At 36.0% G+C, this 144,179-nt stretch overlaps 3 protein-coding genes and 4 long non-coding RNA genes across 13 annotated transcripts; 3 read left to right on the top strand and 4 right to left on the bottom strand.

The window, feature by feature from the left end:
* Positions 1-1,312: 1,312 nt before the first annotated feature.
* LOC130589679 (uncharacterized) lies at positions 1,313-2,842 on the bottom strand. The gene is made up of 2 exons (XR_008967306.1): positions 2,257-2,842; positions 1,313-1,597 (listed from the first exon to the last, which is right to left on the bottom strand). It is a non-coding gene; the product is annotated as an uncharacterized LOC130589679 (long non-coding RNA).
* Positions 2,843-28,208: 25,366 nt separating this feature from the next.
* On the top strand, positions 28,209-30,521 carry LOC109135798 (uncharacterized). 2 transcript variants are annotated; one of them, XR_008967325.1, is made up of 3 exons: positions 28,209-28,613; positions 29,674-30,025; positions 30,112-30,521. It is a non-coding gene; the product is annotated as an uncharacterized LOC109135798 (long non-coding RNA). The 2 variants fall into 2 exon arrangements; XR_002040686.3 differs by having other exon boundaries at positions 28,218-28,613; positions 29,674-29,774.
* Positions 30,522-31,108: 587 nt separating this feature from the next.
* LOC104901482 (uncharacterized) lies at positions 31,109-31,677 on the bottom strand. Its single transcript, XM_010689073.1, has 2 exons — positions 31,519-31,677; positions 31,109-31,423 (listed from the first exon to the last, which is right to left on the bottom strand). The coding sequence occupies exons 1-2, from the start codon at positions 31,675-31,677 to the stop codon at positions 31,109-31,111; spliced, it is 474 nt and encodes a 157-aa protein (XP_010687375.1).
* Positions 31,678-35,284: 3,607 nt separating this feature from the next.
* LOC104901371 (uncharacterized) lies at positions 35,285-60,944 on the top strand. Of its 6 annotated transcripts, none has more exons than XM_048635241.2 (11): positions 35,285-35,816; positions 36,641-37,394; positions 37,555-38,179; positions 38,314-38,382; positions 40,131-40,296; positions 43,263-43,611; positions 43,825-43,935; positions 49,395-49,749; positions 51,600-51,825; positions 59,341-59,580; positions 60,490-60,944. In XM_048635241.2, exons 1-11 carry the CDS (start codon positions 35,332-35,334, stop codon positions 60,641-60,643), a joined length of 3,534 nt encoding a protein of 1,177 aa, XP_048491198.1. In that variant the 5' UTR covers positions 35,285-35,331; the 3' UTR covers positions 60,644-60,944. The 6 variants fall into 6 exon arrangements, with proteins under 6 accessions (XP_048491198.1, XP_048491197.1, XP_057247349.1 ...); XM_048635240.2 differs by having other exon boundaries at positions 37,552-38,179; XM_057391366.1 differs by having other exon boundaries at positions 35,286-35,816; positions 59,362-59,580.
* Positions 60,945-70,210: 9,266 nt separating this feature from the next.
* LOC130589790 (uncharacterized) lies at positions 70,211-111,041 on the bottom strand. Its single transcript, XR_008967452.1, has 2 exons — positions 110,755-111,041; positions 70,211-70,468 (listed from the first exon to the last, which is right to left on the bottom strand). It is a non-coding gene; the product is annotated as an uncharacterized LOC130589790 (long non-coding RNA).
* A 10,099-nt stretch (positions 111,042-121,140) lies between these two features.
* Positions 121,141-122,864, top strand: LOC125492593 (uncharacterized). Its single transcript, XR_007269233.2, has 2 exons — positions 121,141-121,706; positions 122,586-122,864. It is a non-coding gene; the product is annotated as an uncharacterized LOC125492593 (long non-coding RNA).
* A 6,383-nt stretch (positions 122,865-129,247) lies between these two features.
* Positions 129,248-132,484, bottom strand: LOC104901370 (zinc finger protein SHOOT GRAVITROPISM 5). The gene is made up of 3 exons (XM_010688939.4): positions 131,897-132,484; positions 131,414-131,813; positions 129,248-130,498 (listed from the first exon to the last, which is right to left on the bottom strand). Exons 1-3 carry the CDS (start codon positions 132,012-132,014, stop codon positions 129,673-129,675), a joined length of 1,344 nt encoding a protein of 447 aa, XP_010687241.1. The 5' UTR covers positions 132,015-132,484; the 3' UTR covers positions 129,248-129,672.
* Between the last annotated feature and the right edge of the window lie 11,695 nt (positions 132,485-144,179).

Raw genomic sequence — 144,179 nt, 5'->3', positions numbered from 1 at the left:
GAAAAGGTCATTTTAGGCCTAGTTTTGCCTTTTTGCTTCCAAATCGTACTTATCACTTCATTTAACCCCAATTTCATTTTGTACATGATTATATGAGGTATAATGTAACTATTCTGTAGATTCTTAGGCTTGCATTTGTTGTTGGTTGTATATCGGGAACATAAATGTGATTTTAGGCGTATTTTTGCCTTTTCGCGTCCATTTCCTATTTCTCAAGTCATTTAACTCCATTTTCTTTTTGAATATGATATATGAGATATAATATAACTAGTGTGTAGAGTTTTAGGCTTGCATTTGTTTTTGATTGAAATTTGGGAAGGTATATGTCATTTTTAGAACTACTAACTACGGTAAATGATTGAATGCTTATATTATGTGTTTATTCCTTGGTTGTTTTGCAAGGTTTATATGAATAACACACCAAGTTTGAGGGTCTTCACCACAAAAGAATTACATGAAGTTCAGGATAAGTTGGCGTCCTACATTACCGATGATTGCTTATGATACATTTTGGTGGAATATCGTGATATAATTAGCTACATCTACTAGTTTGTATCAATTCTATGTACACTTTTTACATTATTAAATATATATTTAAAGTTAATTATTACGTTCAAAAACTTGTCATATATTATTGCAATTTGACCGGTTTTTTTGTGTCGAAGGGAGGTTTTGGGTAGGGGGTGGGGGCTGCTGGGTGGAGGGGATGGCAGAGGGTGGGCTGGGGATGGGGGTGCAGGGAAGTGAAAGTGGTGGGTTGGGGTGGGAGGCAGGGGAGGGGGGAGTGCAAGGGTTGGCTGGGGGTGGGGGGAGTGCAGGGGTTGGGGGCAGGTGGGCTGGGGGGAGTGCAGGGGGCAGGGCAAGGGTAGGCTGGGTGTGGGGGGTAGGCAGGGCTGACGGGGGGAGTGCAGGGGTGGGCCTAGGTGTGGGGGGCTGCTGGCTTGGGTGGGAAGGGCTAGGGGTAGGCTGGGTGTGGGGGTGGGCAGGGAATGGGCTGGGGTAGGCCTGGGTGTGGGGGGCTGCTGGCTGGGGTGGGCAGGGCTGGGGGCAGGGCAGGGGTGGGATTAGGCCTGTCAATCAGGTCGGGTTGGGTCGGGTTCGTGTTCGGGTCAAGAAAAATCGGGTTAAAAACCCCTAACCTGAACCTGATCTGTTTTATATTTTCGGGTCAATATTACCAACCCTAACCTGATCTGAAAATTATCGGGTCAACCTGACCTGATCTGTTTGACCTGAATTTTTTAAAAACGGGTTGTAAGTGGGTCAACCTGAACCTGTTTGACCCGATTTTTTCAGGTTGACCCAACCCATATAACCTGATTTTTTTTTACATTCAAAACAATTGTATAGTTCAATGAAATTTAAATAAACTTAGCTAACCAAGTTCATACTTGGCAATAACAGTACAACACATATAATTCAGATTTAGAGTTACACAAACAACTCAAACAAACGTTACACATTTAAAAAATTCAGATTAAAAAACAAAGCAAATAAGAAGAGATTAATTTGTGGATCCATTTTTGCTACAAATCTCCTCCTCTGCCTCTGATGAGAGCTCAATTTGCTCCTTGAAGTCTTCATCAGCCATATTAAGCTGGAAACCAAAGTAAACAAATAAATAAATAAAGTAGAAAAGATAGGAAAACAGAAGAATAAAAAAACAGAACATTTAACAAATAAGAAAACAGAAGAATAAAAAAAATACAGAACATTTAACATAGCAGAAAAAACGAAATAAAATGGCAGAAAAAAATGAAATAAAATAGCATAGAAAACGAGATGAAATAGCAGGAAAAAAAATAGCATAAAAAACAAAATGAAAAAACAGAAAGAAAAATGAAATAAAATAGCATAAAAAATGAAATAAAATGGCATAAAAAACGAAATAAAATAGAAGAAAAATAAAACGAAATAAAATAGCTTAAAAACGAAATGAAATAGCAGAAAAAACAAAACGTAATAAAATAAAATGGCAGAAAAAAAATGAAATAAAAATAGCATAAAACAAACGAAATGAATTAGCAGAAAAAACGAGATGAAATAGAAGAAAAAATAAACGAAATACAATAGCATAAACGAAATGAAATAGCAAAAAAAAAACAAAACTTAATAAAATAAAATGGCAGAAAAATATGAAATAAAAATAGCATAAAAAACGAAATGAAATAGCAAAAAAAAAACAAAAAAAATAGCTCAAAAAATAGAAGAAAAAAAGAAAGAAAAAAGGAAAAAAAAATTGACAAAAAAGAATACCTGAATGTTGAAGAAGACGAAGAAAACCAACGAAGAAGACGAAGAAAACCGAAGACCAACGAAGACGACGGATCGGAGCAGCGAATTGCTGCGGCGGAAGACGAGCGTCGGCGCCGGCAGCAAAGAAGAAAGTGAGAGAGAGAGTGAGTGAGAAAGTGAGAGAGAAATTTAGGGTTAGCCGTTTAGGAACTTAGAGTCTTAGACTGAGACTCTGTGTGTGAGAGAGAGAGAGAGATCAGAGAGTGGATGTTCATCTTTTTAGGGTTAGCGTCCTTTTTTTGGCTGATATTAGTTTTAGATGTTCATTTTTTTTGGGCCCAAATTCTTTGGGCTGGACAAATTAATTTTTAGTTTAATTATTCGGGTTAGGTTATACGGGTTGACCCGACCTGATTTTGACCCATTTACAAATCAGGTCAAGCGGGTCATTTTCAGGTCAGAAAATTCGACCTGAACCTGACCCATTTAACTTTCAGGTCGGGTTCAGGTCGACCCATTTAATATTTCGGGTTGAAAATCTCAACCCAAACCCGCTAATTTTGGGTCGGGTTCGGGTCGGGTTGTCGGGTTGGGTCGACTTTTGCCAGGCCTATGTGGGATGGGTGTGGGGGGTGGGCAGGGGGCTGCTGGCAGGGGGGAGTGTAGGGTGGGGGGCTGCTGGCAGATTTATTTATTTTTCAAAAAAAAAAAAGGAATACGAAGGGTTGCGGTTTTAATCAAAGGGCTGCGTTTTAGGCTTAAAACTGCAGCCCTTCACTTGAAGAAGGGCTGCGGTTTAATCCTAAAACGCAATCCTTCTAGCTACGAAGGGCTGCGTTTAGGAATAAAACTGCAGCCCTTCGTTTTGAAGGGCTGCGGTTGAAGGGCTGTTATGGAAAGGGCTGCTGGCCAAAAACGCAGCCCTTAGGGCTGTTTTAACCGCAACCCTTCCTTATTTTTCCACTAGTGTATGTAGTACTCAACTTTACTGATTACGTGTTTTGTTTGTATGTGCTGATCATGACTTTGCCTTATTGATCCTGTGATGACCCATTCTTGGTGAGCCGATTATTTAGTGCATTAACATCTACAAGTGTACAAATGTTGTATCATGGGAATTTGGGAACGGAGAGATTATGTAGCAAATTGGTCTATTTATTATTTTATAGTAGATACATTTACATTTAAGTTTGGTTTGAAGTAAAGTTATGTTGTTTGGTTTAAAAGTTATTTTGATTATTAATTATATTTCAATTCTAAAGTTTAATTATATATAATTTTCCGCTGCAAACTTCTGAATAAGCCGATACGTTATCACATGGGAGATAATGCTTTGATGATTCTCTAAGTTTTATATTGAAAAGGTATTTTGGAAAGAAGAGAATTATCGGGGTGTTACACTATTGATCAAAGAGTGGACGAACCATGAAACTCAAAGAGTTACATTAAGTCTCCTACAACACATATCTTATTCTAAGATCATATGAACTCCATGATTAGTATTGGCGTATTTATAAAGCCATACGCCAAACCTTAAGTCTAGTGGAAGCTCGTATTTAACACTTTATATTAATTAAATTTATATAAAATCAAAGTGCTTAGTGAAAGAGAAATGGACTACAAGTCGAAGAGTGGATGAAACCTATTTGAAACCCTTAAACTTTAGATCAAAGAGTGGACAAGCCTTGAAAGTCTAAGATTTACACTAAGACTCCGACAACACATAGCTCATCATGTTTAGTATATGCGTATTTACAAAGCCAAGCGTCAAACCTTAGGTCTAGTGGAGGCTCTAGGAAAACCACCCAAGATTTCCATAGAAGATGACCAACCTTTATAACCACATAAGTGAATCCTGAAGTGCTTCTCAAGAATAACACTTATTCATTCAATAGGGTTCAAAAAGAAATTCACACGAGTAAATTCATCATATACTACTCAGTAGCCAGTAACCCTCACATGACCATGATTCCTTACGAACACAAAATGTTCAACCTCACAATTATTTTATATTAGTCAATGACTTCAACAAGTTGAATGCGTCAATTTACCAAGTTGGGTTCATTAAGAGTTTAAAAAACTCGACGCGCAAATAAGATGTGGATTCCTTAACCGCGTCTCAAACAACACCTACCCCATGTGTTTAGATCCATTAATAGTTCAACAACTCATCATTACAAGCATTCCAACTATATATTCACATAGACGATTCAAGACTTTAATTTAGGTGGGAGACTCAACAATATAATATATTAATTGAACCCATTAACTAAGAGTATATGATATGCTTGATACACCTCAAATGATTTTATTGCAGCATCAGATAATGAGAAACACATATTTGACATCAGCAAATCTACTATTAATTTTGGTACACTGATATATTTTTAAAATGTTGTATGTAATATGTTAGGAATGGATTTTGGAACTGAAGAATGATTATAGTAGCGCATTTTTTAAAAGTAAAGTAAAATCGATTGTCCTTTAAAGATAAGTAGTGACAATAAATCAAAAGGACAATTTTAGAATAAACATAAGGATGGAAGCAAGAGAAAAAGAAAAATGGAAAAAAAGGAAGAAATAACTAGAAGACTAAAGGAAGAAAGGAAAAAAACAAACAAAAAAAGAGAAATTGGAGTTAAGTTAATATTCAATCCCGCGTCATCATGTACTATGTATGAGTAAAGACCTAAAACATAAACTTATTTTATTTTCTGGACTTGCTCCACCCGGACCCTCATTGAATGCCTAATCCTCTCTAAGGCTATGTTCTTTTCGTCTGGTCTGATCTGACCTTATCTTATCTGGTCTAAGTTGGTCTCATCTGAACTTTTCTGATCTGATCTGATCTGAATTTTTCCATTCGATCATTCTTATTATTATTAATGTCCAAGAGATGATTATTATTATTATTACTATTATTATTATTATTATTATCATCATCATCATCATCATCATTATTATTATTATTATTATCATTATTATTATTATTATTGATATTATTATTATTATTATTATTATTATTATTATTATTATTATTATTATTATTATTATTATTATTACTCTTTCCGTCCCAGAATACTCTTTACGCTTCTATTTTGGGATATGACCCACTATTACTTTAATCATTCTACCTTTTAACTATTGGCCCACACTCTCTCTCCTCCAAATAAAATAATACTACTCTTATTACCTACCAACTCTAACCATGGCCCACATTCTCTCTCCTTAAAATAAAATAATACTACTTTTACTAACTACTAACACCTATCACATCTACTTTTCATAACAATTGATAACCAAACAACAACTTATCATCTAAAAGTACGTGTCTTGATAAGTGTCAAGAGTATTTTGGGAGAGGGAGTATTATTATTAAGCAATTGCAGACTTTTTTTCAATATCACTAAAATTTACAACTCCAGCACATATCTAATAAACGAGTTGTGTCCAGTTTTGACCCATTTACTTAAAACATGTCACAAACTTTGACCCGAATCCATTTATTTCGTGTTGAGTTTTGGTCGTATTGTCGTGTCATGTCATTTATTACATAATAATAATAATATTAAGAAAAAAAAATTAAGAATCTGATCTGAACTTTTCTATATCTGAACTTTTCTAGATAACTCTTACTGAGTTAAACTTCACAACCAACATTTTATTTACTGTAAATGGAATAGTCAATGAAACGAGTTGTCTGACTAAAAACCAGCCTTCCCTTTAATTTAGAAGACGAAATACGGGCGTGACTTCTTATTGCCGTCTACGATATCGAGGAACCTTTAAAATAATAAAAAAAGAATGATGATCAATCCGATCCCGAGAAAAGTCATAGGCTACCACCATGTACTCCAACTCTCTACTTGTCCAACACTTCAGACGTGCACAAGTCTAAAGCTATTGTTATCCACATTTCACTCTATATGATTAACCATTTATTACTTGTTATGACTCACAAGCAATACAGACAATACAATCATCAAACAATCATTTTTGCCTTAGGATTAGATAAGTGATCAAACAACTTAACAACCCAAGATTAACTCAAACTTTAATCCAATCTTCCTTATTTGTTAAACCTAGCCAACAACCAACCAACCTTTCAAAGATATAAAATATCAACTTACCAAATAAAACCCTCAATACTCATAAAGTAGTGAAATAATAAAAAGGGAACAACATGAATCAATCATAATAGAAACTAATATATATATATATATATATATATATATATATATATATATATATATATATATATATATATATATATATATATTAATCCCTTATATGAATTAATACAATAAACTTTCCAACTCCCATATGCTTGCATCAAACTTCCATACAAATATAATTTAAATTTCATAAACAACATGTTTCACAACGACATAAGACACGCAAATCCAACTAATAATAATCACATATGAACTCAATTAGTTCCCTATACATGATACTACATAATTCTCATCCTTAATGTAATACTTCGTATTTTTGGAGTTACTTCTTTATAAATAAGAAATATAAAGAATATAATTGAAAGGTATTTTAGTATTATTTACAAATATATATAATAATAATAGAATGATAATAATACAGTTTGAGTACATTACAACTTTAACGTAATTCTAGTATAGGTTGGTTTAGTTTAATTTCGGAATTTAAAAGATTAAACCGAGTCCTACTAGACCTAGATATGCCACACTATAGATAGAGAGAATAAGAATAAAAAAATCAGAAAAAAAAAACCCTAACTCTCTCTCTCCTCTCTCTCTTCTCTCTCTTCTCTCTCTTCTCTCTCAGCCGTTTTTCCCTCTTTTCTCTCAAATTCTCTCTCCTCTCCCTCGTTGTTCTCTCTCTTCTCTGTCTTTCTCTCTCGTCGCCTTCAACAAAGTGTTGTGCGAGCGAGTGGCGATGGGGTTTGTGCGTCGTCGTGTGTGGTGAGTTCGAGTGTTGTGCCAGAGGACGAGGGTTGTGCGAGGAAACAAGTTGTGCGAAGGGTGCGAGCGACGAACCGAGCGCGCTGTGCGAGCGGTTCGCGCGACGAGGCTGTGCGAACGTGTGTGGTGCGAAGTGTGGTGCGAGGGCTTGTGCGAGGCTGGTGCGAAGGTTGGTGTGAGGCTGGTTGTGCGACAAGGTTGTTGTGCGAAGTCGCAGGGATTTGTGCGAGGTACGGTGCGAACCAGTGGGCGGATGCGCTAGCGTGCTGTGCGAGACGTGCGTGCAAAGTCACGAGCAGGTGTGGGTGTTGTGGTCGCGCGGAGAGGCGACGTGTGGTGTGCGTCGCTGCCGGAAGTCGGTCGCCGGAATTCGATTGCCGGCGAGATTCAGTGGTATAAAACCTAATATGTATAGTATATATTATATTAGTTTTAATATATATTATTCTGTTTTTATAATTAATTTAAGTTGTAAGTAATTAATTTGTAATTTGAGTAAATTAGTTAATTTATTAAGTTTGTATAATTAGTTTAAGTTATTAATTTGATTAAGTTGTAAATCTGGTTTAAGGTGTTGTGATTAAGTAAGGTGGGAAGTAAATAAAGTAAATTATTGTTCATTAGTTGGAAGTATAACCTTGCCATGCGAACCTGATTTTGGAGTATTGGACATATGACTTGAATGGACTTGGTAAAGGTAGTGGATTATTACACTAACTAAAATAAGTTTAGCTCACTAACATTGACTCCTAAAAGACGCTAAACTCAATAGAATAGAAAAGAAAAGGAAGTTAATAAACAATGAGATTAGCTATCGTTTATACTTCGAATTACTAAGTCGGTATAGTTAGTTACGTTTTAGTTGATAATATTGTCAAGAACGTAGCACTGAAGTACTTACTTAATCGTTTAGGTCCCAATTTCATAAGAGGAACGCTTGGTTAAGACAACGAAAATTCTCCATTACAAGGTATGTACGCGTACCAGTTTAGTTGCAAGTACTAGTATCATGATTAGGTTGTGATTTATTCGATCGGAACCTAGAATCATGAAAGGGAACGTTTTGATTGTTGAGATTATTTGGTAACATGTTTATGATTGAAAATCGATATGTGGCATTGAAATGCGTAATTCTATCGTATTATGAAAATGAGTATTGTATTCGTATTATCTGATCCATTGTGTAAAAAGAGTGTTACAAGTGAAAAGATTTGAGTACGGTAACTAACAGAACATGTTAAATGATTCTATGTTATTGTGATATGAATGGACAGTATTAAGAATGAACTATGGCAATAAACTTGTAGTTGGACTCCCTACAAGTGATGAACAACGGGGGGAGTGTGGGATTTGTTCTATACTCCTACGCAGGCCTACTGTGACGATAGTAGTGTCCTTATAGATTTTGATAACTCAAGTAGGCGGAAGGTTCCGTACGATCTTAGGGGTATGCATACTAAGGTGATGGGTGTGAGACGGAACGAAACCGTATTTGCATTTCATCTAATAGACCAAGTTGTCTATTAAGGATTAAGTAGCCCGTATGATTCTAGTAAGATGACGGTGCCCGTTCGATGCCAACTAAAGAGTAAAGGATGTAACGTTATTATAGTATCATGCTTAGGATTGTTCATTATTACTTTGTTTATGTTTATATGCATTTAATGGTTTATTATGTACTCAGGATAGCCGATTGTGTGTTATTATGTGTTTGTTGACCTGTGACGAACCATTGATGCTACAATGGGGAGCAGACTAGGTGTACTGGTGCTGCTGCATGATACCGAGCATACGGGGGATAGTCATTAGTCTTTGAACTTTAACGCATTTTAATTAAGTATTATAAGATTATTATGATTTAGTTAATTGGTTTGTTGTTTGAATAAAAGGGGTCGTTGATGATTCCAGAGTTGTAGTTACATTTTTATTTCCGCTGCATTTCAGTTTTCGAGACAATGATTTGAGTTAACATTCTTTCTTATTATGCCTTGCGTTTCATCGCGGCGGTAACACTCCCAAAGTCGATGCGACGTAGTCGTAGACGTGTATGGATTTTGGGGGTGTTACACTTAAAATCATGATATTAATCCAATCGAAACATAGGTATGTACGTGCCTTGTGTAGACAAAATGAGTGGCCATTTTCACAACCTTAAAAGTTGTCTAAAGAGAATTCTCCTTCCAAAATAACCAATATAAATTCACAATCAATCCTTTATGAATTATTTACAGCAATAATGAAATACTTTGAACCCTTGTCAAAAGTGTTAAAAAAGCCTTTCCCATCATTAGAACTTGATTATTAACCTCATAGTATAGTACTACTACACTAGTTGTTAAAAACTCTCAAAACCCATGTTTTAAAATCATAAATATCCATTAACAATACTCTTTTCAAATTTCCAACAACATATTATATAGTAAAACTCTTTTTAAACATATTTAAAATCATAAGAATAACCAATTTCATAAACTATACTATAACACTATGATTTCCAACCTTTAAAACCCTTAAAAATTCATGTTAGATTATTAAAAAGTGCAATTCCAAAATAATAAATAAATCTGAATTTTTATTTCCTCAATACATAAATTATATAATCTTAGATTCATAATTAAATCATCAAAATATAATCTTTAAACCTAATCATATTAAAACAAATTTAAAATATAAACTTTGCAATGAAAATAACTTGAGGAGGAAGAAATTAACAAAAGCAAGAAGAGGAGGGAGGGAGGATCGGCGGCCAAGGCGAGGGACGGCGGCCAAGGCGGGGTGCGGCGGTCGGCGGGGAGGTGCCGAAGAGGAAGAGAGAGAAAAAGAAAATAGAGGAGAAAAGAATGAGGGGGACGAAAATATGAGAGGAAGGAGGAGAGAGAAAATAATTGTGTGGGAAAAATTTGGGTTTATGGGGGTTGATATAGGTTTCTTGTGGGCTTAGCAAAAGGTGATTGGGCTCAAATAGAGTTTAATGATTAATAAAATTAGTGTTTAGGTTCACATACCCAACCAGGAGTTCTTTTCCTAATCCAAGTAGTGTTTGGGTTCCTCAAATCCATTTAGAAATCTTTTTCCAAAGACAAAAAGTGTTTTAAGCATTTCAATTATTTTTTAAAGCATGCCTAACCAAAATATTTTAGCTTCTTTAAAGTATTAAAATAATTTCTTTGACTTTTAAATAGTCAACCTTTGAAGAAATAAATCATTTAAATACTAAAATATACTTAAATATAAATAACTAGACATTAAAAAATATTTATAAAATTCATAAATTTATGGGAAATTACAAACATAAGTTTGATCCTAATGTGTGTTGTGATTCAAACACTTCTTTTGTGAAAAGTTTCAATTCCACTCTAGGAGTTGACAGATGTAGGCCAGTGTTAACATTACTTGAAGGTAATAACGATAAAAAGTTAATATATATTACATTTTTCACATTATTTGTCGAGCATATATTCTCATTGTTTGCTCTGTTTTGCATTTTAGGAATTAGAAGGGTATGGATGGTGTAACACCCCGATGATTCTCTCTTTCCAAAAATATCTTTTCAATAGAAGACATAGACAATTACCAAAGCATTATTGCCCCTGTGATAACGTATCGGCTTATTGAGAATTTCGCAGCGGAAAACATATAACTGAACTTCATACTTTAATATAATAAATAAATAAGTACCTAAAACCAAACACACTATAAATGTCTACTTTAAAACCAAGCTTAATATAATATGTTTCTACTAAAGTAATAGATATAACAATTTGTTACACAAGATCTCCCTTCCTAGATCCCCATGATGCAGCATCTGCAAACCTGTAGATGTTAATGCTCTAAAGAATCTGCTTACCAAAATGCTGGGTCATCCCAAGATCAATAAGGCAAAGCCATGATCAACAATCACAAAACAAAGCACGTAATCAGCAAAGCTGAGTACTACATAATAATGCATAAACATTTATAACATGATACTAAGAAATAATAAGCAGAGATAAATAATAATATAACAATATAACATTCTGCAGATAACTTTTACTGAACTAAACTTTAACCATCTTTTTATTACTTTTAATGGAATAGTTATTGGACCGAGTTGTCTAACTAAACTTGCCTTCACCTAGGAAGACAAAATACGGGTGCGACTCTGTATTCCAGAATGACCTGCGATATCGAGGAACCTTTGAAAAATAGGAACGGTGATCAATCCGTTTCCCAGAAACAGCCATGGGCTACCACCATGTACTCCAACTCCTGATTGTCCAATTCCAAACGTGCATCGGTCAAAAGTTTATTACTATCCAAGTTACACTTTACGTGATTTACAATTTATTACTTGTTATGACACACAAGTAACACAGAAATATCAAATCAAACATTCACAACTGAACTTCCTTTTTATCTTAGGATTTGATAAGTGATCATAAAACTTACAATCCAAGACTAATTTCTTTTCATTCAACTCTTTCTTATTTGTTGAACCTAGCCAACAATCAACTTACCTTTCAAAGGCATAAATCATTCAACTCTTTTTTATTCTTATGAAGTAGTGAGATTAATAATATCAGGGAACACATGAATCAACATGCTTCAACCTCAACAAATATATTAATTCCCACATGTGAATTAATAGCTAAAGTTCCCAACCTGCTTGCATCAATATTCCATACAAACATGATAATTAACTCAAACTCAAATTTCATAATCAACATGTTTGCACACAGGCATAAACATGCAAAATCCAATCATACCAGAAATCATATATGAACTTACAAAGTTCCTATGCATGATACTACAACTTTTCCTTCTTAAATCATGATACTATCACATAGCACATAGGTATGTACGTACCTTGTGTAAACAAACTGACACGCCACCTTTAATCACTTAAAAGTTACCTACTGGATAATCTCCGCCTAAAATAATCAATATAAAATCAAAGTCAATAATCTAAATAAAATTCAATAACTTTAAAAATACTTTAAATCCTCTTTAAAATATTTAGAAGTTGTTTTTACCATCAAAACTTCAACTACTTATTTTATCTAGCATAGTACTACTATACTAGTAATTAAAATCCATAAAACTCCATTATTAAAGCCCTTTCTAAAATTCCAGCAACTTATAAAATTATAAAACTCTCTTTAAACATACTTAAATTCATAATTTAAATCAATTTCATAGTTTATAACATGCTACTTTGATTTTCCAATATTTAACACCCTAAAAATCCATGCTTTGACAATTAAAAACTCAATCTAAAAAATAATAATCAAATATGAAATTTTATATTTTTAATACATAATATATATAATTCAAGATTAATCTTTAAAACAGTAAATTAAAGTTATTAATCATGATTAGTACTAAAATAAACATAAAAACATGATCTTTAATTAAAACTTAAGGAGGAAGAAAAGAATTTAACCAACGAATCAAAGAACCAAGAAGAAGAAGGCGCCAGAAAAGGTACAACAGCACCGGCAGAAGTGGCGCACAAGGAAGAACGGTGGTTGAAGAGGTGTGGTGACGTTTCTTGGCGAAGAAGAAAGCGTTACTTGAAGAAGAAGAAAGAAAACCTGAAGGGAAAAGAAAACCGTGAGGAGAGAGAAAGGTTAAGGGGCCGACACCTTTGAATAATGAGGAGAGAGAATAATTTTTTTGTGCGGTGAAATAATTGGGTTTAAGTATTTATAAAAGGCTTTTCTTTTTGGGCATAGAAAAAGGAGACTGGGTTTCAATAAAGTTTAATGATGAATAGGATTGATGAATTAGAACTCCTAAGATCTATAGAAATCCTTTTTCCTAATCCACTTAGTATTTGGATTCCTCAAGCCCATTTAAACTTCTTTTCGAAATCCCATTAATATTTCAAACATCTTTCAAAGCATGTCTAAACAAAATATTTTAACTTCCTTAAATCCTTGAATAATTCCTTTGACTTTCAAAATAGTCAACCTTCTTTAAATAAATAAATCATTTCAAACTAAATTACGTTTAAATATGAATATATAAATACTAAAATATTTTTATAAAATCCATTAAATTACGGGGGATTACACATGGTCAGGATTGCAACAAGGCAACAAAATGCTATGAATTAAGGTGTATGTTCGAAAACTGTGAAGACGTTGAAGGATATAAGTAAGGAAACTATTAGCTGCAGAGCCTGCAGGACATATGAATCAAGACCGTACCCGGGGAATATGAGATACATGAGGGGAAATCGCTCATGTGGGGCCTGAAATATATATGGAATTCCATGTAGGCATGTCATTAGGGTAATGGTACATGCTAAATTGGATCCTTACAGCTACGTCACTTCCTGGTATTCTGTTTTTTTTTTTTGTGATAATTTGGTTTTCTGTTAAAACATACAAGCTAGTTTATAACTTCAACATCAATCCGGTTCCTAACAACCAACAATGGTATGTGTATGAACATCTCCCTGCAATACTACCCCCCACAATGAAAAGAGGAGTTGGTAGGCCAAGTAGAGTTACAAAAAGGGAGGAAGGAGAAGACCAAAAGGGGAAGAGAACAAAGACTATTAAGTGCAGCAAATGTGGATGTTTTGAGCACAACGCTAGGACTTGCGAAGGGGGTTTAACTTGCAAGGAGTTGAGAGTAACAGATGATCCCGTAGTGATTAAAATTCCTAGAGTAAGGGATAAATGAAATGTTGCTAGAGCAGCCACAACAACAGCTTCAATGAAGGAAACTCCTAGTCATCAAAATCCCAACCTCGGTCACAACCACATTCTCAACAACAGTAGCAACAATCTTATATAACTTTTTTATGATGTTTTTAATGGGTTTAAAATTATAAATTATCCATTCTTTATAAATTTGTTTTTGAGAACATTTAGATACATGGAGTGTTTGTGATGCTTTCATTATGGATTTCAATAATTATTGTGATGGCAACATTTGGATGTTGTTAAGGAAGCTCCATGCTGATTTATTCAATAATGTCAAGAGTCTATCTTTTGACTGCAACAATTTAATCAGATATAGTCATTATTAATTTGTGATGTTAGAGAAATGTGCAAATATCCAATCTGCAGGAAGGTGATTGTATATATCAGACACTTGTGCATCTAAGTTATTAATGGGGTGTTAGAACTTTTATTCAAAAAGAAAAATAAAAGGGGTAATTGGAATGTGATGATCTGATGATGTAATGTAATCCCCTATAAATTTATGGATTTTATAAGTATATTTTAGTATATATATATATATATATTTATATTTTAATATTATTTATTTATTAAAAAGATGGACTATTTTGAAAGTTAAATAAATTATTTCAAGGATTTAAGGAAGTTAAAATTTTTGTTAAGGCATGCTTTGAAAAATATTTGAAATACTATTTTGATTTGAAATAGGATTTTAAATGGGCTTGAGGAATCCAAATACTAATTGGACTAGGAAAAGGAACTTCTATTCATCATTAAACCCAAATATTTTACCCACACACAATTCTCCTCCCTCCCACAAGGAAACCGGCCAGCACTTATTTCCTTCTCCTTCTCACGTTTTTCCTCTTTCCTTCTTCCTTTCTTCTCTTTCAAGAAACACTTTCTTCTTCAATAAGAAACACCACAACCCCACCACCACTGCCGCCAACCACTTCCGGCTACCGCTGCTACGACCTTCCACGATCGATAATTCTTGGTCCCTCTTTCTTGTGTTGGTTTGATTACTTTTCTTCTTCCTTAAGTTTTGATTAAAGATTATATTTTTATGATTTGTTTTAGTACTAATTATGATTAGAAGCTTTAATTTATTGTTTTAATAATGAATCTATGATTATATTAATCATGTACTGCAAGAATAAAAATTCAGATTTGATTATTATGTTTAAATTGGAATTTTAATAATCAAAGCATGGATTTTTAGGGTGTTAAAGATTGGAAAATCATAGTAGCATGTTATAAACTATGAAATTAGTTTAACTTATGAATTTAAGCATGTTTAAGTATGTTTAAAGGGAGTTTTAATAAATTATAAGTTGCTGAATTATAGAAAGGTTGTTATTGATAGAGTTTTATGGATTTTAATGAGTAGTATAGTAGTACTATGCTAGGGAATATAAGCTGTAACACCCTGATAATTCTCTCTTTTCCAAAATACCTTTTCAATATAGAACTTAGAGAATCATCAAAGCATTATCGCCTGTGTGATAACGTATCGGCTTATTCATAATTGAAATATAACAATAATCAAAATAACTTTAAAACCAAACAACATTGTTAACTTTACTTCAAACTAAACTTTAATGTAAATGTATCTACTATAAAACAATAAAGAGACCAATCTGCTACATAAGCTCTCCATTCCCAAATCCCCATGATACAGCATTTGTACTCCTATAGATGTTAATGCACTAAAGAATCTGCTCACCAAGAATGGGTCATCACAGGATCAATAAGGCAAAGTCATGATCAACCCATACAAACAAAACACGTAATCAGTAAAGTTGAGTACTACATAATAATAAATAAACATTCATAACATGATACTAATAAGGGTTTTTTCACCAAGTACCCCTGTGATTTTTCAAAATTCATGGGGTACCCCTAATTTTTTTTAATGCACCAGGTACCCTTATAATTTCAATAAAATGCACGAAAGGCCCTTAATAACTATTGGTTTCAAGTTTCCGTTAATCATTAGGTTTAGAGGGGTTAATTAACCCTATTGACTAACGAAAACTTAACCTCGTTAGTCATTAAGGGTATTTAGTGCATTTTACTGAAATAATAAGGGTACCTAGTGCATTAAAAAAAATTACGGGTACCCCATGAATTTTGAAAAACCACAGGGTACCTGGTGAAAAAATCGTACTAATAAATATAAGTAGGGATAAATAATAATAAAACAATCTGCATATAACGTTTACTGAACTAAACTTTAACAACCTTTTTATTACTTTAATGGAATAGTCATTGGACCAAGTTGTCTAACTAAAAACCAGCCTTCACCTAGGAAGATGAAATACGGGCTTGACTTCGTATTCCATATTGACCTACGATATCGATGAACCTTTTAAATAAAAATAGGAACGATGATCAATCCGATTCCCAGAAAAAGCCATGACACGACCACCATGAACCCCAACTCTTGATTGTCCAACTTCAGACGTGCGCCAGTCTAAAGTTTATTACTATTCAAGTTTCACTTTACATGATTTACCAATTATTACTTGTTATGACACACAAACAATACATATACTATATAATCAAATATTCACAACTTTATTCCTTTTTATCTTAGGATTAAATAAGTGATCATACAACTTACAACCAAAGATTAATTCCTTATTTATTTCAATCCTTCTTATATGTTGAACCTAGCCAACAACCAACTTACCTTTCTAAGGTATAAATTATCAACTTACCAAATAAGGCTCACAGTCCTCATAAAGTGGTGAAATTAATAATATAAGGGAACACATGATTCAATCATGATCCAACTTATAAATATATTAATTCCCCCATGTGAATTAATAAATAAAGTTCTCAACCAACATGCTTGCATCAATATTCCATACAAACATGATATTAATCTCATAATTAAATCTCATACTTCACATGTTTGCACGCATGCATAAAACATGTAGAATCCAATTATAATGATAATCATACATGAACCCACGTAGTTCCCATACATGATACTACATAACTTTCCCTCCTAAAATCATGATACTACATCAAACAACACATAGGTATGTACTTACCTTATGTAGACAAATTGATAGGTCACTTTTAACAACTTTAGAAGTCGCCTACAGAGAAATCTCCGCTTAAAACAACCAACAAAATTTAAAATCAATACTCCAAATAAATTCCAGCAACTTTAAAATAATTTAAATCTCCTTTAAAAATATTTAAAAGTTGTTTTCATCCTTAAAACTTCAATTGCTTATATTCGCTACCATAGTACAATTATACTAATCATTAAAATCAATAAAACTCCATTAATAACAACCTTTCAAAAATTCCAACAACTTATAATTTATTAAAACTCCCTTCAAACATGCTTAAATTCATAAATGAAATTAATTTCATAGTTTATAACATGCTATTATGATTTTCCAACCTTTAATACCCTAAAAACCATGCTTTGATAATTAAAAATCTAATTTAAACATAATAATCATGTCTAAATTTTTATTCTTTTAATAAATAATTTATATAACCATAGATTCATTAAAATAGTAATTTAAAGCTTCTAATTATAATTAGTATTAAAACATATCTTTAATCAAAACTTGAGGAAGAAGAAAATTTAATCAAACCAATTCAAGAAAGGAGAAGAAGAGGGAGGACGCCGGCGAGGACCAGCAGCAGCGGCAGTAGGTCGGCGGTGGTGGTGGTGTTTGTGGAGTTGTGGTGTTTCTTGGTTAAGAAGAAAGTTTTCTTGAAGAAGAAGAAAGAAAGAAAGAAAGAAAGAAAGAAAGAAAGAAAGAAAGAAAGAAAGAAAGAAGGAAGGAAAGAAAAATTGAATATCACGTGAAAGGAGAGGAGAGAGAGTGAATATTTTTTTCTATGGGTAAAATATTTGGGCTTGATTATATTTATAGGCAAGCTTTCCTTTTGAACTTAGGAAAAGGCAATTGGATCCTAATAAGTAGGATAGAATAATGAATAGAATTGATGAATAAACTCCTAACATTACTATAAGTTACTTTTCCTAGTCTAATTATTATTTTTGTTCCGCAAACCCATTTAAAATCCTTTTTCAAATCCAATTAGTATTTCAAATATTATTCAAAGCATGCCTTAACAAAATATTTTAACTTGCTCAAATCTTTAAAATAATTCCTTTGACTTTCAAAATGGTTAACATTTTAATTAAATAAATTATTTTAAACTAAATTATATTTAAATGTAAATATATACATACATACTAAAATATATATAACATTATATTATGGGGGATTACATAAGTAATTGAAGTTTTAATGATGAAAATAACTTTTAAATATTTTTAATGGGAATTTAAAGTATTTTAAAGTTGCTGGAATTTATTTGGAGTATTGATTATAAATACTATTGGTTGTTTTAGGCGGAGATTTCTCTATAGGCGACTTCTAAAGTTGTTAAAAGTGGCCTATCAATTTGTCTACACAAGGAACGTACATATCTATGTGTTGTTTGATGTAGTATCATGATTTTAGGAGGGAAAGTTATGTAGTATCATGTATGGGAACTATGTGAGTTCATATATGATTGCTATTATAATTGGATTCTACATGTTTTATGCCTGCGTGCGAACATGTGAAGTATGAGATTTAATTATGAGATTAACATCATGTTTGTATAGAATATTGATGCAAGCATGTTGGTTGAGAACTTTATTTATTAATTCACATGGGGGAATTAATATATTTATTAGTTAGATCATGATTGAATCATGTGTTTTCTTATATTATTATTTTCACTACTCTATGAGGACTTTGGGTCTTATTTGGTAAGTTGATATTTTATACCTTTAAAAGGTAAGTTGGTTGTTTGCTAGGTTCAGCAAATAAGAATAATTGAAATTAAGAAGGAATTAATCTTGGGTTGTAAGTTGTATGATCACTTATTTAATCCTAAGATAAAAGACATAAAGTTGCGAATGTTTAATTATATATTATCTGTGTTGCTTGTGTGTCATAACAAGTAATAATTGGTAAATCGTGTAAAGTGAAACTTGAATAGTGATAAACTTTAGACTGGTGCACGTCTGAAGTTAGACAATCAGGAGTTGGGGTACATGGTGGTCGTGCCATGGCTTTTTTCGGGAATCGGATTAATCATCGTTCCTATTTTTATTTAAAAGGTTCCTCAATATCGTAGGTCAATATGAAATACGAAGTCACGCCCGTATTTCGTCTTCCTAGGTGAAGGCTGGTTTTTTGTTAGACAACTCGGTCCAATGACTATTCCATTAAAGTAATAAAAATGTTGTTAAAGTTTAGTTCAGTAAAAGTTATCTCTGCAGATTGTTATGTTGTTATTTATCCCTGCTTGTTACTTATTAGTATCATGTTAGGAATGTTTATTTATTATTATGTAGTATTCAACTTTGCTAACTACGTGCTTTGTCTGTATGTACTGATCATGGTTTCGCCTTATTGATCCCGTGATGACTCATTCTTGGTGAACAGATTTTTTAGTGCATTGACATCTACAGGTGTGCAGATGATACATCTTGGGGTTTCGAGAATGGAGAGCTTGTGTATCATATTGATGTATTTATTATATTAAGTAGATACAATTATATTTAAGTTTGGTTTAAGGTCAAAGTTAACAATGTTATTTGGTTTAAAAGTTATTTTGTTATTTATTATATTTCAATTATAAAGTTTAATTATATGTTTTTCGCTGCAAAATTCTGAATAAGCCGATACGTTATCACACGTGCGATAATGTTTTGATGATTCTCTAAGTTTTATATTGAAAATGTATTTTGGAAAAGAGAGAATTATCGGGGTGTTACATGTAATACTAATTGTTGGGATTTTGAATTATAGGAGGGAAGTTAAGATAAGGGGTAGGATTGTATTTCTACTTTATAGCCATTAGTAATTTTAACTTATTGTTAATAGAAAAATCACTTTAATTAAGAATTCATAATTATAGTGGTACCATTGGGAAGGTAAAAGAATAATGTCTACCATTGAGAAAAGTCAATAGTTGGATTATACCAGTGAGAATTTTCCTTAAAGTTTTAACCAAATAACTTATTCCCTAACTAATACGTGTAAGAAACTTGGGGAAGTTTTTGCTTTTAATAAGTTTAAGACTAGCACTATATGCACGCGATGCGTGCGATAATATATTAATATTAATAGTAACATCAAAAAGTGTTAAAAAACTAACTTAAGAATGCAATATTTATGGTGAATATCACTAGTAGAATAATTGCTTATTGCTGCAGTTTTATCCATACACAACAATATATCACGTAAAAATAAAAGAAAAAATATAAAATAACCATTTGTTGCGGTTTCGATCGAAAACTGCAGCAATATGGTTTCAACGGAAATTTTTTGACTATTTGACCAAACATATTGCTACGGTTTATGGCAAGAATCGCAGCAATATATTAAAATAAAATTTAAAAAAAAAAAATATTTGAACCTATAGGCTTTTAAAATTAATAAATAAAAAGGTCCATCTAGGGTTTCCTTGTTAAATTAGAGTTTCCCTCCTCTCACTCTCTCTCCTCCTCTCATCAGTTTTACGCCTTCCTTTCCTCATCTTCTCTCTCTTCCTCTCATCATTTTCACGCCTCTCCTCCCCTCATCTTCTCTCTCTCTTCCTCTAACCTTCGCCGATCTCTCTTCCTCTAACTACCTTCGCCGGTCTCTCTTCCTCTCACCCGAACAATTGCGTCGTTGTCGGTCGGTCTAAATTGTGTCGTTGTTGGCCGCCGCATGCTAGTGACCCTGCCGCAAGCTAGTGACCCTGCCGCAAGCTCGTCAGTCTTTCTCTCTCTTTTCCCTCCTCGTTTTCGCCCACACTTCCGTCGAAAAAACCGCTGTCGTCGAGTATAGAAGAAGAAAAATTAGGGTTTAAGGAAAAGAAATTGAGAATGAAAGTTACCTTGTTGAAAAGAGAGAGAATCGTACCAGAGTTTGCGATTACGTTGATGTTGAATTCCTTGAAGATGGCGCCTTCTTGCAGCCAGAGTATCACGGTTTCGCGAGTTCAGGCCATGTTACTTTCCCTTTTTCCTTTAATTTTTAATTGTTTTTTTTATTAGTTTTATGTACTTTTGTTTAGTTTTTAGATCTCTGTATATTTATATTTTTTCTTTTTCGTTTTTTTTTAAGATTTTTTCTTTATTAGCTATGTTTCATTTTTTTTTATATTTTTGCAAAATATTATTTTTATGAGTAAAGATATGGTCATTAATTGTACACCGGATACCCCATAGGGAAGGTCGCCAATCTAGTACCAGTTGGACCATTTTCATTTGTAAAGTAGAAATAATATTAAAACTTAGGGTGTGAATATCCCTCAGATTCAACACTACACTTCAGACTCTGCCACATCAATTTTCCACTAACTCAGACTCACTTCAAACTCTTTACACTTTTATACTTTATCCCCAGACTATAATCAAGACTCACTTTTTCATCAAAACATAATCTGATTTTTTTTATATATATATAATCGGTTTGATATTTTAAAAAACTCACCCAATCAATGTTTGACATTTGGCAAGGGTGAGTCTTAAGTTGAGTTTTGGAAAACAAAACTCAACTCAAGACTCTCTCTAGTCTTGCATTAGTTTATCCCTAAGACTCATGAAAATCTTGTCTCAAGACTCTCTCAAGACTCCCCCTAAGACTAGGGATATTCACACCCTTAGTAAATAATAAAATAAACTCTGAAAATTTGGGGTATTACACCACACCGCAACCCCATCCCCTACCTCAGCAGCCCCCCCAACCCCCCTCCCTCCACCACCCTGTCGACTTCTCCACCTCCCCTAACCCCCTTCGAAACCCCCTCTCCTAACCCAACTACTACAACACCACCACAACACATGGATAAAGTACCTCCAAAAACACCGACAAGACGCGCGAGAACCACTAAGAGAGAAAAATACGAATAGTAGTGGTAGCATCACCAATGCCAGACAACCAGCACCAACGGCAAATACGCGAGTGGAGGAGAGAGAATTGCGGGAGGTGCGGTAAAGCATCACCCAATCAACAACTAAACAACAACGACGGGGGTCAGGGGAGGGGTGTTTCGAAGGGATTAGGGGGGGTTCGACAGGTGGTGGGGGGAGGGGGGCTGGAGTGTGGGAAGGGTGGTAGTGGGGGTGAGGGAAAGTGGCAGTGGCAATGGCAGTGGGTGGGTGGGAGGGGGGGTTTGGTGGGATGAGAAGAGGAGGGGGTGGGGGTAATGGGTGTTTTGATTTATAAAAGCTAATAGAGAAAATAAAAGAATTACCTTGCTAATAGGTTACAAGTTATTTGGGTGCATTTTTGACGGACCTCCCCAATAATTGGGGGTATTTAAATATAACTTATAGTTGGAGGTATTAAAAGTGGACGCGTCAAAGTTGAGAGGTATTTTGATTTGTTTTTCCTAGACACGTTCGTTATCATTTTTCGTGTTTCAGTTTTTTAAAAACTAAAAACCAAAAACTAAAAACCAGAAAAAGTGGTTTTCACTTTGGATTTTTTAACTGGAATAATACAAACTTTGGCCGGTTCTCTCGCAATAATACAAACTTTAAATTATTTTTTAATAATACAAACTTTAGGGCAAAATTCCTCCAATGGGTCAAGTTTACTGGCAACCGGATATGAATTTGCAACATGTGTCTGTTGACTTTTTTTAATGAATTTCCCTCCCAAAATTTGTTGACTTCTCCCAAAAGATAAAACCCCCCAGAATTTCGAACTCTCCTTCACCAACCTCTGTCACTCCGCCATAACTTTTCTCTCTCCGCCATTACTGAGCGCACCAACCTCTACATTGACGTTTCAACCCCAATAGAAGGACAAAGACGAGAAAGACGACATCGCTTTGTGCAAGGTAAAAATTCGAAACCCTAAACTTTTAAATTCGCTTTTGAAGATGATTTTTTTTTGTGGGTTAAGCTTAAATTGCAGATGTTGGTGGGTTATTTTGATAGAATTGTTGCTTAAAAGTAGGTAGGTTCATCAATTAGCTTCTAATTTGCTAGTAATTCAAGTAAAGCAAGAAATTTTGTGTTGATGTTAATTTTGTTCAATTGAAGAAATTAGGGTTTCTGCTTTGATTGTGTTAGATTAAGGGTTTCTGTGTGGATTCTTAATGTTTGTTGTTGATTTTGCTCATTATCATGCATAATTGTAGGATGCCTGCTGTGTCTGTCAAATTTTGGCATGGTGGTGTCTTTAGGAACCATGAGAGACGTGGTTTAGTTTATGAGGCAGGTAAGTCTAGGACCGTGAGTGTAGAATGTGATGAGTTATGTTGGTTTGACTTAGAAAATGAAGCAAAAAAATCAGAAAACTATGCAAGGATTAAGGGTCTTTTCTACTTGGTACCAGGACTAGGTTTAATCAATGGTTTAAGGAGGGTTTATGCAGACAAAGAGATGTTAGAGATGGCTGAAATTGCTGTTAAGAGTAGGTGTGTTGATGTTTATGTGTACCATAGTGGTTTCACCAGAGATTCAGCCCACTGACCCACCTGTTATTCAAAGGTCCTTTCAGTCTTTGCAAAGTGAGCCCGAAATCTCAACTGAAAAGTCCAAAAGCCCAGCTCAAAAATTGATACCTAGAAGAAATACAAGATTATCCTCTTCTACAGTATCACCAATAGAATCTTCCACATCAGCAAGCACAAAAAGTTAGCCTTCCTTTGACTCCTCTACTACAGTGAGACCAGATAACCCTAAGAAAGCCGAACCTACTAAGCAGACTTCCCCTCCCAAGCAGACTTCCCCTCCTATACAACCTTCACCTCCACCACCTCCACCACCTCCACCACCTCCACCACCTCTAAAGCCATCATCACCACCTAGTAAAAATAAAAAAAAATCAGGAGGGACCAAGGAAAAAAAACCACAAACTTCAGCACCCACACATGCTTCACTAGCAACACAACCTTCACCACCCAAAAAACCTGCACCACCCAAAAAACCTGCACCACCCAAAAAACCTTCACCACACAAAAAACCTTCACCAGCAACACAACCTGCACCATCCATTCAATGCACTGAGCCCATCAACACAAACTTCATCGACAGTTATGAATGGTTGAACCCAAGGCCAGACAGTCCAATCCCTTTGAAAGATCTACATGGGCTTGATAGTGATGATTTAAGTGATGAAAGTGACCCTAATTATGAGAATGATGATGGTGAAACTAGTACTGATGAGGACAGGGCCGGCCAATAGCCTGTGCAAACAGACCATCAGCACAGGGCCCCAAAATTTTGAGGGCCCAATATTGAAACCCAGCCTTTTACAAAAAAAAAAAAAAAAAAAAAGCGTCTTCTCTCTTCCAACTGAAACCTAGAGCACCAGTTCAGTAATTCACTAATTCAGCATCAACTCTCTACCTTCTCCTAATTTTTCGGTCCATACTATTGGCAGTTTTCCCAAATATGTTGATATTCCATATTCTTAATTTCTCTTAACTTTCCAAAATTCACTCATTCCCTATCAACAATTATGCATAATATGAAAAAATCAAATTATGATTTCTCTATTCAATCTTCAAATAACGGCTAATACTTTTTACTCTCTAAATATTTTTACCCGATCTCAATTTTTCCATCAATTGTCAACTAATTCTGTGACAAAGAAATTAAGATTCATACCTTCAAGTTCTTGTTATATTTTGGTTTATGGGAATTGGGGAAGAAGAATAAACCAGAAGACTGAAAATTCCTTCTGTTTCTTTGTTGTCCATCTCAGTGTGTATTTTGTTTCTTGATTCTCATTCATTCAGGAGTCAGGGGATTTGAAATTTTGAGTGACGAAGGTGAAGTTTGAAGAAAGCAAAGAGTAAGGTAAATTCTATCATTCACGGGTTATTCAATTGGATTATTAATTAATCAATTTGTTTTTTCTTTAATTTTTTGGTTTAGAATTGTCGAAATGTTGGCCGTGCCTAATTGCTACAATATGATGAAGAAGATGACATCATGATGTACTCTCTAACTTGAAACATGTAAAGCTGTAATGCAATATTTTAAGGCTTTTAGTGGCATTGTGTATAATCTCCATCATCAATTGAATTTATTCTATATTAATGAGATTTTCTTCTTTAATTTTTTTAGGTTGAAATGATTGGTTAGTAACTGACTAATAAGGACAGATTTATCACAAGTAGAAGACTAATAATAGTTTCAAGTTGTATTGAGGTTTTATTTACCCCTTAAATAAAGTATTTTAAGTTTTTGGGGATTCAATTTGTAAGAATACAATGGTAAGATGTAGAGTAATATTCTTAATTCATACATTTTTTTTTATGAAAATTGCATTGTTTTATATTAGGGGCCCAATTTTTAAGATTAGAACAGGGCCTCTAAAATGTTTAAGACGGCCCTGGATGAGGAGGTGAGTGACCTAGAAAGTGAAGATGGAGTGCCTGAGCTAGAGGAGTTAGAAGGAGAAGATGAAGTCTTTGAGATCCCTGAGTCTGATACTAGTGATGATGAGTTCAGAACAGCTAGGAACAGAGTTAGGGAGTGCAACAACAAGTTGCTGAGAATTGCAAAAGAGTTGCAAGAACAAGCAGCAGAAGGTCTGCTTGGTACTCAACAAAAAGAGTCACAATTTGCCCCCACCCTTGAAGAAGGTAACCATAGTGAGTATGAAGAGAGTGGAGATGAAATACACACACACCCTGAGAGTGAAGAGGAGGGTGATTTGACTGTTAGAAAAAAGAAGAGGGTGGGTGAAATTGTGGACCCAAACACTGACTTCTCTAAGTTTAAATGGTCTGTTGGGCAAAGATTCCCTACAAGGGAGGCATTCAAAGAAGCTGTAGCAAAGTGGGATATATTACAGGGTAGGAATGTGAAGATTAGTCACAACAACAAGAACAAGCAGCAACAAATTGGGATTAGGTGCATATCTGGATGCCCTTTTTATTTGTATGCAGCTTGGGACACTAGGAGAGCTGCACTAGTTGTTAGGAGAGTTGTAGCACAACACACCTGCTATAGAAACATGAAAAAAAAAATAGACAACTAAAGAGTAGTTGGGTTGCTAAGCAATTGTTGGATGTTTTCAAGGCCAGTCCCCATTGGCCAGCTAAGGAAATAGTTGAAACTATAAGGAGGGCTTATAAAGTTGTTGTCACAAGGGGTTTTGCATACAAAGTGAAGTATGCTGCACATAAGTTATTGCATGGGAGCATGACAGATCATTATAGGATGGTTATGCCTTACTTGGAGGCTCTTAAAACATACAATCCTGGTACAAGTGTGGAGTTGGTTACAACAGTGGGTAAAGGGGGGGGGGGCACCTGTTTTTTAGAGGTTGTTTACATGCTTTCAGGGGTTGCAAAAAGGGTTTATGGAGGGATGTAGAAAGGTAATATGTGTTGATGCATGTTTCCCTAAGACTTTTTTGGGTGGACAATTGTTATCTGCTGTGAGGAGATATGAGAATGAGCAGATGTAACCCATAGCATGGGCAGTTGTAGAGAGTGAGAATAATGAGTCATGGCAATGGTTTTTTTATCACATTCAAGCTTGCCTACAACTTGGAGATGGTGAAGGAGTTGCCATCATTTCTGATGAACATCAGATATCCTAAACCACTCCCTTTCCTTGTTTTTTTCCATTTTGCTCATTTTATTTGTGTGGTTATATTCAATGTTATACTTATTGTTATAGGCTATAGTCAATGCTTTGGCTACTGTTCTACCCAAGGCAGAACAAAGACATTGTGCTAGGCATATATTTACCCTATGGCACAAGTCTTTCAAGGGTGATGAGTTTAAATTGCAATTTTGGAAAATTGCAAAAGCTTATAATCAAGCTTATTATAATGAGGCTCTTGAAGAATTGGGGGTAATCAGTGAAGATGTTGCAAATGCTTTTAAAGCATACAACCCCAAGTTGTTCTGTAGGGCATTCTTGATTATTCTATGAGTACTGATGTCATCACCAACAACATGGCAGAGACCTTCAATGCATATATTATCAATGCAAGGACAAAGCACCTATTGTACATGATGGAAGACATCAGAGCTGCTTTGATGCAGAGACTAGTGCTCAAAAGGCAGGAAATGGAAAAGGTCACATCTGCTTTGTGTCCAAGAATTCAAGCCATGTTGGAGAAAGAGAAAGAAAATGCTGCAAAGTGTGATGTGCTTCCCTCCACGGACAACTTATTCAATGTCAACTACTATTTGGATCAGTTGGTTGTGGATCTAAATGCAAGCACCTGTAGGAAGTGGGAGATGAAGGGTGTGCCTTGCTGTCATGCCATTGCATGTATTTATTTTCAGAACAAGGAAGCTGAAGATTTTGTGTAATACCCCGAATTTTTGAAAGTTATTTTATTATTTATTTTATGATAATGCCATTTTATTCGATAATTATGTTTATTAAAATAACGATTTCATTTAGTTTTGATTTATTTAACAAAGTTAAAAATAAATCGTTTACTTGTTTTATTATTCGTTTTACTATTTGTAGATTAAATAAACCTTTTTTTTTTTTTACATTGGGTATCCTTATTCAAATTATCCATCCAATTTTGTAAAAAGGTCCAAATGCCAAGTCCAAGGTCCAAAGTCCATTTGTCTTTTGATGAAGCGTGATTCATCTCCATCATCTTCAATCTCCTTTCTTCCTTCGTCCGGTTCTGGGCTCAAGAACCAAGAAATTCATCCCCCTTCCTCCTTCTTCTTCTGATTCATGGCACATCAACCAAAAACCTCCAACACCTCCCTCCTCCTCTTTCGTCCAGTTCAAGCACACACACCAAGAAATTTTCGAAAGTTAAACTCTCACCATTCACCATTTGAACCGAAAATTTCCTCCTATAAATACTGATTTCATTCACCTCAAATTTCCCAAGCAAACCAACTCTCAAAGGTTGCTTCACTTCCTTTCTCCTCTTTCTTAAAGTTCTGCAAATTAAAAATGAAATTAAACCATTTTCAATCTCCTCTGTTTTTCTTTTCTCGCCGGAAAACACCTCCGACCACCACCAAACGAACCCCCCTGAATCCCGCCTTCAACCACCAGCCCCATTCTCCTTCCCTTCGCACCTCCGCCGGTCCCTCCTCCTCTTGCGCGTATCCCCTACCCCTGCTGTCGCCACTCTCAAACCCAGCCTCCTTCCCTTTTTCGCGGCGCCTGAGTTTCGCCGGCGAACCGCCACACCAGCACCGCCGAACTCCTTCGCTCCTCTGTTGCCCTCTTCCTTCGTTCCCCTCCTCTGTTTTGTTTCTCAAATGAGAAAACTGAAATTCCTCCGCCCTTTTCTTTTAATCTAGTTGTGTTTTAAAGTGTTGTTTTACTTGTTTTATTACTTTATAACCTTTGACTTTCTCAAATTAGTTACTCTAATAAAGTTAATACATTTTTTGTTTAAATTAATCTTTTATAAACTTGATGAAAGTTTTCTAATTTTCTAAAATGAAATAAGAGGTATAATAGAGTTAGTTTTTCATATTTAAAATAATTGTTTAAGTTAATGAAAGTTAAGTTTGAAATAATTTGTGAGAACTTAAAACGATTTCTAAAATAATTTGAAAACCGTAAACTTTGATTCATAGACTCGCTTAAAATAATAAAGAATTTCTTTAAGTTATTCGGATTATTTAAATCGCATATTTTATAAAAATCGGGGTTATTTAGGAACTAACTTAAATCTCGTTAACATTTCTTGTAGACTCCGATTTCGTAGACGAGGAATACCATGAGCGCTAACACGTTCGGTGAACTTAACTTTCGGGCACGCGTCACGAGGTAATCTCCGATGTCCATCTAAACATAGATCCCGTCAGCGTAAAACGAATTGATTACGTGATTATGTGCTTATAAAATTTATAATTGTGAATTATCGACTTAATGCGGATTATGACTATGAATAACAAAATGGATAACGACTCTGGATTTTTATTATGAATAATGACGATGGACGATGTACGATATGACAACGATGTTTATTATAACGTTATTAAAATCGGTTAATGTTACTATTATGATTATTATTGCTATTATTATCACTATATATCATTATGATTATCATGAATATTATTATTATTGTTATTAATATTGAGACTTTTATGAAAGTTAGAATTGGTAAGAACTTGAGATAATGAAATGATCGTGAATCTAAAGTGATAAATGAATCTGAAAGTGATGATTGTGAATATGAAATGAGTTATTGAAATCTCTATGAATGAATTGAGATTGTGATGGATTGGAAATGTGCACACTGGATTGAACAAGATGACGTAAATGTGTACGTGATTTATGTGATGACGTGAATTAAGAGATGTTAATCACGTAAAGTGAAATATTGGAGGGAAATGATGAACAGGTTGCCCTGTATGAGTGGTTCAGCGGCCCCTTACAGGTTCTCTGGTTACTATGCTGAATATTTTGTTACTGTCTTCCTTCTATCTTGTTGTGATCCAAGTAGAAGGGGTGTGCACACTAGGGACTCTGTTATGGCCATTATGATTTATCGTAGGTGGTTACAGGGGGTTTCCCCGGCCTACAAGTAGGTGGTTACAGGGGGTTTCCCCGGCCTACTATGATGAAGTAAGTGGTTACAGGGGATTGACCCCAGCTTACTGGCGTTCTCTTTCCTCTCCTTCAATAATTGGATTAATTGAACTAATGAAATAATTATTCAGTGTATGTATATGTGTATATGTGCTATGACTTCCAAAACTATTAATCTACTATTTTTGTAAAGTATTTTCAACTTAAGTATTTTACGGGATGGAGTTGGAATTACTCAGTTTTTCTGATTTTTGGGAGCTTGTCTCTCTTGTCTCTTTTCAATGTATTTGTGCAGGTGGGTGATCGATCGGGGGAACAAAAGGGATATCATTTAGAGTTGTCATCCACTTAGCATATGATTAGCTTCCGCTGGAACTCTGAACACTTTATTAATTAGTAATGTTTAATGAACAATTTACTTAGTTGTAATGATTAATGAATTTTGAGTTGGTGTGTTAACTTAGCCTTGCATTTATTTCCAAGGAGATAATTGCGGCGGTAACACCACTCGACGAGTCGAACCCTCGTGGATTTATTTTCCCCCAAAACCCGAGTTTTATCGAATAAGGAAGGGTTCGGGTCGGCGAGGGTGTTACATTTTGTTGATCCTTTTTACAGGAAGGATGTTTACTTAGCAGCATATGTAGGTAAATCATTTGAACTTGGATTTCTACATTTGTAATTTTGGCCTACTTTCTATGATCTCTAACTCCTTTATTGTTGGCTTGTGCAGGTTCCATTCCACCATTAGAAGGGGAAAGACATTGGCCAAGGGTGCCATGTGAAGTACAACCCCCTCCTATCAAAATAGGTCCAGGTAGACCTAGAAAGAATAGGAGGAGGGACCCTGAGGAAGACCCTAAGAAGCCTGGGACTTTGAAGAGAACTGGATCTGAAATGACTTGCAGCCTATGCAAGGTCAAGGGCATAAAGGAGGTGTCCAAACAGGGACACCATAACTGTGCCTGATCCTGCACCTAAAAAACCTAGGGGGAGGCCTAGGAAGGATGGCCAACCACCACAAGCCACAGATCAACCTACTGCAAACTCAACTCATCACAATGCAACTGCACAACCCTCTCAGCTTGACAGAGGGGGAAGAATGGTCAGAGGTGGAGTTGACTCCAGGGGAGGTGGAAGAAGAGGCAGGGGAAGGGGAAGGGGGAGGGTCTTAGTTGGTGTGGGGGTGTTCATTGGGGATGATGGTTCACCCATTCTCAATGTAAGTCATTGTTAATTTTTTTTTTTAGTTTCAACATTTGTTCAACTAGCACCTAACTTGTTCAACCAACATTTTGTTCAACTTGCACCTAACTTGTTCAACCAACATTTTGTGAAACCACCAAAATCTGCTGCCCTCAGTATGCTTACTGAGCAAGGCTTTGAAGCCTCACAGTCCAGCCAATGCTCCACTCTTCACCAAGCAACTCAGTGAATTAGGGCTCTGTTTTTTTGTTATGAACTGCTTTTAGGTAGAGTAGCTAGGGCTGTCATTTTTTGGTACATTATGGTAATTAATTACTCAACAGTTTATGACATTTCTACTGATGTATGGATGAGCATTTGACTCTCCTTAGGATTATTTTGAACAGTTGGTGTATGTGTAATTGGATGTATGGATGAGCAATAACATGACAAAAACTTGAAGGGTTCCAACAATTTTTTTTTTATTATAAAGACAAAGGATCAGATTTGTTACAGCCACCAATAGCAACCTTATACTAACAACCTTAGAGTAACTTAATGGAATACAAGAAAATGGCAAAAACAAGCCATGAAACAAACAAAGCCAAGGTCAAGTTCTTCTCATTGCGTGACATTTTCAGCACCTCAATACGCAGTTGTGAAAGCTCAAATTTCATTTCTTGCATATCTTCTTCCAAGTTGTCCTTTTTAAGCTGCAATTTTTTGATTTTTTCGGCCATTAAACTCTTCTCATACTCCATCTCAGTTAAGGTAGTCTCCTTCTCAAATATCTGAAATCTAAGATCATCAACTTCACTCCCTTGCTCATTATACCACTTAAAAAAATCACACTTAGTATCCTACAATACAACAACAATCAATTAGTCGCAATAAAAACCCTAGATTTCCCAAATTTTGTAAAAAAATTCAAGTAAAAAAAAAATTAAATGCTCACAGGCCATAAAGGGCAGCCATAAAACTTCTGTCCAACATTTGCGCCACGCTTCGCAGTACGAAGAACAAGTTCTCTTGCACAAGAACATTTCGTGGAACCTTGAGAATTTCCCCTAGAATCAGAGGAGGAACCTACAGAGGTTTGTCTCCTCGCAACCATTTACGCTTCAGATTCTCCAATTGCAATTGGGATTTTGTTATTGAGGACGAAATTTATGGAATCATGAAAAGAATTTGAGGGAGGAAGAAGAAAAAAAATGAAGGAAGAAGTTATGTGGAGAAGAAGATGACTGGGGAAATAACGAAAAAAAAGAGCCTAAATTGATTGTTATAAAAGTCCCCCAACGGTAATTGCCACGTCAGCAAGTTACCTACAACAACAAGTTCATAATTGGTCATGACCCATTGTAGGAATTTTGCCCTAAAGTTTGTATTATTAAAAAATAATTTAAAATTTGTATTATTGCGAGAGAACCAGCCAAAGTTTGTATTATTCCAGTTCAAAAATCCTTTCACTTTTCAATTTTCAAAATTATCATGTTCCCAATAAATTTGACTAATTTTTTATTTATTAAGGACATATATTATTATAAGAGAGGAGGAGAAGGACATTATTATATCATATGATCTTAAAAATCAAAGAACCAAAAAATTTAAAAACCACGTTAATACAGAAGTGGCCTAAGATTTAAGATTCGACTTTATAAGATGGAATTTTTTCCTTCAATAATGCAAAAAAGGGTATTAATTCCCAAAATGTGCCCCAAAAAAAATAAATTCCCTGCGTACCGTCCATGTAGGACGGCACGCGAAAAAATGTTTTTTTTTTTGTTTTAGCGCAGGTAAACTGCTACTCCGAGTAGCGGTTTCCTTTAAACTAAACCACTATTCCGAGTAGCGGTTCATTCACATAAACCGCTACTCATAGTAGCGGTTTTGATGACTGAACCGCTACTCTGAGTAGCGGTTTCATTCCCCAGTTCCAACGCACAAGTAAATCGCTATTCGGAGTAGCGATTTTGTTGTAATAACACAGCACACGTTTCCCCATAACTGGCCAAGTGCCAAAAACACAAAAAAATCCAGCAATCCCAAACAAGTATCCAACCTGCAATTCCAGCAATTCCAAACAATTCTCCAACCTCCAATTCCAACAATTATCCAACCTGCAATTCCAGCACCAAATTCCATTCAACAACACCAACTTCAAATTTATGCAAAATATTTTTAATTACGAGTTAGATTGAGAAAATATGTCAATCACAAACAAAGTTTAAAATGTAACATAATGTTAACTAACTATACAAACAATAAATGAAAATGCTAAGACCCTATCTTCTTCTTCTGTGAAGGTGTAGATGAACTAGGTATGGTATCATGAGACTCTGCAATGGCATCAAGAGAAGGGGGAGTAGAGTCAGAACGTCGTCGATAGGTCCTCTGACTGACTGGAGTGAAAGCAAAGTTGTCGTGGTAGATATATGTGGCAGCAGACGTAGAAGATGTAGAAGTCGATGTATATCCAGCAGAAGTAGCACGCCCTGTACGATATGCGGCATGTCCAGCTCGGCCAACAACATCAATACACAGTCCCCTCATGGTCTGCAATGTCTGTGCATACAACTGACGCACCATATCTGGAGGCAATGACTCAGAAGCCTCTAGTACAGTACCACACCTATGAGCAATATCAGATAAAGTATGTGCCTGCATAGAAGAGATACATATTATTTATAATCGTATAAATAAATAAAACTACACTAACAATTCATGGACTTACCAGTAACTATAATCTGCAGACGCAGGCTGATAATGTGTAAGAAGGTGGTCGCCTCAATGGGTTCGTCATGCGTAGCCTCGCTGATGCGACGATACCATATCATATACCTCAATGGCATGAGTACGACCACTAAAAGGAGTGCCCCTGAACTATGTCCTCGCGCTCATCCCACTGTGCAATGTAAGGTCGATGTCTGAGCGGATAGTTCTTGTTCTTCGACCTCCGATCTATGCATGAAGGGTTGTGCTCGTATCACAAAGGTGCTGGAATCGTCGCTCGAATCCAAACTGGCGCATAACTCGACCAGGGAAATGGAACTCTACAATGTCGAAACAGATAAGTGGGGCCACTGTGCGCCATACATGTCGATCAGCTCGACATATAGCAGGTAACAACGCCAGTCTCGCATCAGTATATGGCTGCCAAGTCATCTACAAAAAAAGAATCTTCAAATATTAGGCAAGAGAAGAGTCTACCAATGTATATAAGTTAGGCAAGTACGACCCTATGTACCTGCTCGTCCGTCTGATGGTCAAGTGCATCCCTGTAGTAAGGAAGCCCACCTGCTAGTGGGACCTAGTGATGTGTACTCGAAGCCAACTGAAAAGAAATACACGTTAGTAACCATGAGAAAAATGAAACTAAATAATGTCAACAAATGTGAGACATTGAATATTACCTGACAGCTAAGGGGTCAACCCCCGGAACATGCTGGGAGCCTAAAATAGGAGCGGCCTCGTCAAACTGTGGAGGTGGGTCTCGCACCCTCGAAATCCGAGGTCTGCCGATGTTTATGTGCTCCCATGCCCAAATCTGTAACAACACAGGGTCACCTAACTCCTTCGCATCCCTCTGTGATGCCCGACATAGCTGCCGATACAGGTATTTACCCCAACTATATGTCCCTGCTACGTCGAGATCTGCTAAAAGTGGGAGATAAAGAACCTGGACTGCATCTCCACTCTTGTCAGCAAAAAGAATGGACCCCATCAACGCAAGAATGTAAGCCCGTGCAAATCGCTAAACTGTCACCTCATCAGCATCGTTCGGCAACAAGAAAAAATGATGCCGAAGCCATGTCAATCTCAAAGACGAACCCTGGAGAACTTTGGGCTCGTTCTCCAGTGTGTTGGGCCAAATCCCTAACAACTCGAAAACTAATGCAGCCCAGTTACCCTCGCCTCGACCTGTAACAGGTGCCCCGTGCACTCTAAGTCCAAGGATAACAGCGACATCCTCTAAAGTAATCGTCGCCTCCCCAACAGTCAAATGAAAGGTATGGGTCTCCTGCCTCCATCGCTCCACTAATGCCGTCAGAAGTGGTCTATCAATCTCCAAACCTCCCCCTACCAAACGATGTATGCCGAGAAAACCAACACGCTCGACATACCGAAGAACCCTCTGGTGGTACGCCGGTGAGGTCTCCGTCAGCGAACGTGTTGAGCTCCGGTGGTGGTGCGCCGGTGAGGTGCGGTGTGCGGCGTGGTGACCTCCGGTGAGGCGGTGTGCGGCGCGGTCGGTGTCTGCTGTCGGGTTAAGAGAGAGAGGGAGAAGAGAGTTTGAGAGAATGATTTTCGAATGTGCGAAATTGGAAGGGTTAGGTTGGATTTGGGGATTTTAGTAAACCGCTACTCGGAGTAGCGGTTTTGTTTAATGAACCGCTACTTGGAGTAGCGGTTTATAGCCGCGGGTCCAAAGCCAATTAAACCACTACTTCAAGTAGCGGTCAACATAAAGGAACCGCTACTTGAACTAGCGGTTAATTTCAAAGATAACCGCTACTCGGAGTAGCGGTTTTTATGCATTAACCGCTACTCGGAGTAGCGGTTTAGCTGAAGTAAAAAAAAAAAAAAAATTTCTCACGTGCCGTCCTACGTGGACGGTACGCAGGGAATTAAATTTTTTTTGGGTACATTTTGGGAATTAATAATACCTTTTTTGCCTTATTCAAGGAAAAAATTCTTATAAGATGGGTAGTAAGTATAATTAAAATCTTCAACAGTTTCTGGAGCTTCCGTCATTTGCACTGCAGCAATGGAAGAAGCAGCATCCTCAACAGATAATCCATCTATTCCAAAAACCGAACCCCACTCTCTTTTCCCCATTGCTACATCATCCACCACCGCCGTCACAACTCCTAACTGGCTGTGCAGCTCCAGCTTCACCGCCGACCTCTCCGTCATCAACGACGCCGCTTCCTCTTTTCACGCTTTCCACACAATCAAAGATGACGAAGATGAGAGCGAAGAAATACCAGTAGCCAGAAAAAGCTCCTACGAGTTTCTAGAATCTTCCGATTCCGAGAGGGATGAAAGAGATTACTCAGATAAGAAGAAAAAGAAGATGAAGAAGAAGCGGAAGATAGAGAAATCAAGAGCTCCTGAATTCCAGACTTTTGCGCATGGTGCTCGAAAGTCTGGTGTTCGAGCTTGGGCGAGTTCCGATACTAAACTCTCCAAAGATTATTACTTTGATTCTCGCGGAGATCCTGATAATTTGGCCTTCGGCTGCTTGTACAGGTAAATTCTATTTGAGGAACTTATGTGACCAGTAGACAGAGAGATAACATATTACCAGAAATGGATATGTAGCAATTAATGTGAATTTCTTATAGAAGAGAAAGCAAGGGATTTCGGTAACAAAACTGGGTGGAAAATAAGGGTTTTCTTTGAAAAGAGTGTTAAGGAATGTCAGTGTTTTGTGTGTGTTATAACTTATAACACATGCATTTTGTGTTTTAGAGGTGTATGAATTCCACATTAGAGTATTTTTGTTCTTCAATGTATGCTCTAGTGGACTTTTTACAGTCTTTAGTACGTGTATACAAAGGTATTAGTAAGAGCTGTGAAAACTTGATTATTTTGAAGCACATTGTTTTTTTTAATATGTTGGTGAGGATAAAGCTGTCGACCGTAAAAAAACAAGAAAGGGAGTGAGAGGAGTGTGGGATGAGCATGTGGGAGAAATCCTTATATAGGTTTGTGAAATTGATATTTACTCTTTCTAACAGCCAAGGCATTGTATTGAAAAGGACTTACTCTTTTGTCAAAATAATGTGTGAGCATGCATATTATTTTGAGATGTTTGGAAAAAGTTGTCATGTTCTTTGAAATAGAAATAGATTATGGCCGGTTTTTCTAATGTAACCAGACTTAATTAGTATGCTGGAGAGAGAATGGAAATGAAGCAATTATTATTTATTATAAAGCTTCATTATTGGCGTAAGCATGACGAATCCTTTATTTTGAAGGGTTGGACTTTTGGAACAACACTTTAACTAATTCTGGATGGAGGTGTATTAGTGAAGTATCATGAGTTGTGCATATCGTTTTCTTTGCTACAGGATGGATGTTGGGCGATACAAGCTTCATGATGTCGCAGGAAGTTCAGAGATTGATTTTGGAGGGCATACTCAGGTGAGTAACTGGGGTTTGCTTACAAGAGGAGAATTCGATGTGGATGGATTAGATGCAAAATTAAAATCTAATGGGCGCTACTGGTCTGTCAAGCATTCAGTCTTGGAAAAAAATAGAAATTTCAAGCGTTTTCGGATTGTTGCTACAGAGAAGCATCTTCCAGTTTCCTGGGACGATTTTATTCCATTATCTGCTGAAGATGGAGATGGTAGCTTGTTTTCAAGATCTTCTGTGATAGTAGAGTCATGGGAAGATGAGATATTGCGGAAAACAAGAGAATTCAATATAATGACTAGGGAGCACCCCCATAATGTTAGAGTATGGCTGGACTTCTCTGAGTTTCAAGACAAAATAGCAAGTAATCAACCACAAAAAGGTGCGCGCTTGCAGACACTTGAGAAAAAAATTAGTATATTAGAGAAGGCGGCTGAGCTGAACCCTGAAGATGAAGATCTGTTGCTTTGCCTTCTAAAAGCTTATCAAAATAGAGATACTGCAGATGTTCTTATTGGAAGATGGGAGAAGGTTTTGATGCAACATTCAGGAAGTTGCAAGTTGTGGAGAGAGTTTTTGCGGGTCGTTCAGGGAGACTTCTCCACTTTTAAAGTTTCTGAGCTTCGAAGGATGTATACTCATGCAATTCAAGCTCTGTGTGCTGCATCTAGCAAGAGGCATAGGCAGGTTCTTACATTCACTTTGTGTTTGTGTTTTCTGCTTGGTTGTCTTATATGCATCTTTTTGTGGATTAATGTTTCTATATAATCTATCTCTGTGTATGATTACAAGGGTGGAAGATCATCTTCTGCCTTACTCATATGCTTGTTCTGTCTTTGTAAAGCAGGTTCGTCCAACTGTGGAACCACCTTCTCCAGAGACTGTGGATTCTGACCTTGAAATGGGAATGGTTGATATATTTCTCAGCCTGTGCAGATTTGAGTGGCAGGCAGGCTATCAGGAGTTAGCCACTGCGTTATTGCAGGCTGAATTAGAGTATAGTTTGTTTTATCCACCTTTACAGCTCACAGAGCAGAGCAAAAAGAGATTGTTTGAGCATTTTTGGAATAGTGATGGTGCAAGAGTTGGAGAAGATGGAGCCCTTGGTTGGTCCACCTGGTTGGAGAGAGAAGAAGAAAATAGACAGAAGCTCATGCAAGAAATGTCTGTGAAGGAAGATGAACAAGGGGGTTGGACTGGGTGGTTCACCCCTCCATCCAAAGGCAAGGAGAATTTACCTGTCTTGGAGGAAGATGTTAGTACTGATGTGGTTATGGAGGAGAGAGATGAACAATTAGATGACACGGATGCAAAGCAAGAAGAAGATGATGCTGCTCTGTTGAGAATGCTGGGAATTGATGTTGATGCTGAAGCCAGCAGGGAAGTTCATGACACAAATACGTGGGTCAGGTGGTCAGAAGAGGAGTCATCAAGAGACCATGATCAATGGAAGCCTGTTCGTATGGACTTTGGTGCTTCTCTTTTCTTTTGTCTATAGCTTCATTTTCTGTTTTAGCTTTCCAACTGTGCATGTTCCTCTACTGCTTCTACTTTCTCTTTGTGAAACAAAATGTTATGATAATCTATTACTGGTTTCCATTTCTAGGTCGGATATCTGTAGAACCTATGCAGCAGAAATTATGCTGGTTGTATTGCTGCTGCAATCTGACGTGTGGTAATGAATTAGTAATGTGGTCTCAACATCTGGTATTCATGTTTCCACAAGGTCTGAAATGGAAGGTGAAGTTTAATAAATCCACATAGTTTTTTCCTGACCTTCAATTCTGTGAATGAATGAGAGCTGACTGAGCTGAGAGATCAGGAAATAATCATTATTAAGAATTAAGACTGAAGAATATCAGTTTGCATTTGAGAAGTCGTAATATAATGCTGGATAATCCTTGGAAGCTGCATTATATTGTACTTGGTAAGAAAGCAGACATACTCCTGAGTCCTGACTCCTGCCATTAGTAGCTCTTGTATCTTAGAGATAAACGCGACTAAATAGTTCATGAGGTCGACTAAATTGTAATCCGTATGTTCTACTTGAGCTACCTTGCCCATGGTAGTCTTGAAAGGTAAGGTTGATGTTTTTTATGATATGACCTGCTTCAGTTTGGTGATTTGGAGACCGCCTTTCCCCTCTCTTTGCGCATCTTTGTTACGATAATATCCCAGTAGGACAGGGAAAACAGTTGGAAATTTCAGGAAACTGCATTACATCGTCAAGGTTTTTTACGCCAGGAGGTCAGAAAGGAGTTATAGATTCTGGATTTCACCGCAAAGAGCATCGTGGCACCACTGCATTTTGCTTTGCTGCATCATCATTTGCTTTAAAGTTTTGATTTTCATTTGGCTTCGATTTTCACAAGTGTCACTATTGGGTTTGCAACCTTTCGTGTGCCTGTCTTCCATTCAGATGCCTTCTTTGCTTTGCTCTTTGTTTCTGAAAAGAAGCAAAGCAGGAGGATGGGGCTTTCGATTAGATTGTTGAGGCAGCCTTTGCTAAATATCCCCGTAATCATAGATTAAACTTTAGAGAGATTGAAGATTTTTCCTTCTTTTGGAACCTGAGAAAAAATAGGATATGCTGGTTTGTGGAGAATATACTACTTCTGCCCCTTCTAAAAAATACCCAATCTTTTGTCGGAATTGGGATTCCCTCTCAAGCTGCTTGAGTATGGTTAATCGGTGATAATAATAATTTTGAGTTAGTGATATTTCGAATTTCACAAGGTTACTTGCTATTTGTATATTCATCTCCGGCAAAGAGAAGTTCTACATTAAACATAATTTAAAATAAGAACATAATGAGACATTGAGTCAGTATTTGACTATAGAGTATACAAGTCCATAAAAACAGACGAGCAGATAGATAAGAGTGCATGGCCCTTTAAAAAATCTGAGAAAAGCATCAGCCGCAGTTGGTAACTTGGTATACGTCTCATCGATTTCTTGCTAGTATGCTAAGATTTTTTTTCTTCCCTGCTCATCTTGTGCAGCTCTTTGTTTTGCAGTTGCTATGTAGAAGATGTGCTTCAGTGGGGGGGGGGGGTCTGGGATTTACTAAAAGGGTTTCCAATCATGCAACATAATCGAAAGTGACTAACTTTATCTTCACTCTCTGCCCTCTTGTCTCTCTACCTTAGTTTTAACAGAATCTATTTTGGGTGATAAATGCTTGACAATCGTGTTTCTGCGTTGTGTAAAAGGCTTTCTTTTCCAAGTCTCCGAAAAGCTTTGATCAACTACTATAAAGTGCCTCATTTCTTAAAACAGTTCCAAAATTCCTGACTTGGACGAAATTTAATGCAAAAAAAACCAGAGTCCTGAATGTTTTGTATGTCCTTCTCCCTGGATCAATGACATATCTGCCCTTAGTCCGGCCAGTGATTTCTGATGTAGGTTTTGCCATCGATGCAGGGGTTTCACATAACAAGGAGGTGATCGAAGAAGCCCAGGAACAACTTTCTAGAGTCATATTGTTTGAGGATGTTAGCGATTTTCTTTTCTCCCTAAGCTCTGTTGATGCTCGCTTATCTCTTGTTCTGCAGTTCATTGACTTTTTTGGTGGTGAGGCATCTCATTGGTTAGTATTGGTGGCCAGCTCATTCTCAACTGACAATTCATATTTCTTTGTCTGTTTAGCTTTTTTTTGCTGTTCTTGTTGCTTGTCACAAATATCTATGCTTTTAAAGATGCTATCATTTTAATACGTTTTCTATTTGTACCCTTTCTAAGACAAACTTTCTTCCTCTCTTTTTTTCTTTTTTGTTTTCTAAATGAGCAATCAAGTTTATCGTTAATTTGATGATTGGATACTGTTTGAGCGTCATTGTGACAAATAACTTATACATGTAATTTGGCACAGGACGTTGATGTTCACTCAGACACTTGTTTGATTTAGGGGGTTTGGTTGGATAATTTGGAATGGATAATTCCAATGTTTGGCTGGACTTCTCATTGGATTTTAATATTGAGGCATCAAACTCCTCCCCAAACTCCTTATATGTCATTTCATTTCCCATCCCTACAGCTTCTAATCATAAACACCCCAAAATTCAACCCTAAGTCCTAACTACTGCATAGAGGAGATAAAAGAGGCGGGAGGACGAACTTGATTTCAATGTCTTCGAGGATATACTTTTCTGGCAAGATAGCATGTCTTATCCCTTTTGTTTTTCTTATGTATTTGTTTGAAATAAATTGAGGGGCCGTGCCTCGTTATCAGTAGCTTGAATGCCTAAACCTGTGTTACTTCGACACGCGACACGACGCTCAACACGCCTGGAAGAAGTGTCTGAGTCGGGTATCAGAAAAGTGTCGAAGAGAGGTGTCGAAATCACCCAATCAGAAGAGAAAAAGAGAATAAAGAAAAGCCCATTGAAATTGCAAAGGAGAAATTACAGATCTAGGGCTTGGATGACAAACCCTAGATGTGAAATTGGAAAGAGAGGAGATCGAGATTAGGAAAATTACGATGGGGATTTTGCTTTTCGATCAATTTCAAACTGGAAGGAGGACTCCATTGTTATCTGATGCTATGATGTGATTGACACAGAGAGGGACAACTGAAGAAGATGAAAGAAAGAGATAGAAGGTGAAAGGGTGGGAGCTTGGGAGGTCAAACTGTGGGTTCTGAAAAAAAAAAACAAATACTACTAAAAGCTTGAAATGTTATAAAGAAAAGCAAATCAAATAAAAGCAAAATAAATACTTATTAAATGTTTGCATTGACAGTTTACTATTGGAACTAGTGTGTATTGGAACATGGCCCTCATTTACTCGTACTTATTAAACCAACATGAAAAATAAATGTCTGCTATTCTTTAATTATAATAGTTTTCAAGGTAAAATTTTAAATTCTACCTACTTTTTAACAATTTTACAACTTTTTTTTTTTTTACGGAAAAAAGGTTTGAATATTTTTTCCAACACTTATACGATACCCGTGTCTATAGAACTGGTCAAGATACTCTTTTGACCGTATCCCCGTATCGGCCATACTTTTGGAGTAGAGTGTCGTATCCTCCGATCCCTACTTGGATACGACACCCTTATCGATGTCGGAGTAACATAGGCCTAAACCTTGCTTTGAGTCAGCGTAAGTTTGAATTAACTGACACTGGCTTTCTCATTTATAATGCTTGGTTGAATGTTTTATCCCTTTTTTTTTTTTCTTATGTAACTGTTTGGAATAAATTGAGGGGCCGTGCCTTGTTATCACTAGGTTGAATGGCTTAACCTTGCTTTGAGTCAGCAGCGTAAATTTGAATTAAATGACAAGGCTGTGGTTCTCTTAATTCTAATGCTAGGGATTAATGCTTACTTTCAACAAACATTTTACTGGTGGTTAAATTGATATGTTCTTATGAGATTGGTGAGGTAGGAGGTCGAATCGTATCTCTTATTATGTCAGAAATATTTACTGCACGGGAACCATCAAAAATAAGATTTGCATGGAGAAGCAAGGGGTAAAGGGTAAGTGAAACCAGTTGGGGGTAGTAGGGTATGGAAGTAGACTTTGGGGGAATGGAGGAGGTAAAGCCATAAAGGTGAGTAAAGGTGACCATGGAGAAGCAAGAGGTGAAGGGTAAGTGAAACCAGTTAGGGGGTAGTAAGGTATGGAAGTAGACTTTGGGGGAATGGAGGAGGTAAAGCCATAAAGGGAATGATTAAATTGTTGTAACAGACAACAAGTGATTCTCTTACCCTTACCCTTTCCTGAACACCCCATACCAAACGCCCCCTAATAGTCTCTTCTTTTGTCCTTGGGCTCTTTCTCTTTGGCACTTATCTTTAACCTTGTGTGGGTCGAGGTGGGCCTACCCTTGTTCAGTGAAAGATACTCTGGTGGTGTGAAAAAGAAGGATGAGTAATGGTTGGCTAGCCGAGGTCCGAAAGATGATTCTGTTGGTAATATGGATGGTGCAGTTGGAAGAAAAGAAACGAACAGATTTTTGAGGGTTTTTAACTTCCTCTAGTATAGCTTTCAAGTTTCTGTTTTGAAACTTTTATACAGCTGGACTGTGATTGAGTGAAGCTTTAGTAACTGAGTATCACTTGGTGTTCCTCTTGAGTTGTAGATGAGTTGCTCCATGATAGCTTGAGGGCTTGAGCTTTTTGTCCTTAGCCCTCCTTTTGTAAATCGGTGACCCCCTTGGTTTCTTCATAATCTTATTCTTTATTAATATTCCAGAAAAAAGTTTGTGGTCCTGCCATGTTACTTCTTCAGCAACTCTAGTCAACCAAATTAAGAATTGTGCCAACCTCACATTGGGTACACTATATGGGACTGAGGGAGTTATAAAGCAAAGTTTGAAATATATATTAAAGGGGAAAGCTGGACCTTACAATTGTATTAGTGTGGGAACAGAGATCTGGTTGGGAAGAGTAGGTATAATTCTTATTTTGCGTGTTCTTGGATATGGTTTCCATTTTATCCTGGATTTTTGTCACAGGTTTGTACTTGATCAGGGCTTTTATATTTTCTTAATATGTTTGTGCAATCGGTATTCTCATATATGTTGCTCACTTCCTGCCCAATCCTTGCAGGTTTGGTACTAATTCTCAATGTTGGAATGAGAAAATACTGAGTTTAGAAACACTACCAAATTCTATTCTACGATATCTAGGAAATATAAATGGTTCTAAAATAATGGATGGTTCAAGCACTCTCAGTATGGAATCTCTGTTGAGCCATCCAGGGACTCTTGGAAGGACAGAGATGATGAAGTTTTTGCGTAATGCTGCTCTCTTATGTTTGAAGATTTTCCCTCGAAATTACAAGATAGAAGAGGCTATTCTAATTGCTGAAGAGCAAAGTTTTGGGGGAATCAACACTTCACAACGTGCAACACCTTCTCAAGCTTTGGCAAAGCTCCTCTTGAAATGTGATCGACAGGTACTTCTGTTGTTCAATAACTTCATGTTTTATTGGCTTTTCCAACTTCCCAAATATTTTGGAGGAAATAACCTGTCAAGAGGCACTTGTAATAAAAATACCCATGTCGTGAACTATATTGCAAGTTTATGCAAAATAAAGGACGAATATATCATACTATATGCTTATTTTTTCACTAAAAATTAATAGCATACATCTATATCATTGTACCAGGATGTATTACTTTGTGGAGTTTATGCTCAGAGGGAAGCTGCTTACAGAAATATTGAGCTTGCAAGGAGGGTATTTGACATGGCATTGTCATCTATCAGTGGGCTGCCCTTGGTATGTTGCTGCTGCTAATTTCTCGTCTGTTTGTTTCATAGTTGTGGCAAAGAATCATATTCATATTTTTTTGGTTGCTTATGCTACCCTCGAGACAAGACCATGGTTGGGCATAGGGGAGTCCCCTATGAGGAGCAAGAGGGGGGGGGGGGGAAGGGTGGGATTGTCGAAGAGATCCCAAAGATTATATAGAACATTTCTAGAAACTAAAAAAGAGAAGCGACAAAATAGGCGGTGGAGCTGTATAGTTACAGGATATTATGAAAATTTGAGGTGAAGGGGCCACAAGTTAGAATGAGAATGTAGTCTAAGTACGATAATATTACTTCCTCTTTTTTTCCTTAGTTGTACCATATGTAATTACCTAATAATCTGGGCAGTAGATCTAAATGATGAATATTCACATAAAGAAGATGAGAATTTGGGAGAAATTGATAATTGATGGGATCAGCAATGCAATTAGATCATCACTATGGAGTTCACAGTCCCAAACTTCTGAGTGGCTGGATACTTCTAACTTCCAAGTCCCAATTACAAATGAAGCAGTAGTAAAGTTCACTTAATAATTATACGAATATCTTTTTTCCCTACACTTTCTCTTTTTATTGTGGATCTGTCCTTACATTTCCTACTCTGTCCTCTAACTAACTTAGTTGCTTCCTCCGCCAGCTAATCATGACAAACTAATGTGCATTACCTTAAGTGCCCCCTTTCTCCCAGGCTAGTCTATTACACCATATTGACTTTTGACACTATTCACATGTTCTACTTTGTCCGTCTATTATTTATATACTTCCTATGTTTATTTTTTCTACTTGCAACCTATGTTACTCCGACACGGATACGGGTGTCGTATCCAAGTAGGGATCGGAGGATCCGACACCCTACTCCAAATATTTGGCCGACACTCCGACACGGTCAATAGAGTGTCTTGACCAATATTCTAGACACGTCAATGATTGAAAGTGTCGGAAAAAAATTTCCGACACTTTATTTTAATAATAAAATCAATACTAATATATTTAGAAAATTTATACTATTATACTTTTTGTTTTTTATTAAACAATAACACTTTGCTTTAAAGTAGGCAGTACTTTTGCTTTAAAGTAAAAGCCACCTGGGCCCAAATGAGGTGTCCATACAAAATTACAAAGCAGCAGTACTTTTGCTTTCAATGTGCACAGAGGCCCATAACAAAAAAATCCCATCTCTTAATTCTTCACCAGAAATAAAAATACACGGCTCTTCGTCTTCGAAGCAAAACCAATTGAGTGCTCCTCTCTGTCGCCGGCAGCCGGCAGCCGCCAGCCGCCAATGATGTCTCTTCTCTCTTCATCTCTTCTCACGCATACCATTATGTGCGGCTTAACCTCCTGAGTAAAAGCCCTAATAAAGTATGAATTTTTTTTGTGTAATTCGACCTCAATTAGCAGATTTAGGGTTTACCTTGTAAACCCTAAATTTCAAATTTTGAAGAGAATTCAACAAAATAGGTATATTTCACCCTTTTCTCTGCGTTTTTCTTCTTACTTTTGTCAAATGGGTGTCGATAGGCGACACTTTTTCGATACGGGTATCGACACCCATTTCCAGGCGTGTCGAGCGTCGTGTCGCGCGTCGTGTCGAGTCGACACGCGACACGCGACACGCGAGGTTGAATAGGGTGTCGGAGTAACGTAGCTTGCAACATTGAAGCATGGCACAAGTTAGTAGAGCAGAGAGATAAAGAGAGATAAAAAGCACCTCATGTGCTAAGAGAGAATAGGAGAGAATGTATTGCCATAAATGTGAACATTGCTAAGTAATATGCAACTTCCTCACCTTGGAAATGTTGCCACTAAAAACAAGAGGACGTAGAAGGACAAAAATAGTAATGTGAGATCTTGTTAGATTTATCTCGTTATATAGTTTCATCATATCAACTTCATATTCTCTTATACTTAATTAAAGATATTATTGCTTAAAGTTGTGTGTTAAATGTGCCAAGACCTTTTTGTGTTAACTAAAAAAATAAAGAAATGGAGGTAGTAATTCAAATTATTAACAAGTTTTTTGCATAAGCCGTATTGATAGATTTGACTAGTTAAGCGAGGCAAAAGCTTCTATACTAGGACTGATCTTTTGTTCAAAATTTTTCTTTTGATATTAAGAAATTTTATCAGAAGACTCAAGAGTGAGACGGGAAAACATAACTCAGAGAACAATTAGTCACCAAAACCACCTCTAAAATCTAAAAAGGAACAAAAGAAACAAAACATCAAGACCAAATCAAGGAAATTTGTCTTGAGAATCACACCTCATGCAAATTGAATTAAAACTCGATTTAAAAATTCTAATTCCTTATTGACATTTTCTTCTGAGAATAATTTTGAGATATTGGTTTTGAATCCACAAAAATTGAAAAGGAGAGAGGTTGAAGAGAAACATGTCGGGATCGAAAAAGATAAGTTTTGAAGCATCAGTTTTTAAAATTGAAACATGAATCCAGACCGAAGAGGAAGAGTGAAGAAAATATGATAAAGGGGGACAAGAAGAAGGACAAAAGATGATCGAAGAGAAAGAAGAAAGTAGATTGAGAACTTACCTCATATCTTCACAGCTGCCGACCATCGGCGATGACCAACATCATCAAGGATGACGCCTTCTCTGTCATAGTTGTCAATTCACAAATTAGCGTTTACGTTACTGCCATTCAACTAACTTTCCCCAATTCCAGGAAGCCTGTTGCCATTTACCTTGGTGCTTGTTTCTTCTAGCATAAGTAAATAAGATCGTAGGCCTGGGATAATTCTATGCAATACTATGTTATAAAAGTAATAAAAGACCAGAATAAAGCTAATTGCAAGCTGGAAAAGCACCCAATTCCTCTCACAATCTTTAGCGTTACAAGTTAGGCTAAGAATCATTATAGCATATTTTTAGAGGTTTAGTTTTGAACTTCCAAAGCAAGACCACACTCCGTTATTTAAATAAAAACATCGTAAATAGTTTTGGGAGACAACAAAGATATTAGGATTAACAAATCCAAGTAAGTGGTTAATGGGAGGTCTTAATACTTTCTTTGCCTAATTGCCATGGTAATCCAAAAGAGATTGGATGCTTTTTTCGCATAAATCTAACCAACCTTGCAATGCAATCATGTAAAAAACCCTTCATTATTTATGCGGATTTAGGAAATAGCCGATTACATGCAAATGAAGTTGATAACCCACCATATAGCCGATTACATGAAGTTGATAACCCACTAAATAGCTGATAACAGATGAAGTTACAATTCCATCTTGTATTGATGTACTCAAAGGCTTCTTGTAGTGATCCTCCTTCATTGCGAAAGTCTTAGACTCGTTACTCTATTTCGCGAGTAGAGGTGACAAACCTGTTCAAAGGACCTTTATGTTTTGGTCTTTGAGGAATGAACTTTCTACTTTTTGTACACGTGGTACACCCTTGAAGTTTAATATCTCAAAATCACCCTTTTCATCATCATCATGGTCTCACCGTTATATTGAGATATCCTTGGATCTTGTGGTGTCAGAAACAGACGTGATCGATGGGTCAACCCGATACCGAATTGACTTGAACCTGGTTTGGTCCCCAGACTCGGCAAAATCATATTCTGACACCTGCATTCAAACTCGTTACCTGATTGAACAAAGGTAATCCCAGACCCGATCCTGACCACAACTCAATTCAAAACCCGATTAGACTCCCTAAATATCCGATTCAATCCCATTTGTTTATGGCCGACCCGAATTCAATTATTGTTTTATAAAACCAAACTTTTTTGACGACCATACGCATCAAAATTATTAAAATTCAATTATTGTTCTATGTTTACAAAATGATTTTAATATGTTATTTTAATATTTTACTAAATATATACTATATCATTCCTTTATAAGTATTAATAAGTTGGTACTTGGTACTACTTAGAAATATATTTTTTGTTAACATGATATTTTAAAATGTTGCAATTGATACGTTTTTAACTCTAAATAATAATTAATATATTATGAGAGAAATGCAAGTGAGTTTCTCTCACTCTTGTATTAACCAGTGAACATAAATCTATTAGACTTGTCACTATCAAAATTAAACCAAAATAATCATTTGAATTAACCAAAAACCTTACTTAAATTAACTAGTAAATATTACTTAAACTAACTAACTAACATTATCAAATCAAAATCAAAATTACAGAAAATTAACGGCAAAATTACAAAGAAATTGACAATGAAATACAAAGAAAATCTGAATATAGGAATTAACAACGAAATTACAACCAAAAAACAAATATACACATAAAAGAACAAAGACCAATGGCATGCCAACTGCATCCCCACCACCACCGCCGCAAGCCCAACTGCACCAGCACCATCAGTGCGTCCTCCTCAAACCGAATGGCACCGCCACCACCTCTGCCACCCAGATGGGCCAGATCATTGCACCATCACCACCGCCTACCATACCCAACAATCATATCACCACCATTTCAACAATAGATCTCAAAATTAAATCCGTTAACGGGCGTTACATAATGAAACAGCCGAATTTTCATTAAACGAGAAGCTTTATACCACATGTTTGTTTTTTCTTGATTGAATTTCAGTTTGTCTTTTGGGCCTTGAACTGGCCTTCTATTTGGTCTTTGGAATTTTGTTTATTTCTACTTTTATTGTTGTCAATTTTACATGAGAAGCTTTATACCACATGTTTGTTTTTTCTTGATTGAATTTCAGTTTGTGTGGTCCGGTGAATGTGCTTTTGGGCCTTGAACTGGCCTTCTGTTTGGTCTTTGAAATTTTGTGACCCTTTTATTTCTACTTTCTATTGTTGTCAATTTTCCTTTTGTGGATGTGCCAAAGTATTCTTCAAATTATAAATATTAATTCAGAAATGTATTTTAAAGCTACAATTCTGGTTGATGATTGATTGAGATTAGAAGAAAAATTGAGGAATATCTTACTAAATTATGTTGGCTGAACTAATACATTTCAGTAGCCAATCATCAATTCAGTTATACTACAGGAATAATTTACTAAAGTATTCGTTTCAGTAGCCACTTTCATATCCATGTCAATGATATATACTTCCTCCGTTTCTTTTTACTCGCTACACTTTCCATTATGGGAAGTTTCACATTACTTGCTACACTTCTTTTTTGGGCAATAAACTCTCTCTATCTCTCTCCTCCCACATGGGTTCCTTTTCTTTTTACTCTCTACCTCTCTCTTCTCCAAAAATTGCCAAGGAGTCCGTGAAATGAGAAGTGTAGCGAGTAAAAAGAAACGGAGGAACAATATATATTTTGTAGGAGCATGTCTCTAGGTATGCTGGAATTTTCATGTAATTTTTCATAGCTATTGGTTGTGCTACTGTTTAAACTGGTTAAGCTTCTTCAGTATAAAGTTTATTAGAACTGAAGCAGTATCAGAATGCCTTCAATTTTGTTTGAGCAGGAAACACAGTCAAGTGCTGCCCCCTTGCTTTACCTATGGTACTCGGAGATGGAACTAGCTGAGTGTTCTAGTGGTGAATCAGAGTCTAGGCTACGTGCTTTGCACATATTGTCATGCCTAGGAAGTGGGATTACTTACACTCCATTTAACGGACGACCATCAAGCACACAATTGCTCAGGGCACACCAGGGTTTCAAAGAACGCATAAGTAATATAAGGTCATCATGGGCACGACAGGCTGTAGATGAGAGTTCTGTCGCTCTGATTTGTTCAGCTGCATTATTTGAGGAGTTGACAGCTGGATGGGTTGCTGGGGTTGAAATCATCTCGGATGCTCTTTCCATGGTGCTTCCTGGTACAAATTGCTCATTACATGTTAGCCTAGGCACCTTTTGTTTTCTTTTGTTGCTTTTCGGCCATAGCTGATCTCTTTCCTTGGGATCAAGAGGCTTCAATGAATTTATTTTGCTGTGCTTGTCAATAGTGCATGATTCTAGGTTAGGGTAATGTTAATGATACTTCTCGTGAAGTGTGATTGGCTCTGACAAACAACGTTAATGATATTCTCTTGAAGTTCTATCACTCTCATTTATTTCGATTTTTTTATAAAAAATCTATCCAACTTCAATATTGCATGTCAGTGTTTAGTCCCGTCAAAGTGATGCATAGTGTAGTTACTTGCTGATATCAGAAATGTCTAATAGCATGGATATTGCCTTTGATTCTAGTTCGTGTTCCTAGTAAAAATCATCAAGTGATAAGAGCATGAAGTTCAAACCACTTGTTGCATATAGTACCATTTTAGCACCTGGAAGAGCATTCATGAAAATTCTGCTCTCTTCTTGTTCTAAAACATGTTTTGGGGTCCTGAATAGTCAATTGTAATTCGTAATAAGGGATTATATGCCTCTAGCTGATTTATCAGGCGTATTTGATATCCATAATTTTTCCAATTCGTAATAAGGGATTATATGCCTCTAGCTGATTTATCTTTTTCTTTATTAATTATTTCGCTCTCTGATGACTATACCCCACGACACAATCATTAAGAGATGCAGTTCTATTGTCTCCTGATCTACAATGTATCATTGGCTTCAAAATATCTGTAGCCACAGCCAAATCAAAAGCTATCATCTTCAATAGAACCTAGATACTTGCAAAAAAAGTTGAGATATAATATTAATTTAGATGCTAAGTTATTGTAAACATTTATATAAAAGATTGCAAGTACGATGCTGTAGTATTAAGTCAGTAGTATTGGACAACTACAGTCCGAGGAAAAGAAGCTCCGCAGTCTCTTGAATCCTCATTGGAGGTTCCATGAGAGAGATTCTTCGTTCCTTATCAAGAATGTTGATATTGGGCCATTGCATGAAGTAGAAAGGTTCTATAGGCATGGAAAAAGAATTGGAAAAAGGCGTGTCCTTTAGAGTACTTCCAAAAACCAATCTGTTCTCCGTCCCAACAAGCTTGTATGGGGAGGCAATACCTAGCTTTAATAACCTTGTAACAAACATAAGACGACCAAATTTGAGTGACCTTACTCTATCTGGTTGAGATCAGCTAGTTGATTGTTTCTTTTACCTGAATGATTGAAGTATCTTGGATAAAGATAGTAAGAAACAAGAACATAGTAAATTCACCCCCTGCCGTTCATTTACCAATGAAATTGGAGATGCACTGTATTGAGGAACTGTCCTGATTCCAGACCCCATGTCTTCGTATTCAAGATTCTGTACAAGATCATCAACTCACCCTGCTATAAATCTTCTCTATATAATTTTTAGATTTAACTTCCTTTTCTCACATCTAGTCCTCCTTATTAAGAACAAAGTTTGCCGCCAGAAATTTTGTTGACTTATACAGATGCACTATGTACCACATAATACATGCACGAAAGCAATATCATTTTTATATGAGATCTTTCAGAACCAAAGAGCCTTCGATGCAATGGCATTTTGAACACTTCCTAGCCTTGCAGTCAAGAGTATTCTCTGATATAAGCAATTACTCATTAAGAGCATTATTGATGTGCGGGGCCATATGTGTACAATTTTGACTTATCATGGGGCCTTTTGTCTTTTGAAATTTATTCAGTTCTTCCCTTCTAGAACTTTACTTTATGACTCTGCTGTCACTGCTCATTTGTATTTTGGTTTTCTATATGTGAGTGACTTTATTAATTGCCTACTTAATTTGCTGCAGAAAAAACGCGTCGAAGCCATCAACTTGAATTCTTGGTCAACTTTCAAGTGAGAATGCTTCAAAACCATCATAAACAAGCAACTTTATCAAAAGTGTTGCAGTCTGTGGCAGCTGGATTGCAAGCCTATCCTTTTAATCCAAAACTTTTTTGTTGCCTGGTGCATCTTAGTGCTCTATACATCGTGCCCAATAAGCTTCGGCGGATCTTTGATGGCCTCTTTCAAAAGTAAGATTAATGCATATTGAATGAAACTGATTAATTGATCTTACTTGAATCAAGCTAATTCACTTTCGGAGTTGGGTATGGGGTTAAGAGAGAAACGGATCGATGTGATAGAGAAGAGTATAATACATTATTCATTTTTGTCATTTAACTCAAATTGATATTTCGAGGAGATTTAACGTCACCTGAAAAGTAGTGTGAAGAAAATCATTGGATGCAGGGAATACATAATTAAGTTGGACGCCAAATAAGGCAATAATTGTAACTTTACAATTAGGAGACAGAGTCTTATGTAGGTTTGGTGAAGGTGCATGATGAAGCTTTTGAAGAATCTCTTGTGAGGTGTGACCACTAATTAAAAAATTCTGGGCTTGACAGTTTCAGTTAACTTGTGCCGCAAGATTTATCTTGCCACTGTTTCTTGAACCATCTCAGTCCAAGGCATCCACCCTATGTATGGATGACTAAAGACTCGCTTTTAGTGTCTTGTAGTCAACTATTCATCATCACTCATTTTGCTATATTTTCCTTTTTACTTTCGGAAAGACTGTTGTGGATGAGTTTTAATTAAGAGGACAGATCTATGCGGAATGGAATAAAGGCAATAAGAATTCAGTATGGGTGGAATCAATGTTTTTGTTTTAGAAAGAATAGTATTGTGGCGTATTATTATATTTATTTTGTATATATTTTAGGAGGTTTGATTAGGTTGGAAGTCTTTGAATTTTTTGTTTCCTACGAATACTCGGATATAAGATATTTCTTTTTCTGAGTAGTGCTTAGGCTATAATACTTTCAAGATGCTTATTTCAGAAATTTGAAATGAGCTGAATTTATATAATGTTGATTGGAGATGTTCTCCAAACTTGCTAACGAGAGCTGGAAGGTGAGTTTGTAATAAGCTCTTGGAAATTCAGAAATGCAAGTTTATAAAATCTTCTCCCAGTTAAGTTAGACCTGAGTCCTGACAGCTCAGTAGAGATGTAGTAATAAAATAGCTGTTAGTGGTGTGCAGTATGGTGGACACATTCAAATTGAGATTTCAGCCCCAATAGTTCAGGTTAGACCATGAGACAAGAATAGATGGAACCCCTCCTGAAAAGCAGGGTAGCTTATAGAGAGGAGGAACAACGTGCATAATGTTGTTGACTCTTCAAATTATATATTGCATGCAGTTTTCTGCACATTGAATGATAGAACATCTATTTAGTAATCTTTTGAGAAAACTGCTCTCTGTGGATTGGCAGTGCTAGTTATGGTTGGTGAGAGCTATGTTACACAGACACAGGAACAAAACTGCTCTGTGTGGATTGGCCATGCTAGTTATGGTTGGTGAGAGCTATGTTACACAGAGGACAAAACTGCTCTCTGTGGATTGGCAGTGCTAGTTATGGTTGGTGAGAGCTATGTTAAAGAGACAGGAAACTTTGTGACGTATCCATGGTGAAGTGCCTCTAATTCCCAACATCGCAGCAGGGGTTCTTGCATTTCCAGATCAACAATGAGGTCAGTAGCTAGGTGTGAAGTATTAGGGATGGCTCCTTTGATTTGCTTCAGTTGGGCCACTACCTGCCCAACCCTTTGTAGTATCTTATAAGGTGCATAAGAGTGAGGGGATAATTTCTCAAATGGCAGTTTGATGATTGTTGTCTGTATGGATGAAGCTTCGGCACGTCCGCGATATCGTATCGTATGTTTTCCGAGGACGCCTCTTGGGCTCTTTTGTATTAGTTGTGCTTTCAACAAATGCAATCTTAGCGCATCTCTAATGACATCTCGAAGCTGAAACTCTTCATCCAAGGAATCAACCGGTGTCCGACCCTTTCCTACTCTGATTAAAAGGGGTGGATCCCTCCCATAGAGAGCCATAAAGAGATTCATGGAAGTAGAAACATGCGGGGATGTATTGTAGGAGAGCTCGGCCCATGCCAACCATTTGGCCTATTGTCGGGCCTAGCTCATTGATAAATCAACACAGATTTGTCTCTAAGCTCTTGTTGAAAATTTCCGTTTGGCCATCACTTTGTGGGTGATAGGCTCTGGATGGGTTCAATTGGGTTTCTTGAAGCTGAAATAGTTCCTTGCAAAAGATTCTCAAGAAAATCTTATTCCAAACCAAGACGATGGAGCTAGGGAACCCATGAAGTCTTACTATTTCCTTGATAAAGATAGCAACCAAAGTGCTTGTGAAGGATGCTGTAGGCCCAAAATATGGGAGCATTTGGTAAGACGATCCACTACCACCAAAATTGTATATGTCCCTTAGAGCGAGGGAGCCCTTCGATGAAATCCATTGTGATCTCATCTCAAACTTGGCTGTGACAGGCAGCGATTAGACAACCCTAGTTGGGCTGATGTCAAGGCCTTTTGCTGCTGACATGTAGTGCAAGAGTGGATGTGCCGAGCCACATCTTTGCGTATTGCATTGTACCACTATGGGGCCAAGCGAAGGTAGGCCTTTAGCTCTCCGGAATGGCCCCCATTAGGGGGGGTATGATACTCCATTAAAATCGGTGATGGGGGAATTGGCCGGGATCATGATTAGACCTTTGTATAACAATCTTCCTTCAACTAATTCGAACCCATGAGGGTGTTGCCCTCTTCCTTGATCCCCTTAATCAATTGCTGCATCAACTCATCTCGTGCAATGTGGTGCTTGATTTGTGCCCAAGGCACCCCACACGGTTTCAAGTGTTCCTAAATATCTCCGAAGGCATACGCTACACGTTTGAGTCCCGTGGGTATTTATCTCTACCCATCTTTGATATTTGGACCCCACAACCCGTTGCTCCATAATAAACTTTGAGGCTCTTTTGGTTTGTGCGTATGAGGAACCTTTTCCCTAGCAAATGATTTCCCCATTTGCGCTGCCTAACACGATCACCATAAGCTCATTTTCATATATGGATTTGAACCGTGCTCAGGGCCCAATGTGAAGGCTAAAAATGTTGATTATCAAGGAGCAACGCTCCTAGCCAATGCCCCGAGACGTAAGTTTGTGGAACAAACTGATAGTGAAGGTTTGGTATTGCGAGCACGGGGTCGGTCACCATGGCCTCCTTCAATTGTTCAAAGGCAATGCTAACTTCTTTCCTCGAATTGATCTTTCTTAGAACCGAGGGAGTGCAATCTTGGCATATTTCCCCATGGATTTTCGGTAATATTCGGCGAGCCCTAGAAAACCCCGAAGTTCCCTCAAACTCCTGGGAGGTGGCCAATCTAAATTGGACCGAACCTTCTCCATATCCATGGCCACACCTTCCGAAATGATATGGCCTAGGCCACCCTTTTCTTCCCAATCTCGCACTTGTCTCTGTTAGCATACAATTCATGTTGGGCCAAAGTCTCCAAAACAATAGCTAAATGGTCGCGGTGAGATATTTTATCATTACTATATATGAAAATATCGTCAAAAAAGCCAAGTAAACTTAAGCAAATAAGGCTTGAATACCTCGTTCATGAGAGAGTGGAAGGTGGTCGGGGAGTTGTTGACCGCGAATGACAGGACAAGGAACTCGTAGTGGCGTAGTTCCCTTCGTAGGTCCGAAAGGCGGTCTTGGCACATCTTCTCTTTGACCCAAATTTGGTGATAACTCGATTTCAAATCCAACTTGGTAAATACCCGAGACCCATGCAATTCATTAAGTAGTTCGTCGGTAATGAGCATCGTTGCTCGGTTGAGGGCACAATAATCCACACAAAACCACCACGAGCCATCTTTTTTCTTCACAAGCAACTTCAAACTACAGAATGGACGAATAGAGGGGGGGTAATTCTGGCCTTCAACGTATCTCTAATAAGCCGCTCTATCTCAACTTTTTGGCTTTAAGGGTACCGCTAAGGGTGAACCGACACAAGCTCATGACCTTGTTTAAGCATAATGGAGTGCCCTATGCCCCTCCGTGATAAAAGACCCGTCGGTAGGTTGAAGACGTGCTCCTATCTTGCCACAATGAAGGAAGGGAGGTGCTTCCACCTTGTTTTTTTCCACACACGCTTCCTGTCTCTCCTCTATGTGGTTTAATTCCATTGACAACCCCCCTTCTCCTTTTGAAGTTCCCTAAACATGGCCTTCAATAAGATCTTTGAACGGGCGAGAAACTGAATCCCTTTTAACTCCACTAACCTCCCCTCTCCCAATTTTGAACCTACATATCTCCCAAGTGTTTGAGCCACTGGATGCCTAGGATGATATCATAGTTTCCCAATTCAAGGGGTAAGAACCTCATAAATGTGCACACCTTGGACCTTCATTGTAACCCCCTTGTAATCACCTACTCCATCTCCCATTTCCCAAGGAAACACCAAACCCTTTGGTGGAGCTTAGTTGAATTCAAGCTTATCTATGGTGGCAAGTGACCATAAATTATGGGTTACCCCGGGTCCACCATTACCACCACTTCTTTCAGATGATAGTACCTATCATCTTCATGGTTTTTGTGTCGAAGGCCCCACCATTGAGTTTAATGAAATCTCCGACAAGACAGACTCCGGCAGGGGGCCTTGCTCTCTGTCACCCTCTTCGTTGTACGCCTCATCTCCTCATTCTTCCCCCTCCTTCCTCACGATGTCGCCAAGCTTGCGCCGTCGGCGATGGTGTACGGCCGACCACTTGCTGTTGCAACGGTTAGCACACCCTTCTTTCCCGCTTGTACCGGAGTTCTTGGTCACTAAGTCTTCATATGGTTCCTTATAGCGGGTGGGTGGTGTTTTGGATTTTTTTGATGTTGGTGGTTGGGGTGGCTTGAGATGGGTAAGTGGGTTGGTTCGTGTTTGGGCCTAGGTAGCTGTAGTTGGAGTTAGGGAGTTGGGTAAGTTTTGTAGGGGGGTATATGTGTTTGGGCTGGTGTAGCTGGGTTGGGTGTGTAGGGAAGAGATATTAGGATTGGCATGGTAGGTTTTAGATCCCAGGTTTCCATAGTTGGGCCTTGTTTTCGACCCAACTCTAATTTTGTCCTCTACCCGCATGGCCAAGTCCATGGCTTGATCGCTCAGTTTGGTCTTCACGTCCTCATGGAGCCCTGTGCAACGGTTCTTAAGGATATATCCTCCGCCACGTTATTGATTGGTGTCGCCAACTCAATGAAAGATCGCTTATACTAGCCACCATGTTGGTTTTTTGACTCCCAACAATCATGGACCAACCTAACGTTTGTTGGCCGGCAACACCTCAACATTAGCACCTTGAGCTCCGTTGTATAGGTCGGCGACAGTGATCCCATTGGTACCAAAGGTGGGCGTCGCCGTCCATTCCAACCACCACAACCTCTAGCTTCTCTTCCTCGTTCAAATTGTAAAACAAAAAATACCTCTCGACCTTAGAATCCATCCATCCAGGTTGGTTCCTTTGAAAATGGACATTTCCTGTACTTCTAGTTTCCTCCACTATAGCCACCCCGTACTAGGGTTTGGCCTTGACTTCCCGAAGTCCTCCCTCTTGGTCCCTGGCGGTGGTAGTCTCTACTTAATAGCCTGAATGAAGACTCTCACTTCCTCATGGAACTGGATTTGCCCTAGTGAACCCTTTCCCCATGGCGTCGTTGGTTTCCCTCTTAAGCTGAGTCTCCCCTCAAGCCTGATGGAAAAGAAGTTCAGGTCCTCCGTGAATTTCTTAGTGATCACCTCAAGGCTAGGCGCAAGCTGAGTGGAGGTGGTTTCTTGCATCCTCCCAGCAGCTACTCTAACTGCTGACGCCACTTGGTTGTTCCACCCATTGCTCTACTCTTTGAGTCGCTGGGGGTACCATGCTTCATGTTGCTCTGATACCTGTAAAAGTTTAACCACGCACAACCAGCACAACCAAGTATAATAGAGAAAGAGAAGAAAATAGAAAAAGAAGAAAAAGATAATGGGAGCAGAAGAGAGAGGGTGTTCTTGTATTGCTTAACAAAAATGGAATAATTACAAAGAAGTCTTCCAGTGACCTCAATACTCCTTAATTACTGAATGAAGAATAATTTTCTGAATAATTCTCCTTGATTCCCTACTCCTCTATTCATACTACTATAGTTGTACTATTTTTCTCCTATTAGAAGGTTCTCTGCTCTTTCCTTAGTTGGTGCATTCCTCAGCTGTGCCACCTTGCTGTCACATAACAGAATCAGGTACCCTCCCCAGATTTCTTTTTGCTGACGTGGCGACTAGCATAATTGAATTTCACAGGTGGCCTTGGTTGGGCTGGCTGGGGAGTGGGATCCATTACACTTGGTCACATGAGATTTGGGTATGCAAGATGTACCCGACTATTTCATAGCTACCTTTTAACTAGCTGTTTTGGTGCCTTTGAGAATGGCTAGTTTTCTCTGTTTCTTTACTAGTTGGTTTAGTGCAAATAGAGTTCTGAACCTGGTATTCATTTTTGTGCCTCCCCACCCAGGTTAAAAGGGAAGCTATGAAAAAGAAACCAAGCAAGCCATCTATTTGGGGATTTTGTGCTGATTTTCAGAGTTTCAGTAACCTTAATGTCCCCTTTTCCGACTCTTTTTCCCTATATTCTTACATTGCAATTCCTACAGATATTATTTTTCTGGTCAATACATGGTGGAACTCTCTCATCTTTATGGGGATTTTGGGCTGATTTTCAGAGTTTCACTAACCTTGATGTCCCCTTCCCCCACTCTTTTTCCTCTAATTCTTACATTGGAATTTCGTGGAAATTATTTGCTAGAACTCTCCCTTGTTGAGCTCTTCTTGTACATTATGGAATTGTTTTGATCAGTGAAGTTGCTTCATCTGAATGAGTGCTTGGTTGGGTCTTTCTTTCAGAATCCCCTTTCCCAGACAGAAATTCAATTTTAAAAATATTTTGCTAGTTTTTAGTAGGTCCTCAGCTGATGTTTTTTTTATGCAAATCTTTGTTTCATTGTACTCCATCGATGTAACATCATCCAGTTTATGTCTTCCACCATTTATTTCACTTTAACCAATAACTGTCTAGTTTTGTGATTATTTGAATGCTTTAGTTATACTTCCTCCTTTCTTTATATGTTGCGACAATAGGTTTGGACAAGGTTTTCAAGGAAGTTAAAAAGGTGGGTAGTTTAGCATAAAGTTACCCATTTAATTAACTAGAGTAGGAGAGAAAAATTCCTTCATAAAGTAAAACCGACTTTATGAGGCTAAGTGAGTGATCAAAGATGGTTTTAGTTGGATGAATTAAGGGGAAATATTGCCAACAAATGTTGCTTTTTTAACCAAAAGTGGAATTGTTGCAGTATATGTGAAACAACCCAAATTGGTAATCGTTGCAATAGAAAAAACAATGGAGGAAGTATATTGTAAGAAATATGACAACTATTGTCGGACAACTAGAAAACTAAAAAGTCGACAACTATTATGGATTGAATTATAATATTATGCTTCAAAATTATTCTGTATATGGGATTCGATATATCATCCTTTTTCTTGTGTGTGATCTTGTGCTTCAAATGATATTGTCAGACTTCATTATTCTTGTACGTTTCTTTCGAAGCAGCTCATGAGCTGCTTTTTTTCCTTTGGGGTGTGCGCTTATTTCAGTTCAAATCTGGATGTTCACAGGAAACCATCAATAATCCTTTGGCTGTTTGCTTTATCATATGAGCTGACTAGAGGTGCTCCTCAGCACAGGATACATGGATTATTTGAGAAGGCATTGGCAGATGATAGGCTACGCTCATCTGTTGTGCTGTGGCGCTGCTATATTTCATATGAGATTTATTTAAGCAACTTTCCTGCTGCAAGAAGAATATTTTTCCGTGCTATCCATTCATGTCCATGGTAAGAATATTCTTTTAAGATCTTAAAGCTGGTAATAAGTGCTATATTACTGGTATGATAAATTTCTCAAGGGTCATAAACGTTTAGCTGCTAAAGTGCTATCTCTCTAGACAATATAGGATATATAAGCTGCTTATGAACTTATTCATAGACATCCTTCCTTTTGGGTAGTTGGATATAAATTAAACATTTCGCAAATGACATGTAGAAAAGTTTTAGAGTATTTTTGCCTTCCCTAACTAGCTGGGTCACTTCTTAAGCTATCGTGAGGGGTTATGGTGTGGTTTACTTCTGGTGTTTTCCTTGAATGTAGTAGCAAGGAAGAAGATAAATAGACCACTGTTGCTTCCCCTCACAACTGCTCTTGCTATATTATCTTACAAGTCAAAAGAAACGAATAATTTGTTATACTCTTGGGACTGTTACACGAGTCCAAGGAGCTAAAGAAGTTCCTTCCAGTCTATTGGTTTTACTACTTGGTCTAAAATAATATAGGCAGGCACTTTCGCATGGTAGTGCCAGTGCTTTCATATGGAAGTGTACAAAGTTGTCAAAGTTTTATTTAGTATTGCAATGTTGCATCATTTCTGATTCAATTAAGTAATTGCTGGTTAAATTTGTTGTACTTTTGTTGTACTTTTGTTGTTGCTGCTGTTTAGTCTTTAGTCTTTGATCTGTTAAGCACTATAATTTATAAGAAATACATACAAGGACTGACTTACAGTTAATTAAATGCTACAAGTACTAGATGGTAATCTAATGCTGCAAACTTAAGTTCTTCTGTAGAATGATGTTTTTTACTACGGTGCTGGTGTTTATCTGTGTGTTTATGTGCTTCAAATTCAGTGCTGTGTGCAATAGCTGCTACTTTGTTCCTCGTATTCTTACTCTTTCTATGTGTGGTCTTAGGTCAAAGTTGTTGTGGCTTGATGGCTTCCAGAAACTACATAACATCGTCACTGCCAAAGAACTATTGGATCTCCAAGAAGTGATGCAGGATAAGGAGCTCAATCTAAGAACAGATGTTTATGAGATTCTTTTACAAGACGATTTTAATCATTAGTTGTGAACTGACCAGAAATGAATTGTACAGATGTTAAGGGTGTACCAAATGGTTGAGATAGATGATACAGTATATTGAGCGTATGGATTGTGTGCCTTCTCTCTCAACTGCTGGGCGTCATCTCAAATGACACTCTCTTCTTTCAAAAGATTCATAGAGCACACACAATATCAAAAATTAACTTAAACCGGAATCAAACTTCGTTGATGAAAAGCATAAACGTCATATTAATCTCAGAAAGTACTGTAGTAATTTGATTTTTATTCTTATATGTATATAATACCGCATTCGTTTTACGATACATGCACTAGTTTTATATAACACATAAAATATGGGTGAAGAGTCAAAAAAAAAAAAAAAATATGGGTGAAGAGTGAGAGTGATTGAATTTTAAATTCATGTGATTATGTTTTAAAGGAAGGGATATATTGTGAAAAAAGAGGAAGTAGTGCTTGTATCGAGAAAATATTTAAAAGAGGAAAATGGTGCACGTATTGTGTAATGAAGGTAGTAATATTTAGATAATACTATTTAAATTTTTTAAAAATATGCTCCACTTTTTGAGTGAAGCAGAATGGTGTAAATTTAAAGAAATGTCATAGGGAGAAAAAAGAATTTTCTCTCTCTACAATCGAGAGCATATCTCACTAGATTGTGAGTTTCATCCAGCTGGTGGGCACTCCACTTGCGAAAGCTTTCTACGGACTTCTACGCTGCACTAAGGATTTCTACGCCGCTTTTATTTTTCTCCTTGCTTCGGTGAGTAACACCTGGCAGTTTGCATGCCACAAATCTTTTTCGTGGCGGTTCACGGTAAATTCGCTCTAACTATCTTGGTTTCAGCTTAGTGTTTCAGTTTGCTTAATTATTACTACCTCCCCAAATCCCTTTTCACTGCTCGTTAAATTATACTGTAGTAAGTTCTTGCATACCTATATAACCCTCAAAATGAGCTCTTCTACAAAAACCACTTCTACTGACAATCTTCCCATTCGTTCCATCCACAAACGTATGGGTGTTCTCGTTCAAATTCCACCGTCCCAACCACCGCGGTTGCCTAATATTGTGTGGCGTCACTCTGTTGTCGGGCGATTCTTTGATTTCGCCCCTCCTTCGACGAGTTTAATTACAGATGTGGTTAATAATACTTGGATCACTCGCGGATCTATTAGGGTGCTTCGCACAGGGGACTATTTCATTTTTGAGTGTCAAGATCCTTTAGACCGTGACGCTCTTCTCGACCGCCATACAACGGTTATTGACGGTAAGATCATTACCTTTCGCTCTAGTTCGGCTAATCAGGTACCTTCTAGCATCAACTTTAATCTAGCCACTCTTTGGGTTCGAGTTCATAACCTGCCATGGAGGTTTCTTGACCACGAGTTGACCGCTCGTATTCTGTCCCATGTGGGTTTGGTTGAATTTGTGGAGGATACGCTGGCCTATCTAAGGAGGCTTTTCTTCGTGCAAAATTAGTTATTGATCTTACACAGCCACTTATTCCGGGTTGCTTCTTACCTCTAGATGATGGTGATGTCGTGTGGGTGTATTTTAGGTATGAAGGGATCTTTAAATTTTGCAAGCAATGTGGGTGTGTAGGGCATCGCACTGGTCGATGTCCCATGTCTGCCTATGATGCTCATCACCTCATCCATCGAAGGTTTTCTGACTTTCAGCATGACGGATTGACTTTAATGTTTGGGCCTCTTGAGACTCCTCTTTATACTAATATTCTAAGGGGCTTGCCTGATCGATTTATTTATCGCAATGCTCGAGTTAATTTGACAAGGTTTGTTCCGGAAAATGATCCTTATATTTTTTGGGAAAGGCACGTTGAGGTGCATATGGTAGACTCTAGCTCGGATGAAGAACCAGGTAACTTAGCTTCGCCAGGTACCCCCGAACCTTCGGCTGAACCACCAAACATTCCTTCACAACCAAACAACCCTTCTCCCCATGAATCTGATGTTCATACAAACCCTCCTACGACGTACTCTAGGGGATCCGCAGATAGTGTTCATAGGGAACTCTATCCACAAGAAATGGTAGCTTCTCCAGGGAATCGGTTTGGTGCAGATGATGTTACTTGCGGGAAGATTCGAAGTCCTGGAGTTCAATCAAAGGCACACGGCTGTACTACATCGGTGGTGAGTGGCGACCATCCGAATCCTCAACCTGCGGTCAATGTTAATTCTCAGGGACCACGTCCTCTTTTTCGCCACTTGGGTATTACCACAAGACCACCACGATCCTTTCGAGCCACGTTTGGTTTGGAGGAGCATAGTCCAGATGCACGAAAGTTTGTTGATGTGGCTGGGGAAGGGCGTGACCCGATTATTCATAGTCCTACTTTCACTCGGAATGCTCTACCTACTAATGGGACTCTTGAAGCTTTGGTAGCACAAGGCTGGACTTGGAATCCTCCACCGGAACCACATGTTCCTGGGCCAAGTACTTGGCTCAATCTACGCCCACCGCCTTCGGTTGGCCATGATGCTGCGCTAGGTGGTCGGAAACGACATATTCGCAGTTATTCTATTGATGGGATTGACGAAATACTAGGTGATTCTAGTTCAGCAAGCAAAAGTAGCAAACGACAACGGTTTGAACAATGGGAAACTAAAGGTGGTCTTAATGTTGCTTCTCCACTCGCATCAACTGGGTTTCGGCCTAAAGCATTAACTGACGTGTCTATGGCACGTTCAATGGGGGTTGAACCAGGAGAAGAAGTAACATCACAAGTTTCCAAGAAACGAAGCGCAGTAATTTCACCACCAATTCCAGCGGGAAAATGGATTTTCAAGCGCATTAAAGGAAATGATAACACTTCCAACCAACTTCCCACTGAAGCTGAGAAAATGGATCATCGTTTTTCGCTCCTGGTGAAAGTGTCAGATGAGTGCCCTAGGGTAGTGACTGACCCAGACCAGTCACCACCTCATCCATGAATATCCTTTCGCTCAATTGTCGGGGTTTGAATTCCAGAGATGCTCCGATAATTCCGTATATACTCTGGTTAACATCGACAGTGCGTCCAATGTTTTTGTTCTTGCAGGAAACGAAGTCTACAGTTACTCATGTACAAAGTTTACTTAGTAGTACTCGGCCACATAGTGTGGTTGGTGTTGATGCTGTAGGTTCTAGTGGAGGAGTGGTTGTTTTTTGTTGGGCTCCTTACCATGTGACTGTAATTAGTTCTATGTGTAACTATGTTTTCTGTAAAATCTCTGGTAATAATGGAATGATATGGTACGTTTTGTTCTTGTATGGGGAACCGAGTCATCAACTTCGACCAATGCTGTGGGCTCACCTTCTGTACTTACTATCTCCCTATCCAGATTTTCTAATTATTGGTGACATTAACCAATTGGATCATTATGAGGACAAATTAGGGGGTGATGTTACTATTAAGGGATGGGAGGAGTTCACTAATTGGAAACATGATTTGGAATTACAAGATATTCCTTTCGTGGGGCCTTGGTTTACTTGGACAAACAATCGAGAAGGATCAGATTTGATTCTCGAACGTCTTGATCGAACATATGTTTCACCAGCATGGTTGGACAAATATCCACTTAGCTATGTCAAAAACTTTCCGATCCTACATTCTGATCATTCAGCAATATTTTACCAAACAACACCTCCACATACTCCTCATCGCCGGCCCTATCAGTTCGAAAATTGGTGCCTCACTCATTCTGACATTCCTCGTATTATTACGTCTGTTTGGCAAAATCCGATTGCGGGCTCTCCTATGTACTGTTTTACCAAACATCTTTCCTTATTACGAAAAAAAATTAAGTGTTGGTGTTTGGATCATAAGGTAGCTTGGGGTATTGATTGGAAGGACATCACTGACCCGTTAACCACTTCAGCCATTCCTATTGACAATATTCAGCAAGGAAATGCTTTCATGAGCCAAAGACAACAGATATTGAATAAGACTACCTTGACTCATGCATATTGGTCGCAACGCTCTAAGGATAAGTTTATTCAGGATGGCGAACTTTCTACTAAGTTCTTTTTTAACAAAATGAAGCAGAAACAACGTTCTGCATATATTTATCTCCTTAAAACTGCGGAGGGTGAGTGGACCGATGACGTTCATGCTATTTCTGCTGCAATACTACAACACTTCAAAACTGCCTATACGCCTTCCACTTCTACGGATCCTAATCCTGTGTATGAGGAAAATATTGGGTTACTGCTTCGAGAACTAAATCTTCCACATCTATCTGCTATCCAGCAACAACAACTCCTTCTCCAGTTTTCAGAATCAGAAATTCAGGATGCAATGTTTGGGATTGGGAATGCTAAGTCTCCAGGGTTAGACGGTTCTACGGCAGAATTTTTTAAAACTCACTGGGACTTACTAGGAGTACATGTAGTCCAGGCGGTTAGTCGCTTTCTTCACACCGGATTCATTTTACGGGAATGGAACCAATCGCTTATTGTCTTATTGCCTAAAATTCCTAATCCTGAAGAGGTTAAACAATTTCGGCCAATTAGCTTATGCAATACAATTTACAAATGTGCGTCAAAATGCTTGGTCAATCGTCTGCGGCCATTGCTACAAGATCTGATCAGTGAATATCAAAGTGCCTTTATTCCGGGACGCCATATGGATGACAACATTTTGATTAGTCATGAGCTAACTCATGTTATCAATAAACACCAGCGTGGCAATGTTCATCTTGCGGCCCTCAAACTTGACATGACTAAGGCATATGATCGCGTTAATTGGGTGTTCCTTTTAAACGTCCTCCAAGCATATGGATTTCCTGAACATTGGATACGATTGATTCATCAATGTATCTCTACTGTCACATACCGAATTCTGGTGAATGGACAGGTTTCGGAAGCTTTTACTCCCAAATGCGGTCTACGATAGGGAGATCCCATCTCTCCGTATTTATTCCTGTTCTGTATGGATATCTTATCTCGTATGATCACACTGGCTACGGATACTCGAATCTTTGACGGGATAAAAGCACACAGGTACGCACCTCCTATATCATATATTTTTTTTGCTGATGATGCTGTTCTTTTCTTCAAGGCCTCTCCTACTTCCTGTATGAACGTTTCAAGACTTCTGGATCGTTTCTGCATTCTCTCGGGGCAAATGTTAAGCCTAACCAAGTCATATGTTAAATTTAGCCCTAACATTCCACACGAATTTATTACTGAGTATAAAGGTATTCTCAAGTTGGAGGCTAAAAGTTCTATGGGAACATATCTCGGGGCACCAGTCGACATTCAGGGGAAAAAGACTCAGCATTTCACTTATTTATTGGATAAAATCTCACAACGTATTACTGCATGGAGCCACTCTCCCATATCCCAAGCTGGCAAGCTTATCCTTATTAATTCCGTTCTTATTGCTTCACTAGCTCACATCCTCTCTGTGTTCTTGCTTCTGACAACTATTGCTAACAAAGTAGACGCCATGGTTGCTAGATTTTTCTGGACTAACCTTCAGGTACAGGAATTGCATGGCGACGCAAGAATATTTTGAATATGCCAAAAGGTGCTGGGGGACTCGGACTACGTAGCGTGACGATTCATAACCGTGCATTACTGATAAAAAAAGTCTGGCGTATTCATCGGAATTCGAATCTACTCATTAGCAAGGTCTTCGCTTCCAATCCGCTACATAATCATTTTTCCTTCCAGACGTTACATCTTTTAAAGACCCAGAGATCTTGGGGAGCTCGGGGGTTAAACCAAGCTGAACAAATTCTTCTTGATAATTATGCTTGGAAAATAGGATCTAATTCAACTCTCCGGGCAGGCCAGAATAGATGAATTAATGGTCAAAAACCGATATACCAAGATCACATTACCTTACGAACTGCGGCTACTGTAACTGTTGGATCCCTCATCTTACCGCATCATCAAGGATGGAATATTTCACGACTTCATGATCTCTTTACTCCAGAATCAACCAGCGCAATCAGAGCTTTAGAATTGCCAAGCCTACAGGCTCACTCTGATTTCCCGTATTGGCCTCACACAGCTTCGGGTACCTACACAACTAAATCTGGGTACTATTTACTATCTCGGAAAGTTGAAATCTGTAGCATGACACCCCCTTTGAATTTGAAATTTTTTCGGATTCTATGGGGTCTACGCATCATGCCTAAGTGGAAGATTTTTCTTTGGAAACTTTGGCACAACAGTGGCTAATCTTTCGACTCGCGGAATGTCGATCTCGAATGTGTGCCCATGTTGTGCGCTGGAACCTGAGACATTCCAACATCTATTTAGGATGTGCCCCCTGGCAATTACAGCCTGGCGGACAAGTCAGTTGGGTATTATTTCCAACTTAGTCGTTTACGTATCCTTCAAAGACTGGCTTATTGCATGGATTTTATATCTCTATTGCATGGACGGGTATTCTGGGGACCGCCTTCCTGTTTTAGCTACATTGTGGACGATATGGCAATGTCAGAATAATTTGATTTTTAACAACATCAGGCCTGATGGTGACATCCTACATTCCCTTGCACAACAAGCAATAACGCAACATATCACCTTCCTTACAAGGCCCATGCTTCCTCGTCAACTTATAGTTGCAGGGCCAGGTCCACCAGGATTTCTTATGGCACATTTTGGTTCTTCTTTTTCCGGTACTCCGCAACTACACATTCAGGTTGATGGGTCATGGGTTTCGTCGTCATCATTAGCAGGCATTGCGTGGGTGGCTGATAATCTTAGCAATCACACTCAGGCAGGGGAAGGCCTTTGTATTCACGCAGAATCTGCTCTCCTCACTGAAGCTAAGGCATGTCTTCAGGCGTTGCGTTGGGCACATGAGCAAGGTTATCAAAAAATATCAGTGCATACGGACTCCGAGATTATCATCCGCAGTCTACTCACACCACTGAAGTATCCAATTTCGATCACTTGGACACTCTGTGATATTCGATCGACAGCTCAACATTTTGAATGGTGCCGCATTACAAAGGTTGATCGTTTACAGGTTCAACTGGCTCATGTTCTAGCTACACGTGCCAGACAAGGACAACTACCGTTACTTCGCCTTTAATTGCTTTCTTGTTTTACTTTACTTCTTGTACGTTTTCTTGATGTCCAAAAAAAAAAAAAAAAAAAGAACGGTGTAAATTTGAAAGTCACAATATTTAATACATATGTATAAAGTATATGTATGGTTCACTTGAGGTATACATGTTCATATTACACCTAGGAATAATTATGTAATGAATTCTCCAATGAGCAAAATTCTATTAATTTCTAATAACTTATACCTCTTATCTCTCTTTTATTATTTCTTGTATCTCCAGTTTTCTCTTACCTCCAAATTTTTCTCTCATGTTTTATCTCTCACCTTCAAGTTTTTCTCCTTCGTTATTTTTCTCCAAAATTTTCTCCTACATTGTTGTCTCTCTCCTTCAAATTTGCAACCTTCATTGAAATTAGAATGGCAAAATCCAATATTACTACTCTGAATTTCATCAATTGAAGATTTTATTATAGATATGAGAAACAACATTAGAGTCTTCAAAATTCTTAAGGGAAAAATTAATGGTGAATAATGCAAAATATGTTTTAAGAATCGACACTAATTTTAAGTTTCTCTTACCTTCATTTTTTTTTCTCTTACCTAATATTTCACTCCTCGTTTGTTACTCACCTTCAAATTATGTAGTTAAAATCTTTATTTTATTTGCTTTAAATTGATAAGCACAAATTCAGATTTCTATGGGTGTTATATCTTACCTAATATTTCTCTCCTCCTTTGTTTCTCTAAATTATCTTCTTATGGGGTTAACATATTATTTTGTAATAACGATTTCTAAAGTTAAAGATTGGGTCTTTTCTTTTTCTTTACTGGATTGAAGCTTATAATAGGTTGTAGTGATCTTTCTTAAGTGAGTTTATAAAAATCATTTTAGAATACATAAAGGGGTTTCATTGGGTAGCTTTTGTTTAGAGAACTATTGAAGAAATTGTAGTTAGATTCTAAGGTGTAGATTACTTAGTCTAGACACAGTCTCCCCTAGTACCCAATGATCTAACATGTCATCATCCTAATTGGTCCAGTCCCAAGGAAGAGCAGTCGAACAAGCTAAGCTCAAAAGCGTTCCAAAAAAGTCTATTTATTAAATCCAAACCCAATTTTAAAGGCCCAATTAATTATTCATGATAATTAATTGCATATTTTTCATATTAATTATTCATGATAATTAATTTTTAAAAGTTTTTTCGAAAATCATATTTTTGTTCTCAAAGATAATTGATTTCAGATTTCAAAGGATAAGATTTCACCAAGAACAAAAAAAGAACCTTAAAACTAGCGAAAAATCGGTCAGTTCAGCATTACTTATGACGCAGTATATTGTGCGGGACATCAATGTCATACCGCATTTTAAAAAATGCAAAGCCGATGCACCAGACGTATCTGCCGTGTGCATAACTCATACTTCACCCGTTTCAAAATAGTTGCAACATTTGACATTTGGTCACTATTCATCAACTAACTTTGACATCTCCTCAAAAAAAAAAAAAAAAAAAAAAAAACTAACTTTGACATGCATTTTCTCAACATTTTATAAGAAAAGAAAACATATTGAAGTGGGATCTTGTTAAATTCATCTCAATAAGAGGATTTCAAATATCAACTTTTTATAATGTTTACTTAGATAAAACTAAAGATATTAACGTTAAAAAAAGTATCTCGCCAAACGTGAAAAAACATATGGTGCAACTATTTTGAAACAGAAGAAGTATATGTGAAGGAGGCATAGGAAAAGTGTTGTTAAAAATCGTTTGAAGAAATAAGGTATATATAGGCAAAGTAAACCGAAAACTTATTGAAAAGATAAAACAAAACTGTGCGCATGGCGCATCGCTTCGCACTTGACGCATAGCCTGCGCACCAGACACACAACATGTGCGTCACACACACTTCCTTTCTTGCCGGTTTTTTTTTATTGTATTAAGATTTTACGTATCCTTTGACAAAATCTATCCTTTGAAATATGAAATTAGCTACCTTTAGGAATAAAAATCTGATCTTCGAAACATCCTTTAAAATTTATTATCGCGAATAATTAATATTAGAATAAAAAATACAATTAGTTAGCAGGAATAATTAATTAGGTTTTAAAATTGGGCTCGAATTGTTTAAACTAATAAATAGATTTTTTATTTTCGAAATGCTTTTGGGTTTAGCTCGTTCAATTGCTTTTCCTTTGTACCAAACTCTTTAGGACGACGATATGTTTCATCATTGGGTACTGATCTATACATTGTCGGTTCAGAATGGGGAGACACAATTTTGTATCTACGGTGTCAGGAAGAAGAACAGTTGTAAACTCTCTGTAGTTTAGAACTAATTTATTCATCGCCGGTTTCTACTAAACACAGTTAGTCTGCAAGACGATAACTACAAATAATCTGATTACCTGCAGGAGAAGATGTTAGCAGATAGGTGCAAACAATCCAAATATTAATGCACATAATAATGCAAATATACAAACTTAGTATAACACCCCGATAATTCTTTCTTTTCAAAAATACCTTTTCAATATAGAACATAGAGAATTACCAAAACATTATCTCCCGTGTAATAACGTATCAGCTTATTCAGAATTTTGCAGCTGAAAACATATAACTAAACTTCATACTTTAAATATAATAAATAATCAAAGTACTTAAAACCAACACTGTATAAATGTTAACTTCAAACCAAACTTAATAATATATTCCTAATAAAGCAACAATCTGTTACACAAGCTCTCCATTCTCAGATTCCCATGATGCAACATCTGCAAACCTGTAGATGTCAATGCTCTAAAGAATCTGCTCACCAAAATGGGTCATCACAGGATCAACAAGGCAAAGCAATGATCAACATATACAAACAAAGCACGTAATCAGCAAAGCCGAGTACTACATAATAATAATAATAAACATTCCTAACATGATACTAATAAATAATAAGCACGGATAAATAATAATAAAATAATCTAACATTCTGCAGATAACCTTTACTGAACTAAACTTTAACCATCTTTAATTACTTTAATGGAATAGTTATTGGATCGAGTTGTCTAACTAAAACATGCCTTCATCTAGAAAGACGAAATATGGGCACGACTCCCTATTCTAGAATGACCTGCGATATCGAGGAACCTTTGAAAAATAGGAACGGTAATAAATCCAATTCCTAGAAAAAACCATGGCACGCTCACCATGAATCCCAACTCCTGATTGTCCAACTCTAGACATGCACCAGTCTAAAGTTTATTACTACCCAAGTTACACTTTACGTGATTTACCAATTATTACTTATTATGACACACAAGCAATATATATAGTCAAACATTCACAACTTAACTCCTTTATATCTTAGGATTAAATAAGTGATCATACAACTTACAACTCAAGATTAATTCCTTTTTATTCCAATTTTTCTTATTTGTTGAACCTAACCAACAACCAACTTATCTTTCAAAGGCATAAATTATCAACTTACCAAATAAGGCCCACAATCCTCATAAAGCAGTGAAAATAATAATATAGGGAACACATGATTCAAACATGATCCAACTCAATAAATATATTAATTCCCCCATGTGAATTAATAACTAAAGTTCCCAACCAACATGCTTGCATGAATATTTCATACAAACATGATATTCAACTCATAATTATATCTTACAATCAACAGGTTCGCACACATGCATAAAACATATAAAATCCAATCATAATAGAAATCACATATGAACTTACAAAGTTCCTATACATGATAATATAACTTTTCCTTCCTAAAATCATGATACTACATCACATAACACATAAGTATGTACGTATCTTATGTAAACAAATTGGTAGACCACCTTTAATCACCTTTAAAATCGCCTACTGAGTAATCTCTGCCTAAAACAACCAATATAATTTAAAATCAAAACTCCACATAAATTCCAACAACTTTAAAATACTTTAAATCCCTTTAAAAATATTTAAAAGTTGTTTTTACCATTAAAACTTCAATTACTTATTTCACCTGGCATAGTACTACTATACTAGTCATTAAAATCCATAAAACTCCATTAATAACAACCTTTCTAAAATTCCAGCTACTTATAAATTATTAAACCTCTTGTTAAACATACTGAAACATGCTTAAATTCATAAGTGAAATCAATTTCATAGTTTATAACATGCTACTATGATTTTCCAATCTTTAACACCCTAAAAATTCATGCTTTGATACTTAAAAACTCAATCTAAATACTTCCTCTATTTTTTTACATGTTACACTTTCTATTTTTGGAAGTTTCAAATTAGATGTTACACTTTTATTTTGGGTAATAACTTCTCTCTATATCTCTCCTATGACATGTTCACATGGGACCCTTTTGTTTTCTTTCTCTCTATCTTTCTCCTCTCCAAAAATTACCTTGGAGTCCGTCATTTGAAAAGTGTAACATGTAAAAAAAAAAAAAAACGGAGGAAGTATGATAATCAAATCTGAAATTTTATTCTTTCAATACATAATTTATATCCTCATAGATTCATCATTAAAACAGTAAATTAAAGTTACTAATTTATATCTTCATAGATTAATCTTTAATCAAAACTTGAGCAGGAAGAAAAGAATCAAACCAACAAAATCAAAGAGAACAAAGGAATAGGCACTGGGTGAAGAAGGACAGCAGCGACAACAGCTCGCACTCGGCGGTGGTGGTGGAATTTGTGGTGTTGTGACGTTTCTTTGTGAAGAAGAAAGTTATTGTTGAAGAAGAAGAAATAAAATTGGAAGAAAGCAAAAAGAAACGTGAAAGAGAGAGAGAAGGATGGGGCGACGGTTGTATGCAAGGGAGGAAAGAGAATATTTTGTTTGGTAAAAAAATTGGGTTTAAGATATTTATATGTAGGCTTTTCTTTTGGGTTTAGGAAAAGGCAATTGGGTTTTAAAAGAGTTTTATGATGCATCAGATTGATGATTTAGAACTACTAACATCAATAGAATTTCTTTTCTTAATCCACTTAGAATTTGGGTTCCTCCGGCCATTTAAACTTCTTTTCCAAATCCAATTAGTATTTCTAACATTTTTTTTTCAAAGCATGCCTTAAACAAAATATTTTAACTTCCTTAAATCCTTAAAATAATTTATTTGACTTTCAAAATAGTCAACCTTCTTTAAATAATAAATCATTTCAAACTAAATTATTTTTAAATATAAATATATAAATACTAAAATATATTTATAAAATCCATATATTTACATCCAGGAGGTGACAAGTTGTATAAAGACCTCAAAATCACCTTTTCGTGGCCTCACATGAAGCAACAGGTCGCCGAGTATGTTTCCAAGTGCTTGACTTGCCAAAAAGTCAAGTTTGAGCAGAAGAGACCTCAAGGCGAGATTCAACCTTTGGAGATTTCAGTGTGGAAGTGTGACTCAATTTATATGGATTTTATCTCTGGACTTCGAAGAACACCTAATGGTAAAACATGATTTGGGTCATTGTGGACCGACTCACCAAGTCTGCCTACTTTGTACCAATGAAAGATACATGGAAATATCAAAAGCTGTAACACCCCGATAATTCTCTCTTTTCAGAAATACCATTACAATATAAAACTTAGAGAATTACCAAAGCATTATCGCCCATGTGATAACGTATTGGCTTATTCAGAATTTTGCATCGGAAAACAATTAACTAATCTTTAAACTTTATTATAAATAAATAAGTACTTAAAACAACCAATCTAAATGAGCCTACTCAAAGAACATAATAAAATATGTTCTTATAAATGCAGGAAAATAAAATATACTAGTTACACATTCTCTCTATTCCAGATTCCCAATGATGCACATCTGCGAACCTGTAATGTCAATGCTATACTGAATCTGCTCACCAAAATGGGTCATCACAGGATCAATAAGGCAAAGCCATGATCACACACACAAACAAAGCACGTAATCAACAAAGCTGAGTACTCCATACTAAACATAAACATTCCTAACATGATACTAATAACAACATGCAGGGATAAATAATAACATAATCATATAACATTCTGCAGACAACTTTTACTAAACTAAACTCTAAACATCTTTTTATTATTCCAATGGAATAGTTATTGGACCGAGTTGTCCTACCAACAATGAATTCATTAAGAAGATGAGATACGGGCGCGACTTCGTATTCCAGAATGACCTGCGATATCGAGGAACATTTGAAATAAAAGAGGGATGGTGATCAATCCATTCCTAGAAAAGCCATGGCACGCTCACCATAACTCCAACTCCCAATGTCCAACTCTTGACGTGCACAAGTCTAAAGTCTACAACTATTCTCGTCACACTTTACGTTAATTACCAATTATTACTTGTTATGACACACACATACAAGCAACACAGAAATAATAATCAAATAGTCACAAATGAACTTCTTTTATCTTAGGATTTAATAAGTAATCACAACTTACAACCCAAGATTATTTTTCCTTTAATCCAATCCATCTTATTTGTTGAACCAATCCAACAATCCAACTTACCTTTACATAGGCATAATTTATCAACTTACCAAATAAGGCCCACAATTCTCATAAGATAGTGAAAATAATAATATAAGGGAACATATGAATAACACGATTCAATCCCTATAATAAATATTAATTCCTCATGCGAATTAATAAATAAAAATTTCCCTTCCACATGCTTGCATCAATTATTCCATACAAACATGAATCTTTACTCATAATAAACCTCAAAATCACATGCTTGCACACAGGCATAAACACATGTAACAATCAATAATACCAGAAATCATATATGAACATAACAAGTTCCTATACATGATACTAAAATTCTTTCTCCTTAAATTATGATACAAATCACATAGCACACAAGTATTTACGTTCCTTGTGTAAACTAGTCGACATGCCACTTTTAACTCCTTAAAAGTCTCTTATAGAATATTCTTTGCCTAGAAATTAATATAAACTAAAATCAATACTCTTACATAAAAAATACAGCAACTCTAAAATACTTAAAATCCCCTTTAAATATATTCAAAAGCTGATTTTAATATCAAAACTTCAATTACTTTTAATTCCTAGCATAGTACTACCATAGTAGTAATTAAAATTCTTAAAACTCCATTAATAAAATCCTTTCTGAAATTCCAGCAACTTTAAAAATCAATAAACCTTCCTTAAACATATATAAACATGTTTAAAATCATAATCTCTCAATCAATCTCATAGTATCTAATATGCTACTATGATTTTCTAGTAATTAAAACCCTTAAATTCCATGCTTTAATGATTAAAACTACAATCCAAACATAATAAACAAATCTGAATTTTAATTCTTATATGTATCAAGATTTAATTTCAAAATATATAAGAAACAACATTACTTATTAAATCAGTAAATTAAAACCAATATCATGATTAACATTAAAAGAAAGCATAAAAACATAGTCTTTAATGGAATCTTAAGGAAGAAGAAAAGAAAACAACCAACAAGGAAGGCGCTGAAAAGGAAAGGCCACGACAGCAGCACCGGCGGTAATTGCTTGGTGGTTTCGAAGACTTTGTGACATTTCTTGTTGAAGAAGAAAAGTTACTTGAACAAGAAGAAAAGGTTTGAGAGAAAGAACGAAAAAGAAACGTGGGAAGAGGAGAGAGAAAAACCGAGAGGGAGGAGAGTGGGCCGTGAGAATTGAAGGTGAGGAGAGAGAAAATAATTCTTGTGTGGGGTAAAATAATTGGGTACTTAGGATATTTATAAAGGGCTTCCTTCTTGGGCTTAGGAAAAACAGATAAGGCTTAATGAAAATTGATGATGAATAAGATAAATAATTTGGAACTTTAATCATCAATATGACTCTTTTTCCCTATCCTTTTAGGATTTTAGGTTCCTCAAGTCCATTAGACTTATTTTCCAATATAAATTAGTATTTAAAACTTCTATCAAAGCATGCTTAATTAAAATATTTTCAACTTCCTTAAAGCCTTAGGGACATAGTTGAAAATGAGTACATCTTTCCATCCTACTACTGATGGTTAGACAGAGCGGACAATCCAGACACTCGAGGACATGTTGAGGGCATGTGCCTTAGAATTTTAAGGCTCGTGGGAAGATGGACTGGACTTGATAGAATTTTCGTATAATAATAGCTATCATTCTTCAATAGGAATGGCCCCCATATGAAGCCATATATGGGCGCAAGTGTCGTAGTCCTCTTTGTTGGAGTGATATTGGTGAATCCTGTGTTCTTAGTCCAGAAGATCAAAGAAATAGTGGAACAAGTAAAACTAATACAACAGAAAATGAAAGCGGCACAAGTTAGACAGAAAAGTTATGCTGATAAATACCCACGACATGCAGATCGAGTTGGAAGTCGGTGAGAAAGTACTCTTGAAAGTTTCTCCTATAAAGGGAGTAATGCGATCCCGGATGAAGGGCAAGTTAATCCCTGAATTCATCGGGTCGTATGAGATCCTAGAAAGGATAGGTGAAGTCGCCTATAGATTGGCATTACAGCTTGTACTCACAATGTTTTCCATATTTTTCAACTTCGTTTGTACATTAGTGACCTCGCACATGTACTCACACCTGATGAATTGCAACTAAAAGATAACCTTTCATAAGTTGAGGTCCCTATGAAGATTCTTGATAGCAAAGTTCGAACAACTCGGAACGGGGAAGTCAAACCGGTAAAAGTATTATGGTCGAACCACAAGGAGGATGAGCTTAGTTGGGAATCTGAGGATGCGATGCGAGCTCAATATCTTCACCTATTTCAATAGGTACGCTTACAGTTACGATGACATAACTAATCTTTTAAGGAAGGTGGAATTTGTATGATTTCATTTCAATTCTTAGTATTTAAAGATAAATTTTGACTTGTATTAAGTGTTTGATCCTAATTGAAAGTTAATGGCATGTTGATAGTATGCTAGTGTGATAGTTTATGTGGAAGTTTGATAATATATAGTTATTATCTTTCGTACTTTAATAATAGATAGTTGGCTAAACATATAAAGTTAATGAGCTAAAATTTTGAAAAGTGATAGGATTTTCGCTACAAGTTTAAGAATTGTTTAAAGTTTCATGAATGAAACTTATTTTAAGGGGGGTAAATTATAACACCCAATTTTTGAAATAGTTTTTTATTTATTTTATTGACTATATTATTTATTTTAGTTTATTTTATATTAAATTTATTTATCTTTAGAAATTACTTTGTGAATAATTTATATGGTTTTAGTGGGACAAGTTCAGTGAGTAATTTAAAGTAATAAGAGGGAATATACTCACATATATGTAAAAAAAGGGGAAAAGGGGAAAATAAAAAAAGAAAACAAAAAAACAAAGAAAACCTCATATATACGTTCTTCACCAGCATTCAACCTCTTCACCATCTCATTCTCTCAAGTCCTTCCACATTTCTCCTTTACCACACAACCACCACCATTGCTGACGACCCGCAACCACAACCGCCACTAGAAGTGACACCGTAGAAGTGGGGGGCGCAAGGGGAGAGCAAAGGGGTCGTTGCTGTTGTATTTTGCTGTCGTATTAGGGGTGTTTTGCAAGTTATTTTTCGTTTCGAATCTTCTATATTATTGGGTAAGTTGAATTCCTCAACTAATTTAAGTTTTTCTTTTAAAATTATGAAGTTAGGGTTTATGTTTATGAGATTAAATTGAGGGTTTTAATTTTAATTGTTTACTGTTTAATTGAATGAATATAATGTTTATTTAGGTGTTTAGTAGTTAGTTTAGATTAATTTAATGTTAAGTAAACTTGTTGTTCAAAGAATATTATGGTCTAATTCGTATAAATTACTTGTCAGTTTCGTAAAATATAGTTTTAATCAGTTTTTGGGTATTTTTAGCAAACATACAATTTCATAAAAGTCGTTCGTATTGAAATTTTATCCAAGATAGGGTCAAGAAACGCTTGATTTGGATCTCGAATGAGGAAGTTATGTCCATTTTAAGTTTCTGCTGAAATTGATAAAAAAAGATAGTTACTTTCGAGTGTTTTAAGTTTCAATATTTTCTTATGAATGTTTTTCTAATGGATTTTTGAGTGTCTAAATGTATAACAGGAATATTAATGTTGATTTAATATTAACTAACGGAAATTTTAGTATTGTTGGCATTAATTATTTTGGTAATCGAAGGTAAATGTCGGTTTAAGTAATTAAGTTATAAGAATTAGTTATACTTTTATATAAACAAAAGGGGTTAATGTTTTATTAAACTAAGGTTAATAAAAGCTCATTAACTATTTTAGCCAAATCTATTAATATTTATTAAGTACATGTATTTTTATATTGTAGATCCCGGTTTTATTAGGAAGGGGTATTGACTGAGCTAGTTGGGTTGCTATAGTTTGAAATGTAAGATTTCTTACTCAAATCTTTAATAGTTACGAGAAAAGTCTACACAAGATAAGATTTCAACTAAAACTTTCATAGTTATGAGAAAAGATAATAAAGGTATGTATCTCTCTTGAGTTGAGATTGGTTTGAATAGGAGGATGTTCCTCCTATTACAGACAATTGGTTTTCAAACCTTGAATTATAGAATAGCTACAGAAACATATTTATAAATAGTTTTATGGTTTTAAAACGGTTGGGATTGCCTTTGTGGTGTCTCAAGGAATTGGAACCTTACCGGGATGGTCTCGCAATTATAGAATAGTTGGGGAGTATGTTGATCAGTACCTCGAACTTAGATCTTCTACTATAGTTCGACCGTTTGTGGTAGGGGTCTTTGTCTAATAGTTATCCGAAGGGCCTAGCTAGCGCAATGGGAAAGAAAGTTCATTCCATTCCACAGATTTATGATTCTAAGATTCTGAAAGAAATTGTTTTAGCAAAGAAAATAGAAAAGTAGGTTTGGAAAAGAAATGAGGAAGAATGTTTTATAACGTTTTTATTTAGTATTGTGGGTGCAAACGTAAATGATTTGTAGGATATAATCAATGCATCCTACCTGCATATGTATTTGGTTCTACAGTATTGAATCTTGCTCAGCCTGTTTGGCTGATACTACATGCCTGATATATGTCGGTGCATGAAGTCTTAGAGCCGGGGTGTGGGCGGAGATCAACGTCCACTAGTTTTGCGTAAATATAGTTATAATAGTTCTTTTCTAGTACATATCATATTTATAATCAATATTTTGAGACTTAGGGTTGTAAATATTAATCCACCTAAATCTTTATTCGGTTGGGTTGTAATAGTTTAAATTAAGCTTTAATTTAGTTTTGGTACATGTAGTTCTTCCTTAGCGATTATTCTTGTAATAATCGTGGAATAAAACATTTGGGTTTCGAGTAATTAGACAGGAATTACGTTAGCATTTGAGCTGGGTGGAGTTGTTGGGAATTTGGGATGTGGATTGCTGATTTGTTTGAAACAGGTTTAAAATTCGGATGCCAGTCCTAAATTAAATTTTAGGCAGTCCATATTTCAAACGGAACTCTGCCGAATTTTCTATAGAATTTTAATATAATTTAATTTAATTAATTACTCGAAATTCAGGGGTGTTGTAGTTGGTATTAGAGTCTAGGTTAATAAATGAATGGGTTAAGTTAAAGATGATAGGAAACTAAAATTTTGACAAGCCGAGGTCATAAAGTGAGATGGGTTATACACGAAAGTGTATATTCTGTGTTGTTATATGCTTATAATAATTATGTGATTGTTTTTGTATATTGTGATTTGAAAGTTAATATTCTTTTATGACAATCAATGTGTTATACTCGTGTTTTTATCGAGATTCAAGTTATTTTATCTTGTGTAGTACTTACAAGATGCACAAGCATGAAAGAAGTAAATCCTAAGAGATGCGAGCTTTGATGCGTCAGATGGCTGAGTCTAGTAAGGCCATGACTGAGCTGTGCAATTGCTAGCGGAAGCACGAGCTGCTACTACTAGCACTAGCAAAGTAGTTATGACTGAAGTTGTTGTTGTGCATAAAGCAATTGATGGGAAGAAGCCGCCTAAGTACGATGGAAAAGGCAACCCCGTTAAGATGGAGAATTGGATTAGAGAGTTTGACAAGATCTTCATGACTCTCCAGGTACTTGAAGAGATGATAGTAGACTCCGCAACCTACCATCTCATCGAAGATGCTGATATCTGGTGGACCAACAACAAAGATAATTTTACCACCAAAGTCACATATGATGAGAATGGTTTTGAGGAGGTGGACACAAAGGAATTTGGTTGGAAGGAGTTCAAGAAGGCACTACGCGCGGAGTTCTTCCCACCTCACATGAGGAAAAGGAAGAGATTTGAGTTTGAACAGCTGGAGCAAGGAGATATGTCCGTCCAAGACTTCTATAATAAATACCTTGAGTTATCTCGTTTCGTGCCTGAATCGGTCCCAAATGAACAAGAAATAACTCTAAGGTTTGAGGAAAAACTTGATCTTGAACTTCTTAGCAACACGGGAGCAGCTGACTTCACGACCTTGAACGAAGTTTATACTTGTGCTAGCAATGCCAAGAGAGTCAAGGAGAGAAGGTGTTGACCCTTGAGTTTTTAAGATGACTTAACCACAAAAGACATAGTGTATTTTATTTATGTTGTTGCAAGGTAATTCATTTTCGAACAAAGAGAATACTTGATTGAAGATTAAAACGGAGAATTAATCAAAGATCGAAGTAAAGATGTTCGAGTGATGAAGAATCAAGCATGGAATGAAGATTAGAATACATTAGGGTGTATTTATTATCGTCATGTTAAGTGAGTAAAGTCAATTTAAGTTCGTGGTGAATTCTCAAAGGAACTTGGTTCCGTTCCCATGATAGGAACAGACCTGGCACTATAGGAACAAGGTTAGGGAACAAGACTTAAAACTAGTTTAGGAACACCTAAAAGTCTCTAAAGTTGTGCGCCTAACTCAATGTATGCGCCCACTATGTTAGTTAGAGTTTTTAGGGTTGTTTTAACTAAGATCCTCTATTTTAGGAATTTAGTTTAAGTTTGCTAGGAAAAGATTTTAAAAAGATTTTCTGATTTTATATAACCGATTTTCAAATCTTATCTTTTATCTTTTATCTTTTATATTTTATTTAAAAGATTTTGTTTTCAAAATATAATATCTTTCCGGTTTTTAAAAGATTTCGGTTTTAAAATATAAAACTGTTTTTCGATTTTATTAAAGTCATTTGAAAAGATATTTTCCTAAAAACTAGCTAAAGTAAATAATTTATTTATTTCCTAAAAATTGGACTACACGCCTAAAAGTTACTGCTACACGTTTTTTGTAGTTAGTGGATTTAGTGGCTTAGTTAATTATCCTCCAAGTATTTAATTAATTTAAATGAGTTTAATTATTCATCAAGTTTTGTAATACCACGTAATATGGTACTGCTTCTCTTATGAAGTGAAGTAGTGGATTAGTGGGTTATTTACTTGTCATGGAATATTTAATTTATTTAATTAATTAATTAAAATCATGGAGATCATGTGATAATGGTTTAATTAGTGGAGAAAATGTCTTGTCTTAATTGTCTATAAATAGGCGCCTAATTCCTTAGAACAATTTGTGTCTGACTTTTATTAGTCACACCAAACGTGTGTCTGACATTGATAATTTGTCTTAGTTGTCTAAAAGAGTCAGTGCCTTTTCCTTAAGAGAATTCATACTTACATTAATCGAGTTTATTACTCTTCCATTGTTTTACAAATTGTATTTTTGAGAAAAGGGTTTGAGTGAACTCTTGTAAGTGTGAGAAGCTTTGAGTGAAGCAAGAGAAAGAGAAAGAGAAAGGAACTTCTAGTGAAGTTTGAGAGGAACGCCAGTTGTGGGAACTGTCGTTGGGAACTTGAGTTGAGTGACTTAAGTTGAGAATCGAGAGACAAGTAATAGGTTGTAATCAGAGTTGTTTTGGCCTATTATAGTGGAAAGTTGTTTTAAAATCCCTTGTGGTCGAGGTTGTTTCTTCCTACTAGGCCTAGGAAGTTTTTCCTCGCTAAATCTCTCGTGTTCCAATTGTTTGTTCCCAAGTTTACTTTTAATTCCGCAAAAAGCATAGCTTATTCTCTCACTATAATTCACCCCCCTCTTACAGTGCTCATGTTATACAACAATTGGTATCAGAGCGGGAACTCTAAAAATTAGGAAACCCTGTTGAGTTTAAGATATTGGAAAATATGAATACTAGAGAGAAACTGGAAGAAGGGTACTCTACGCAGAGGCCACCAATGTTCAATGGTAAGTTCTACACCTACTGGAAGAACATAATGGAGATCTTCATCAAAGACGACCATTACCAGGTATGGAGAGTCATAGAGGTAGGTGATTTTGAAGTCACTACCACTAATGACAAGAATGAGGTAATTCCTAAATCTATATCTGATTTTGATAAAGGAGATTTCGAAAAGATTGAAATTAATGCTCTTGCTATAAAACTACTTCATTGTGGTCTTGAACCTCATGAACACAATCGTGTCATGGGATGCAAAACCGCAAAACAAATTTGGGATCTTCTTGAAGTCACTCATGAAGGTACGAGTGAAGTTAATAGATCAAAAATAGATCTTTTGATGAACCAATATGAACTCTTTCAAATGAAATCAAAAGAGTCTATCCAAGACATGTTTACACGCTTTACTAATATTATCAATGAGCTAACATCTCTTGGAAAAGTGATTACATATGAGGAACAGGTACGAAAGGTTCTAAGGAGCCTTCCTAGGGATCGATGGATGGCTAAGGTAACTGCCTTACAAGAAACTAAGGACTTTACGAAGTTTAATCTGGAACAACTTGCTGGTTCCCTTATGACTCATGAGCTGCAATTGGACAATGAGAATGGAGACATGTCCAAGCAAAAATCAATTGCCTTAAAAGCTGATGAAAGTGTAGACTCAGAAACTGATGAAGAAGAATCCGCTCTCATGGTCCGAAAATTCAAAAGAATGTTTAGGAACATGAAGAATGGAGACTACATAGGTAAGAATAAGAAATATTCTAACAAACTTGTTTGTCATAAGTGTGGCATCTCTGAGCACTTTATCAAGGAATTTCCCCAATGGGAACAAGAAAAAGGCAAAGGAAGGGAACGAAGCAAAGATAGGAACAAGGAATACAAAAGTTCCTATACTCGATCTGACATGAAGAAAGCTATGGTTGCTGCATGGGGAGACTCTGACTCGGAAGAAGAAGATGATCCTCAACCAAATGAGGAGACTGCAAACTTCTGTCTTATGGCTCTTGACAATTCCGAATCTGATGAAGAGATTGAATCTCTTGAGGCAAGTCTAGACATTATCAAAACTCGTCTTAATTCTTTAAGTAAAGAAAAGTTATTTGAGTTTATTGTTGACGCTGTAAATGATTGCAAAGATGAGACTATTAAACTAAAACAATGTCAACATGCTTTAACTACTGTTGCGAAGGAACATACCTCTTGGCTTAAAAGTATTCGAATTGATATTGAAAAAAGATTTTTCGAGTTGTTTGACAAAAATCTTAAATTGAAAGAGGATTTCGAAAATCTTAAAAATGAGAACTACTTGTTAAGCCTTGAATTGTCACAATTAAAAGAGTTTGTTCCTGAAGTGATGAGTTCCTTTGACATTAAATTAGTTCCCTTGCAAAGTTTCAAATCTGAAATAAACGAATTGAAAAATCATGTTTCATTTTTGGAAATAGAAAACAATGAATTTGTAGGGGAACTGCACCTAATGAGGAATTAAAAGAAAATGCTACCTATACCAAATTGGATTAAGAACCCTCAAACAAAACGAACCGAAGGTCTTGGTTTTAATCACAAAAGAAATTTGAAAAACCTAAAAAGAGAGTTGATTTACCAAGTGATAAAGTTTGCATGTTTTGTGGGAATACTGGTCACTATAGGAACTCTTGTCCTAAAAGACTTGGTCGCATTAATGAGAATTTGGAAACAAGTAGAGTAACTTGGAAAAAAAAGAAATCTATTGTTCCTGAAGGAAAGGAACCCAAGAAAGATTGGGTTCCTAACTCTAGCAATTAGTTTTCTTGTAGGTTGGAGTGAGGGGGAACAACACATGGTACCTAGACAGTGGTTGTTCTAAGCATATGACTGGAGATAAATCAAGATTTCTCTCACTCTCAGCCTATGATGGTGGAAGTAAGACTTTTGGTGACAACAAGAAAGGTAACATAGTTGCCATGGGCAAAGTTGGTAAGTCATCGTCACATTCCATAGATAACGTTTTTCTAGTTAATGGTTTCAAACATAATTTATTGAGTATTTCCCAATTCTGTGATAAAGGGAACTGTGTGAAATTTAATAGTGAAAAATGTTTAATTGTCAACAATAGCACAAAGGATGTCGTTCTGGAAGGAACAAGAAAAGAGAACACATATGTTGTGGATCTCAACCTTGTTCCCAAAAACAAATTTACATGCCTTAGTGTTATTGATGATGATTCATTTTTATGGCATATGCGTCTAGGTCATGCTCGTTTTTCGTTGCTTGACAAACTTCATTCTAAAGAACTAGTTTTAGGTTTACCTTCAATTAAGTTTCATTTAGATCATGTTTGTGATGCATGCGCTAAAGGTAAGCATGTTAGGTCCTCTTTCAAGTCCAAAAATGTGGTAAGTACCACAAGACCTTTAGAATTGATTCATATGGATTTATGTGGACCTATGAGGATTCAAAGTAGGAGTGGCAAGAAATATGTGTTGGTTATTGTAGATGACTTCTCTAGATTTACATGGGTTATTTTCCTTTCTAGCAAGGACGAGACTTATGATGAGTTCCTTGTCTTTGCAAAGAAAGTTCAAAATTTGAGTGGTCAAAAATTGCTAAACCTTAGATCCGACCATGGCAAAGAATTTGAGAACTTAAAGTTTGATGATTTTAGTAGAGACAATGGCTTAGATCACAATTTCTCCGCCCCTAGAATACCTCAACAAAATGGTGTTGTTGAAAGGAAGAATAGAACATTAGAAGAAATGGCTAGGACTATGTTGATAGCTAGTGGTCTTCCTATGAACTTTTGGGCCGAAGCTGTGAATACTCCTTATGAGCTGTATTTTGGTAAAAAGCCTAATATTACATATTTCAGAACATTTGGATGTAAATGTTTTGTTCATAATAATGGGAAACAAAGTCTTGGAAAATTTGGTGCTAGAAATGATGAAGCAGTATTCTTAGGATACTCTTCTAGCAGAAAGCTTATAGAGTTTATAATAAAAGGTCTATGTGTGTAGAAGAAAGTGTGCATGTTATTTTTGATGAAACAGATAAATTGTTGCAAGCACACAGGTTGATGATGACTTCGAAATAGGATTGGCAAAAGATCAAAGTCTTATTGATGAGACTTTGGAAGACGAAGTCATGGGAACAAAGCCTAGGGAACACATCCTGTTCCTGTTCCCAATGAAGGAGAAGAAGAACTAGGTGAGATACACAAGTAAATGAATCCACTATTGTTGAACCTGGTTCCCAAGAATAGGGAAGTGAAGAGAATCAAGGAAATCAAGTTTCCATCCAGGATTTCCAACCAAAGCCTTGGAAAACTCATCGTTCCCATCCTGTGGAACTCATAATCAGTGACATAAACAAGGGAACTCAAACGAGATCTCAATTGAAATTTTTTTGTGCTTTTCATGCTTTTCTTTCTATGTGGAACCAGGAACCATGAAGAAGCTCTCACTGATGCTGATTGGATTGTAGCTATGCAAGATGAACTTCATCAATTTGAAAGAAACAAAGTTTGGCACCTTGAACCTAAACCTAAACACAACAAGGTTATTGGTTTAAAATGGGTGTTTAGAAACAAATTGGATGAGTTCGGAACCATAGTAGAAACAAGGCCAGGTTAGTTGTGAAAGGATACAATCAACAGGAAGGTATAGATTATGAAGAAACTTTTGCACCTGTTGCAAGATTGGAAGCAATTAGAATTTTCATACTTTGCTGCTTTCATGGGTTTTAAATTGTATCAATGGATGTGAAATGTGCTTTTCTAAATGGTTAATTATCTAAATGAGGAGGTTTTCGTAGAACAACCTCCAGGTTTTGAAAATAAAGACTTTCCTAATCATGTCTTCAAGCTTGACAAAGCTTTTATGGGTTAAAGCAAGCTCCAAGAGCATGGTATGAAAGACTTTCTAAGTTCCTTCTTGAAAATGAGTTTAAAAGAGGAAAATTGGATCGAACCTTGTTTTTAAAATCAAAAGGAAAACATTTATTAGTTGTTCAAATATATGTTGATGATATTATATTTGGTGCCACTAATGAATCTTTGTGCAAGGATTTTGCTAATCTCATGAGTAAAGAATTCGAAATGAGTATGATGGGTGAGCTTAACTTCTTCTTGGGGTTGCAAATCAAGCAAACAGAAGAAGGAATCTACATCCATCAACAAAAGTACATAAAGGAACTATTGAAAAAGTATGGTTTGGAGGCATCCAAAGAAAACATACACCTATGGGAACTTCAACCAGATTGGATGAAGATTCTATAGGAACAAGTGTGGACCAAACACAAGTATCGAGGTATGATTGGCTCATTACTATATCTAACTGCAAGTCGTCCTGATATTGCTTTCAGTGTAGGGTTATGTGCAAGGTTTCAAGCCAATCCAAAGGAATCTCATCTCACAGCTGTGAAGAGAATCCTAAGATACCTCAAGGGAACAGTGATTTAAGCCTATTCTATTCGAGAAGTGATACCTTTGAATAAAAGGATTTGCGGATGCTGACTATGCAGGAGATCTGGTCAATAGGAAGAGTACATCAGGTATGGTTCAGTTCCTTAGTCATAGTTTAGTTTCTTGGAGCACCAAGAAGCAAAACACAGTTGCTTTATCTACAGCTGAGGCTGAATATGTTGCAGCAGCAGCATGTTGTTCCCAAATGCTATGGATAAAACAACAACTACGTGACTATGGAATTTACTTTGAATGTGTTCCCATCTATTGTGATAATACTAGTGCTATTAGTATTTCTAAAGATCCCGTGCATCATTCAAGAGTCAAACACATCCATATTAGGCATCACTTTCTAAAGATAATGTTGAAAAGGGTCTTATTAAAATGGAATTCTGTGAGACTGAACGTCAAATTGCAGACATTTTGACAAAGCCCTTAAATAGAGATAGGTTTGAAAATTGAGACTTGAACTTGGCTTAATCAAGTTGAAATGATTGCTACAATTTTCCCTTTGTGTTGATTCTTTGGCATTAGTTTGGATGTGCATATTCGATGTTTTTATTTGCTTAAATACATCACAATCCTTATATGATTATTTCATGTGTATAAGTAAAAATGTCGGAAAACTGCTCACCAATGTCCAATAATATTCCCCTTATTGTTCATAAGACAATTCTATGCCTTAAGTGATGACAAAGGATTAAAAGAATTAATGGTGTTCCAAAGTAGCAAAATTTCTTGTTTCCATTCTTGTTCCCAAACGCTGTTCCCAGCGTATTAAGTTTAGATTTTTTTTCTTTCAAAATTCAAAAATCCAAAAATATTCTGTTCAGATTTTTTCTCCTAAAAATTGATATTTTTCCCTTTCATAATATCTCTCAAGTTAGTTGAAGATATTTTTTAATTAGTTGGAAGATTTTTTTCTTTTCCAAAAACGTGTACAATACACGGTTTCTTAATTTTTTCTTTTATTTCCTAGTTTTCCTTAAACCAAAAATTAACTCCTTTGTTTTACTTTTCATAAAACCCGAAAATCCCTCCACAAAATCATGAATCCCAAAAACACTTCTCACTCTCTCTCCTCCCACAAATTCGAAAAACCCTCTCCTTCCTCCATTAACATTGAATCACCTACTCCCATGGATATCTCTCCAAATTCATCAACAAGAATCCTAAAAAAAGGAAGACAATTGAAGAAACCGTGGAAATGGAAGTAGAAGAACAACATGCAACAAGTGAGGGGGAATCGGATGTCCCTGAGAGAGGAACAACAAGAGTTGTCGAAAAAATACCACGCAACTAGGTATGTTCATGGACTTTTATTGATGTTTCTTGGTGTAAAAGGTAAATTTTCGTCAATTGCTAATATGATCAAATTTCAAGGTTGGGACATCTTTTTGTGAATTGCTATGAAAATAGTTTAATTCCTAAATTAATGGATGAATTTTGTGAAAACTTTTCCATTGATGAAGAAGGGAATTGTTCTACTCTAGTAAAAGGAACCAAATTGAATTTTAATGCTAAAACTTTGGGTAAATTGCTTGGTGTTCCTGTGAGAGGAACGATGTTTATTTTAAGAAGCAAAGAGCTTCCTATCCTTTTCGGATATTTCTTTTGATCAATTGATTGTAAATATGGTGGTCAAAAGGGAAAAACATTTCTTGATCACAATCTTCTTTCTCCCTACCACAAAATTCTATTCACATCTAAAGAAAGCCTTATTCCTCGTCTCTCTAAACGTGCTCAAGTAGCATGTTGGACTTGATTTATATCATTGTTAGCCTCTCATAAACACATAAACTTTCCCTCTTAATGATTCAACATATGAGTCATTGTATTGAAAATGGTTTTGTTGTTGGTTATGGGGCTCTAATAACCGAAATATTGACTTAAGTTAATGTGAAAATTTCGGGCTAAACCATTGGTGATCTATCGGGAAATATGTTGAATGTGCGTGCCTTGAATAATTTAAGTTGTGTTGTGAATGGGGAAGTAATCAAGGGAAGGCTAACTTGATGATGATGGATGATGATGAATATGATGATGTGGAAGAAGAAGAAAAAGAGAAGTTGAGAAAAAGAAATGAAGAGAAGAAAAAAAAATTAGAAAAAAGAAAAAGAAAGAAAATGAAAAAGAAAAAAGAAGCTAAGAAGAAAGGGAAGAAGGTGGTTGAAGAGATGGTGAAACCGGTTACAAAAGCACTGAACTAGTCAAAGAGTTCAAAACATGAAAGTGCTAAATTTCCTTTGCTTGACACAGATGAAAGTTTTGAGGAAGATGAAGTTAGGGTGATTGTAAGGAAGTTATGAGTCTAACCTTCCTCCTTCTAGGGAACAGACTCCTGTTCCTATGGAAACCAACCCCTTTTCCTCCATCTCCACCAAAATCTACTTCTCCATCTCCCATTGCCCCACAAAACAATCCTATCCCTCCCTCTACCTCAAAGCCTTCATGTTCTGTTCCCACAGAAAAGGAAACAGCTGCTGTTCCCATCCCAGAGGAACAACCTGTTGTTCCCAAATCTAAGGAACACACAGTCGCACCAAATCCTTCTCAAAATGCTCCCTCTTCTTCTCAAAATCCTACCATTGGTTCTACATATACTCTAGCTCATGCTAGAGTTGGACTATTTGTTTCTTTGGTTATGGGTCATTCGGAAGCATGATGGAGTTTGCTACGAAGCCAAGGATTTGAATGGGTTAGTGAAGGGGTAATGAACAAAGTTGACAAGCTTTGGAAGGCAACAAGTGATCATGGAACGACTTGGTGAACTTTCCTCCTCCATCCAATGATGAACTCTCGGTTGTTGAAGTTGGAGGATGATGTGCTCAAGGTGATCACACCATTGGCCGAAAATCATAAGGAGGTGATGGTAAGCTTAATGATGTGGTGGAAGAAATCGAGCAACCTCCTCTCTAAACCTTAAACTTTCTTAGTTTTGTTTTGTGGGAACATGAATTTTTTAATTTTGTCTTTTCTATCTTTCTCCTTTAATCATGCTACAATGGAACTTGTTAATTTGATAATTCTAGTTTAATCTTTTTGCATGTGTGCGTCTATTGAATGGCTAATATTCTTGGATTGCGGTTTTGAGAGTTGAATGCTTTATTTGCTTATACTAACCAAATTATTTCTCACAAGTTTGGTGGTGTGATGTGTTTAGTAGATAATATTCATCTTTTTGAAATCGTGGACTAATGTTTTTGAAGATGCCAAAGGGGGAAAGAGAAAGGCAATCAGAGTAAATTTTTTTTTTGTCAAGGTTTATGTTCTTTACACAAATAAAATAATGAGTCTAAATGAGTCTATAGTAATTAATTTAACTTGGTTGCATACTTTGTTAAAATAGTTTTATATGACTTATGTGTATTACATTTTATTATATTATATGCCTTTTGTTGCTATATTCAAAAAGGGGGAAATTGTTGACCCTTGAGTTTTGAAGATGACTTAACCACAAAAGACATAGTGTATTTTATTTATGTTGTTGCAAGGTAATTCATTCTCGAGCAAAGAGAATACTTGATTGAAGATTAAACGGAGAATTAATCAAGATCGAAGTAAAGATGTTCGAGTGATGAAGAATCAAGCATGGAATGAAGATTAAATACATTAGGGTGTATTTATTATCTTCATGTTAAGGTTGAGTAAAAGCTTAATTAAGTTCGTGGTGAATTCTCAAAGGAACTTGGTTCTGTTCCCATGATAGGAACAGACCTGGCACTATAGGAACAAGGTTATAGGAACAAGACTTAAAACTGTTTAGGAACACCTAAGAGTCTCTAAAGTTGTGCGCCTAACTCAATGTATGCACCCACTATGTTAGTTCGAGTTTTTAGGGTTGTTTTAACTAAGATCCTCTATTTTAGGAATTTAGTTTAAGTTTGTTAGGAAAAGATTTTAAAAAGATTTTTGATTTTAATATAACCGATTTTCAAATCTTATCTTTTTATCTTTTATCTTTTATATTTTATTTAAAAGATTTTGTTTTCAAAATATAATATCTTTCCGGTTTTTAAAAGATTTCGGTTTTAAAATATAAAACTGTTTTTCGATTTTATTAAATATTTTAAAAAATTTTTCCTAAAAACTAGCTAAAGTAAATTAATTTATTTCCTAAAATTGGACTAACGCCTAAAAGTACTGCTACACGTTTTTTGTAGTTAGTGGATTTAGTGGCTTAGTTAATTATCCTCCAAGTATTTAATTAATTTAAATGAGTTTAATTATTCTCAAGTTTTATAAACCACGTAATGGTTACTGCTTCCTTATGAAGTGAAGTAGTGATTAGTGGGTTATTTTTTGTCATGGAATATTTAATTTATTTAAATTAATTAAAAATCATGGAGATCATGTGATAATGGTTTAATTAGTGGAGAACATGTCTTGTCTTAATTGTCATATACTAATTCTAGAACAATGTGTCTGACTTTATCAGTACATCAAAAGTGTGTCTGACTTGCTAATTTGTCTTAGTTTCTAAAAGAGTCAGTGCCTTTTCCTTAAGAGAATTATACTTACATTAATCGGTTTATTACTCTTCCATTGTTTTACAAAGTGTATTTTTGAGAAAAGGGTTTGAGTGAACTCTTGTAAGTGTGAGAAGATTTGAGTGAAGCAAGAGAAATAGAAAGAGAAAGGAACTCTAAGTGATGTTTGAGAGGAACGTCAGTTGTGGGAACTGTCGTTGGGAACTTGAGTTGAGTGACTTAAGTTGAGAATCGAGAGAAAAGTAATAGGTTGTAATCAGAGTTGTTTTGGCCTATTATAGTGGAAAGTTTTTTAAAATCCCTTGTGGTCGAGGTTGTTTCTTCCTACTAGGCCTAGGAAGTTTTTCCTCGCTAAATCTCTCGTGTTCCCATTGTTTGTTCCCAAGTTTATTTTTAATTCCGCAAAAAGTATAGCTTATTCTCTCACTATAATTCACCCCCCTCTTATAATGCTCATATTATACAACAGAAGGAAAGCCACAGAAAAGATGAAAGCTCCTATAAAAGAAAGTACCTAACAACTGGATAAGGATAATAACTTTAGTCAGAACAAGAGTAGAAACTTTGATAATCGAGGTCATAGGGTTAATTTCAGTAGAGGAGGTCAGAGTCAACAATCCCCAAGGAGTGCGCAGAGTTAGTTTTAGCCCCATAGCCAAGCCTAGAGCCAATCTCAATTCCAAAACAACTCATGACCTGTTCGTCGTTATTGCTGCAAAAGATGTGAAATTAATCATCTAGGGAGGGATTTTGAAGGCAATAAGGTGACATGTAATTATTGCAAGAAAGAGGGGAATATAGATTATGAGTGTTTCACGATCCCTGATGCTCAAATTGGCCGCAATTATGAGGTGTTGAGGACATTCACTGCTAGTACAACTAGTAATCGTCCAACTACTTCAGCATCTCTAAGTCGTATCATAAGAACAACTAATGTTGCTCATGCTAAGAGAGGTCTTGAGAAAAAGAACACGGGTAACCATAATCATCAAAAGCAAGCAGATCTAGATAACCAGGGGAATGCAGTGACGAGTACTTTCTCTATCCATTTTACACCTGCCTACGTACTATTTGATTCAGGTGCATCACATTCATTTATATCTGAAACTTTTGCAAAAAGGCTAAACTTAGAAAGTGTCACACCTTTGAGGCCGATATTTCCATTCCTTCTGGTCTAAGTGTCACGTGTAATAGAATGTATTTAGATGTCCCTATAGCTTATGGTGAAACTACCTTGTTTGCTGACCTAATAGTTTTTCCTTTTAAAGATTTTGATGGAATATTAGGGATCGATGGGCTAGAAAAGTATAACGCCAAGATAGATGGTCCGAAATAAAAAGTCACAATAAAGAGTCATAAGAGTATCCATGTGCTTTATAGTCGCCGTCCGGTGAAGATTATTTCTGCTCGTACATTAAAGTCTTATTTAAGGAAGAGATGCCCTATTTACCTTTGCCATATTTATGATACTAGTAAGGAAAGACCACAGCTCGGAGATGTCCCAGTTGTGAATGAGTATCAAGATGTGTTTACAGATGATATTCTTAATATGCCTTCAAAGCATGATGTGGAGTTCAACATCGATTTGGTACCTGGAACGAGACCTATATGTAAGCCACCTTATCTGATGGTGCCTGATGAGATGAGAGAACTAAAAACTCAATTAGAAGAGTTGCTACATAAAGGCTACATTCGGCTTAGTGTATCACCTTGGGGTGCACGAGTTATTTTCGTGAAGAAGAAGGAGGGTACCCTACGATTATGCATTTACTACAGAGAACTCAAAAAGGTCACTGTGAAAAACAAGTATCCATTGCCAAGGATAGATGACTTGTTTGATATGTTGACCGATGCAGGAGTATTCTCTAAGATTGACTTGAGATCAGGGTACCATAAGCTTCGTGTTGCAAATAAAGATATCCCAAAGACAGCTTTCCGTACCCGTTATGGACACGATGAGTTTACAATTATGCTCTTTGGCTTAACTAATGCTCCAGTGGTGTTCATGGAGTTAATGAACAGGTATTAAGAACTTATTTGGAAAAATTTGTTGTTGTGTTTATTGATGATATATTGATTTATTCAAAGAATGTGAGTGAACATGAAGAGCACCTCCGTGTTGTTCTGCAAATTCTGGGAGAAAATCACTTGTATGAAAAGTTCTCCAAATGTGAATTTAGGCTCGTGAAAGTGGCTTTTCTGGGTCATATCATTTATAAGGAGGGTGTTTCAGTTGATGCATCTAAAATTCAAGCGGTTTCTAAATGGTCTACTCTGATGAATATGACTGAAATTCGCAGCTTCCTTGGTCTAGCCGGCTACTATAGAAGATTCGAGAAAGATTTTTCAAAGATAGCTCGCCCATTGACGAGTTTGATGAAGAAGTGCACCAAGTATGAAAGTAATGATGACTGTGAGAAGGCTTTTCAGACGTTAAAGGAGAGTCTTACTACGTACAACTCCAGTCTTAACTTTACCTAATGGGGATGTAATAGCCCTATTTTTAAGAGCGTTTATTTAAAGGCTAATTGTAATTATTAAGTTAATTATGTTTCAAAATATTCTTATTTTATTTGAGTTGTGGAATGTGATTTTTATTTATTGTGCTGTAATGTATTTATTTATTTAATTATATGAGATTATTATTGTAATTATTATTTTATATTTTAGGTTTTGTGCATTTAGTTGAGAGGTATTTCGTAAATTAGAAAACCAAAGTCGGTTTCCTTCTCGAACCATCTGATCCTTTGTTATTATTGTCAGTCAATGAAACCCCATCATCTTACTTGACCTCTCGTGGATTCTAGAATTTCAAAGCCCAACCACTCCTTGTCATTTTGCCACACCCACGAGGAAACCCCGAAAACCGTGAAAACCCCAACCCAACCCCATGAAACTCAAAGTCTCTCTCTCCCCGTGTTATCTCTCTCGCCACCCGAATCTCCCAAGCATTGCTGCTCTGTCAACCTTGCTCAACAAAGTTCCCCCCACCTCTTTGTTGCCGTCGCTGCTGGGTTGACGCTACTTTGTCCTGTTTTTCTCTCTCCTCTATTGTGTTGATGCGTTGTGTGTGCTACTGCCCTGTCTCGCCGGAACCGCGACCTGTTGCAGCGTTCTTTCCCCTCGTTCGCTCTTTCTCCGTTTCGTCTAAAGTGTTGATGCGTCCGTTCGCTGCCAATCACGGACGTCTTCACGAACCACCAGGCTTCTCCCGTGCCGCCACCATTCTGCTCCCCCTCCTCTCTTATTCGTGGTCGTTGTTGTTGGTGATTCTATTGCTGTGGATTGTTGAGTGTGTTTCGCTAGCACCTCAAAAGAGCGGGCTGTTACAAGATGGTATCAGAGATTGAGTAGTTTTGGATACACTGTGATCTCCAAATCATAGTGTAAGGTTTGAAAAATAGGTTTAATGGATTGACTAACGAGTTAGGTATAAATAAATCAAGCCGTATAAGTGTTTGCACTTATGCGTGTACTATACAGATCTATTTATATGTATAGGAATTACTTGTGTGTATATTTGCTAATGTGTATATTCTCATCTTGTCATGACTTAATTGTCTCTTGTATTAGTTACTTAAAAGTGTGTATTTCGAGAAAACTTATATGATTTGTTTCATTAAATGAATTTCAAACGAAATCTCTGCAAATGGGATGATTGAAATCCAATGCCAACAAGTTTGCCCCTTTAGTTCTTTTCTCCTTAGTTTCGCGAGTCAAGTTGAAGTAGAGATTTTCTTTGCTCCGTTATTTCGCGAATCAAGTTAAAGTAGAGAACCAAAAGATGATGGTAGAATTGGAGGCTGGACGCCTAATGTCTTGCGAGTTTGAGATTTTGCTTTTATTCAAATAATTGTTTGCAAGTTTCGAGGACGAAACTTTTAATAAGGGTGGTAGTATGAAATAGCCCTATTTTTAAGAGCGTTTATTTAAAGGCTAATTGTGATTATTAAGTTAATTATATTTCCAAATATTCTTATTTTATTTGAGTTGTCGAATGTGATTTTTATTTATTGTGTTGTAGTCTATTTATTTATGTAATTATATTAGATTATTATTATAAATATTATTTTATATTTTAGGTTTTGTGCATTTAGTTGAGAGGTATTTCGTAAATTAGAAAACCAAAGTCAGTTTCCTTCTCGAACCATCCGATCCTTTGTTATTATTGTCGGTCAATGAAATCCCATCATTTTACTTGACCTCTCGTGGATTCTAGAATTTCAAAGCCCAACCCCTCCCTGTCATTTTGCCACACCCACGAGGAAACCCCCAAACCCGTGAAAACCCTAACCCAACCCCATGAAACTCAAAGTCTCTCTCTCCCCGTGTTATCTCTCTCGCTCACCCGAATCTCCCAAGCGTTGCTGCTCCATCAACCTTTCTCATTGGAGTTCCCCCACCTATTTATTGTCGTCGGTGCTGGGTTGACACTACTCTGTCATGTTTTTCTCTCTTCTCTATTGTGTTGATGCGTTGTACGTGCTGCTGCCCTGTCTTGCCGGAATCGCGACCTGTTGCAGCGTTCTTTCCCCTCGTTCGCTCTTTCTCCATTTGGTCTGAAGTGTTGATGCGTCCGTTCGCTGCCAATCACGCAACTCGTCACGAACCACCAGGCTGCTCGCGTGCTGCCACCGTTCTGCTCTCCCTCCTCTCTTGTTCGTTGTCGTTGTTGTTGGTTGTGGAGTGTGTTCCGCTAGCAGCTCGGAAGAGCGGGCTGTTACAGGGGATCAGGACTACGAGGTGTATACAGATTCTTCGAGAAATGGCCTTGGATGTGTGCTTATGAGAAAACGGAAAGTTGTGGCCTATGCGTCTAGACAATTAAAAGTTCATGAGACGAACTACCCCACACATGATCTTGAATTAGCCGCTGGTGTGTTTGCTCTTAAAATTTAGCGTCACTATTTGCTTGGTACTTCATTCAAAATATACTCTGATCATAAAAGACTCAAGTATATCTTCACGCAAAAGGAGTTAAATGTGAGACAAAGAAGATGGTTAGAGCTGATTTAGGACTATGATATGGAGATTCAATACCATGAAGGCAAGACCAATGTTGTTGCTGATGCGCTTAGCAGGAAATCTTCTCACTCATTGCACACTATGCTTTCGAGAAGGTTTCTTAGAGATGAATTCCAGAATTTTGATGTCGAACTTGTTCGAGTTGGGGCACAGCTTAACTCCCTTACATTGCAACTAGATGTGTATGATGAGATTAAGGAGAACCAAGCTAGTGGTGCGCTTTTGAAGAAAAATATGGGAGAGGTTCGAGATACTGAAGATGCTTATTTCAACATGCATGTGGATGGGAGTCTTCGCTATATGGGTAGGTGGTGTGTTCCTGACATACCTTATCTGAAGAAGAAAATCTAAGATGAAGCTCATTTGACACCATATTCGGTACATCCAGGAGGTGATAACTATAACACCCCTGAATTTCGAGTGATTAATTAAATTAAATAATATTAAAATTCTATAGAAAATTCGGTAGAGTTACGTTTGAAATCTGGACTGCCTAAAATTTAATTTAGGACAGGCGTTCGAATTATAAACCTGCTTAAACAAATCAGCAATCCATATCCCAAATTCTCAACAACTCCACCCAGCTCAGATGGCAACGTAATTCCTGTATAATTACTTGAAATCCAAATGTGTTATTCCACGATTATTACGAGAATAATCGCTAAGGAAGAACTACGTGTACCAAAACTAAATTAAAGCTTAACTTAAACGATTACAACCCAACCGAATAAAGATTTAGGTGGATTAATATTTACAGCCCGAAGTCTGAAAGTATTGATTATATATAAGAAATGCACCAGAAAAGAACTATTATAACTATATTTACGCAAAACTAGTGGAAGTTGCTCTCCGCCCACACCCCGACTCTAAGCCTTCATGTACTTGCATATATCAGGCATGTAGTATCAGCCAAACAGGTTGAGAAAGATTCAATACTGTAAAGCCAAATATATATGCAAGTAGGATGCATTAATTATATCCTAAAAATCATTTACTTTTCAACCACAATACTAAATAAAAATATTATAAAACATTTTTCTTCATTTCTTCTCTAAACCAAATACTTTTCTATTTTCTTTGCTAAAACAATTTCTTTCAAAATCTTAGGATCTTAAATTTATGGAATGAAACAAACTTTCTTTCTTATTGGGCTAGCTAGACCCTCACAAACGGCCAAATCCGTAGCACAAGATCAAAGTTCGAGGTACTGATCCACGTACCCCCCCCCCCCAAACTATTTTGTAATGTCGAGATCATCTCGACAAAGTTCCAATTTCTTGAGACACCACAGAGGCAACCGTTTTAAAAACATAAAACTATCCATAAACGTTTTTCTATAACTATTCTTTAATTCAAGGTTTGAAATCAAACTGTCTATATTAGGAGGAACATCCTCCTATTCACACTAGTAGAATAAATGCTACTTGTTGCGGACAAAAAGTGGCCTATTGCGGTGGTTTACGGCGCGCATCAATTAAGGGGGCAGCAATAGGTATTAATTATATTGCTGCGGTTTTAAACCGCAGCAATATCTACAAATATTGCTGCGGTTTCTAGCCCAAAACCGTAGCAATATATGTTTTTTTAATTGAAATAAATACAACATATTGCTACGGTTTTGAACAGAAACCACAGCAATAGATACCGGTACATATAATTTTTTTTTTTTTTTTTTGCATTATTCCATCAAATTTGAAAGACAAAAAGGCTAAAAGAAAATAAAAGAGTATTGATTAAAACTAATGACAAAAGAATATAATACAAAATTCAAAAACATAAAAAATACAAAAAGATAGATCTGAAAAAAAATTATAACAATTATCTTACACCGAACATAAGCACAAAAAGGTAACTCCAAAAAAAATATAAAAAAATTATATACTACAACTATATTATAATAATATTACAAAATACTAGATCTGAAAATAATATAACAACAATAATATTATTTATAAGTTGTAATTTCATATACAAATAATTACAAAAAAATAATACAACCATTATACATCCCGAGCTCTGCTCTCTCTTAGCATCAAAAAAAGAAATTATACAAAACACGGAACGAACGGGAGAAGACGAGCGAACTATAAGACGATGGAAGACGATGAACTTACTGGAAGACGACGGAAGACGACGAAGGAACTAGAAGACGACGGAAGACGACGAACCTGGAAGAGGACGAACCTGGAAGACGACGACGAACGAACTGGTAGACGGCCGAATCTAGTGAGCCACGTCGAACATCCGGCGAGTGGACGAATATGGCGAGCCACGTCGAACAACCTGCCAGCGGACGGATATGGCGAGCCACGTCGAACAGCCTGCGAGCGAAATTACGCCGTCGAACGGCCTGCGAGTAAACTTACGCCGTCGAGTCTAACGAGCGACGAACCAAGCGAACCATGGAATCTGGCAGTTGAAGCCTCGCGAAAGGATGAGAGGATAGAGAGAACTGAAGAGGTCAAGAGGTATGCGTGAGAGGAGAGAGGAAGAGAGGAGGAGAGGAGAGAGAGGGAGGAAGAACTGAAGAGGGCTGCGTGAGAGGAAAGAGAGATTGAAGAGAGGAGGAGAGGAGAGAGAGGGAGGAAGAACTGAAGAGGGCTGCGTGAGAGGAAAGAGAGATTGAATAGGGTACGTGAGAGGAGAGGGAGGAGGGAAGAGAGAGCGCTTAAAAGTTAAAACCCTAGTGAATTTTTTTAATATTTATTTTAAAAGTCTATTGCTGCAGTTTTTCGTAGGAACCGCAGCAATAGGTTCAAATCATATTTTTTTAATATTATTTTAATATATTGCTGTGGTTTTCGACAAAAACCGCAGCAATATATTTGGTCAAATAGTCAAAAATTTTCAAAAAATAAATTCTTTCAAACCATATTGCTGCAATTTTCAGCCAAAACCGCAGCAATATGGTTATTTTATATTTTTCCTTTTACGTTATATATTGTTGCGTATGGGTAAAACCGCAGCAATACTACCGCATCAATTAGCAATTATTCTACTAGTGTCAAACCAATCTCAACTCAAGAGAGATACATACCTTTATAACATTTTCTCGTAACTATGAAAGTTTTAGTCGAAATCTTATCTTTTGTAGTCCTTTCTCGTAACTATTAAATATTTGAGTAAGGAAGCTTACCTTTTAAACTATAGCAACCCAACTAGCTCAGTCAGTACGACTCCCCAATGAAACCGGGATTTAAAATTTAAACATACATGTATTTAATAAATATTAATAGATTTAGCTAAAATAGTTAATGAGCTTTTATTAACTTTAGTTTTATAAAACATCAACCCCTTTTTTCGTTTTTTATATGAAAGTAAATATAACTAACTCTTATAACTTAATTACTTAAACCGCCATTTTGATTACCACAGTAATTAATACCAACAATACTAAAATATTCTTTAGTTTATATTTAATCAACATTAATGTTACTATCATAAATTTAGACACTCAAAAATCCATTAGAAAAACATTCATAAGAAACATTGAAACTTAAAACACTCGAAACTAACTATACTTTTTATCAATTTCAGCATAAACTTAAAATGGACATAACTTCCTCATTCGAGATCCAAATCAAGCGCTTCTTAAGCCTATATTGGATAAAATTTCAATACTAACAACTTTTGTGAAATGGTAATTTTGATAAAAATTCCCAAAAATTGCTTAAAAATGTATTTTACGAAACTGACAGGTAATTTATACGAATTACTTAATAATTTTCTTTGAACAACAAGTTTACTTAACATTCTATTAATCTAAACTAAATACTAAACACCTATATAAAAATTCTATCATTCAATTCCACACCCAAACAATTAAAATCAAAACCCCCAATTCAATTTCATAAGCATAAACCCTAGCTTCATAATTTTAAAAGAAAAACTTAAATTAGTTGAGGAATTCAACTTACACACTAATATAGAAGATTGGGAATGAAAAATAACTTGCAAAACCCTCTAATAGGAGCCCTAGACGCTCCAACATACAGCAGCAACAACCCCTTTGTTCCCCCCTTGCGCCACCCACTTCTATGGTGTCGCTTCTAGTGGCGGTTGTGGTTGCGAATCATCGGCAGCGGTGGTGGTTGTGTGGTGAAGGAGGAATGTTGAAGGACTTGAGAGAACGAGATCGTGAAGAGGTTGAACGGTGGTGAAGAACGTATATATGAGGTTTTCTTTGTTTTTCTTTTCTTTTTCTTTTCTTGTTTTATTTTTCCCTTTCCCCCCTTTTATACATATATGCGAGTATATTTCCTCTCATTACTATTAAGTTAAAAATTATTCACTAAATTTTCCCTAGTACAACCATATAAAATATTTGCAAGGTAATTCCTAAAGATAAATAAATTTAATATTAAATAACCTAAAATAAATAACATAGTTAATAAAATAGATAATAAACTATTTCAAAAACTGGGGTATTACAATCTACCCCCCTTAAAATAAGTTTCGTCCTCGAAACTTGAAAAAATTCTTAAACTCGTAGCGAAAATCCTATCACTTTTTCAAAAAATTTAGCTCATTAACTTTATATGTTTTGCCAACTATCTATTATCAAAGTACGAAAGATAATAACCATATATTATCAAACTTCCAAATAAACTATCACACTAGCATACTATCAACATGCCAGTAAGTTTCAAGTAGGATCCAACACTTAATACAAGGCAAAAATTATCTTTAAATACTAAGAATTGAAATGAAATCATACTAATTCCACCGTCCCTAAATGATTAGTTACGTCCTCATAACTGTCAGCGTACCTATTGAAATAGGTGAGGATATTGAGCTTACATCGCATCCTCGGATTGCCAACTGAGCTCATTGTCCTTGTGGTTCGACCACAATACTTTCACCGGTATAATTTTCCCGTTCCGAGTTGCTCGAACTTTAATATAAAGAATCTTCATAGGAACCTCAACATATGAATGGTTATCTTCTAGTTGCAATTCATCAGGTTTGAGTACATGTGAGGGGTCACTAATGTACCAACGAAGCTGAGAAATATGGAAAACATTGGAAACTCGAGCTATCTTTGGAGCTAATACCAATCTATAGGCAACTTCACCTATCCTTTCTAGGATCTCATACGGCCCAATGAATTTAGGGCTTAACTTGCCCTTCATCCCGAATCGTATTACTCCCTTCATAGGAGAAACTTTCAAGAGTACTTTCTCACCGACTTCAAACTCTGCATGTCGTCGGTATTTATCAGCATAACTTTTATGTCTATCTTGTGCCGCTTTCATTTTCTGTTGTATCAGTTTTACATGTTCAACGGTTTCTTGGATCATTTTAGGACCAAGAACAATGGATTCACCAATATCACTCCAACAAAGAGGACTACAACACTTACGGCCATACAAGGCTTCATGTGGAGCCATTCCTATGGAAGAATGATAGTTGTTATTATACGAGAATTCTATCAAGTCCAGTCTATCTTCCCACGAACCCTGGAAGTCTAAGGCAAATGCCCTCAACATGTCCTCGAGTGTTTCACTAACCCTGATGTTATGATTGGCCGTAATTATGAGGTGTTGAGGACACCCACTACTATTATAGCTAGTAATCGCCAGACTACTTCCGCAGCTCCAATCGTATTCCAGGAACGGCTAATGTTGCTCATGCTAAGAGAGGTCCCGAGAAGAAGAACACAGTCAACCTTAATCATCTGAAGCAAGCAGATATAGATAACCAGGGGAATGTAGTGACCGATACTTTCGCTATCCATTTTACACCTGCCTACGTACTATTTGATTCAGGTACATCACATTCATTTATATCTGAAACTTTTTCAAAAAGGCTAAACTTAGAAAGTGTCACTCCTTGTGAAGCCGATATTTCCATTACTTATGGTCTAAGTGTCACGTGTAATAGGATGTATTTAGATGTCCTTATAGCTTATGGTGAAACTACCTTATTCGCTGACCTAATAGTTTTTATTTTGAAAGATTTTGTTGTAACACAAGGGATGGATTGGTTAAAAAAGTATAAAGCCAAGATAGATTGTCCGAAACAAAACGTCACAATACAGAGTCATAAGGGTGTCCATGTGCTTTATAGTCGCCGTACGGTGAAGATTATTTCTGCTTTTACATTGAAGTCTTATCTATGGAAGGCATGCCCTATGTACCTTTGCCATAATCATGATACTAATATGGAAAGACCACAACTCAGAGATGTCCCAGTTGTGAATGAGTATAAAGATGTGTTTCCAGATGATAGTTTTAATATGCCTCTAAAGAGTGATGTGGAGTTCAAGATCGATTAGGTACCTGGAACATGAACTATATCTAAGCCACCTTATCAGATGACACCTGCTGAGATGAGAGAACTGAAAATCAATTAGAAGAGTTGTTAGATAAAGGATACATTCGGCCTAATGTATCACCTTGGGGTGCACCAATCCTTTTCGTGAAGAAGAAGGATGGTACCCTACGATTATGCATTGACTACAGAGAACTCAATGACGTCACCGTGAAAAACAAGTATCCATTGCCAAGGATAAATGGCTTGTTTGATCAGTTGGCCGGTGCAAGAGTATTGACTTGAGATCAGATTACCATGAATTTTGTGTTGCAGAAAAAGATATCCCAAAGACAGCTTTCCGTACCCGTTATGGACAATACGAGTATACAGTTATGCCCTTTGGCTTGACTAATGCTCCAGCGGTGTTCATGTACTCAATGAATAGTATATTCAGAGCTTATTTGGATAAATTTGTTGTTGTGTTTATTGATGATATATTGGTTTATTCGAAGAATTTGAATGAACATGAAGAGCACCTCCGTGTTGTTTTGCAAATACTGAGAGAAAATAACTTGTATGCAAAGTTATCCAAACGTGAATTTTGGCTCGAGAAAGTGGCTTTTCAGGGTCATATCATTTCAAAGGAGGGTGTTTCAGTTGATCCATCTAAAATTCAAGCGGTTTCTGAATGGTCTACTCCGAAGTATGTGATTGAAATTCGCAGCTTGGTCTAGACGGCTACTACAGGAGATTCGTGAAAGATTGTTCAAGGATAGCTCGCCCATTGACGAGTTTGATGAAGAAGTGCACAAAGTGTGAATGGAATGATGATTGTGAGAAGGCTTTTTAGATGTTGAAGGAGCATTTTACTACAGCTCCATTCTTAACTTTACCTAATGGGGTTCAAGACTACGAGGTGTATACAAATGCTTAGAGAAATGGCCTTGGATGTGTGCTTATGCGAAAAAGGAAAGTTGTGGCTTATGCGTCTAGACAATTAAAAGTTCATGAGACGAACTACCCCGCACATGATCTTGAATTAGCCGCAGTTTTCTTTGCTCTTAAAAGTTGGCGTCACTATTTGCTTGGTACTTCATTCAAAATATACTCTGATCATAAAAGCGTATATTTTCACTCAAAAAGAGCTGAATATGAGACAAAGAAGATGGTTAGAGCTGATTAAGGACTACGATATGGAGATTCAATACCATGAAGGCAAGGCCAATGTTGTTGTTGATGCGCTTAGCAGGAAATCTTCTCACTCATTGCACACAATGTTTTCGAGAAGGTTTCTTAGAGATGAATTTTAGAATTTTGATGTCGAACTTGTCCGAGTTGGGGCACAGCTTAACTCCCTTACGCTGCAACTAGATGTGTATGATGAGATTAAGGAGAACCAAGATAGTGATGCGCTTCTGAAGAAAAAGATGGGAGAGGTTCGAGATAGTGAATATGCTTATTTCAAGATTCATGCGGATGAGAGTCTTCGCTATAAGGGTAGGTGTTGTATTCCTGACGTACCTGATCTGAAGAAGAAAATCTTAAAAAGCTCATTTGACTCCATATTCGGTACATCCAGGAGGTGACAAGTTGTATAAAGACCACAAAATCACCTTTTGGTGGCCTCACATGAAGCAATAGGTGGCCGAGTATGTTTTCAAGTGCTTGACTTGCCAAAAATCCAAGTTTGATCACAAGAGACCTCAAGGCAAGATTCAACCTTTGGAGATTCCAATGTGGAAGTGGGACTCAATTTCTATGGATTTTATCTCTGGACTTCGAAGAACACCTAATGGTAATAACATGATTTGGGTCATTGTGGACCGAGTCACCAAGTCTGCCTACTTTGTACCAACGAAAGATACATGGAAACATCAAAAGCTAGCTGATGCATATAGGAAGAATGTTTTGTGCTTACATGGTGTGCCAAGGGATATTGTGTCCGATAGAGATATCTGATCTAATTTTTGGTAGAAGCTTCAAGAAGCCTTAGAGACACAGTTAAAAATGAGTACATCTTTCCATCCTACTGCTAATGGTCAGACAGAGCGGACAATCCAAACACTCGAGGACATGTTGAGGGCATGTGCCTTAGAATTTCAAGGCTCGTGGGAAGATAGACCAGACTTGATAGAATTCTCGTATAATAACAATTATCATTCTTCAATAGGAATGGCCCCATATGAAGCCTTATATGGCTGCAAGTGACGTAGTCCTCTTTGTTGGAATGATATTGGTGAATCATGTGTTCTTGGTCCTGAAATGATCCAAGAAACCGTGGAACAAGTAAAACTGATACAACATAAAATGAATGTGGCACAAGATAGACAGAAAAGTTATGCTGATAAATACCGACCACATGTAGAGTTTGAAGTCGGTGAGAAAGTACTCTTGAAAGTTTCTCCCATGAAGGGAGTAATGCGATTCGAGATGAGGGGCAAGTTAAGCCCTAAATTCATCGGGTCGTATGAGATCCTAGAAAGGATAGGTGAAGTTGCCTATAGATTGGCATTACCTCCAAAGATAGCTCGAGTTCCCAATGTTTTCCATATTTCTCAGCTTCATCGGTACATTATTGACCCGTCACATGTACTCAAACCTGATGAATTGCAACTAGAAGATAACCTTTCATATGTTGAGCTCCGTATGAAGATTCTTGATAGTAAAGTTCGAACAACTTGGAACGGGGAAGTTAAACTGGTGAAAGTATTGCTGTAACACCCCGATAATTCTCTCTTTTCAGAAATACCTTTATAATATAAAAGTAGAGAATTACCCAAGTATTATAGCCCGTGTGATAACGTATCGGCTTATTCAGAATTTTGCAGCGGAAAACAAATAAATAATCTTTAAACTTTATTATAAATAATTAAATAAACAAGTATTTAAAAATCAACAATCTAAGTGAGTCTTATTCAAACCAACTTAATAATGTATATTCCTACTAGTGCAGAAAAATAAAATAAACTAGCTACCCATTCTCTCCATTTCAGATTCCCAATGATGCACATCTGCGAACCTGTAATGTCAATACTATACCGAATCTGCTCACCAAAATGGATCATCACAGGATCAATAAGACAAAGCCATGATCACACACACAAACAAAGCACGTAATCAGCAAAGCTGAGTACTACATACTAAAACATAAGCATTCCTAGCATGATACTAAATAAATAACATGCAGGGATAAATAATAATATAATCATATGAGATTCTGCAGATAACTTTTACTGAACTAAACTCTAACATCTTTTTATTATTCAAATGGAATAGTTATTGGACCGAGCTGTCCTTCCAGCAATGCCTTCATTAAGAAGACAAAATACGGGCGCGACTCCGTATTCCAGAATGACCTGTGATATCGAGGAACCATTAAAAATAAAAGAGGGATGGTGATCAATCCATCTCCTAGAAAAAGCCATGGGCTACCACCATGTACTCCAACTCCCAATGTCCAATTCTAGACGTGCACTAGTCTAAAGTCTACAACTATTCTCGTCACACTTTATGTTAATTACCAATTATCACTTGTTTTAACACATATTCACGCAATCATAGAGATAATAACCAAATAATCACAACTGAACTTCTTTTATCTGAGAATTTAATAAGTGATCACAACTTATAATCCAAGATTATTTACCTTTAATCCCAATTCATCTTATTTGTTGAACCTAGCCAACAATCCAACTTACCTTTACAAAGGCATAATTTATCAACTTACCAAACAAGGCCCACAATCCTCATAGAGTAGTGAAAATAATATATAAGGGAACATATGAATAACATGATTCAACCCATATAACAAATATTGATTCCTCATATCAATTAATAAATAAAATCCCCTTCCATATGCTTGCATCAATTATTCCATACAAACATGAAACTCTTTACTCATAATAAATGTCAAAATCACATGCTTGCACACAGGCATAAAACATGTAACAATCAATAATACCATAAATTGGTTTTTCCTCAATGTCTCCAAAATAATCCTCAAGTGCTCATCATGCTCAGCCTCATTCCTCGAATATATCAGTATGTCATCAATGAAAACCACCACAAACTTATCTAGAAACTCATGAAAGATCCTAATTATTGAATCCATAAATATAGCAGGAGCATTGGTTAACACAAATGACATTACAGTGAACTCATAGTGACCATAATGCGTTCTACAGGCAGTCTTAGGTACATCCTTATCAGCTACCCTCAATTGATGATATCCTAAACGTAAGTCAATCTTTGAGAACACACTCGCTCCATTCAACTAGTCGAATAGGTCATCTATTCTAGGCAAAGGATATTTATTTTTGATGGTAACATTATTCAACTCCCTATAATCAATACATAGCCTCATGCTTCCATCCTTTTTTCTTCACAAACAACACAAAGCTCCCCAAGGTTATGCACTAGGCCTAATATAGCCTTTATCTAATAGCTCTTGCAATTGCATTTTCAGCTCACTCATCTCAGGAGGTGCCATTTTATAGGGTGCCTTAGATATAGGTGCAGTTCCAGGAACTAAGTCTATGGTGAACTCAACAGCTCTAGCTAGTGGCATACCTGAAATCTCACTCGAAAACACATCCATAAACTCGTTCACAACTGGGACATCCTCAAGCTTTACTTCGGCTTCCTTACTCACATCCTGCACACTACAGAAGAATAACTCACACCCATTTCTCATCAATTTTCTTACTTGCATTGCAGAGATAACTCCAAACTTCTTAGGTTTCCCAAAACGTCTATAGGAGGTCAATTTTCCCAAAGGGTTTCTTAACACTACCTTTTCAATCTCACATTCGATATTGGCCTTGTAAAGACTTAATCAATTCATTCCAAGAATCACATCTAGGTCTCCCAAATTGAATTCTATTAAGTCAGATGGAAAGTCACAATCTCCTATCTTCAAATGCAAATTTCTAAACAACTTGTACAACTTATGATCTCCCTAGTAGGAATATTGATAGACAAATCAATTACTTTAAAATCTACTAACCCCAATTGAATTTCCTCAATCAAACCTTGCTCAAATCACTGAGCATTTAACTCCTCAGTGGCTACTAGTTCAAATGCAAATCTAGACAATGCTATGAACTTGCTATAATACTTAGAGATAGTCATGCTCCCCATCCTAAGGTTGATAAACTCTCGGGCCTCTAGTTTTCTCATAAAAGCAAGGTAAAAATTTTACTCTTAAAGCAGCAATAAAGGATTCCCAATTAAAATCTTTCAGAATTCTAAGTATAATCTCATTCTCTTTCCACTATAAGTCAGTCTCATCTTTAGATACAATATGACTTGACCTACTTTCATACTCTCAGGACAGTTCACAGCCCCAAAAATCTTTTCAAACGCCCTAATCCAACTCTCTAAGAGGATAAGGTCAGCTTACCCCTTAAGGTACGACGATTTAATCTTAGCTAGTCTCTCAAACATGTCCCAGCAGAATCGGGACGCTCAACTCTTTCGCGTCCAATTCTCTGCCAATAGGCGAATAGTAGAATCTAAGGCATCATTATTGTTTGATACTCTACTTCGCAACTAAAACTTAACTTAACTCTACTTTAGGTTCCAGCATAACTTACATGCCCATATAAGAAGGCAATATTTGATTTGATCATTAAAGATCGCATCAACAAACAATTTCTTAACTAGTTTCAAGTTCAACATGAAATGTTCTCTAATAGTCACATAATCATCCATTTAAAATATATTCACATCAACATGCAAGTAGAAACAAACAAGCAAGAATATAATCACATAATGAAAATTTAAATAATAAAAATACTCCCATCACGTGCCCAGAATAAATTCTTACTCGCTCATATAAATAAATAATGGCTTTTATTCCTTAATCAATAATAATAATATTCTTCCAATCTAAAATTACCCACTTATTCCTCAATAATATAAACATGTTAAAGAAGGAAATTTAAACCATTGTAGCTTGAGTACTTTCCAACAACTAATCTTAAAGCATAAATAAATACTCTTATGAAGTTACATTGTCTTTCCTATCCTTATTTCCTTTATACCTTTATGGAGTAAACATTCATCTTCAAAGTCTCCATAGTCTTCACTATAATAATAATAATAATAATAATAATAATAATAATAATAATAATAATAATAATAATAATAATAATAATAATAATAATAATAATAATAATAATAATAATAATAATAATAATAATAATAATAATAATAATAATAGTAGTAGTAATAATAGTAATAATAATAACTTGAATTCCTAGATCTAGTATATCTTCAAATCCTTTTGGGTTGATGTCCATTTCCATCCACCTCTAAATCACTCACATCGCTCAAATAAGGTCTCCAAGTAATATTGTAGATGTCCTTTCAGGTTTGCGCTCTAGTACGATCAAACTCTTGAATTACTTCATATATCGCTAACAATGATCGCTAATTTTAACACATAATGCATAATGATCTTCAGGCTAATGTAACTATAACTTCCAGGCTCATGACATTGAACATTCTCATCATCACTCAATACAATTGGGTTATGATGGCTTTCTATTCTATTAACTTGCCTGACGGACATGGTTAGAGATCTACAACAATTAAACATATTCAATAAATATACTTAGTACTCTCCTTATACGCATTCCCAACAATAATAATAAAGGTTGCCATCAACAACATAGGCTAAGAATATAACATTTAGCAGGCAAGAAAAATATAAACAGTTAGCAGGGAAGAAAAAAAAATCATGCATCATTAGCAGGGAAGAAAAATAATAATGCATCGTTAGCAGGGAAGAAAAAATAATAATCATGTTGAACTAACTATTTAATGCAGGGATATAATATTTCTATTCTATATGCCCTTCATATACTATCCATTCTTACAATGCAACAAGTAAAACTTTAAAGGCATGAAAAATAATGCAGACACTTTTATAAGATAATAATAATTAAGTGTCTAAAAAAATTTCAACCTTTACAAAAAAAAAAAATCGGACTTATAGAATTCAAAAAAAAAAATTCGATTCTTTAAAAATTTCGAAACTTCGAAATTTTCGAATTATAACAAAATTTCGAACAATAAATTTTTTCGGAAAAAGAAAAATATTCAGTCTTCCTAAAAAAATTACGAACCTCAAAAACTTATATAATAAAATATTCCTATAAGTCTTTCAAAATGAATAAGTGGAATCAATTCTAAGAGTTTATTCAAATAACTAATAAGTTAGTTAGTTAGTTAGTTAGGCGCCTAAAAGTTTTGAAAATAACCTAAAACTCCCAGATACCACTTTGTAACACCCCAATAATTCTCCCTTTTCAGAAATCCCTTTATAATATAAAAGTAGAGAATTACCCAAGTATTATCGCCCGTGTGATAACGTATCGGCTTATTCAGAATTTTGCAGTGGAAAACAAATAACTAATCTTTAAACTTTATTATAAATAATTAAATAAACAAGTATTTAAAAATCAACAATCTAAGTGAGTCTGATTCAAACCAACTTAATAATTTATATATTCCTACTAGTCCAGAAAAATAAAATAAACTAGTTACACATTCTCTCCATTCTAGATTCCCAATGACGCACATCTGCGAACCTGTAATGTCAATACTATACTGAATCTGCTCACCAAAATGGAGCATCACAGGATCAATAAGGCAAAGCCATGATCACACACACAAACAAAGCACGTAATCAGCAAAGCTGAGTACTACATACTAAAACATAAGCATTCCTAGCATGATACTAAATAAATAACATGTAGGGATAAATAATAGTATAATCATATGAGATTCTGCAGACAAGTTTTACTGAACTAAACTCTAACATCTTTTTATTATTCTAATGGAATAGTTATTGGGCCGAGTTGTCCTACCACCAATGCCTTCATTAAGAAGACGAAATACGGGCGCGACTTCGTATTCCAGAATGACTTGCAATATCGAGGAACCTTTGAAAATAAACGAGGGATGGTGATTAATCTATCTCCTAGAAAAAGCCATGGGCTACCACCATGTACTCCAACTCGCAATGTCCAACTCTAGACGTGCACTGGTTTAAAGTCTACAACTATTATCGTTACACTTTACGTTAATTACCAATTATCACTTGTTATAACACATATACAAGCAATCATAAAGATAACAACCAAATAATCACAACTGAACTTCTTTTATCTGAGGATTTAATAAGTGATCACAACTTACAACCCACGATTATCTTCCTTCAATCCCAATTCATCTTATTTGTTGAACCTAGCCAACAATCAAACTTATCTTTACATAATATATATTTATCAAATTTATCAACATATCAAAAAAGGCCCACAGTCCTCATAAAGTAGTGAAAAAATAATATATAAGGGAACATATGAATAACAAAAATTCAACCCCTATAATAAATAGAGAAGGTATTGGGTCAGACTCGTCCGACCATATTATTTGGTCGGACGACTTTCAGTTGGTTTCAATTTTTTTTCAGTTGGTTTCAAATTTTTTTCAGTTGGTTTCAATTTTTGTTCAAAAGACCAAATGAAAGAAAAACAACACAAGCTGGAAAAATTTACACACCAACTGAAAGAACACAGAAGACCAAGGCTGAAAGAATTTACACACCAACTGAAAGAACACAGAATACCAAATGAAAGAAAAACAACTGAAAATGAAAAATAATACCTTTAAGAGTAGTTTGGAGGGGACGCTTGCCAAATAAACAAACCACCAAAATTTCCAAGAAGTAGCCAATTGAACGATTCAATCCACAATTATGCTCCAAAATTATGAAGTCTTCAATTACTAGGAACCTTTGCACTTTCTCCTCTACAAATCTGGTTTCCTGACTTGGGAGTACAGGTATGTTTTTTTTTTTACTTCACTTTCCTCCATTTTCTCTCTCCTCTCTATTTTTGTCTCAATTTTTTTTCTTCCCGAAATTAGTGTTTAGTGTCGAAGAGATGGCGTTCGAGCGGCCATGAACACTCTGACAAATGATGATGATGCGTGAAGGAGATTGGTATTTTTTTTCATTTGGGTCAGCCCGTCTGACAGTTAGTATTTGATCAGACGGTCTGACCCAATACTTTCACTAACAAATATTAATTCCTCATATGAATTAATAAATAAAATTCCCTTTCACATGCTTGCATCAATCATTCCATACAAACATGAAAATCTTTACTCATAATAAAATCTCAAAATCACATGCTTGCACACAGACATAAACATGTAACAATCAATAATAGCAGAAATCACATATGAACTTAATAAGTTCCTATACATGATACTAAAATTATTTCTCCTTAAATCATGATACTAATCAGATAGCACACAGGTATGTACTTACCTTATGTAGACAATCTGAAAGGCCACTTTTCTGCTCTAAAAGTTGCCTAGGGAATAAACTCCGCCTAACAAAATACAAAACATCGATATATCAATACACCAATAAATTTACAGCAATAAAACTTCACTTAAAAACGTGTCAAAACCTTTTCTAAAATTCTTTTGACACCAAAGATTATATATTTCAAACCCTAAAATATGGTACTACTAAAATAGGATTTTAAAACCTCAAAAATCAATACTTTAATATTTAAATCTCATCTTGAACATAAAATATTAAATATGAAATTCTTTTCCTTAATAATATCAACATATAATCAGAAATAATTAAAGATACAATCTTTAAACAATAATTTATCAAAATAATACTTAGAAATATTAAATCAATATATATGAAATCAATATATAAGAAAACGAGGAAAAGAATCAAAAGAAAAAGGGAGAAAAATAGTGAAATACCGAAAACACGAGTGAAATATGGCAGCAAAATTACAAAACCTGCAGAGGTCATAACTGATAGAATAATAATCGTAATTGAGTGATTGTTGAGCCTAAGTTCAATAAATTTTCAATATCTACAATTTCTAAGACGGAAGTTTTGGCTAAAAATAAACGAAACTATGAGAAATCTGGACAATCAGATTCGGGTGAGAGAAGAAAAACGAGTGAAGGGAGGGAAAGAAAACCGTGAGGAAAGAGAGAATAGAGAGGGCCGAAATTCTTGAGTGTGAGGAGAGAGAAAATAATCTTTGTGTGGAATAAAATAATTGGGTATTAAAATATTTATAAGGAGACTTCCTTTTGGGCTTAGGAAAAAGGAGATTGGGCTCATTTAAAGTTTGATGATGAATAGGATAAGTAAAGTAGCACTTCTAACATCAATATAACTCCTTTTTCCTCATCTATTTAAAATTTTGGGTTCCTCAAGCCCACTTAAACTTCTTTTCCAAGTCAAATTAGTATTTCAAACGTTTTTCAAAGCATGCCTAAATAAAATATTTTTAACTTTTTTAAATCGTTAAAATAGTTTCATTTGACTTTTAAAATAGTCAACTTTTTTTAAATAATCAAATTATTTAAAACTCAATAATGTTTAAATATAAATATATAAATACTAAAATATATTTATAAAATCCTTTAAAATTATGGGGGATTACAATTGTGGTCGAACCACAAGGAGGATGAGCTTAGTTGGGAATCCGAGGATGCGATGCGATCTCAATATCTCCACCTATTTTAATAGGTACGCTTACAGTTACGAGGACATAACGAATCATTTAGGGAGGGTGGAATTGGTATGATTTTATTTCAATTCTTAGTATTTAAAGATAATTTTTTACTTGTATTAAGTGTTGTATCCTACTTGAAACTTACTGGCATGTTGATAAAATGCTAGTGTGATAGTTTATTTGGAAGATTGATAATTTTTAGTTATTATCTTTCGTACTTTGATAATAGATAGTTGGCAAAACATATGAAGTTAATGAGCTAAATATTTGAAAAGTGATAGGATTTTCGCTATGAGTTTAAGAATTTTTTCAAGTTTCGAGGACGAAACTTATTTTAAGGAGGATAGATTGTAATACTCCAATTTTTGAAAAAGTTTATTATTTATTTTATTAACTATATTATTTATTTTAGGTTATTCAATATTAAATTTATTTATCTTTAGGAATTACCTTGTAAATAATTTATATGGTTGTAATAGGGAAAATTTAGTGAATAATTTTTAACTTAATAGTAATAAGAGAGAATACTCACATATATGTAAAGAAGGGGGGAATGGGAAAAATAAAACAAGAAAAAAAAAAAGAAAAACAAAGAAAACCTCATATATACGTTCTTCACCATCGTTCGACCATCTCATTCTTTCAAGTCCTTCAACATATTCCTCCTTCACCACACAACCACCACTGTTGTCGACGACCTGTAACCACAACCACCACCAGAAGCGACACCATAAAAGTGGGCGGCGCAAGGGGAGAGAAAAGGGGTTGTTGCTGCTGTATTTTGGAGCGTCTGGGGCTCGTATTACGGGCGTTTTATAAGTTATTTTTCATCCCCAATTTTCTATATTAGTGGGTAAGTTAAATTCCTCAACTAATTTAAGTTTTCTTTAAAATTATGAAGTTAGGGTTTCTGTTGATGAAATTGAATTGGGGGTTTTGATTTTAATTATTTGGGTGTGGGATTAAATGAATATAATGTTTATTTAGGTGTTTAGTAGTTAGTTTAGATTAATAGAATGTTGAGTAGACTTGTTGTTCAAAGAAAATTATGGTGTAATTCATATAAATTACCTGTCAGTTTCGTAAAATGCCATTTTAAGTAGTTTTTGGGAATTTTTAGCAAAAATACCGTTTCATACAAGTTGTTCGTATTGAAATTTTATCTAAGATAAGTTCAAGAAACGCTTGATTTAGATCTGCTGAAATTGATAAAAAAGTATAGTTAGTTTCGAGCGTTTTAAGTTTCAATGTTTTCTTATGAATGTTTTACTAATGGATTTTTGAGTGTCTAAATGTATTATAGGAATATTATTGTTGATTCAATATAAACTAAGGGATATTTTAGTATTGTTGGTATTAATTACTTTCGTAATCAAAGGTAAATGTCGGTTTAAGTAATTAAGTTATAAGAATTAGTTATACTTACTTTTATATAAAAATACAAAAAAGGGGTTAATGTTTTATAAAGTTAATAAAAGCTCATTAACTATTTTAGCCAAATTTATTTAATATTTATTAAGTACATGTATGTTTATATTGTAGATCCCGGTTTCATAGGGGAGCCGTATTGACTGAGCTAGTTGGGTTGCTATAGTTTAAAAGGTAAGATTTCTTACTCAAATTTTTAATAGTTACAAGAAAGGTCTAGTAAAGATAAGATTTAAACTAAAACTTTCATAGTTACGAGAAAATATTATAAAGGTATGTATCTCTCTTGAGTTGAGATTGATTTGAATAGGAGGATGTTACTCCTAATACAGACATTTTGTTTTCAAACATTAAATTACAGAAAAAGGTTTATGGATAGTTTTATGTTTTTAAAACGTTCGGGATTGCCTTTGTGGTGTCTCAAGGAATTGGAACCTTGTCGGGATGGTCTCGACATTACAGAATAGTTTGCGTTGACCACCTCGGACTTAGATCTTCTACTATGGTTTCGCCGTTAGTGGGGTGTGCACATTAGGGGTCTTTGTCTAAGAGTTTCCCGGAGGGCTTAGCTAGTCCAATGACAAAGAAAGTTCGTTCCATTCCATAGATTTATGATTCTAAGATTATGAAAGAAATTGTTTTAGCAAAGAAAATGAAAAGTATTTGGTTTGAAAAAGAAATGAAGAAAAATGTTCTATAATGTTTTTATTTAGTATTGCGGTTGCAAAAATAAATGATTTGTAGGATACAATTTATGCATCATACTTGCATATACGGCTGTGCATTATCGGATATCGGATCCAATTCGATCCGAAATTTCGGATATCCTAATTTTCGGATCGCCAAACATCCAGATATCCGGATTTCGGATCGGATCATATCCGATATCCGGTCCGAAGATTGATCTGAAACGTTAATTTCACTTGATCTGCCCATTGGCCCACCGCTTAATTGCTTATAATCCATGGACAATTGGATAGTGGGTAGCCCATATCCCCATTTAAATTACATTATTTACATATGTATGGCAAAGAAAATAGTACACTCTCATTTCTCGAGACTGATTAAATAATGCTCACACATGAAGGAAAAGAATCAACTAATGATCAAATTTTACAATAATCTCCAGACAAGTGACAAATTTTTTTTCAAGTAGGACGAATCTACAATTTTGCACTGTAGTCTGAAGAAGAGAGAATAAAAAAAATTCGAAAAACCTGCACAAAAAAACCGCTATCTTACGACAAATATGCACAAAAAAATTTCAAAAAATCTCCAGTTCTCATAAAATCTGCACAAAAAAAATGAGAGAGAGTTGAGAACTTACCCGCAGTTCGTTCCATTTCAGTCAACGGCACCGGCATGCGCCAGCCGTGAAGTGAAGAGAGAGAACTAGGGTCACGGCTTTTCAAAAATTCATGTCTACTGCTAGTCTACTATTACCTATTGCGGTATTGAACTACTATTTGTGTGCAGCCCATCTGAAAACGTTTTACAAAATAAAAAATTTCGGGTTTCGGATATCCGACATGTCAAAAATATGATCCGTATCCGATCCGAAAAACCGACAATTTTTTCGGGTATCCGATCCGAAATATCCGAAAATTAAAACCAGATCGGATATCCGAAAAATCGGATGGATCAACGGATAACCGGATCGGATTTTTTTGCACAGCCCTACTTGCATATGTATTTGGCTTTACAACATTGAATCTTGCTCAGCCTGTTTAGTTGATATTACATGCCTGATATATGCAGGTACATGAAGGCTTAGAGTCGGGGTATGGGCGGAGAGCAACGTCCACTAGTTTTGTGTAAACATAATTATAATAGTTCTTTTTTGGTGCATTTCTTATATATAATCAATATTTTGAGACTTAGGGTTGTAAATATTAATCCACCTAAATCTTTATTCAGTTGGGTTGTAATAGTTTAAACTAAGCTTTAATTTAATGGGGTACAGGTAGTTCTTCCTTAGCGATTATTCTCGTAATAATCGTGGAATAACACGTTTGGATTTCGAGTAATTATACAAGTTTTACGTTGGCATTTGAGCTGGGTGGAGTTGTTAGGAATTTGGGATATGGATTTCTTATTTGTTGAAACAAGTTTATAATTCGGACACCAGTCCTAAATTAAATTTTAGGCAATCCATATTTCAAATGGGACTCTGCCGAATTTTCTATAGAATTTTAATATTATTTAATTTAATTAATCACTCGAAATTCAGGGGTGTTATAAATCATTAGTAACTTCAAGGTATTATAATAAAAGGAATTATGCAGCCTAGGTAAGAGAGCGTAACGACCTTCAGGAGGAGCAATCTTGAAGCCAAAAGATCAATAAAACCAGAAAAGTGTTTGTGTTTGATTGTGTTTGTTTAGTATGTGGAGGTACGAGATGATGAGCACGAGTGTATTTAGAATAATAAAGTGTATGAGAATTATATTAAATATCGTGCCCTTGTGACGGGAAATGAGAGCCTATTTATAGGGAAAAGGAAATTGGGCATCACGTGCCGGGTGCGCCAGGCGCAACATCCTGTGTGACGCACAATCACACGTGGTACGCGCTTTTAGAAAAGGTACGAAAGACAGCCTGCGGATTGAACGCCTCTTTATAAATACCGTAGACCCAATTATTTTACCACACAAAAATTTATTCTCTCTCTCCTTCCTCATACTAGTCGGCCACTTTTTCTCTCTCCGCTTCCATGTGATTTTGCTTTCTCTCAAATTTCCTTTCTTCTTCTTCAAGCAACGCTTTCTTCTTCGCCAAGAAATGTCACAACACCACAATTTTCACCACCATCACCACCGTGTTGTTGTTACTGCCGCCACTGCTAGGGGGCGCTAGTACCCTTGTCCTTCTTGTTTCCTTGATTTGTTGGTTAATTTCTTTTCTTCTCCCTCAAGTTTCAATTAAAAATCATGTTTTTATGTTTTATTTTAGTACTAATCATGATTATTAACTTTAATTTACTGTTTTAATGATTAATATTGATTTATATATATTATGTATTAAAAAAAATAAAATTTCAGATTTGATTATTGTTTTTAGATTGAGTTTTTAATTATCAAAGCATGGATTTTTAGGGTGTTAAATACTGAAAAATCATAGTAGCATGTTATAAACTATGAGATTGTTTTAAATTATGAATTTAAGCATGTTTATGTATGTATAACGAGAGATTTATAATTTTATAAGTTGCTGGAATTTTAGAAAGGGCTTTAATAATGGAGTTTTAAGGATTTTAATTACTAGTATGGAGTACTATGCTAGATATTAAAAGTAATTGAAGTTTTAATAGTAAAAATAAATTTTAAATATTTTAAAAGGGGATTTAAAGTATTTTAAAGTTGCAGTATTTTATTTAGAGTATTAACTCTGATTTATATTGATTATTTTCGGCGTAGATTATTCATTAGGTGACTTTTAAGTGATTAAAGGTGGCCTATCAATTAGTTTACACAAGGTACGTACATACCTATGTTTTATGTGATATAATATCATGATGAGAAATTCTATATGGTGACCCTCAACCTTTTTAAATTCTATTTGGTAGACAATTTTTAACTTTTCTCTATTTGGTAACCTTCTATTCTATTTTTTTTTGTTTTCTTTGACCTTACTGCATTTTAAAATCATTTTTTAATTAAAAATTTGATTTTACAATTACAAAAAACTGATTTTGAAATTTAAAAAAAAAACCCAGCCACCCCTGTCCCCCCAACCTGCCCAACCACCCCCACCCCTGAAACCCCCATCCCCGAACCCCCCACCTCCGACCACCCCATCTCTGACCCCTAAAGCCACCACCGAAACCCCCCGAACCCCTTCGAACCCTGACGACCCCACCCTCATCACCACCTTCATCAATCACCATGGTTCGAATTGGGGTTGAAGTTGAGTTCGAAATCTGGGGTGGGGATGGTTCGAATTGGTGTGGGGGTGGTTCGATTTGGGGCGGCAAGAGGGTTCGGCTGGGTGGGGCAAGGGTGGTGTGCCGTGGTGGTTGAAGTTGAGTTCGAAATCTGGGGTGGGGGTGGTTCGAATTGGTGCGAGGGTGGTTCGATTTGGGGCGGCAAGAGGGTTCGGCTGGGTGGGGGTTGTTCAATTTGGGGCGGCGAGAGGGTTCGATTGAGTGGGGAGGTTCGAATTGGGGTACATAGGTGGTTGGGTTAGGTGCTACGGGTAGGAGTGGTTTCAATAGGCTGGTGGGTGCTACGGGTGGGGGTGGTTTAGGTACGCTGGTGGGTGCTACGGGTGGGGGTGGTTTCGGTAGGCTGGGTGGGTGGTTTCCGATGTGGCTGGCAGTGAAGGAGGAAGTGGGTGATGGTGGCTAGGGGAGGAGAGGGGGTGGTAGGATGGGTGGTTATGGTGGGGGGGGAGGGTTTGAGTTTTTTTTTTCATTTTAAAATTAGTTTTTTGTAATTAAAAAATCAATTTTTATTTAAAAAAGGTCAAAGAAAATACAAAAAATAAAATAGAGGGTTACCAAAGAGAGGAAAGATAAAAATTGTCTACCAAATAGAATTTAAAAAAGTTAAGGGTCACCATATAGAATTTCCCTATCATGATTTAAGAGGGAAAAGTTGCAGTATCGTGAATAGGAACTTTATAAGTTCATATGTGATTTCTAGTATGATTGAATTTTACATGTTTTATGCTTGTGTGCAAACATATGATTATGAGTTAAAGATTATCATGTTTGTATGGAATTATTGATGCAATCATGTGGATGGGAACTTTAGCTATTAATTCACATGGGGGGATTAATATATTATTGAGATTGAATCATGTTGAATCATGTGTTCCCTTATAATATTATTTTCACTACTTTATAAGGATTGTGGGCCTTATTTGGTAAGTTGATAAGTTATGCCTTTGAAAGGTAAGATTGATAGTTGGCTAGGTTCAACAAAATAAGAAAGATTGAAATTAAAGAAAGTAACTTGGATTGTAAGTTGTGTGATCGCTTATTAAATCCTAAAATAAAAGAAGTTCAGCTGTGAATGTTTGATTTGATATTTCTACGTTACTTGTGTGTGTCATAACAAGTAATAAATTATAAATCACGTAAAGTGTAACTTGGATAGTAATAAACATTAGACTGGTGCACGTCTAGAGTTGGACAATTAGGAGTTTGGGTACATGGTGAGCGTTCCATGACTTTTTCTGGGAGATGGATTGATCACCATCCCTATTATTTTTCAAAGGTTCATCGATATCGCAAGTCATTCTGAAATACGAAGTAGCGCCCGTATTTCGCCTTGCTAGGTGAAGGCAAGTTTAGATAAGACAACTCATGTCCAATAACTATTCCATTAAAAAGATGTTTAAAGTTTAGTTCAGTAGAAGTTATTTGCAAAATGTTATATTGTTATATTATTATTTATCCCTGCACGTTATTTAATTTATTAGTATCATGTTAGGAATGTTTATGTATACTATGTAGCACTCAGCTTTGCTGATTACGTGCTTTGTTTGTTATTGTTGATCATGACTATGCCTTATTGATCCTATGATGACCCATTTTGGTGAGCAGATTCTCTAGAGCATTGACATTTACAGGCTCGCAGATGTTGCATCCTTGGAAATCTGGAAATGGAGAGCTTATGTAACTTATTATTATATTTACTACTTTAGTAGGAACATATATTATTATAAGCTGGTTTGAAGTAGATATTTATAGCTTTTTTGGTTTTAAGTACTTATTTATTTATTATATTAAAGTATGAAGTTTAGTTACATGTTTTCCACTGCAAATTAAAATTCTGAATAAGGCGATACATTATCACACAAGCGATAATGCTTTGGTAATTCTCTATGTTTTATATTGAAAAGGTATTTATGAAAAGAGAGAATTATCGGGGTGTTTCAACTCAGCTATAAAATAATTTCATTGTATTCACTTAAGTGAACTTATATAAGTTATAACAAGCCTTAATCAGTAACAAACGTTAGTTTATAGTATACTACATATACAAATTTTCGCTTCATATCAGTATCTAACTAATAAGCAATAAGGTTTACTACGACATAGTAACAATAATTAACTACTTATTTCAATTCAATTAGATAATTTGGGTTTCGAAACAAATTTAACTTAAAGACGATTACCTTAGATAGAGTATTGTTATCTCTATTAAGTTAATTAATTAACTTACACTGATACATCTGTTGGTCCTATCCAATAACAACTCATTTTAATTCAATTGGATGTTGAGTCTCGAAATGAATACAACGTAATGATGATTATCTTAAACGAACTCACGCCATCTTGAATTACCTAATCGACTTACATTGATACATCAATCTAATCAAATATCAACTTGTATGTTTCGATTTAAATTAGATGTTTTGAGTTCCATGATATGAATTTAACTTAGAGACGATTAACTTAAATGAAGCATTGTTATATTGAACCAATCTACTGAGTTACACTGGTCTAGATCTGTTGCACTTGAATTAGATGCTTTCGGTTCCTAAGTGATTTTCAACTTAAAGATGATTAACTTAAGTAGACTATTGTAATTATCTTGAATTAATTTATGGACTTACATTAATACACTCATTCCAATTATAACATGTTCAATTTAAGTAAATGTTTAGAGTCCCAGTTACTTTACCGACATATGTTGATACATTCATCTAATGTAACATCAATTTCTTTCAGTTTGGCTAAGATACATAAATTCCAAATTGAATATAACTTATTAACGATTAACTTAAATGGAGTATTGCTATCTTGATTTAACTTATCGTTTCACATAGATACCTTGAACAAATCCACTATTATCTTATTTTACGTCGATTATATGTTTTCAGTTTTCAAATGCATAGAGTTTCATGACTAGTATAGTTATCACTAGTGGAAAAAAACGGAAGGGCTGCATTTTTTAAAAAGCGCAACCCTTAATAGTGAAGGGCTGCGGTTAGCCCAAAAATCGCAGCCCTTCATGTACGAAGGGTTGCGGTCAATGCAAAAATTGCAGCCCTTTTAGTGAAGGCAGCGGTTAGCTGAAAACCGCAGCCCTACAAGTAATAAAGGGCTGCGGTTTCGGGTCAACCCACAGGCCTTTATATTTGATTCTCGCGCGGGCTTATGGGCTATATTGAGCTCACAAATAATGAAACCTAGCTATAGCAGCGCCAAATTTTTAATAATTCTCTCATTTTCTCTCATCTTTATCTCTCCTCACTCTAACCTCTCCCTCTTTCTCTCTCATTCGTCTGGGTACCATCACCTCACATCTTCACCCCACCACCACAAATCTTCGCAGCCCCACCACAAATCTTGTATCTCCTCTCACAAATCTCGCGGCGCCCACCACACCACTCGCCACTCATCGCACATACCACCACCCCACTTGCCTCCTTTCTTATCTGGCAGAACATACCACAACAACACAACAACACAACAACAATGCGACGACCCAAACAACAAAGCACGAACAACAGTAGAACAAACCACTCGTCGTGCACATCGGAACGAAGCACCAGCGACACAGCAACGACGCCACCGGAACGACAACGAAGCACCAACGGGACATCGACTGGCGGCGGCGCAAACAAGAACGAAGGAGGGAGAATGCGAAGGTGTTTAATTTTTCGTGAATTTTCCAGGTTCAGATCTAGAATTTTTTGTTTAATTCCGAAAGTGTCAATTGTTCAGTTTCAGATCTAGAATTTCTTTTTTTTTTTTTTGTATTTTCGTTCCAAAATTGAAATTTAGGATTTTTTCTAGTGATTTATGAGTGATTTAGAATTTTGTTTGTGATAATTTATCCAGAATATTCGCTCGGATTTTGTTTTGGATTTATTTGTGATAATTTATCCAGATCTTGTTGATTTCATTTCATGAATTTATATTTTGTGATGTTCTTTATACTTTGATGATGCTCAAATATAAACATATACTCAGTAATTGTTTTTGGATACATTTAGAACTATAAAATGCAAAAACAAATTTTTTTTTTCGGGTGACAAGGGTTGCGGGTAGGGGTGTTAATGAGCCGAACCGAGACCGAACATACCCAGGCTCGGCTCGGCTCGAGAATGAATGAGTTCGAGCTCGGCTCGAGCTCGAAGCTCATCGAGCCTAAAAAATTTAGGCTCGGCTCGAGCTCGAAACGAGCAAAACCAGGCTCGACTCGGCTCGAAGCTCAGCTAATCTCTTATCTGTCGAGAAGTTGGTTGCTCATAGCAAGATTAATGCTCATTTTAATGAACATAATTGTACATATCTATCTTCTGTCAACAAGAAACTTGCTTTTGGTAATAAGGTTGGAGGTGTGTATTTTTTGAATGTCTTCATGGCTGGTCCTTTCATTCAATTCATTCATTCTTATCCTATTTCTATTGCATTCAATACCTCACATAAATTATATTTAGATACTCTTCATGTTAGATTAGGACATAATAGGAGTACTGTAATTTTCTCTCTTTTTTTCTATGTTGTTTATGGTGTACGTTTACTAACTATTACAATGTTTGAATTTTTAGGTGAATGATGAACCAACTGGAGGAGATCAAACGTAGACGTCTTACTATACATACTATTGGCCAGATTTAGTTAGCTATATTATAGTGATGCGGTACTTGGTGGTTAGAAGGAAAATGATCTATATGTACTTATTAGAAGTATTTGTGGTACTAAAACAAATATTTATTAGTTGAGTTTGATTAAGTACATTAATTTTCGTTAATTAGGATTTGTCATGTATACTCTTAATTTAATTAGTTTTGGAAATTATAATACGGATATGACAATTATTTTTGGCATTTCAAGAGTATTTTTGCATTTGTTGCATCGTTACTAATATATATCCAGGCTGTAATATTATAGGTTTTCGGTAGGTTACAGTAATAATAGTTGCAATATCCCCACAAAAAATGAAAAAAAAATTCTGTCATAAAGGCGTTGCAATAGTTATATGATAGTGTTGCAATATATACAGAAGTGTTGCTATAGAAGCCAAAATGGGACACAATATGAATACTAGGGTCGTTGCAATAGCTGTCGAATGGTGTTGCAATAGATATAGAGGCGTTGCAATAAACCTTGTAGATGACGCAACGACTCTTTACATCTATTGCAACGGCTTTGTGGTAGCCGTTGCAATAGGTCCCAAAAGTCGTTGCACTAGGCCTATTGCAACGCCTCCAAATGCAATGGTTCAAAACCGTTGCAATAGGTCTACTGCAACGACTTTTGGGCATATTGCAACGATTTTTTTGTGTTGCCTTTGCCTTTTAATGTAGTAGTGTGTAATTAAAATTTTAAAAATTGAAAGAAAACTTAGCTTAACATTAACCAAGACTTTAGATATAGCCCAATGTTTTGCCAAACATTTTATAAGTATGGATGTCAGGCTATTTTTCATTAAATAATGTAAGCCCAACAACCATACATTCTACTCCTAACTATACCCCATATATAATACAAGAGGTCCCTTATTACTCTTGCTTTCTCCCCAATGTGGGACTTTTAAAATCCCAACAAAGGAACTCAATTATGCTCTATATGCGAGCAGCGAGAAAAAGAAGTGATGGGTGCTTTAGATTCTTCTATCATGCGCCTTTTATATTTGGAGATGTGAAGTTTTGCTTTTGCCTCATCGATGTGGGACTTATAAATCTTAAATAAATAAGTTCAACATTATGTTTTTGTCAAACTCTTTATAAGTATGGATGTTAGGCTAATTTTCATTAAATATGACAAGCCCAATAACCATACATTGTACTCCTATCTATGCATGCCCATATAATACAAAAGGTCCCTTGTTACTCTTGCTTCCTCCCCAATGTGGGACTTTCAAAATTCTAACAAAGGAACCCACTTACGCTCTACAACGAGCACCAAGAAGAGATGGGTTTAGTTGTTTTCCATATCATGCTCATTTTATATTTGGAGATGTGAAGTTTTGCTTTTGCCTCACCGATTTGGGACTTATAAAGCTTAACTAAATAATTCACAAACACTGTGCATTGTTCCTCATATTCCCAATATGGGTAGAAGAAAAGTGATAGAATTATATATAGTAAAAGAGTTAATTTTATGCTAATCCAAGTTTCTAGGCTTTGCATATTTAATGATTGTCCAACATTATAAAATAAGACAAATCAAACAAGAATTATAATGAACTTAAAGGGTAATAAGATTATAGGGAAAACAAGGTTGGTGTTTACTTTCTTCTACGATGTGGGACAATACTTTTTTACATAAAGCCTATCTAAAACATTTTACGAACATGTTTACGAACTTTCGAGCCGAACTCTACTAGGCTAGGCTCGGCTCGCTAAGGTCACGAGCCGATCTCGAACTCGACTCGAGCCCTCCCGAGCCGAGCTTTGACTGGGTTTTGACCGAGCCGATCTCGAACTCGACTCGAGCCCTCCCGAGCCGAGCTTTGACTGGGTTTTGACCGAGCCGAGCTTGAACAGTTTGCGAGCCACCCTGGCTCATTAACACCTCTAGCTGTGGGCTTTAGCAAAAACCGCAGCCCTTTGCACAAGGAAGGGCTGCTATGGAAGGGCTGGTAGCCAAAAACGCAGCCCTTAGGGCTGTTTTGACCGCGTCCCTTCCGTTTTTTTCCACTAGTGTTTATTAATCTATTAATCTAATATAGTAAGAATAAGACATTGATCTAATGGACTTTTAAAAAAAGTCTAACTCGTCTTTCGAAGAAGTTTATAAGAATTTGTACTAATATGAGACGTGCTTTTTAACCATATATGATGTAATTTGCATACAACTAAAAGTTTGAATATCGACTTATATAAAATTGTCTTATTCCAAATTGTCGAATATATCAGTCTTGTACACAGATAGCGATGTTACTTTCATACACTTTTTTGTGAAGTCTAATAGAATCGGTTGTTTTCGAGGCAAGTGTCAGAGTATACTTATTTGCTACATTAATTTTAATCGAACCCGAAAAAACAGGTGGTCAAACCCGACATGAAGTTCCATTTTTATCGAAAAAATACAAGAGTGTGACTAATTTCTATCCGAACCTATGCGATTATTGTCGAACTTATGTGATTTTCGTCAATAACTAAAATAAACTGAAACGAAACTTAAAATAATTGCAAAGTGTTTTAACTGTTATGGATTCAACTGTTGGTTGGTTTAATTGTTCGGATAAAATTGGTTTAAACTGCAATTGAACTGAATGGAAGTTGAAAAGAAAAATAACTGAATTAAACTGAACTGAAAAATTTATTAACTGAACTGAAATGTTAGGGTGCTTTCTGCTCAACTTAAAAAATTAAGTTTCAGGTCCAATAAGTTCAGATAAGTTGCAATAAAGTCTAATAAGGGCAATAAGTTCCAATAAGGTCTAATAAGGTCCAATAAGTTCCAATCAGGTGCAATAAGTTCCAATCAGGTCTAATAAGGTCCAATAAGTTCCAATCAGGTCTAATAAAGTTCAATAAGATCCAAATAGTCAATGTTTAATAAACATTTGTATTATTGTCCATTATTTTGTTATTCATAATTTCATATCACTATTAGTTGATTATGTTATTATTAGAATTTTAATTAAAGTACCACAATGATTTTATAGTATTATACTTGTATTAGTATCTATTATTTTATTATTTATTTTTATTAGTCTTATTTTTATTATTTATTTGTATAGTATGTATTTTTTTTATTTATTTGTATTATGTCTATTATTTTATTTTCATATTACTATTAGCTGATTATTTATTATTAGAATTTTTTATTAAAGTACCACAATGTATAGTATTATACTTGTATTATTGTCTATTATTTGATTATTCATATTGCTATTAAATAATATTATAATCATGGTCAAATAATTAAGGTTAATAATAATAATAATAATTATTATTATTATAATTACAATATTTTGCAATTCGTCTTTAAAAAACTAGAGATAACATGTTTTCGTTAGTAATAACAATGAAAGATATAAATGTTATCAATTGATTGCTTCATTATCATCACCAGAGTATCTTTCTTCATCGGAGTATCTTTCTTCATCTTCTACATCATCCTCTTCAATCAATATGTTTTCTTCACCAACATCCAACCATATTTCATCTGCAATTTTCTTCCGAGTTATCTCCATATTCTTTGTTCTCATCTTGTCAGTCAAATTTAAATCAGCTCTTGGTTCCATGGTTTCAACTACTTGAGCACTGAAAGGATTACCTTAAAGAATCTTGTGTTGAGCAACGTTAATAAGGAACATAAGATGTAAATGAATAATCAACACAACGAAATAATCCTCATAATTTGGCTTTGCAAGAAAACATATGAGGTTCTTGACATAACATACTTCCAATTTTTTCATTCAGTTTAATTCATTATCAAGCAGAAACCAAATCCCTGTGCAAGCTATGTAGCAAGAAAACAATCGGAGACTAAAAATGTCTCCAAAACAGTACAACCTCAAACAAGAAAACAATCGGAAACAAAAATGTCTCCAAAACAGTGAAACCTCAAACAAGAAAACAATTGGAAACTAAAAATGTCTCCAAAACAGTGAAACCTCAAGCAAGAAAACAATCAGAAACTCTAAATGTCTACAAAACAGTGAAACCTCGAGCAAGTAAAACTTTGATTATAACTTACTTGCTTAGGGAATGTAATAGAGTAATATTACTCAATAGAGGACCCAAAAAAACCGCTCCTTGAATTGTTCTCGACCCGAAACTGCAACCCCAAAGAACACTATTTTCCTCTTAGCACGAAAAAAATCTGAGAGGTGTTGAAGGTGGATGAGTGAAAATTGATGGGTGATTATGATTGGTGACTTCGTGTTTGTGTCTCTAATGGAGTATTGGAGAAACGCAAAAAAAAAAAAAAGAAAAAACAAAAGGAAGAAAGGAGAAGAAATGAATGAAGCAATGTCATGGAAAGCTACGGTGATTTTGAGCATTTGTTTTCTCTTTATTTTTGTTTTCTTTTTATCTTCTAGTACATACACAAAATGAAAGAGAAGAAAGGAGAAGAAATGAAAGGAAGGAGTTAATGCTATCTACTTACCTTCACATTAATGAAAGTGAAGTGAGAATTTTATATGTGCCAATTTTAACTGTTAACAATAAATGTTAATTAATTTTTGATTTTCTACTGTTTTAAAAATCAAAACAAGACTATTAGATATATTAGTGGTGAAAGTTATGTATAGGCAAATATATAAATACTAAATTTTTTTGTTAAATTAATTATCATAAGAGATAATTAATAATTATTATTTTTCAAAGGACGAATTATAATAATTATTACTCCATAAAAATTTTTGAGGGGTAGTATTTACGTTAGTGGTAATATTTATGTTATTCATGGTCAATGTTTTTGTCTAATAAGGTCAAATAAGTTTCAATCAGGTCCAATAAGTCTAATAAGTTTCAATCAAGTCCAATAAGGTCTAATAAGTTTCAATCAGGGCCAATAGGTCTAATAACTTTCAATAAGGTCAATAAGTTCCAATAAGGTCCAATAAGCTCCAATCAGGTTCAATCAGGTCCAATAAGTTGAATCAGGCCCAATCAGGTTTAATAAGTTCCAATAAGTTCACTTCGGGTTCAATAAGTTCAGTTCAGATAAGGTTCAATAAGTTCAGGGCTAATAAGTTGAATAGAACGCACCCTTAATAATTTCAACTGTAGTAAACTAAACTGATATAAACTAAACTGTTTGAATATAACCATAATTAAATTGTTGAACTGAATTGACACCTCTTTCCATAACTATATTTAAAATAATTGCATGTTAAAAATGAAAACGAGGAAGAAACCAATATGTATAAGAGGGGGTTTAGCTTTATGTCAATTTCAAATGCGGTCAACTTGAGAGGAATCGTTCAGTCTACCTTTTCTCTCGTCCTTTTGTTATGGTAATATGGGCAAAAGTTATTACTACTATAACACCAACGCTGAGAACATAAAGCAGATAAGAGGTGAGGAGCTGATGAGCTCAGTGAGTTGGCCCATAGGACAAAAACATTTCATTAAAATAATAATAGCAATACATAATTATATCCAAACACATGGTGTACCAGATAGAAAGAGAAACACAGGGTGGGCTAACGATAGCAATTGTAAAAAAGAAAAGCTGCACAGACAAGCACATGGTTGATATGAAAAGGAAAAAGTTAGTGAGGAAAAAAAAAAGTTAGACACCCCTTTCTTCTTCCTTTTAACTGTTATAGATATTTATGTACTGTAAAATTAGACTTTATATGATAAACTGCAATATAAATTTCTTTCAACTAGTACCATTTATGTTGTAAAAATGACACTAATAACGAAAATGGGCAGATTTTGGGTGTTTTTTTTGTTCTCTATGCATTATAATAATTCAGTTTAATACATAATTAAATTCATTTTAATTCAGTTCAGTTTATATCAACAGACTTTAATTGAATAAAACTAAGTTGATCTAAAAAGAAAAGGGCCGAATAGGAACATTTTATTTTTTTAAGGGTTTTTCCTGAGTCTTTCTCTATCATGATAACCCTATTTTTTCCTGCTTTAGTTCAAGTCCTGAAAGTTAACAGCAACCACACGCAGTTTTTCTTAGAGACAACTAAAAAAAATCATACAAACTCAAACCTATGTCGCTGGTCTCTGCATAAATGGAAAGATAGGCATCCTCTCTCTTCTTTCGCCTGAAACATCACTGATTCCCATGTAGTGAGAGAAAAGTATGTATTTAGGGGAGAGTTTGTTTGTGTGTGAGTAGCAGTAGTAAGGTAGTAGTACTGAGAGCGACGACTGAATCTGTCATTAAGCGTTACAACTGTTGGCACTGAAAAACATGGCGTCTTTCATCTCTATTCGCATTTATAAAAGGACCATCAGGAAAAAAGCCAGTGAATAAAGAGCTTGCTTTTTTCTCTCTCTATCATTAGTCTTGTAAATAAATAGATGAATAAATGATAAATGAATGAATGAATCAATGAAATTTTATTTTTTTTGGTCAGTTGGAAAATTATACTACTACTTTAATGTTTTGAGGAGGGGTCAAGTCACTTCATCACCCTCAATGCTTCTGACCAACTTAACCCAACAAAGATTTCTGATTGAATAGTCCAAAATAAGATTCTGACGCTGTATCTATTACCCGAAGATATTCAACAATTTTACATGAGAGTACTACTAACAAAATAAAGAAACCCCTAAAAAAAAAAATGGACCCAGTTTATTTAACAGATCCATCTCATCATCCTTTTACAAGCTCCTATTTAATAAAATGTTTTTGACACAATGAAGGGAACATTACAACACCTTATCATATTCCATATTACAAAATTAAATACCATACATTAGGGAACAAAAACATCCTTAATGAAGGCAAATCTCTACTTATTATTTAATCTATGATTTTGTCGAACTAATTAACAAATGGACAAACATTCCCCCACCCCCACCAAAAAAAAAAAAGAAAAAAAAAAAGCCAACAATGAACACCGTGTTACTAACGCATTCGTAGATACTATACTATCATAATATAGCCACTCCATTCATATGATCTCATCAGTTAATGCCTCTAAAATGAAAGCAATCACGAATTAGAGACATATTTTAACGAGGTTTTACATGGTATGAATTAGTGCAGGTTGTTGTCATCCACAACCTGGCTTTCAGCGAGAGAGCTGTTCTGATCGTCAATCTGCGGAGCACAAGACATTGTTGTTGCCGTTGTCATTGTCGTCGTCGTCATCATCATTGAGGCATGAAACTGTTGTTTACACGCATGACAAGTAATTTGCATGAGAGTGGAGCTGATCTGTTTCATAGCATGCTCTTTGAGTGCCTGAGCTTTATCTAATTCGGCTTGCGCTTGTTGCCTAATACGCTTAGCGTTAGCAAACTCTCTCTCCGCCAACTCAACATGACGCTTCGCCTCTCTTCTTGCATCCTCAGCATACGCTTTCTCCGCCATCGCCAGCCTCAGTTGCTCGCTAGCTTGTTCCTTGAGCGTTGCCGTGTTATTATTATTCGAGGCCGGACTTGACGTGGAAGCTTTATTGTTTGAGTTAGTTTCTGTAGTGTTCTTTTCGCCCACGTCGGAGGTGGAGCCAATAGATAGCTGAAGTTGAGTTGAGTGGTTCTCATGATCAGCAGCTTTGGGAGAAACTGAGAGTTGGAGCTCCAAATTGTGAAGGTTATTCTCTGCAACCGAGGGCTTTGCCATCGTTATGCCATTGGTTGTCCACGGACCGGCAACAGTGATGTTATTAGTCGTATCATTCGATGGACTTGAGCTCGAAGCAGCGCGTGACAGACAGACAGTTGGCTGCTGTTGCTGCTGTTGCTGCTGTTGCTGCTGATGTGATGGTTGATTTGGATTACTTGGATGATGATGATGATGATCGCTACAACGGAGACGGCCCATGTGGCAAGCGTCTTGGTGTTCAATGAAGCTTTCAACTCTATAAGAATAGGAAGATGTAGACAATAAGAAAGAGAACAAAAAGGAAAATGGAATTAGTCAAATTCATAATGAGTAAGTTAAAACTGAATAGTTTCCCAGTGCAACTGTGTAAGTGGTGGATGTTAGAAAAAGGTACAACAAAGTGGGTTTTATTCAAAAGCCATCTTCATTTCATGGTTTGTCTCTATACTGAGGAATTCGTAGTAGAGACAAGGAGAGGAAAACGAAGGTAGAGGTAGTGTCATTGATGGATTTACAACATGACATGTTAAAGCAGAATATTAATCATTTCCAGAAACATACATTATACAAAACCCCAAAATATATATAATCTAGGATCATCTATATCTCAAAGCTCATAAAATTCAGCCATATTACTGTGAGATAGAAGTTATGAATCCATACCTTCATTTTCACAACAGTCCCTCGAAAATGGATGCTTTTAGACATTAATTATGCTTTTGGCATGGAAGTTTAAGAAAACGATTTGGTACCTCGGCCAATAACAACTTTTCCTTGGAAAATGTGTTTTTTAATTATATGATATTAATACTAATATATCCTTTTTAAGTATTATAGAAATGGAGCCAATTCCATTACCTAATTAATGGATTCATTCAAACACGTTAAAATTTGTACTTGTATATATCCTTATTGGTACTTACTTAATATAGAATATATTAAATTAATAATTATAGCAGCATTCTTTAATATGAAGTCAAAACACCAACGCCAAGAAACGATTAAAAAAAAAGGAGTTGAAATTCTTCCCCTAATTTTTATTTCCCTAAAGACTAGATCCATATATATATATAAAGCTTTTGTTAATTAGTTGTTGGGTGTTGTTTTTGGAGATTAGATGTCTGAACTCACCCAAAAGTTAAGGTATATATTGAGGTATATATGAAGATACCTGGAGAAAACGCGGCCACAATCACAAGAGTGGCCGCGAGTGCCGCATGTTTTGAGATGAGCTTTATAATCAGATTGAACAGCGTAAGCTTTAGAGCACTTATCACAGACCCATTGTTTATGGTTGCTGTGCTTACGGCGGAAGTGTTTTTTGATTCCAACAAGATCGCCAAGTGCATGGCATGGGTCGTGGTGGAGACAGGTAGGTTCTGGGCATACAAAAACCCGCTTCCGAACCACCGGATTTTCTCTCTTCAACAACTTCCACGGCACTTTATGCCGCCTTCTGTGCATCTGCAAGTTCTGGTCTCTTTGAAATCCTTGATTGCAGATCTCGCAGACGTATCTGTCCGATTCTAGGAGTGTCTTCGGTGATAGCGATACAACCTCCGCATCTGGATCTAAATTATACACATGAAAGTGAATAATATCAATATGCATAGTAATATGATCATCCCAATATTTGAAAGTACATTAAAGTCACCTGGAGTTCCCGCAGGCCGACGTTTGCGCTTGCTGCTATTGCCGTTGTCCGTCGGACTACTACTAACGTTGACGTGCTCAGAAGAAGGAGCTGAAGAGGATGAAGAACCGCCTAACATTTGGGGGGTGTTTTTTTTTTTTGCTGTTGTTTTGATCGTTTGTATGTGTTTTTAATTTCAAGGGTTTAGTGGAATAATATGATACAAAAAGGTCACAGGTTAAGAGATGTAGTATTAACTCTAAAATCTAATGATGAGTGTAGTGTGTTTCAGTTGGGAGAGATTTGGGAGGAGAGAGAAAGGAAAAGAGAGAAAGAGAGAGAACATGGAGGAGAAGGAAAAGGCAACATCTTTCGGTTCCCAGCTTTCTGAACTTTATCTTTAAAATAAAACTTTCAGCTTTTCATCAATCAGCTTTTTTTTTGCGTTACTCTAATATAACCCTCATCTTCATTGAGCCTAGTTGCTGTGATGTGTTTTTCTTTTTTTTTGGGTTAATAAAACCGCTTGAAAAGTTAAGGAGGATACTGTGACTGGTGAGGGAGAAAGAGTGGGGAAGAGAAAATAAAAAAAAAGAAAGAGATTTGGGGAAGCAGGCAGATCTAACCACGTTGGTTGAAATTGAACCCACAACTCGCAACTGGACAGAAAAGAAAAACATCCCCACAAAGAAACAAAAACCTCATCATAGCGCCACTGTAAAATATGCATGCACAAATTGCAAGTATTACCTACATACACCTTTCAGGATTTTTGTATCATTACAAAAGTTACATTTTACTAATCTACTTCATATTATTATAGGAAAGGAAAATTTTCTCTGTGATACTCGAACTTCGACAAAATTTAACATTGACTATCTCGAGTTTTAATACTTTCACTTTAAGTGCTTGAGGTTTTAATTTAGTTTTATTTTAAGTATCCAAGATTAACTCCGATATACGTTGAAACTTCTGTTTAGTAACGAATGTTTCAGTCAACTTCAGCCTGCTTAAATAAAACAAAGTCAATGATCATTTTACTTCCTTCATCATAGTAATATGACACCATGTAAAAAAATTATGTGAAAGTATTGGATCAGATCGTCTGACCCAATAGGTTCCGTCGGACTGATGCCATACTCTCTTTCCTCCCAACTGATGTCGCTGCTACTACCTTCGTCTTATCTCGTCGTTGGCGAAAACTTTGATGATGGTATTGACCGGCGACCGACGACGAAAACGATCGGAAATTTCGTTTCATTGAGCATTGTCGAATTTCTTCGCGAATTTCAGTACTTCATATTTCTTTTCGTAAGTTTGCTTACAAATTCTCTATCCTTTAAGAAATACAGTGGAATCTCTCATTCAATACTGGAAGAAGGGATGGCATTATGGTAAACTGTCTTTGATGATGTTGTTACTGGAAGAAGGGATGGCATTATGGTAAAGCAAGATGAATATGGCTTGGAGGAAAACCAGGGCTTTGAATTTTTTCAGTTCTAAGAGGAATGAAGAAGAAGGAGAAAGTGAGAGAAAGCAGAGGTTAGTGTTTTGTTTTCTTTTCAGTTGGTCTTTGTTTTCTTTCAGTTGGACTTTCTTTTCTTTCAGTTAGACTTTCTTTTCTTTCAGTTAGACTTTCTTTTCTTTCAGTTGGACCAAGTGAAAGAAATAATGGGCCAACTGAAAGAAATAATGGACTAAATGAAACAAAATGAAGACTACCTGAAGAAAAATATAGACTACCTGAAAAAGAATAAAGACCAACTGAAACCCAAGTAAGTCTAACTGAAGCACAAAAACCCACTGAAAAACAAAGAAGATTAACTGAAAACAAAATGAAGACTACCTGAAAAAAAATTGGAACCACCTGAAAAAAAAATGAAGACTACCTGAAAAAAAATTAGAACCACCTGAAAGTCGTCCGACCAAGATTATGGTCGGACGAGTCCGACACAATACGTTCTCAAAAATTATATTGCTCTTTTACTCCAAAAAGAAGAACACGTTAGATGCCTGATTTCCACCTTCATCTCTTTTAATCAAAACAATTATCTTATACCGAACCTTGAGGAAAGTAGAAAAAAACTAACATTTTGAAGTCGATTATAGGGTTTATGAAAGTTATGCTATCTAATGGTTTACTTCTATTTTAGGCTTTTTTTACAATTAATTTAATTAAATTTCTATTACCATATCTATGGAATTGACTTTTCATAATTTTCATACTAATTAGGTGATAAAATTAGAGTTGATATATGAAGTTTAGGAATTATTGAGATTAGCCATAAGAAAACGATTATATTCTACTATTGGCCATTTTCTTCATTTCTCTGTGTGTTTCATATGAACTTTGTAACAATTAGAGATAGAATACCTATAAGAATAAATGTGCATGAATAACTTTTTGTTTGGGAATTGAAATTTATTATTTGTTTGTTTCTTTGTTGTATTTGCAGCAACAACATTTTGTGTGTCACTACAAAGGTTGTAAGTTTGATATCACAAATGTTTCGGAGTTGACTTCTGAGATGTCCGTCAATGATTGAGGGCGTCCGAGACTGGAAGGCTGCAAGAGAACAAACGTAAACTACCCATTGGGGATGAGAGGAAACCCCCTCCAACTCCTAAGTCAGTATATGTCCGTGAAGGATTTAGAGAGACAAATTACAGAGAGAGATAAGTTTTTTTACGTGTGAGAGAATGTACCCGCCGAATAGTACCATTTGGCTATTTATAGGTGTACTGTTCATCTGACAGGATGCATAATCCTTTGACACTTGTGCGATTGATATGAGTTTGATTGGAGGGAAGATTCCCTTGTTTTGTCCTTCTCGGTGGCCGTGAGCGCCATCTCGAACATTTATCAAGAGTGGTTTGGTTCACCTAGGTGAGATCGCGTCCTAATAGTTAGGGATGGCAAATGGGCGGGGCAGATGCGGATACCCCTACATCCACACTCATCTCCACCTAAATTTTCCATACCCGCTACCTGCCCGCCAACCATGACGAGTACAAGTTTCCATATCCACCTCCGCCCACGTGGGTATAAGGCTATACCCACATCCGCTCCACCACCCAAGTGGATATATCCATTACCCACTTATACCCGCCCATCACCCAAGTGGATTTCCACCTGCCCACCTGATTATTTCTATATATAACCTATTATATAAATTAATTATTAGAAACACCCATTTCAAAGAAAAAAAGGTACACATTCTTTGCCATATATAAAGTGCAGTAGTTCAACCTCAAGAACAGTTGAAAATTGTTCCAAATGACAATACAAAGCTCACAAAACACTAACAAACAAATACAATTATACAATACAGTTTCATTGTTACTAATAAATCTCAAGAAACATCAGTCAATTCAACTTTACTTTCATCCTCTAAATCTTCTATCTCCATCATCTTTTTAGATTTATGAACATAATTCTTTATTTTATAAAGGGTAAATTAGTAAATATTATACGGGGCGGATGGATATGGGACGGCGGGCGGATATGGGGCGGGGCGGGCGGATTTGGGGCGGATGTGACCTCATATCCACCACCTACCCACTACCCATGGCGGATTTGACTTTTCGTATCCATACCCACCAACTACACACCAAAGTCATATCCATACCCGCCCCAACTGGGGCGGATGCAGTGCGAAACCCGCCAAATCGTACCCACCTGCCATCCTTACTAATAGTTTCATGTCGGACACATGGTATGTCCGTGAGCAGACTTAGGACACTACCTAAACAACTAACCCCCCAGCATCATGACCGTCAGATATTGCATTGTGGATGCGAGTAAACTTTCCGTGTTGATGAATTTTCTATTTCTATCGTTGTTGTCACATATTGGCTAGGGGAGAAGTACAAACTTTTAAAAGTATAATCATTACCTTTTTATGAAATCCCGCTCATTGTCCCTCTTTTTTTTTATTAGGTTTAGCCTAGTGGTGACACTTGGCGTGCATTATCAAGGAGGAAAGTTGAAGGGCCTTTTTATCGTGGCCGTCGAATTTCGCAATTACAAAGTGAAATCGCTTTTTCTTACCTTTTTTACTTCTTCATCTTCTACCTTTCACGATTTTCACTGGCTTTTCGAGTTTTTCGAAAATTTCATACCTTCTTTTTCTTCTCCAGAATCTTTACTTTCTTCCACCAAACCTCTTCGAAAGGATTCTAAGTTATAGTTTGTTTATTGCATTCGAAGAATTGAATCAGTTTCACTCTTTGTCATATGGGTTTGTTCGAGGGTTTCAAGCTTACTTATTTCGACTTCTTCCGGCAAACTCTTGGCTTTTTCGACGTTGTTAGTTAGGAATAATTCTTCCTTCTACACTTTTTGTAACACCTCGTTAATTCTCTCTTTTCCAAAATACTTTTCAATTATAAAACTTAGAGAATCATCAAAGCATTATCGCTTGTGTGATAACATATCGGCTTATTCAGAATTTTGCAGCGGAAAACATAATAAATAACTTTAAACTTAAAATTTAAACAACTACAAAGTCAACTCCAAAAGTCAACAAAAAAGTCAAAGTCAACTCAAAACTAACCGAACTATAAAATGTATAAATCCAAAGTACGATAATTAAACTACACAAACTCTCGAATCCTGAACCCAATGATGCATCATCTTCAAACCTGTAGATGGACAATGCACTATGGATCCCTAGAGACTGCTCACCAAAATGGGTCATCCAGGATCAATAAAGGCATAGTCATGATCAACATACACAAACAAAACCACGTAATCAGCAAAGCTGAGTACTACATAATATATAAAGAAGCAAACTTAACATGATACTACTGCATAAGAACAGTAATGAATAATAATATAATAATCTTGCAGATAACTCTTACTGAACTAAACTTCACTACCAATGATTCAATTACTTTAAATGAAATAGACAGTGGAACGAGTTGTCTGACTAAAAATAAGTCTTCCCTTTGGAAGACGAAATACGGGCGGGACTCCGTATTCTCATGACCTACGATATCGAGGAACATCTATACAAATATATTAAAAGCCGTGCGAAAACAAGAAACTGTGCCACGTGGCGCTCTCCCTAGGGAGTTTTAGTTCATGTAATCCATGTACAATAAAAAAAATTAAGAAATTGTATAATATAGGGTTTGATCCCAAGACCTCAATTACATATATTAAAGTTTTAACCACTAGGCTAAGTTATATTTAGTGTTATTATCATAAAGTATTATATTAATAAATGAATTTTTTTTCTTACCCGGGGAATAGCCCGGGCCTAATAACTAGTTTAAAATAAAAAGGGGGAACAATGATCAATTCTATTCTAGGAAAGCCATGGGCTACCTGTGTACTCCAATTCTCTACTAGTCCAACACTTGATACGTACACAAGTCTAAAGCTATTGCTATCCACGTTTCACTTTACATGATTTACCATTTATTACTTGTTATGACCCATAAGCAACATAGATCGATAATACAATGATCAAACAATCATAACTTTCATTTTTATCTTAGGATTAGATAAGTGATCAAACAACTTAACAACCAAAATTAATTCAATATTTAATCCAATCTTTCTTATTTTTTGAGCCTAACCAACAACCAACTAACCGTTCAAAGGTATAGAAATATCAACTTACCAAATGAGGCCCTCGGTCCTTATAGAGTAGTGAAATAATAATTAGAAAATAACATTGTTAGTCGAGTACAAACACTTGAGCAACTACAAGAGGGGGGGTGAATTGTAGTTGGGGAGATTTTCTAACTTTTTGCGAAATAAAAGAATCTTTATCTAAGAAAGAGATAAGTACATAAACTTGAAAGAAATAAGAACACGAGAATTTTTACAAGGAAAACTTCCTAGGCCCAATAGGAAGGAAAATCTTTACCACAAGGGATTTTGACTCAATTCTCTTTAATATACTTAGGCCAAAAGACTCTCTTTTGTACAACCTAGTCTTGGACCTTCTCTGTTCCTCGAGGAACTTGTTCCCTGTCACCTTCTGCCCCCTGAACAAATGACTTTCTCTCTTGACTTCACTCGAAGTCTTTCTTTTCTCTCTTTTCTTTCTCTTTCTCTTTTTCTCTCGAAATGATTACAGATTTTGTTTCACACAACCCAATCTCTAATACAGTGAATAATAATGATAGAAGAGATAAAACCGAAAACACTTTCACAGAAAATATTACAATAACATTCTGAAAGCTTAACTATTAAGTTCGTTACACACAACTATTTGTAGATGACAAATTTCCCCACGATCTTCTCCACGAACATAGTGGGAGCTGAATTTCAGGCTCACTCATCCACTTTCGAGCCGTTGGTGAATCCGTTGGAGTTATGCTGTTGTGGTTCCGGATCTTCAGTCACGATCACACACCTTAGAAGTAGGTGGGCTGTTGTGGGTTGTTGTAATTCCTAAAATCTTGGAACTACTTCAACAACCCTCCTTTTTAAGTGCTGGAAGTTAGTCCCTTCGAAAGCTTCTCATCAAATAACTAATTCAATTCCTGCGCATATACTAACTTCCAAGAGCATCATGGATTCATATATTTTCACAAATTAACGTCCATAAAATTAATCATTGGTCACAAAGACAAATAAAGTTAACAACTTAATTTTTGATTAAACTCCCAATCAATTCTCCATAAGTTATTAAACATAATATTTGTGATATAAAATAATAAACCTAAGAGAAAATTACAAATCTAGATTATAAGATAAAATAAAACAAAAACAGATAAACCTAATAACACGAAATAAAATAAATAAATCTAATAACACACGAAATAAAAGAAACTAAACTAATCAAAGATAAAATAAAAGAAACTAAATTAATCAAAGATAATTATTTGTCATCATCAAAATAGTGAATACAACAATATTCCCCCTTTTTGATGATGGCAAATAATTGGTAAAAAAAAAATTCATTTTTTTTCGTTTTTAGCAAAAATAAAAACAGGAAAAAAAAATAACACACAACTTAAGTACCTAGACTCAACTAGGACTAGGAACAAGATCAGGATCTACTGGGAACAGGAATGAGAAAAACATGCATAGGAACTAAGGAGTTTTTTTTTTACTTATGCCAATAACATCTCTTCCCCTTTTTGTCATTATCAAAACTAAGGGATGAACCTGCAACACTATAGAGTCAACAGTCTAGGCAGCAAGTAAGTAGCTCAAACATGTATCTTATAATATTAGCCACCGAAACACAAAAAAAACGAAAAGTAGAAAGCAGCAATATGGACAACAGATAATAATCAATATGCAGAGCACAAGAGTAAACTGAAAATAGTAGAGATTAAAGTGCTTCATGTGTCTCAAAAGGACACATAAAGAGATAACAGAAAAAGAGATTGTTTAACAAATATTACAGCCACAAAAACTTGTCCAAATTTGCAAAGCTAAAAAGAAATTAGGGCTTGGGGCGTTTAAAGAGGTTGGTGACCATAGAATCAATTTCGGAGACGACACCATCTACTCTGTTCCTGATCACCGTATCAGGTTGCTTATTGGCCACCAGTTGTTGTTGCTGCTGAGAATCCAGAGTAGAGACAGTGGCCTCTATGACATTGATCCTTGTGTGCAGGAGAGTTAGAGAGTCTTGAATTTCTCGGAGCATTCTGTTGAGTCCAGTGGTAGACAGCAAAGGGAAATCAACAATTGTGGAAGGAACTGGATCCGAGTCTAGGTGAATTAACACAGCTTCACCTTGATCCTGCTCCTTCAGAGACTTGGACCCAGCAATTCGTTGACTCTTCCTCACGGACCCACTAGGAACTCCCTCTTCACCCAGTTTCCTCTTACCACCCATTTCCACCTTAACAGGTGTTTCTTCGATCGTCCTTGGTTAGGTAATTTTCAAGTTCAAGACAGAAGGAGGGACTGGCAGACAATTTTACTTTGCAATTGTTGAAGATGGTAGAGAGAAGGTTTCCATAGCCAACTTTTGTATTATGAGTAATGCAATGAGATAAATGAGAAATTATCAAACAAGGGAGGTTGATTTTGATGTTCTTGGCAAGGCAGTATGTACATAATGGAGAGATCCATTAAACTAGCCTGGGTTCTTTTTGAAGAGCGGGGTAAGATAAAACGCCACACAAATTAAAATAATAGTTTATGGAAGGGGGAAAGTTCTTTTTGATCTAGAGACAATGCATTCGGATTTCCATTAAAAAAAGCAAGAACTTTGTCATTTGAGACTCCATTGATATTAAGTTTTGCTCTAACCTTAACATACTCTTTATAACCCTCAATTGGAACTTCAAACCACTCCCCCAACTTCTTCTCAGTTATGGTGACAACACTGCCATTTACAACAGTCACACAGACTCCCTCAGTGATGCTAAAACTGGAACAAAAATCACGCATTTCTTTTTCATATAAACCATCATCTAAACTAACAATTTTCCACCATTTTTGAAATTTTTAAAATGTTCAACAGTTCCATCCATTTGGACTTTTTGCACCATGTAACATCAGTACAAAAACCCACAAGAAATTGGGATGATTTTGTTTTCTTACCTCTCTTCGTAGGAATAGTAATTTCCTTTTCTTGTTCACTTTCCACTTCATTTTCACTTTCTTCTTGTTTAGGAGAGAGAGAGACAGGGGTAGAGGATTCGACTTCTGACCCAGTTGAATCTTCTTTTATTTTTTTGATGATTCTTGAGCGCTAATGTCGTCAAGTGATGGTGTTTTCTCCCTTGGAAAGTTTTCTTGATCACCAGAATTTTTGCTGTGGGAAGACATGGTGAAAAGGTTTTGGAGAGAGGTTGAAGATGAGAGATGAGAGAGAGATGAATTGATGTGAGAGTAGGGAGTTGCGAGGGGTCAATGATGTGATGGGTTGGGGTTTAAAAGCAATGATGAAGTCGTGTGAAAGTAAATGAAAGGGTATGTCAAATGAAACGGTTTATGGGGTTTTCGGAAAAATTTAATGAAATTTCTTCTTTTAACTCAGATTAACCGAACTTGCAATTGTGGCCATAATACATGTTAACGCATTTATGTACATAATTTAGGAGAGATAGAAAAAAGAATAATCAAGGAATTTTGTAGGAAAAATTAAGACAAGAAAAAAAATAGAAAAAGGAAAAATTACTCTTGGATATAATTAAATTTGTCCATTATGTACAAACTACTTACGTACCAAATTATGTGCAAGGACAATAAGGGTAATATTCAAAGACAAATGTGAGTCCTCCTTATACTTACCCTAGGTGTATGAAATTTATTCATGAAAGTTGCAGGGCATACTTAGTAAGAAACAATTCTTGGCGAATTAACATCATTGGTACATTCAAACAATTCTTATCATTCCTAGTTCCAAACGTACTTTTCAAACCTGTCCCTAGAGAGAGGTTTAGTCAATATGTGCCTATTTGATTTTCAGTTGGACAAAAATCAACTTTGACTAATCCTTTTCTACATTGTCTTTTAAGAAATGATGACGAAGTGAATATGCTTGACCCTAAGTGATGAACTGATCCTTGGAAATGCATATGGCACTAGTATTATCACAGAGTATAGGAACACATTAAATTTTATGCCAAAGTCACGTACCATTTTTGATCCATAATACCTGAGAACAGCATGCAGCCTGCCACATACTCAGCTTCGGCTGTTGAAAGAGCAACAGTGTTTTCTTCTTTGAGCTCCTAAGAAACTAAGCTTGATCCTAGGAACTGGGCAATACCTGAAGTGCTTTTAGATTCACCAAGTCTCCAGCATAGTCAGCATAGAGTAGCTAACTAGATCAAAGATGTCACTTCGAGGATAGAATAAGCAAAGATCATCACTTCCTTTCAAATATCTAAGGATCCTTTTGACAGATGTCAAATGAGATTCCATAGGATTTGATTGGAATCTAGCACATAAACCAACACTAAAGGAAATATCAGGTTTACTAGCATTTAGATAAAGTAAGGGTCTAATCATACCTCTGTAGAGTTTCTCTATGGACTTACCACTTGGATCCTCATCTAACCTTGTTCCTGTTCCTATTGGAGTATGGTTGGTTTTTGCTTGATCCAGCCCATATTTTTTCAATAACTCCTTCACATATTTTTGCTGATGGATCATTGTTCCTCTTTTAGTTTGCTTGATTTGCAAGCCGAGAAAGAAGTTTAATTCTCCCATCATGCTCATTTCAAATTCACTACGCATTAACTCAGCAAATTCCTTACAAAGAGATTCGTTAGTTGCACCAAAGATTATATCATCCACATAAATCTGAACCACTAGAATGTATGTTCCTTTAGATCTAAGGAACAGGGTTCTATCAACTTTTCCTCTTACAAAATCATTAGAAAGTAAAAATTTTGAGAGTCTTTCATACCATGATCTAGGAGCTTGCTTCAGCCCATAAAGAGCTTTATCTAGGTTAGAAACATGGTTAGGAAGATCGGGGTTTTCATATCCAGGAGGTTGTTCCACATAGACGTCTTCTATTAAATACCCATTTAAAAAGGCACATTTGACGTCCATTTGGTACAACCTAAAACCCATGAATGCAGCAAAAATCAAAATTCGTATTGCTTCTATTCTAGCTACAGGAGCAAAGTTTCATCAAATCAATACCTTCTTGTTGATTGTACCCTTTTGCTACGAGTCTGGCTTTGTTACTTATGACTGTTCCATGCTCATCCAGCTTGTTTCTGAAGACCCATTTCAGCCCAATTACCTTTTGGTTTTTAGGCTTGGTCTCAAGATGCCAGACCTTGTTCCTCTGGAACTTATTCAGTTCCTTTTGCATGGTATTGATCCAATCAGACTCTAGAAAGGCATCATTGTATCTCGAGGTTCTGTCATGGACAAAAAGGTTTGGAAAGCACAAAAATTTTTAAGTTGGGATCTCGTCTGAGTTCCCTTTTCAATATCACTTACGATCAAATCCAAGGGATGGGATTTCAGGTGTTTCCATGGTCTTGGTTCAAATCTTCTTGTCTCTGCTCCTTCAGTTTGAGGATCTTCAGTTATTTCATTAACTGGATGAATTTCTTCTGCCTGTTCCTCCTGAATGACAGGATCAGGAACATTTATCTCTTCTTCAGGAATATGCTTTTTGTCGGTACTTGCAGGTGTTAGTTCCTCATCAAGGTTCACTGACTCTTCAGAATGAGTCAGTCCTATTTCAAAGTCATTTCCATGACTTTGTTCCTGCATGGAGTTAGTTTCATCGAAAATAATATGGACACTTTCCTCAACACACATTGTTCTTTTGTTGTAAACTCTATATGCTTTACTATTTAAAGCATATCCTATAAAAACAGCCTATCACTTCTAGCATCAAACTTTCCTAAATTGTCTTTACCATTGTTGTGTTCAAAACATTTACAACCAAAGATTCTAAAGTATGAGATATTGGGTTTTTTTCCTTTAAGTAGCTCGTAAGGGGTCTTCAAGACAATGAGTCTCAACATGACTCTATTAATGATATAGCACGTCGTGTTCACTGCTTCAGCCCAGAAGTTCTTCGGAAGATTGCTGGCATTATCATTGTTCTTGCCATGTCCTCCAAAGTACGATTCTTCTCTCCACCACGCCATTTTGTTATAGGTTCCTAGGAGCTGAGAAGTTGTGGTCCATTCCTTCATTACTGCAAAACTCATCAATGGAGTTTTCAAACTCCTTACCATGATCAGAACACAAATGCTTAATTTTAAAACCACTTATTCTTTGTGTTCTTTTAGCAAAGTTTACAAATTCCTCAAATGTTTCATCTTTGCTATGAAGAAAAATAACCCAAGTGTATCTTGAAAAATCATCAACTATAACAAGTACATATCTCTTACCAGATCTGCTTTAGATTTGAACAGGGCCACATAAGTCCATATGAATCAATTCAAGAGGACTTTGTGTGCTTACCATCTTCTTTGGATTGAACGAGGATCTAACTTGTTTTCCTTTTGCACATGGTCCACAAACTTCATGATTTGAGACCTTGATTGTTGGTAACCAACAACTAAGTCCTTACCACTTAGCTTCTAAAGCAAGGTCATACTTGCGTGACCACACCTTTTATGCCAAAGAAGTGGTTCATTGTCGACAGCACTTAAACAAGTTAGATTGTTCCTAGGAACCAGGTTTAGGTCAACAACATAAGTGTTTCCCTTCCTAGTTCCTTCCAGAATCTTGGTTCCTGTTCCTGTATCACTTACTACACAACACTCATCAGTTACTTCACATTGTTCCCTTTATCACAAAATTGAGAGATATTAAGTAGATTGTTTTTCAAACCCTCGACCAAAAATACATTATCTATGGAATGTGACTTAGACTTTCCTACCTTACCTACAGCTA

The sequence above is a fragment of the Beta vulgaris genome, chromosome 8 (genome assembly GCF_026745355.1).
Source record: "Beta vulgaris subsp. vulgaris cultivar EL10 chromosome 8, EL10.2, whole genome shotgun sequence".
NCBI lineage: Eukaryota > Viridiplantae > Streptophyta > Magnoliopsida > Caryophyllales > Amaranthaceae > Beta > Beta vulgaris.
This window is presented reverse-complemented; position numbering and strand designations above follow the sequence as displayed.

What these genes read in the sequence shown, in the direction of transcription:
- LOC104901482 (XM_010689073.1), bottom strand. Translation starts at nt 31,677, where the DNA reads ATGGTTGCGAGGAGACAAACCTCTGTAGGTTCCTCCTCTGATTCTAGG. An exon ending in ATGGCTGCCCTTTATGGCCT is followed by an intron (nt 31,424 to 31,518) that starts GTGAGCATTTAA and finishes GTTGTATTGTAG; the next exon opens with GATACTAAGTGTGATTTTTT.
- LOC104901371 (XM_048635240.2), top strand. Translation starts at nt 35,332, where the DNA reads ATGGAAGAAGCAGCATCCTCAACAGATAATCCATCTATTCCAAAAACC. An exon ending in GCCTGTTCGTATGGACTTTG is followed by an intron (nt 38,180 to 38,313) that starts GTGCTTCTCTTT and finishes TTCCATTTCTAG; the next exon opens with GTCGGATATCTGTAGAACCT. An exon ending in CTATCAGTGGGCTGCCCTTG is followed by an intron (nt 43,936 to 49,394) that starts GTATGTTGCTGC and finishes TTGTTTGAGCAG; the next exon opens with GAAACACAGTCAAGTGCTGC.
- LOC104901370 (XM_010688939.4), bottom strand. Translation starts at nt 132,014, where the DNA reads ATGTTAGGCGGTTCTTCATCCTCTTCAGCTCCTTCTTCTGAGCACGTC. An exon ending in TCGGCCTGCGGGAACTCCAG is followed by an intron (nt 131,814 to 131,896) that starts GTGACTTTAATG and finishes TGTATAATTTAG; the next exon opens with ATCCAGATGCGGAGGTTGTA. An exon ending in TGTGGCCGCGTTTTCTCCAG is followed by an intron (nt 130,499 to 131,413) that starts GTATCTTCATAT and finishes CTATTCTTATAG; the next exon opens with AGTTGAAAGCTTCATTGAAC.